This window comes from Setaria viridis, chromosome 1 (assembly GCF_005286985.2).
Source record: "Setaria viridis chromosome 1, Setaria_viridis_v4.0, whole genome shotgun sequence".
Taxonomy (NCBI): Eukaryota; Viridiplantae; Streptophyta; class Magnoliopsida; order Poales; family Poaceae; genus Setaria; species Setaria viridis.
In genome coordinates, this window is record NC_048263.2 from 32,049,603 (window position 1) to 32,186,918 (window position 137,316).

Consider the following 137,316-nt stretch of genomic DNA (forward strand, 5'->3'; position numbering starts at 1 on the left):
AACTAACATGGGCCGGCAACTTCCCATTAGGCATGCTCACCCTTTCGGCCCAACCCGCCTCCCTGCCCACGCCCGTGCTCGCGCGTCAGCCCACTCCACCGCGCGGCCTAGCCTGCCTTCCCGGCCCACCACACGCACTCGCCAGCCCAACTTGCCTACGGCCCGCGCTGCCGGTATCCGGTGTCAGTCAGTGGCCCGCGCTGCATATCGGACCTAATTTATGGAGATTCCAAAATAGTGGTTGCCGGTAGCCACTGTCAGTGTGTCACTTTGTCCCCATCAAACAAGCCTCAAATTTCAAAGGTTTTTAAGACCTAGCAAAGGGCCTTCAATTTCGTTACACGATCAGAGTTTGCACGTCTTGCCGTCGCTACTCGCTAGCCGTTGCACATTATTTCCGTGTTTGCAGTCAATTTTCAAGCCTCCTTGCGTGTTTCCAGAGACGTCAAGTTATTAGATCTCCCGGAACAGGAAGATTCGCAAGATCAACACCGCAGTTGACTACCTGGAAATAGGAGACTTAAAAGTTTTGAACAACAGACATAGATAGCTCTTTCCCTAGCGGGGAAAAAACAAAGAATTACAGAGGTCATGGTCATTACCAAAAGTTTCAACTTCACCTTGTGAAATGAAGATTCATTAGCACTTTGCATTGCTCATCTTGCTGCAGGTATGTCAGAGATGTTACCAGCTACGGTCGATGACGAAGAGAGGGAGTTCAGCACCTGGTTTCGCATCAGTGTCTGCAAGTTGAATCCTAGGTGAGCTTCCGACAGCTCCGGGAGCGCCGCGCTGCCATCCAGGAACTGCACGATCTGCTGGACGCCGGGGCGCGCACCGGGCAACGGATGCGAGCACAGCAGGCTTAGCTTCATCACCAGGCTCGCTTCCTCCACGACGAAGTCGCCCCGGAGGCGCGGGTCGACGGCGTCGGTGACCGTCCCCCCGCGCCACCGCTCGGCCACCCAGTCCACCAGCAGGTGGTGGTCGCCGTGCTCGTCCTGCACGACCGGCCGCCGGCCGCAGGCGACCTCCAGCATGAACACGCCGAAGGCGAACACGTCGGAGGCCTTGGACGCCCTGCCGGTGTGCCCGAGCTCCGGGGCAAGGTACCCCATCGTCCCAACCACGTGCGTGGTATGTGGGTCCGTGCCGTGGTCGTACAGCCTCGCCAGGCCGAAGTCGCCTAGCCTCCCGTTCATCTCGGCGTCGAGGAGCACGTTGCTCGCCTTGATGTCCCGGTGCAAGACCACTTGCTCCCAGTCTTCGTGGAGGTACAGTACGCCGCACGCGACGCCTTTGATGATCCTGAACCTTTGACCCCAGTTCAGAACGGGACCGTCTTGATGGTGCAATAGCTTGTCGAGACTGCCATTCGGCATGTAATCGTAGACCAGCAAGAGCTCGCCGTGTCGCCGGCAGTAGCCAAGAAGCTGGACGAGGTTCCGGTGCCGGAGCTGGCCGATAGTGACCACCTCGGCGACGAACTCCTTCATCCCTTGCCTCGACTCATGGGACACCTTCTTCACCGCGACCTCCACCCCGGACACGGGGAGCACTCCCCTGTACACCCTCCCGAACCCGCCGATGCCGAGCAGGCGCTCGTCGCGGAAACCTTTGGTGGCGTGGTGCAAATCCTTGTACGAGAATCGGTGCGGGCCGAACGTGACCTCCCAGTCCTCTTTGAGCTCTGCGTACTTGTGCCACCGCCAGCGGATCAGAAGGGCGATGATGGCCAATGCGAACACGAATGCCGCTGACGCTATCGGCAGCACGATCTTGAGTGTCTTCGAAGGATCAGGCTTGGGGACTGTCGTCTCCGGCAAGGCTGGCAGCTTGGAGATGTTCAGCGACGGGGCTGGGCCACCGTCCATCTTGAAGCTCCAGGCGAGCACGTAGTGGCGGCTGGCGACGACGCCGGTGGACGACGAGAAGCCGACGAAGGCTTCGCCGCCGTCGATGATCGCTGAGAGGTTAACCGTGGTGGAGAGCAGCGGCTTCTTCGGCTTGGGCAGCTCGAGGGGAGCCATGGTGACGTTGACCAGCGAGGCGCGCGCGTCGAAGTCCACCCACACCTGCGCCGCCGTGCGGTTCAGCAGGCTCATGTTCCGGAACGCGCTGGTGGCGTCGTCGTAGTAGCCCGCGTCGCTGGCGACCTGGGACACGAGGCCGTTCACGTTGACCCCGACGTGGTTGTCGCTCATGTCCCCGAACTCGGCGTTGACGATGGTATCGAGCTCGACGGCCAGGAAGTGGTTGGTGGCGTTGCCGTTGTTGGCCGCGTTGGCCAGGCCCATGTACTGGCTCTGCAGCGCCGTCGAGAAGTCCGTGCTCCTGGCCACGACGAAGGCCAGGCCGGGGCTGCTCAGGTCGGCGTACTCGCTGGCGATGCCGAACACGTAGGCGGCCGAGAAGGACCGCATCACGGCGCCGCCGCCGCCCGCCGCGCCGCGGTGGAACCGCAGAGGGGAAGGGTAGAAGGCGTGGCCCTTGAGCAGGGTCGTGCCGTTCGTCAGCATGAGGAGGCCGTCCGCGGTGACCGCGGCCGTGCCGTTGAGCGTGAGGTTCGCGCCGGCGAAGCCGTCGAAGGTGAACTGGTCGGCCGCCGGCGCCAGGCGAAGGCGATGGAGAGTCAGGAAGAGAAGAAGCAATGGAACGCGGCGCATGATTGGCGTGCGGTAGCACTGTTGACCCCAATTGTTCACTGAGCTTACTTAACATACTAATAGCTAGGAATAATGGAACGATCAGTGTGATTTGACCATGGTTTATCTAAGCCCTTCTGATAGACAATTGATGATCATGGAAGACGATTGGTCTGCTGTCAGCTGTGCTATTTGGACTTTGGACGCGTTGAGATGCCAGGACTGGCCGGGATCAGCGACGAAGTCTACACAATTCACTTCCGGTTGACCTACAGAATTGCAATAACACTGTTGATACCGGAGGATAATGCTAGGCCAAAACTGATGTAGCCATCGTTGATCGTTGCACGTCACCGATGAAAGATACGGTTCTGCTAACGAAATCATCTAGAACCCCACATCGACCTAAGCGACTTTTATTCTGTGCTAACCCGCGTCCCCCTTTTCTCTCACACTTTTTATTTTTCTTGAGGGAGAGACCCTTCAACTTGTGAAACTTGCGTGTCTTTGCAAATTATGCCAAAAATGCCGAAATGTTTCCTCGAAATTGACTTGTGGATCAACGTTGACTTGTCAATCTTTCTTACACTACAGTATGATGAAATGCCTCTAAAAGTAAGTATAACTTCCCACTATGAGCGTATGGTCATTAAATACAAACATGTAACTCGCAAAAAAAATACAAACATGTAAATATGCGAACTCTAGGATTCAAAAATTGGCGGATATAGTCATGCACATGCACCCACAACTCCACCAACAACTCCTGAGTACCTCCCTACCCGATTATTATCAACCGTTGATTAAAAAAGAGTTGAATTACTGTAAGGAGGGGTAGTTTAGTAATAGTCAGCGCTAATCTTCGCTGCGCAAACAAATCGAGTCGCCTACCCCTCTCATCGTCTCACCCCGCTCGTCCTTCGGACGGCTCTCTCCTCCGCCTCTCTAATCCAGCGTCTTCTAGGTGTGGGGCTCGGCCTCGGCCGAGGCTGCGGCGTCCACTGTTGCAAGGTTTAGGTACGAGGACACGGGGTGATTAGGTGCGGTGTTGGCCGTGGGGTTCAACACGTTGGGCTAACACTGGCAGCCGGCTCCACTAAAAGTTGCCGGCTCCACTAAAAGTTGATTTATATATGTAGGAAATGCTGTGCTTGAGAGTAGACGAGAATTAGCTAGTTAGTATTTTTTGAGATCAGGGTCATCTGCACCTCCCTATTCCTTTGGCATACAGTCAAGATTTCCCTATCTTACAGTATGCAGATGACACCCTACTAATTATGGAACCCCAACCAGCTTCTGCACTTGAAACAGCTTCTCCAGAATTTTGCAGTATCCACTGGTCTCAAAGTTAACTTCTCTAAATCAATGATGGTGCCTATTAATATCACAGAAGATAGATTGCAGTTCTTATCACAAACCTTTGGATGTGCTATAGGTGGTTTCCCTTTTACTTACCTAGGGCTACCCCTGGGTCTCACTAAACCCAGGATTGAAGAATTTTTACCAATGGTATCCAGGTGTGAAAGAAGATTGGTAACCACATCAAATTTTTTATCAGATGCAGGAAGGCTTCAGTTAACAAATTCAATCTTCACAGCTATGCCAATGTTTCATATGTGCACTTTCTTATTACATAAGACAGTGTACAAACAAGTGGATAAGTATAGAAAATGTTGTCTCTGGAGAAAATCTGATATAAATAATAGACAGTCACCCAAAGCTGCCTGGGAGCTTGTATGCCTGCCAAAGAAAGAGGGTGGCCTTGGTGTTTTAAATCTGAGGACCCAAAATGAAGCTCTTTTACTCAAATACCTACACAAATTCTTTAACCGAGCAGATATCCCATGGGTTCATCTGATTTGGGAGAAACATTATACTACTGGTAGACTGCCAGGACGAGTAAGAAAAGGATCTTTTTGGTGGAGAGACATTGTCAAGCTTATGGACAAATTTAAGGGCTTAGCGTCAGTAACAGTTGGAAATGGATGAACATGTTTACTTTGGCATGATCTGTGGAACAATAAGGTTCCTGCCCAAGCGTATCCACAACTTTATTCACTCACTAAAAAGGAAGACATATCTATCAGGCAGGCCTATGTGCTAACAGATTTACAATAGCTCTTCAATTTACCTCTAACAGCCCTAGCCATGGATCAATTGCTACAATTAGCTGCTGATTTGGATTTCATCTCAATAAATGATGAGGAAGACTGCTGGACATATATTTGGGGCAATCTAACATTTCTCCTCATCAAAAGCATATAGAGCTCTAACAGGTCATCATCATGTTCATCCAGTTTTCAGGTAGCTTTGGAGATCTAAATGCCAAAGCAAACATAAATTCTTTTTCTGGTTGCTTCTCAAAGACAGATTGAGTACAAGAAATGTTCTTCGAAGAAAACATATGGAATTGCCCTCTTACTCCTGTGTCCTATGCACACATAATAAAGAAGAAACCTTGTTCCATCTTATCCTCGAGTGTCCTTTTGCTCAGGAATGTTGGATTAATATAGGCCTGTTTGCAAACCTGACAGAAGAGCCCTATAATATCCTCAATAGCCTCAGAATTCAACTTCAAGTTTAATTCTTCATGGAAGTCATTATTCTCATGAGTTGGTGTATTTGGATGGAAAGGAATGACTGGATATTCAAAGGAATCAATCCATCAGTCCATAGTGCCATGTTGCGGTTCAAGACTGTCTTTACGCAAGTTGTCCTTCGCGTAAAAGAGGAATGGAAGCAATCAATGTTAGAATGGTTAGAGCATATATTGTAATCTTTATGATTTTTTCCTCTCTTTCTTTGTTTCTTGAGATGTACTGGACAATTTGTTTGCTCTTCTTTTCTTATATATAATATATAACCAGCAGGGGACCTTCCCCTCCTGTTTCATCAAAAAAAAGTATTTTTTTGAGATTGTTTCTTGAAACTAAGCTAGAGAATTACCCTATCCATTTCAAATTGTAGGTCATTTTGGTTTTTTAATTCATACTAGACATACACTATATTTAGGTTCATACAACTATCTATGCACCTAGAAAAGATAAAATGACGTACAATTTGGGACTAATGGAGTAGTTCTTTCAACCACATTTTGAGAGCTCACAAATTCCAATACTGAAGAAAGCTACTGTTTCGAGAGCTTGTGAACTGAATGATCATTTCCTACGTGAAATATAACAGCCTATAATGTATTTTCGCCTTTTTTTTTAATCTAGGCTTGTGAGTTATAATAGTAGCTTACACTTTGTGAGTTATAACAGTAGTTACTAGCAGTATATTATTTCTATATGCACTTTTAAAAACGGTACATTTAACTTTGTATTCAAAAGGAGTTTCGAAATATTATTATAGCTTTGCTATACTCGTCATATGTTCTATGCTAGTAGTTGTAATTAGTGGTCCCAGCGGTGTTTTTTTTTTTACCATGTCGCAAACAACACCTTTTGTGACCGGTATAACAGCAGTACAGCACTGATCCTGCCGCATCCACGGCTAGGCAACCTTTCGAAATGGCAGGATGCGTCATGCGTATCCGGGACCTCTCGATCGCCTTCACGATGTGCAGTTGTCTACACAGCTGAGCTGGGCTGAGGCCTGAGGAAATCTCAATTGTCTGGAGATGGCCCACCATTGTGAAATAAGAGCCCAGCCCACTGGTCACCCGTCAGTGACCAGACGACGACCTTCCCTTTTCCGTTTGAACTTTGGGAAGGGGGGCGGGCGCCTATATAACGTGGGGGAGGGGATGGAGGAAATGAAATTCACATTGCAAAGCCAAATCGCTCGCCTACCTCTCGTCCCAATCCAAAGGAAGAGAGGCGGTGAGGCATCCTAGAAGTTTCCAGAGAGGCGGTGAGCAGGCGGGCAGCGGAGAAGCAGTCGGCGAGGCGAGGCGAGCAGCATGGCGGAGCAGGAGCACGTGGTGCAGGGCCTCGCCGACATGGAGCTGCTCGCGGCCGCCTACGGCCACTTCCCGGAGCCCTTCCTCCACCGCCACCTCGTCACCGTTCGCGTTCGGGGCATCGACAAGGTCGCCAGCGCGAGGCCGATGCACAACTACCTCAAACCTATGGTCGACCACTACGGGTGGACCTGCGACAACCTCGCCCGCCTCGCCGACCTCGCCTCGGTCGCCGATGCCCTGCAGTTCGTGCGCGAAGAGATTCTACCATTCCTGTACGCCTACCCCTCCGACCCGGAGCTGCTTCGGTTTCTGAGAGACGCGGGGTTCCTGACTCGAGCGCTCGGGGAGGCGGTCGAGGACCCGTTCGTTCAGAGGAAGACGAACACCCTGCAGCATCGCATGGTGTTCACAGCGCAGAGGGCCAGGGAGTGGGACGAGGAGAGGATCCGCCGCAGGATCGTCGCTCCCTACGGAGAGATCTCCGACCTTCTGGATGGACAGGTTCTGCTCCCTTAATCGCCCCGCCTGTCATAGATTCCCGTGTGCGAGTCCCCCTGCAGTACAGAACCGTTTGATTTTACATGCCAAGCTGTGATCAGATAGGAGAATCATGTGAGTAAGGAATTAGTTCCTCAGCATTAGATGTGAAATAGCTGTAGTTTTTTGCGCGCGCTGAACTCGGTGTGCCCCCTGGTGAGGAACCCAATCGGGTTCGATGCAGTTCGCAGTATATCGCTTTAATGTTCAGATGAATAAAAGTTGTCGGAAACTGCTGAGAATTTCCTAGATACCAAGTTGTTCGTGAATGCATCCGTATTGCTCTAATTTCTGTGATGCGTGTTCTCTGAGTGCTAAGTATTTGGTTATGATCGGGGCACCAGTTCATCTATAAGTTGCAGTATCCTGCACAGTCGACTGAAAAATGCCGTATGCCTCATTTCCTTGGTTTTGCTTCGTTCTATATGGGTGTGCCTGGTTTTTTGTGCTCAGTCCCATCTAGTTTTTTGTCTTCATCCGCAAGGAATTCTACTTTGGATTGTTTCTAGCTGAAACTTCGAAGTTGGTCCGTCGGGGAGAAGGGTGATGATGAATAAATTTCGGATCAGTGATTGTGGAAGGCTCTGGATTGTTTAGATCATGAGATGCATTGGCTCGTGATCATGAGTCGATTGAGAAATGGTGTGCATATTATTTCCTTCATTTTTCTTCGTTTAAGGTGGGAGTACCTGGTCCCTGGCGATCAGTCCCATCTAGTGTTAGTCTGCATCTATATCTGATTGCACTCTGGATTAGTGCTGCTCAGCATGCATATTTGTGCATTCCTAGGTGAAACTTCAAAGTTTGTCATTAGTGGTGGTTGATGATGAAAAATAAATTGTTTCGGTGATCGTGGAACTGGAAGGATGCATTCCTATTAAGTTCAATGAATATTACATCAGACACTGCAGTTTTTGTCAAATGTTATGTTTCAAGCCGTGATCATACTTTCAGAGATTCAAGCCTGCATTTCGTGTCAGCAGCCGGTTATCCTTCTCACCTTCTGAATTCCCAGTCTGGAATTTGGCTTATCCAGGCCTGTTTGGATTGCCCAGTGCAGGAGGCAGTGGTACTACACAACTGTGGAGCTGAACAACATGGGGTTCAGGAAGTGCAGTTCCATGAACTAGTGGCTTGTCTAGCCAGATTGTTACTCCCCTCCAGCATCGAAGCTGTGACCAAGTCGCGGGTGATCCTAAAGCTGCTTGCATGCTTATCGGCATTCCGTAGAATCGGACGCATGTTTTCAAGCTTGTCCCCGGCGATGTGCTAGGAATCTGCAGCGTCTGAAGTTCTATTTAGGCTGTTAAGCATCTATTCTTCAGAAAGTTCAGTTTCGTTAGTAGCACGGACGCAAACCAGTGCAGTGCGCCATCGGGAGGTCAGGTCACCGCCGACTTAAGTTATGAAGCACGTCAGATCATACAACAGAGTCAGTACTGATAAAGTAAGAATAATTCCCAACTAATGAGACACCCCAAAACTTATCGGCAGTTCCACTAACTTAAGGAATTACAACATTGAATATTTATGATGATATCTAAACCTCAAGCAGGTGACACCGGCTGCAGGGCTCCAAAACATTTAACTCGACTGTGGAGGGAACTTTCGGCTTTATGTACGTTTGGATAGCCAAGAGTGCTCTATGGGCTTCCATAAGTGCATTCCTGCGCATTGGCAAGCATTTTCCAGATTTGTTGACAGAACATGAACATCTAGGCGCACCATGAGTGGTGTCCAATGTAAGGCACTCGAGTGACGTTGTAGAATCAAGAATATGACATGTCAACTCAACCAAGGTCTTTATAGAAGAGAAATTGATCATCCACACACGCTTGAGCTTGTTGTGGCGGTGCTCTGATATCTTCCTTAGATTTGAGGGATCTTCAAGAAGTGAGATACGCTCCATTGATTCCTCCGGGCGCACCTACAGATGAGAAATCAAAATTATTAAAATAATTGTACTGTGCTTACTTAATATCTTTGCAGGATGAACAATGACTTACATTCAAGATGAAAGTCTCCAGGGAAGGAGAAGCATAAAAGAAAGAAACCAGAGAAAAAACGTCATATGTCTGTCCACCAAGAGTAATAGTCAAAAACTTGAGGTGAAGGAACTTGCTAGGCACCATTGGCGTATTGACTGTCTGCAAAATAAAATGTGGATTTAATTATAACTATAGTGTGTTCCTTCTATAAAATAACTATATGCAGTTGCATTTGTTTATACCTCAACTTCAGAATATATGGAAAGAGTTTCGAGATTTGCCATGCTAGATGGAAGCTCAGTACGAGCATAAAAGACAGTACCAGAACAGAATCTTTCATATTTCTTAATTCGTGATGTTCCCAGAAGCGAGAGTTGTATATTGAGGTCACCAGCAAAGCGAAAACTCGATAGATTCGGAGCTTTGCTCTCTACCACATGCAACCTGGAGCAAGTTATCACCTCCAAGTGGCTAAGCTGCTGCAGGCAAGGTATTTTCAGGCAAATAATTCCACTGCAAAGCTTGAGTTCCAACCACTCCAAAGCAAAAGAACTGGAAAGTAGACATTCTAACTCGTCCCCAGTGATACGCACTGAACACAGCGCGAGTCTTGTCAAGCTTCTCAAGCAACCAAGTCTGACCGTGGGATGAAAGTTACAGCTGGAAAGGTGAAGGTATCGAAGTGAGTCTCCAATTCCATCAGATAAAAGTGAGCATGGGAAGTTATAAATTGCACTTCTTTCAGACAGAGAAAGGTCCAGTTCTTCAATCCCTGGTTTAATGGCAATCTGAAGCCAATTCTCGAGATCAACAAGACAAATCTCTTGCTTATTAGTTTTCAAAAAAACCTCGTGCTTATTGTAAACATTGAGTTTGAATGTCTTCACGCCAATGCCAGAGTGTTTTTTCAGAATGTGATGAACTGTACTGGCAAAATCTCTTGATTTTTTATCATTTCCGCATGCATTTTCATTTAAGCCCAAAGTCTCCACAGTAAAAGCGAGGTTGGGATAGCATCTCCAGGAACCTAAAAATGCTCGAGACACACAGGCAGCTTGGGCAGCATCTCGCATTGGCATTAGGGAATGTATATGACACCAGATGTCCTGCAAGTGTCCGTGGGAGAGAAATCAACAATGGAATTGTAAAGGCAAACGATTAATCAGGAGAACAAAAATAATACAATTGTACAGTTTTTAAAAAAGAAATTGAACAAAATAAAAATTCTACCATGAATGCAAATGGTTACTTCAGTTGGTAAAGTGCAAAGAATTACAGAGATGGACAGTGCTTTGGAATGTAATTGTGTAAGCATACAGATTCTCGCGCAAAAGCCCTTCTGGATGGCTTTACCAAAAGGACACTCGTGTAGGAGTCCGGTGCAGATAACTATGAAAATCTACTCTTGCATGCTTTAGGAATGCAGTACAGAAGTAGTTAACAATAGGTTTCTGACATTTGCGCCAACCAAAATGCACGAAATTATTTTTATTGAACAATAGTATGCTTGAAAATAGAAATATCAAATAAGTCAATGTAGTAAAGGAACAGACAAAAGTGTACGGTAGTGCATCTGAATATATTAGCAGTCAGAAAGCACATGAAATAGAAACCTGCTTCGGAGACTATAGTGCTACACTAGATCCATAACCAAACGCAACTTACATACTACGAAGATGAGAAGATAATAGATCAAACACATCAGGTTATCGAATGGAGCTCTAAAAGGACAAGCAGTTCACAAGTCCATCACAGAAAGCAGAAATTTTATTAAATTGTGTGTTCTGAGCTAAAGACAGTATGGAAACTTATGGTAACTACTTGCCAGCTGCCGATAAGACAACCTCTTGATGTGATTATTTATGAATATACAATATAGGACGCCTAACGATGATTTGCAATATTTCATTTTTAAGAGCAAGCGCACTATGGCTGCTTTCAATCTGGCCTTAAGTAGAATGATTGAGAGGGACTACTACTGTTGCAGGCCTACCTGCAAATGCTGGTAAACATTATTACAATATCATGTCTCCATGTTTGACAAGTGGACAGTGCACAAGGTGGGTCACATGCTGAGGGTATGCCTAAGAGTATAAAGCTTAATCTTCAGACATATTACTAAGATTAATGAAACAACATTAATAGTTGCATTTTTAGTAGACATAGACAAAGGGCAATCAGACTCTGTACATTAGCAACAGAGACCACATACTTCTATGATTTCATAGATAAAGGTGCATGGAGTATCTTCCTTGGGTTTTTTTTTTGGTAGAACATGCCAAGCATGTTTATCATTAAGTACGAGAAAAAGCTCAGAAAAGGAGAAAAGAAGAAAGACGAGAAGCTAAGGACCCCCCCCCCCCCCCCCAAAAAAAAAAAAAAGGTTTTGATTCTGGACCATTTTTGCATGGCATGTGCTAAATGTGGAAGAGGCTAGCAACAAATCGCAACTTGATGGGTTTTGTCAATATAAACAGTTACTAATCCAGCAGGACTGCAGGAGATAGCAACATAAGAAGGTCAGCTCATAAACTTTTGTTTAGCTATCGGAGGTCCACCAAACAAGCAAGAGCTGGAGATAGCAATAGGAAGTCAACTCCTTGACATGACAGAACATACAAGGTGATCTACAATTCATGACTGAACATTCCTGCTAGGAGAGTTAAATTTCGCAGCAGATGGAATAAAACAGTTACTAATCCATCAGGGCCGTAGGACATAGCAGCATAAGAAGGTCAGCTCACAAAATTTTGTTTAGCTATTGGAGGTCAACTAATTGTATGCAATTCAAGCAGGCATAGTGAGCAATGCAATCCACCAGCATCAAAGCCGTACCTCTGGAAGATTTGGTCCTGAGTACCCCTTTATTTGACCATCCAGAGAGTTATCATCATTTTGACAAGGTGAGCCCTTACGTTTCGCCCGTGAAGAAATTGGTCCATCTGCGGCATATCATGCATGATTATGAATAACACAGGCATCAACAGCTCAAGCACAAAATCACATGCAGAAATCGTTGTTCTATAATCAAATTTCAGATGCAAGAAGTAGAACCCTTGCAGATTTAGAAACCCCGTAGTGTTTCAGTTTAATTAGAAAAAAAAAAGGAGAGGATAAACTGCCCTTTCTAACAGACTCCAGTCTCCCGAAATCTCATCAATTTTGCGCAACCCTATGGAATCCTTTTTTTTTCTAACCGTACAGTGAATCCCTTTTCAAATTGCCTTTGTTCTCCTTCCACCCAAGGTCAGGACTCAGGAATTCTTTTTTTTTTATTCCTGAATTTGCACGAGGGCTGCGGATCTTTGTTGTTACACGGGAAGAGGCGGCTCACCACGGGCTTGGATTTGGCGAACACGCCGATGCCGTTGCCGGCGCCGCTGCCGCTGCCGCTGCAATGACACCAGCTGGTTCAGCTTCAGCATCGCCATGGCGCGCTGACGCCTATGTTTTCCTGCTCTTATCCTCGATATATCTTCCCCTCTGATCTTCTATGCGTATTTATTCCGTGCGCGGAGGGGATCCTGATCTCTCCCGCAATTCGTATTTGAATCCAATAAGGCAATATGGGAGGAATCGCTCGTGCGGCGCTGCCAGGAACCGGATTGGAAACGGGGCACTCGGCAGCAGACACCGCCCACGAATCCAGTGCGATTTCGTTGGTCGACACGTAACCCGACGTGGCACGGGCCCACCTATCAGTCTCGTTCTCTCCTCCTCAGAATAGCAACTAAAGCAAAAAAAAACTTAAACAATATCCCTACTACAATTTTGGAGTCGAAGCCAAAAACAAAAGAAGATTAGAAAACTCCAGCAGGCCCCTACTACAAGGCCCCATTTTGCATTTTTGCTAATGGTCCAACAGTAGCAGGAGCCCGAACCCAACCAGTCACCATATTTGAAATTTTTTATTACATGTATTCTAAAAAGATACTCCCTCTGTATAGGAAAAAGGAAGTCGTTTTGGACCGCGACACGGTCTCCAAAGCATTACTTTGACTCCTTATTTTTATAAAAATATTTATCAAAAAGTGATATGTATATTTTTATGGAAGTATTTTTCAAGATAAATCTATTTATATGGCTTTCACATTTCCAAACTCAACAACTTAAAAGTTATTCATGATTTATATTCCTAATGTTTGACCCAAACCTTGTCCAAAACGACTTTCTTTTCCTATACGGAGGGAGTACATTCCATTTGAACTATGAAAATGGCACCTTTAGATTTGCCTTCAAAACAGGTCGTAAGTTTCTTCACGTGCCAAGACTGTAACAAGATATTAGTCAGGTGCAATCCACTGTAGAAGAGCCAAGGACACTGCAAACGAGATACTCCAAAATAGACTGGATGCAGCAACGACAATGGCTGAGGTTCCCAAGGTTAGAAATTTGGGTAAGTTTAGAAGCGACAGAGCAGTATTGGCCCTCCCAAAGGCAGGCTCTGGTCAGTGCTTTCGTATAACCGTATACCAAACAAAGCAGATGAAATCATTGATGTTCTTATTAGATAATATAAGTATATTTGGTAGTTGTAGATATATATCGTAGACTGCCATATGTATTCGGGGAAGTTTTGCCCCCCAAATCTCTGTACTCTATATATACCGACCGAGGCCTCAATGCAATACAATCCATATATTATACCCAATTCTATTCCTTCCTACATGGTATTACGAGTTTAGAGTTTCAGATCCTACACCAAACCTTCCGCTTCCACTCGTCCTCCCTGCCTCCCGCGCGCCGCCGGCCATCCTTCACGGCGCGCATCCAGCGCCCCCCCCCCCCCCCCCGGGGAGGTTGCCCATGACCTCCGCCGGGGGCAGCACCCTCCATCTCCGCGGCGGATCCAGTTAATCCACCGCCCTCGTCAAGCAAGATCAGATCGTGAAGAAACTCACCTGGGTGCTGTCCTCCCTCCTCGTCTCCGCCGCCTTCGGCCACGCGCCTCTACTTCGCGCGCCTCTGCTCTCGCGCAGTCACCCTCGTCCCCGCGCCTCTGCTTCTCGCGCCGCCGCCCTCGTTCGCGCGCCTCTGCTCCTCGCGTCTCCGCCCTCGGCCCCTGTAACATCCGCAAAAATCACCACCTTAAATCACCCGCTAAAAATCACTTTCAAAATATTTTTAACGTTGAGCTCTCGAAAACCCAAAATCTTCCCCGCAATTTCGCTGTCCTGGCACCCAAGCCTACAACCATCATTTTATCTTCTCCCGTAATTTTCGCCACGTGCCGGTCGACAAACCGCCACGCGTGCTCCGACCGCGTGCCGCAATCGTCGCTGGTTTTCCCCTTCCTTTTTCTCTTTTTTTTTCCCAATCTATTTTCTTTTTCTTTTTCTCCTTCTCTTTCTTCCTTTCTTCTTCTTCTTCCTTCTTCTTTCTTCCTTCTCCTTCTTCCTGGCGCACGCTACCCCGGTGCCATTACTCCCCTGGCGCCCAGGCCCCCTGGTGCCCGGCCTCTCTGGCGCCCGGCCGACCCGGCCCCTGCGCACCCCGAGCCCCCTCTGCCGTGCCTGCGCGCCGGCCGTCCGGTCCCGACTGCCTGCGCCCGCGCTCCCCGGCGCTAACCCCGCCGGCCCCTGCACCCCAGCAGGCGCCCGGCGCCGGCGTGCCGCCCGCAGCCACCCCTCTCGCCCGGCCGCCCCGGCCCTCCCTCTGGCGCACCACTTGCCCTCCCCCCTGGCACCCCTACCGCTGGTGCCCGAGCCGCCCGGCCCCCACCACCGCCACCTGCCGCGTGCCGCCTGCCGGCCCAGCCCCCACATTGCCGCCGGCCATCGCCCCCCCCCCCCCCCCCCCCCCCCCCAGCCTATAAAAGGGAGGGCGACGCGCAGGCCTTCCCCCACTTCCAGCGCCGCCTAAGCCACTGTCGCCACCACCTCCAGGAGCGCCGCCTCAAGCCACCGCCGGCACCCCCTTTCCGGTGCCGCCCGCCCAAGGTGAGGGGTCAAAATGGAATCCCCTCACCCTCCTCCACCTCACCCCGCCGTCTCCCCTCGCCGCCGGCAAGGCCATGGCCGGCCACCACCGGCCATCTCCTCCCTCTCCTTCTCAAGGAAGGAGAAGGGATAAAAGTTCCCCAATTCCGATCTAACCCTCTCTTTTCCCTAAATTTCAAATAAGTCCTTCCACCACTCTCAAGAGCTTCTCACAGATCAGCCCCTCCACTCCTGAAAATATTTACAAATAGATCCCTGGTTTCTCGCGGATTAGTCCTAAACTCTCTTTTGAGCCCCTAATCCATGTTTAACTCGTCATTTTATGCGTCAAACTTCCTCCAATTAATCCCAAATTCGACCACGTCATCCTCCAGTATAATTCCCCCGATCCATATCTAAATTTCCCGAAAATACTCATTCTACCTATTTTTCGTTCGCGTTCTCTGTTCGGAGCTCAACGGCTAAAATCTTATTTTCTTTTTTATTTATTGTATGCCCGTTTGTGTGTGCCGTAGATCGCGGAGTATCCGAGGAGGAGTTTGACCGCGAGCCCGAGCCCGAGGACCAGCAGCGTGAGCCGGAACTCCCGGAAGGCTTTGAGGACGGCAAGTCCAATCTCACCCTTTGATGCATATTTATTCCTAGTTTTTCAAACACAACCTATCGGCCTATTTTATAAAAGTGCATATTGTTTTTATGGCAAGACATGGTTGGATAGCCACCCCTTGATTGTTATGACTATTCCTTGTTGTCCTATAATTATCTCTAAATATGATTTGCTCTGTTTAGATGATAATTACTGCTAGAATGCTTAGGAACTCGTTACTCAACTTCAATCATGACTACAATGGTTTATTTAGAGAATAAATGCGTGAGTGTTTTCAAATGAGAAAATGGGTGTTCGGGTGTAAAGAGAGGGAATGCATAGATGAGATGGATGGGTGTTTCTTGTGTGAAATACCAAATTGTGAGCTCGTACCTTAGTGGTTGAGCAAGGTTGGGAGATATCCATCTTGTCATGGTTAAGGACCGAGTTGATGTGTCATCTTGCCTAATTCAACCATCGTGCAACCACTCGACCGTTGTATGGGCAATGGCTTAGCATAAATCCCACTAGCTAAACTGTTAGTCTTCGAGTGAGCTGGTGAGCAACGGGAGCCCATGGAAAAGGAGTAAGATCTTTTTGACTTAGGTCCCGGTTACGGCCTCGTGGATAGGTCCTTGTTGACTAGTCAGTCTTAGCTAAGGTGGGTAATGGCTTTGTTAGGATTCGCACCGTCACTAAGGTGATCGTGCTGCGGTACCCTATTTGTGGGAAAAGTGTACAACCTCTGAGAGTTAAAACCTATCCGGGTAGACGTGTCCACGGCATTGGACGAGTTACGGCTTGGTCACATAACTAGCACTTGGGATTTAATGGTTTTATGGTGTGTGTGTGTGTGTGTTGAGTTTTTGGAAGTGTCCGACAGTTGTGCCGTGGGCTATGGCGGACGGGGAGTCCGATAGCATTAAAATTTGGATCCTTTGTGTAGGATCAACCCCACTCAATGTTTCGGTTACTAAAGGAAAAAAGCTTTACAAACACTCTTTTGAAAACAAACCCGTGCATGTGATGAAAATCTAGCTTTATTGCAACTAAACCTTAGCCTATCCTTGCTACTATCCGTTGCATATTCTTGATTGTATCACCCTCCGTGGATGGGGTTGGACTTGTTGAGTACTCTTGTACTCACCGTTGCTTCGTTGCTACAGAGGAAGACCCGGACTTCATCGCCGAGGACTTTGAGTAGGAGGTTGTGTCTGCACCCAACGCTGCCTGTGGTGTTGGCCGTCACAAGATGCTTCTGCTATCGTGTAGTCCCGAGTGCTGTCTTTTGGCAGTCGCTTGGTTAACCGCTGTTATTTATTTGCTTCTTATCACGGCGTGGCTTTCACGCCCACTCCCTCGGGAGTTGTATGGTAACTGAATTATCTGTTGAATAAATATGCTATCAGCCTCCTAGGACTGATATTTGCAACACATTTAGTCTCTGCTGATGTGGGGACGCTTCAGCCCCACGCCTCTGCTTCTCGCACATCTGCTCCTCGAGCCGCCGCTCTCGGCCGCGCATCCCTGCGCCGTCAGTTCCCCCTCGCCGCGCTCACCACCACCTTGCGCCGCCGTCCGTTGGCGCGCGATTTTCTTGCGCCGCTCCATCTTTTCTGCCTACGTGCACCTGAAGGTTCTACACGAGATGCTCTTGCTGTGTCTTCCTTTTCTTTTGCCCGACCAGAGATCGAGATTGTGTCGCCTACTGGCCGTCGACCTCTCGCCTCTACTTAAACATCGGTGTCGACTTCACCAGCTCTTGCCCCGTCTTCGACTGTGTGGCTTGGTGCGATGGACAGTGCCCTAGGGGACGTCCATGTGCACCGTCCTCCTCGCTACTTCATCCACATGCCGACCTCCGTCAGCTCGTCGTCGCCTCCACCGATCGGGATGCCTCCACCGACTTCACCCATCGTCGTATCGCCTCACGCATACTCGGTCAGATCAGCCAATGTGCGTGATTCACCCGGCTCCCGTGACGTTCGTCCTCGTATTGCGCGCCTCTTCCCCGAGTATGGAGGGCTACCGCTGCATCGCCTCTTCGGAAAGCAGCGGCGCCATCCGTGGTCTCCTTCGCCGTTGCATCCTCACCGCCGCCGACCACATCAACGACCTCATTGTCATACGAGTCGCTGCGCCTTGCGCGCATGGTTTTCGTCAGGATGTTTGAGTTCTTCACCGTCTCCTTTGAGCTCCGCTGCCGCGTCATCCAGATCCTCAGGCCTTGCATTAGATTGTCTGGGTCTACCTCCTCGCTTCATCCAGCACCACCTCTCGCTAGCGTCGCAGTCTAATCTCCACCTCATTTGTCTACTACAGCAACCGCGGGCTGCATCGGCATCTTTTACCTCATCATTCTTCTACGCCTGCGAATGCCTTGGAGGCCTTCTCTGCTGGTTCCTTCGACGCTGACACATGGTTGGTGCCCTCTACCTCGCACGTCTAGTATTGGCAACACTGGTGCGTGCCATCGTCCCCAACTGGGCGGGCGAGTGCCCCACCGTGCAGGCGAGTGCCCTGACCGCACCGACGAGCGCATGACCGCACGAGCGAGTGCCCTGACAATCTGACCGAGCAGGTGCGCGCCCCGACCGCGCCAGCGAGCGCTCCGACCGGTCGGGCGAGCGCCCCGACTGTACCGGCGAGCCCTCCGACCGGTCGGACGAGCGCCCCGACCGTGCGAGCGAGCACCCCCACCGCACCTCCAGCTCCTCGTCGCCACCTCCTGCTCCTCCGCGCTCTGTCCCAACTTCCTCTATGGGCCACCATCCTCATGGTGCCTCCTCGTGCACTCGCGGCTTCATGTGCGGCTCCCTCATCCTCGGCATACACTACGCACGGCATCCTCGACCATGGCTACTCGCCCTCCTGCTCGTGTACCTCGACATCAGCACAAAGGGCTATCATCTGCATGAGTTACTCTCCAGTTTTCTCTCAAGTCACAGCATCCGCACCGCACCGATGTTATCACTGCGGGGGCATGTCAGCCCGTCAGCTTTTGGCCTTCGGGTTCTTCTCCAGTCTCACCATCTGCGGTGCTCCTGCTGTGACTGCGGGGGGATGTTAAAGTATATTTGGTAGTTGTAGATATACATATCGTAGACTGCCATATGTATTCGGGGGAGCCTGCCCCCCAAGTCTCTATACTCTATATATACCAGTCAAGGCCTCAATGCAATACAATCCATCTATTATACCCAATTCTATTCCTTCCTACAGTTCTAGTGGCAATTTACTAATCTGAATTAGTAGTAACTTACCCAGCAGCTGGGCCAGAGCTATGCTTCTAGTATTTATATAGTCGCCCCGCCGCTTCACTCCTCTCATGGTTCACCTCATCGCCCTTCACCAGTGCAGACAGTAGCAATGGCAACTAGGTACGTTAGCTCATTGCAACATGCAAAATATTGCTTTGTAAACAGAGCTTGAAAGATGCCTCCCTCTAAAGGGCATGTCCACATCGCAACATGCAAAATATTGCTTTGTAAACAGAGCTTGAAAGATGCCTCCCTCTAAAGGGCATGTCCACATCATCTGACCACAGGGTTGCGGTGGTCATCGGAGGGAACAAAGGGATCTAGCTGGAGATCTGCAGGTAGCTCGTGAGCAGCGGTGTCCTCATCATGCTGATAGTACAAGACGAGGGGAAGGACTCCTTGGTCGTGGAGGAGCTAAAGAATTTTGGCCTCACCGACGTGATCTTCCATCTGCTGGACATCGCGGATCGGTCGAGCATCACGCGGCTGGTGGAGTTTGTCAAGATCAAGGGTGTGTTTGGTTGGGTTGTGGATTTTGGAAAAGCTGTTGTGAGCTATGGGTTGTGGACAAGTAGCTGTGAGAAAGCAGTTGTGGGAAAAGTAGAAGACCGTTTGGTTAGAGCAGTTGTGGCTTTTGAATAAATTGTCGAGTGGATCCTACATGTCATCCACAGTCCACCCTACTCAACTCTCTCCCTCTCTCACTAACGAGCGGGTCCTGCTCTCATTCACTTCCTCCCGGCCAATACCTCCTCCTCGTCAACATCCGTGTATGCTAAGGGCGTGTTTGGATACGAGATACTAAAGTTTAGGAGGGTCACATCGAATGTTCGGACGCTAATTAGGAGGACTTAACATGAGATAATTATAAAACTAACTACAGAACCCCTATACTAATTCGCGAGATGAATCTATTAAGCCTAATTAATCCATCATTAGCAAACGGTTACTGTAACACCACATTGTCAAATCATGGACTAATTAGGCTTAATAGATTCATCTTGTGAATTAGACTCCATCTGTGCAATTAGTTTTGTAATTAGACTATATTTAATACTCCTAATTAGTATCCAGACATTCGATGTGACAGGTACTAAAGTTTTGGAGGGTGCATCCAAACACCCCCTAAGATATGTTGTGTTAACATGTTTTCTGCAGGAAGATTTAAGAACTTTAGTGGATGGTTACTTGGGAAGTCTACAACAAAATTATGAGCTGGCCAAGAGTGTCTGGATGTAAATTTCAATAGCACAAAGTTCGTGAATGTTTCTTCACGAGTTGCGCTTAATCACCAAAGCAACTGTGGGTTTATTTGTGATGGAACAACTGCCCCACTTTTCCCGGAACCTAACGATACAGGCGACGAAGAAGACGATTGTGACCCTGACCTAGATCTCGTCACCTCCGACGAGCTCTCTGCTGCCTCACCGTGGACACCCCGTCTGCGGCGTGATGCCCTGCTGGTGACTCCCCGTCACCCGCGGCCACCCACAAACCGTCGGTTAGCTACTCTTGCGCCGACGTCCACAAAACCCTAATTCCTCTTGGGTACAGCGAGCCACTTAGGACCCTAGTTGGATCGCCTTGTGGCCGATCGTCCTCGTCGGTGCCACGATTTTCCTTTTCCCGCCACCGCTGCTGACGCTCATGGCGACAGCTGGTGCTAGTGGATCGCGATCTGGATTGGGACACTCTGGGGGAGATGAGGCGCATGTGGCAGATCTCCTGGATAAGCTCAATCTCACACGAGATGAGGGTGATGTTGCTGCCCTAAGTGATAAGGAGAACGAGGAAGGCCATGGTGGCATGCAGTGGGTGGTGATCAGCAAGGTTCTCTCCCCTACAACCTTGCACATCTTGACCATTAGAAGTGCAATGAGGCCGGCTTGGGGTAACCCGTTCGGTCTCAAGTTTTGGTCTGCCGAAGATAGAGCTGAGAATCTGTTCATCGCGGAGTTCGTTGATCCAACAGACAAGAAGAAGGCGGTGGAAGGATCGACGTGGATGGTGGGGCGCCATGCTGTGGTGCTGCAGGATTACGATGAAACCCTAAAACCATCCGATGTCAATTTTGAGTGAATGGAGATGTGGGTGAGGATTCTAAATCTCCCTTTCGGCTGGATGAACGAGAGGAGGGGTGCTAGGGCTGCGGGCCTCGTTGGCAAGGTAATCAAGCTGGACGTGGATTCAGATGGCAATGCAAGTGGACCATTTCTGCGCGTATGAGTTGCAGTGGAGATCGACAAACCTTTGCATAGGGATGTACTACTCAAAACGAGTAGGGACGCGCCGCCGGACTGGTTTGAGATCCAGTTTGAAAACTCCCCTTTTACTACTTTTCGTGTGGACGAATGGGGCATACCAAACTTGAATGCCCAACCCAACAAGGAAGAATGCACTAGGGAAGCTCCCTTATGAGATGAAACTCCGAGCACTAGAAGAGAAGGCAGGAAAGCTGCAGAGTTTTGGCCAAGTTGCTGCGGAGCCTTTTGGCAACTCAATGTTTATGGAGTAGTCGTCATCCTCGCACCACAGTTCAGCCGAAAGGTTGACAAATGATGGTACAACCAGGAGTACTGAGATGGGAGAGGAGGCTACCTCACCTTTAAAACCCTCATAGGGGGTGGTGGTGGTAGGGCGGAGGACAAGAGGCTGATGGCGGCCAAACCTTTTTTCTAGGAACGCACAGATGCGAGGAAGACCTTTGTGCCACGCAAAAGGAAGTCAGGCGGCAAAGGAGGGGCTACTCCAGACCTAAACTTGCCGGCCATTGAGGTAGCTGTGGTGCCGGTCGGGCTGGTTACTGACCGCATCGCTCAACTTGGAAATGCTTCGAACCGGGTTGAGGACAATGTCAAGGTACAGAAGAAGCAGAAGACTACAAACAAATCTCATGCAGGATCGCACAGGTCGTGGACCACAACCCCCGCCGGGCACAATGAATCTGTTATGCGTGAACTGCCGGGGCTGCGGGTAACATGAGGCAGTTCAAGAGCTCCGCGAAGTGGTGGAGCAGTATAGGCCTGTGGTGGTGTTTCTGTCGGAGACTCAGTTGAACAAGGAGCATGCGATGGCGTTGAGATTTTGGCTTGGTTTTGCTATTGCCCAAGTTGTTGGTGCAGCTGGACAAAGTGGAGGTGTAGTGCTTTTCTAGCGGGGTGATGTCACGGTGGCACTATAGAGCATGTCCAAATCGCACATTGATATGCTTCTGTCGTGTGCGGTTTTGAATGTGCAACAATGGAGGTTTTAGTTTTTCTTTTCTAGCGCGGTAGCTTCAGGTGAATTGTTACACTCACAGTCTGGCTGTTTGGGTTCTTCAGGTGAACAATGCAGTAATTGTTGGGATAGCCATCGATGTCGAAAGGTTAAAAGGGATCCAAGAGCAGAATCCTGAGGCAAGTCTTCAACAAATAGTCTGAATAATTCCTTACATTTTGCAAAAAAAAAAATACGTGTATGCTAAGATATGTTGTGTTAACATGTTTTCTGCAGGAAGATTTAAGAACTTTTGTGGATGGTTACTTGGGAAGTCTGCAACAAAATTATGAGCTGGCCAAGGAGTGTCTGGATGTAAATTTTAACGGCAGAAAGGACGTTACCACTTGCTTGATCCCCCTTGCTTGATCCCCCGTGCTCCTGTCCAATTCAGGAAGGGTCGTGAATGTTTCTTCACGAGTTACTCAACTTAAGGTAACCTTAAGCACCAACCAAAACAAAAACTAATTGCACCAAACCAGACACTGAAATTTTCGCAAAAATATAAACTTGTGCAAAATTTTGAACAAATTCATTACGCAATCCTGTTCCTCTACGTGTTTTATCAAAGCAACAAAACGAATAACGTTGTGCAATGCTTTTCTTTTCCCGGTTCATGTCAAACGAGGGGGTCATTAACGTGCTAAGCGACATCGACAACCTCTTAGAGGAGAAGCTCGACGAAGTAACCTGCGCCTTCCTCTGACCGACTTCAAGGACGGGAACCTGGCCGCCCGCGGCTGGCTGCCACCGCCGGTGGCGTCGGCCTACGCGGCGTCCAAGGCGCTGGTGAACGCCTACTCGAGGCTGCTGGCCAGGAGGCAGCCCTCGTTGGTGGTGTGCTGCGTCAACCCGGGCTTCGTGAGGACCGGCATGAGCTACGGCATGGGGCTCGTCTCCGCGGAGGCGGGGGCCAAGCCGCCCGTCGTGCTCGCCCTGCGGGACGAGCCGGGTGACTCCGGACTCAACTTTGAGCTGTTTGACGTTTGCGAGTTCCGAGAAGGGTGTGGTGTGCTGGCATGTTGGGCCGTGACAGTCTGCTGTTTTTAATAAACACGGTTTAGTTTCATACTTGTGTTGTAAAGAAGCAAAAGAAACATGATTGAGGGCTTAACACCTGAAACAGTCGTGTAAACTGAGATGATGGATCGAACTTTCGGATCTCCTTTCAGATCCCCTTTGCGTTGCTGTGTTGCTTGGAGTCGGAGAGCGCCCGTGCTTGGCCACGTGTTGGTTACCACGGCGAGCCGGCCGACCATGACGATGCCGCGCCCGGTGCCGGTCGCGTGGCCACGGCCACGTCAGCTAGAGCGGGAGGCACGGGCACGGCGCGCCAAGGGCCGCGTGGGCCGAGACTACCGCGCGGTCTCGGACTTTGAGCGGCCTACGGTCCCGTGCGCTCACTGTGGACGGTTCGATCCCGAAGCCGCCGGGCCATCCAATAAAGATTAAAGTTTATTCGTGTCGCATTCGAATATTTAGATACTAATTATATGAATTAAATATATGCTAATTATAAAACCAATTGTACAAATTCGAACTAATTCGTGAGACGAATCTATTAAACCTAATTAATCCATTTGATAATGTGATGCTACAGTAACTATGTGCTAATCGCGAAATAATTAGGCTTAATAGCTTCGTCTCACGAATTACCCTCCATCTGTTGCAATTAGTTTTGTAATTAATCTATATTTAATACTCCTAATTAGTATCTAAATATTCAACATGACAGGGACTATAAGCATGCATTTGATTTTGGGACGACGTGGGTCGGGTCGGAGCCAACCCCTCCTTTTGTGGGTTAGAGTGAACTCAGCTCGTGTTTGGGTGAGAGGGATGGTTTGGACCCAGTCTTTTAAGAGGTTAAGAAGGTTGGGATAGATGTCCTTTTAACACCGTTAGTTGTGAGCTCCACCTGTCATCCTCTTCTTTTTTCCCCCTCACTTCCATCTTCTTCCTCCTCTTCTATCTGGCTCCTTCCCGGCCGGCCCCGAGCTGGCCCCCGCCTACCCAGCCCAGCCACCCCCGCGCCATCTCCTCCCCGGCCGCCCCAACGCCGGCCCCCGCCGTCTCCTCTTCCGCGCCACCCAGCCTCGTTCCCGCCCGCCTCCTCCTCCGCGCTATCTGGCGCCGCCCCTGCCTCCCCGGCCGCCTCTGCGCCACCCTGGCATTGGTTGCCACCTCCTCCCCGCTGGCCTCCTCCTCCCCGCGCTCGCGCCAGGCCGGTTCCACGCACGCGCGCGGACGGACAAACGCGCACGCCGTCCATGCGAGTCGAGTGCATCGCTCGTTTTGGAGGGACGCACTCGACCCACATCTACGAGGTATATTTTTCTACTGGGTCTGATTTAGTCCCACCCTCTTGAACCAAACACGGGTCGAAGTGGGTCGAACCCGTTCCAACCCACTCCGACGCAGTAACAAGCACACGGTAAGAGCACGTCCAGGATACGTGAGTGGCCGAATCGCCAAGACAACTCAGCAAATATATACGTGGAAGAGAGAGAAAACAAGAAAGAGAAGGCACTCGGCGCTTGCATGAGCGACCAGCTGAGCGCGTCCTCCAAGACGCAGCAGCGCTGCTGGGTGGTTCATTTGCTCCAGCTTCTGGGGCCCTCGTGTGCATTTTTTTGATGGAGAGATGAGATAGCAGGGTAGCTGACGAGTGGGTCCATATAAATAAGAAAGTATGTGTTGGAATGTGGGAAGAGATTGGACTCTAAACTTATTTTTTGATGACTTGACTTGGCTATAAGCCAAGTTTATTGGACCTGCTCTAATGTCCGACTCGAACAGTCGAACTCATGTGGGGCCCAGGAGTCCAGTTCGTACTCAGTTTCGGCGAGACGTGGCGCAATAAAAGGCGAACCCCGTGCCTTCTCCACACGTACCAAAAAACGATCAAAAGAGCGGCGTTGCGTGCCCTAGTTCAGGAGGAGTGAGGGGGGAGCGCCGCCGGCCGCCGCCCACCGATCAAGCTAATTAAGATGGACAAGCAAATGGTCTCCACGTTCATGGAGATCACGGCCTGCGAGTCGCAGGCTTACGCCGTGCAGCACCTCGGCTCGTGCCGCTGGAACCTGGACGAAGCAATCAATCTCTACTTCAACTCCGGCGACGGCGGCGGCGCCGGCCCTTCGGCCGTGTCCGCCCCGGTCCCGCCCGAGGAGGAGGTGGCGATGAAGGAGGACGACGACAGCTACGACGCTGGCTTCGGCGGCGACGACGGCGTGCGCGCTCCTATCCCCTCGCGCGTTGAAGCATTGTACGAGGACGATGCGTACTACGGCAACCACGACGCCCCCTACATCGGGTTCGGGGAGGAGCCGTATCCGCCGCCGGTGCCGTCGTTTCATGCGCAAGCACTAAGTGAGATAGCAGCGACCGGGTGGGGAATCGCGGCGGAACCCGGCGAGATAGCAGCGACCGGGTGGGAAGAAGCGGAAACCGGCGATGGCGGACACGTCGGAGCGGAAGACGTCGACAGCGGCGAGTTCCACGACGATGCGGAGCAAGAAGATAGCAGCAGCAGCAGCGAAGAGGACAGCAACCTAGACGACAACATGAGCTACAGTGACAACGAGGTCGACGACTACGGGTTCGAGATGGACGAAGACGACTCGTCGTACTACGCCTCTATAGAGGAAGACGGCACGGAGGATGCCGGGGAGCAACCACGGCCGGCGCAGCCGCAGCAGCAGCAGGACTCGCTGCACGCGCTGTACCAGCCTCCGGTGGACCTGATGTTCGTCGGATCCTTCCACGACGCCATGGTACGCGCGACGAGGGAGGACCGGTTCCTGCTGGTCAACCTGCAGACGCTCGTCGGCGCCGGCCACTTCCAGTCGATGCTGCACAACCGGGACTTGTGGTCGGACGAGCAGGTCAAGAATGCGGTGAAAGAAAGCTTCATGCTCTTCCTGGTCCAGAAGAGGAGTAGCACGAGTAGCTTCCATTACTTAGACCAGTGCTCGAAGGTGTGTTCGTTCTACAGGCTCGAGGACGACCAGCTGCCCGCCGTGCTGATCCTGGACCCGATCACGGGGCAGTTGCTGAACAAGTGGAGCGGCCCCATGACGCCCGACGAGTTCATGGAGTACGTTGATGCATACACGAAAGAGAAGCCGAGCACGATGTCCGTGCCCAAGTTCGTCAAGAGGACATCCGCGCCTGCGGTTGCAGCTGGCGAGCAAGAACCGGCATCTTCATCTGCATCGGCCGCTGCAGCCGTCGAACAAGAACCGGCGGCGACTGAGAACTCTAAACCTGAAATTCCTAAGAACGCTGCCCCTGCCGGTGCCAGCTGCAGCGAGCAGGAGCCTGTACCGGCGCCCGAGGCTGAGCCACCCGCCGAGATGGTCGATGACGACGAGCCCATGGAAGGCGAGAAGATGTACAAGCTGAGGATACGGTTCCCCGACGGCAGCATGGTCCCCAAGGAGTTCGGCTGCAGGCGGAGGGTCGCGTCGCTCTTCGCGTTCTGCAGGTCGGCCGTGCGTGGCGGAGGGGAGGCGGCGGCGGAGCAGGCGGCGTTCCAGATCATGAGGTTCGTCGGCCGCGGCTTTGAGGCGGTGCAGGCCGATGGCGGCGCGACGTTCGAGGATCTGGGCCTCAACTGCGCGACCGTGTCGGTTGTTTTCGAGCCGTAGGCTTTTAGTCTTTAGAAGGGCAAATGATAATAGTCGACGGTGAAAGCTAGTACTTTGGTTCAATTAATATGCCCCGATGCATTGGCATCCGTACATCCGATCCGGGTCGCTGGCGTCGAATGGCTGGGAAGTAGAAAAAATCCCACTACAACATGCGTCACGTCACATGTTACATGCAACATGTAAAGAATAAAATTTCTAAAAATACAGTTCAACACATAAAAAGGCCCATGGCAACATTTGTGAATTTTTCAATCAACGTTTCATTGGAAAAATTCCTTTAATCCAAAACATCTCGCAACACCTTGTACAACATCATACATCATATATTGCAACATCTCGATTTTACAGTTGCAACATCCCAAACCCAGAATAAAATCATCATCAACCTTCGTCAAAAAAATCATCATCAACCATACAACATAAAAAAAGTCACTGCTGTAACATATCAGATTAAATATTGTAACATCAAAAAATTGAACATAGTATAGAACATCTCAAAAATCAATCTTGCAACATTAGCCAACACTACTCAAAACATCTCAAAATACCTATTGCAACATCACAAAATCTTGATGCTACATGGATGATTGGTGCCTCTCATGGTGGAGTCTTCTTCCTCCTGGAGCATGATAGTGGCCACCATGGAGTCTTCCCCGCGCCTGCCGCCCGCCGCTACCCTCCACGCACACAGCAACCTATGCTCACTTCGCTAGCACCTACTTGCTGCCACCGCCACCAGCCTTGCCACCACGCGCCTCTGCCCACACGTGACTCTTTACTTGCTGGCTGCTGCCGTCGCCGGCCTCACATGCCGACGGCCCCACCGCTCGCGCTTGTGCCTGCCAGGCTCATGCGCCGCCGGCCCCGCCACGCGCCGTGCGTGGCCCGTGACGATGAGGCTCCGCGGCGCACCGGTGGCCCCTAGCCGCGGGGGAGCGGCGGCTGGCGCTCAAGCGGCCGCACGACGGAGCAACTCCCTCCGCAGCGGAGCAGCTCCTCCGGCCAGCTTTGGAGAGAGGGAGATAGAGAGAGCTCGTGTGGATAAAGAAGAAAGATCACGGGAGAGAGATGGGCAGCTATGTGGTGGATAAGGAGAGGGTGTGGTGGATAAGGTTGAGTGATGGGACCCGTGTCCGATTTTTTTCCCTCCGCTCGGATGTCTTCATGGTAGCATTACCGGAATTGTTTTCTGCTACATTTGTTTTCACTGTTGTTCTTTGTGATGAATATTTATTTACCGGAATTGTTTTCTGCTACATTTGTTTTCACTGTTGTTCTTTGTGATGAATATTTATCTGCCTTGTTGACGTGTGCTCCGAGTAAATTCCCCGCTATACATGTATTTGCCGTGACTTCGTATACTGTATGACTTCGTTTTCGCACAGCATATTGGTGAGCACGGAGTTGCACAGAACGCAGGATCAGAAACTGCGGTGTTGCTGATCTTGTTGAAGAGTTTGACTTTTCCCAAAGGACCGAGCAGAGACGTTGAAAATCTAGTCGAGTTTCCTAAAGTTTGGAACGTGGCCCACGTTACGTTTTCTGGATCAACCAATGCGCGAGGAAAGCTACTCGAGGTTGGCAAACTCAACTTTGGGAACATATGCGATGCGCTCATGCATGATGCTACCCTGGGTGTTTGTATTTTTAGTTCGGACTAAAATTATATCACTTCAGAGGCTAATTAGGAGGATTAAATATGAGTTAATTATGACTAATTTCCGAGATGAATGTATTAAGCCTAATTAATCCATCATTAGCACATGTTACTGTAGCACCACATTGTTAAATTATGGACTAATTAGGCTTAATAGATTCGTGTTGCAAATTAGCCTTCATCTATGCAATTGATTTTATAATTAGTCTATATTTAATACTCCTAATTAGTATTTAAACATTCAACGTGATAGGAATTTTAGTAGCGGCACCCTGGTGCTACTGACCCGACATCCTCTTGTCAACATGAGCTTTGCAAACGACCATCAGTACATGAACGAACCACCTGTCTGCTGCAAAAGTGCAAATGCAATCGTTTCAAGCCCAACCCGCCCGTATGCACTCGACTACCACTGCTCTTCTCCTGCGCCGGATCAGGCAAGATCATGGAAGAAGCGATCCCCAAGCCATCAGAGAAGAGGTGCGGGAAGAACACAACATAATCAGTCTGATCAGTGATCAGCAGCAGCTGAATACTGCATCTTTACTCCCTGCTGTCTTGACGTGCCCTTACCTATCGGCTTGTTTACTTGGGGTCAGGGTCGCCCTTGTCACCGGCGGGAACAGGGGCATGGGGTTCGAGATATGCCGGCAGCTGGCGTCCAGCGGGCTCGCCGTCGTCCTGACGGCGCGGGACGAGAAGAGGGGCGCCGAGGCGGTCGACAGGCTTCGCGGGCTCGGGCTGCCGGACGTCGTGTTCCACCAGCTGGAGATCACGGAGCCCGCCAGCGCCGCTCGCCTGGCTGATTTCGTCAGGAACAAGTTCGGCAAGCTCGACGTATTGGTATCGCTCTCTTTCTCGGCTAACCCTGCCATGTACAAATGAACTACAGCTAGTCTCCCGTGCCTGTTACTCCTACTTCTGAAGCTCATCTTTGGTGTGCGTGTATGATTAGTTGCACGCTGGACGTGTTGCTCTAATAACTTCTTCACGTGCTACAGGTCAACAACGCAGGAACCATGGGGGTCACGATGGAGGTTGGCGAGGCGGCCGTCAAGGAAATAATGGTACGTGTATAACTGGACTAGCATGTTATTAGTCAGTACTTTTGGTGCTAAACACTGAAGAGCATGCAGTTTGGTTGCATCAAAACAGAGTTCAGGCAAGGACCAGAACGAGATTGCAGAATGGCTGAAGCAGCGGACCACGCAGAGCACTCAGCAGGGAGAGGAGTGCCTGAGAATCAACTACCACGGCACCAAAAAGGTCACCGAGGCGCTGCTCCCACTCGTCCTATCCTCTGCCGATGGAAGGATCATCAATGTCACGTCAGCGTTTGGGCTGCTCAGGGTATGTGCCCTGATACGACATCACAGATCATGACACTTGGAAGAGAAATATATAATCTACGAAAGAATCCAATCTCGATGCTTCCTGCTCTTTCATTGGTCCAGTTTTTCAGCGGCGAGGAGCTCCGGCGGGAGCTGAGCGGCATCGACACGTTGACCAAGCGGCGGCTGGACGAGCTGTCGGCGCTGTTCGTGGAGGACTTGAAGCGCGGGGAGCTGGGGCGCCGCGGGTGGCCGGCCGACCGGGTGTACGCGGCGTACCAGGCGTCCAAGGCGCTCGTGTGCGCCTACACGAGGATCCTCGCGAGGGAGAACGCCGGGCTGCGGGTCAACTGCGTCCACCCGGGCTACGTCGAGACCGAGATGAACTGCAACACGGGCAACCTGACGGCCGCGGAAGGCGCCAGCGTCTCCGTCGCGGTCGCTCTCGCCGAGCGGGGCGGCGTGACCGGGGCTTACTTCGACCGCACGGAGATGGCATCGTTTGTCTAAATCCTGGAGATTAGCAACGTACTGTTACACGTATACTCCGTCCATCCCAAATACCTATTCATGTTAGTTTTTCTAGATACACTGATGTGCACCTAAATATATATTTATGTTTTGTAAAACGAATAGTAATTTAGGACGAAGGGAGTATCTTGCTTTAGGGCCTGTTTGGCTCTGGGGTGTTAAAATTTAACATCCGTCACATCGGATGTTTAGATGCTAATTAGGAGTATTAAATATAGACTAATTATAAAACTAATTACACAGATGGAGTGTAATTCGCGAGACAAATCTATTAAGCCTAATTAGTTCATGATTTGACAATGTGGTGCTACAGTAACCATTTGCTAATGATGGATTAATTAGGCTTAATAGATTCATCTCGCGAATTAACACAGGATTCTGCAATTAGTTTTATAATTAGCTCATGTTTAGTTTTCCTAATTAGCATCCGAACATCCGATGTGACACTGTTAAAGTTTAGCACCTTGTATCCAAACACCCCTTGTATGCATTATTTAATACTCCCTCCATTCCAAATTGTACGTCATTTTTTATTTTTCTAGATTCATAGATATTATTATGCATCTATATCACTCGAATTTTGTACCCTCCAACCTTAACCTGATGGCTCCTATTGTTTCTCCCTCTTATATAGCCACTCTTCTCTTCTTCCTTATAACACTTCTACCATGCCCTCACTCTACCGGGGCTGCCTTTGTCAGTGGCGGGCGCAGAATTTGAACCATAGGTATTCAAAATTGTAGATGGCAAGAAAAAATTTTGACAGCCTAAATTATAGTTTTATAACACAAAATTAAGTGGTAGTATCATTGATTAATAAAATTGATCACAACTTGAAATTGTCCAGCTACTAATGATCAACATATCAAAGTGCATTTTGCAAGTTGTTGTGCTAATTGCTATCCCAATTTCAGAAACAATTGGAAATGGCGAAATGCTCACCTCAATTTGACAATTTCACAAACAATCAGAGAATCAGGACCAATGGAGAATGGACCAGAGCAGGACATGCCGACGCGGTCAGGGATGGGGAGTCGAGCAGTCTCCTGGAGTCGGGGACGGTGGTCCAGTAGCGTCAGCCTAGCGCCGGCCGCCCGACCGTCCACTCGTCCCGGTCTAGTAGGTGGCGGCGTGGCGCGGCTGTCGCGGTACCGCCGCGCGGCGGCGTAGGCCTTCGAGCTCCAGCGCAGTGGCGCTCTACCCTCCCCCTCCCCGCTGCCGAGCTCCGCCCTTGGCCCGCCTCGCCGGCCGCCGGGCGCCACCGCCGCCGGCGGCGGCTAGGGCTAGGGTTGAAGGCTTGAAGCAGCGCCTGGCCTAGATGTGGCGTGCGCGTGCTGTGCCTGTGCGCCTGTGCGGCCTACTGGCCTGGCCTGTGCGTGCAATAGGAGGATGGGAGGTCGAGTGGCGAGTGGGCCGAGTGGTGAGTTGGGCCAGGAAAGGGAACGTGGCTCTCGGTGGGCTTTTTTGTTTTGTTTCACTGTGTTAGCTTCTTTATTTTTATTTTTCCATACATATACCTAGAATACACTATATATATATATATATATATATATGAATTTTTTTGCAAAAATAATGGGTATTCAACTGAATACCATTGAATACAAGTGGGCCCGCCCTTGGCCTCAGTCATGTGATCAGGGATCACCTCCCGCGCTGTGCTAACCTCTTAGGGTGCGTTTGGCCGAGCTCCCAAAGTCGATTCTCTGCTGATTCTAGCAGGAGCTCGACAAACAGTTTTTCAGAGATAAGGGTCTGTTTGGTAGAGCTCCATCTAATTCTGATTTTCTATGGGAGCTGATTCTCTTGTAGAAGTGATTCTGATTCTTTTTTATTCTTTAGCATAAACTCTTAAAATAAGGATGGAGAATGACTTCACAGAATTAGGAGAATCTACTTTTTTCCAGCTCCCAGTCTCTTAGTTCATTTCAAAGAATCACTTCACATAATCAGCAGAGAATCACTTAGGTACGTTTGGCAGAGCTCTAGAGATGATTCTCTTCTGATTCTTGCAGTAGCTCTACCAAATATTGTCCGAGTAGAAAAATCGCACAAGGCACTAATTACATTGAAATTTAAATAAAATGGGTTAATCTCGATGATGAAATACACTACTATCTAGAAAAAAACTCTTTAGCAAGTTTACAGAGAAAAGCCAAATTACTTATATAAAGGTTTGCCTAAAAAATTATACCTATATAAAGATATAAAACAACTAAATCGCTTAGTCAACGAGCATACGAGTGTTTGAAAACACATGAAACATGTAGGTGTTCAATGGTAAGAAAGTGACTTGTGGCTAGGTATTTGAAAAACCGCCCAATGCGCTGATTTTCTGTAATTTTCCCAAAGCAAAAAAAAAAATCACATATATCATACGCATTTCAAAGGAGAAAAAAAAGATCACACAAAACGACAATAGGACATACATTTCTCTCTGTCAGGCCGTCAGGCTCTCCATCATCCGAGCAACTCCCGAGCTCAGGCATAGGTCGTTTAGATCCCCAAATCCCCTCCAAATCCAGTTCAAATCACCTCAAATCGATCGCAGCGGAATTGGAAGCGGTGGTGGTTAGGGCTGCAACAGTGGGTGACGGCCGGTAGGAGTAGCGGCAGGTCGGGCAGTGGCTCAGCCGTGGCCGGTAAGCGGCGGTCGGGGCGCATCCGGCGGCCACTTGAGCGCGAGATACTGAAGGAGCCGTACGCGGTTAGGCAAGGGAGCCGGCGGCGAGAGTGGGAGGACACGTAGGCGAGCTGGCCACGCCTCGCTCCCTGCGGCTTGGATGTGCAAAGAATCCTTGCGATCCATCTGGACCTGATTGGTTTCTTTCATTTTCTAATTATAATCTCAGCTTTGCCTATAGGGTGGATTGTTGTTTGGATGTTACCAAAGCTCAAATCCAAATATTTCCTCCTCTCCGTTGACCAGCTCTCCAGGGGCTGGTCTAGGAACAGGGCAAGGGAGGTGCTGACTAAAAGAGTAAATGTAAACCATTCTGTTAGATTTTTTTTCTTTAATCATACTTATTCAAATTTTAATCAAATTATTGTCCATGGACCAGTTCTCCAGGGGCAGCTGTTCGTTACACATGGACGGGATCGCACAAAGCCTGCCAGGAAAAGAGTGAGTATTTTCCTTCTTTAATTACAGACATGCTTGGCAATTTGTATTGAATTGCATTTACAGAACATACAAGGGTACCGTGATGACTCTAGTACAGTTTCAAATTCCCTCTTTGTGTAACATATAATTTTGCATGTGTATTCGCGATATTTGATAATGTCATAATTCTCCATTTTTTCCCAGGATTGCCTTGGTCACAGGAGGCAACAAAGGAATTGGGCTGGAAATATGCAAGCAACTGGCTTCTAGTGGAGTCACGGTGGTCTTGACAGCGAGGGATGAGAGGAGGGGCATTGAAGCAGTTGGCGCCCTTGGAGCGCTCGGGCTATCCAACGTCGTGTTTCATCAACTGGAGGTTAGTGATCCGTCGAGCGCTGCACGTTCAGCTGATTTTATCAAGGAGAAGTTTGGCAAGCTGGATATACTGGTGAGTGGTGAGTTTTAAACTTTAGCTTTCTGTGATCTATGCATGGTACTCCGGTGGCCTGTAATACACTGAGGTAACAAATGGTATAGTAAAAGAAATACAATGAGGAATATATTGTTGTGTACTAGGCCCAATGTCTACTTTTAGTTCCATGCTAGAAACTTTGTGAATCTCCAAAATGATAGTAGGACAGCTGCACACAAACTCTTAATCTGAATTTTTAACCATCGGAATACAGACGTTTCAATTCATATGCTTCTTGCATCTTTTAAATATCCAAGATGCATATGCTATTTACCCAATATCTGCTTTTAGTTACAGATTACAAGCATATGCCAACCACTCTCAGATCACAATTGTGATTACCTTCCTGTCACTGTACTGCATAAAAGGTCGCTTTTAGGTAATTATAAAGAAAAGGTGCTACATATCCTTAGCAATTTTAATGGGGTAAGGGAACTTTAAGGGGGCTACATTGGATTTGCTAAAGTAGATCCCCAATTAGAATATGATGACCAGTGAACACCACAATTTGTTGTCCAGAACTGTAGAAGCACATTTACTTTCAGTAAAGATATGAATTGGAACTTACACGTCAGCAGTATCAGAAACTGAATGTTCTTGAATAAGATGTCCAGTGAAGTGAAAAGATTGAGTGAACTGATGATAGTTTCACCTACAAGCACAGTAATGGTACGGGAGCTGCTTGAATTGGACTATATCATTTACTGCCTTGAAACCAAATGAAACTGTCACTGAGTTCTGGCAGGACTATATTGACTTGCAAGACACTTCCATTTTTGAACTTAGTTTATGAAACCAAATTATGATTTGTCATTTGAAGGCCGAAAATAGTTTATGGATTAATGTGGTTAGTTCATGTGAGATGTTACCAGAGAAGCAGATCATAAGTTAGTGCTTACTTTGATTTGTGGCAAGGGAAAGCAGTGGGAATATTGGTCTGGTTTCATCAAGCAGCTCATTCGTGGTTCTTTTTTTACTTATTCCCAAATCTACTCCTAGCCAATAAATTAATTAAAATAAGCATGACTAGGTGGCCAACAACTGACAGATGTGAGAGTTTTGTAAGACATTTTTTTGTCAGTCCAATCATAATACTTCATTTAGCCTGTACTCCCTTTGTTTGCAGTGTTTGTTCATATTTCTAGCTCAACTTTTGCAAATGCGAAATCTGTAGAGAGGGTTATCATAGAATGACCGATCATTTCCAGTGAACTTTTGCTGACTAAACATGTTTCATCTTGAAAACATCAGGTCTCGTATCCTGCAAAGTGAAGAACAGACAATAAACTTACTTGGAAATATGTCTCCTGTTGTAGTGCAAACTGAATAGAAAAGGTACTGTTAACAACTTCAGATTATTAAAAATTCTATGCAACCCAGCGGAGGAGTGGGAATTTAATCTTTGAAGGAAAAAATGCTTATCGAATTAATCTATTAAGATCAAATACTTTGAAATACATTCACCATTCAAAACAAGAGACAACCAATATCAAGTTGTGCCTAGAGGTTTGCTGTCTGCTTGAACTAACAATAATATGTTTATAACTTGAAATAATATTCTTACCGATCTTTATAGATTATTAAAAAGTTTACTGATCTGTTTAAGCTAACTATAATCCTTTGATAATGTTCCCCGACAGAGCCATTTTACTTGTGCCACCATGGCTCTGGTCCTGGGAGAACTTTACCAATGGGAACTGAAGGAAGATATTTGTCAGTGGCAACCATCCACTGAATGAAAGCACGAAAGGTCTACTGTCGACAGTGACAATAGCAATATGATTGATTTGAACAATGGCCAAGAGACAATAAGACCTTCAAAAAATGCTCTCTTATATATAGAATAAGCTCCAGCTTCAGCTAAAACAGAACCATCTTGATCACAGCAAAAAGACCCCCTGATTTCTTGCGTGTGCAAACTGCAACTCTAACTACAGGCGCCCACCTGCATTGTTGGAAAGCATCAAAGAATACCCTGAAGAAGAGGACAGCAATTCATACGCTCCCAACTGCTTTCACCCATCTATTTACGCTCCAGTACTCATCGACATACCAGTTTAAATAAAAAAAATCTGAAGTTGGCCGGGAAACCAATAAGTTCAGCTTGCAACTAGATACACATCCATCATCGGGCAGTCCGATGCGTTCGGACAGAACAGAACAGTAATGGCCGTACTATCGTATAGGCGATCTGACATTTGAAAGCTGAAAATAGCTTCAGGATTGATGTGGTTAGTTCATGTGAGATGTTATCAGAGACTCAATGATCAGCAAAGCGACATAATTAAGAAGATGTGATGATCAGGAATTTCTGTGTTTTTTCAGTAACTGAAGATTCATGTGCTGATTTCATCTTGCATCATCGGTCTTCTTCTTTTGCAGGTCAACAATGCCGGAACTGTTGGGACGACAACAGAGATCGGCAACCCAGAAACCTTTTGGCATGAGGTAACTTCCCAGCAATACGCACTTATCATCTAACCTTGTTCCTTCAAAGTTTTAATATACATATTTTCCAGGAAAACAGAAGTTTCACTAAAAGAGAGCACCTAGTATCTGTTTCTTATTATTTTTCGTCTAGAAAATAGCTCACACGTTTAAAGGAGACATTTTCTTTTTGCATGAAAACAGCTTGCAAGCATTGATCCCGTGGAAAGGCTTGAATGGATCAGAAAGCGCACCACGGAGCCTTATGAGAAAGCAGAAGAATGCTTAAGGACAAACTATCATGGGATCAAATTTGTCACAAAAGCACTGCTTCCTCTCCTCCTATCTTCATCCCATGGGAGGATTATTAACATGTCATCTCGTTATGGACTACTGAGGGTAAACTTCCTTTAGAAAAATGACAAGTAGCCATCTTTAAAATAGAATAAAATACAGTATCTACATTTGCATCAACAACTTAATCCCATCGTTAAACAATTGCAAAACACTATTCTTTCTATCTTGCTCCAGTTTTTCCGTGGTGAGGAACTTAAACAAGAGCTCAACAATGTCGACAACCTATCTGAAGAAAGACTTGATGAGCTGTCAGAATTGTTCCTCAAGGACTTCAAGGATGGCCAACTAAAGCCTCGTGGATGGCCAACGGATGGAGGGTACAGTGCGTATAGAGTGTCCAAGGCTCTTATGAATGCTTATTCCAGGATCCTTGCCAAGGAGCATCCATCACTCTGTATCAATTGTGTGCATCCTGGCTATGTCCAGACGGACATGAACTTTCAAGATGGAGATTTGACGGTTGAGGAGGGCGCAAGAGGACCTCTTATGATGGCCCTCTTGCCAAAGGGAGGAATGACTGGCGCGTACATATACTGCACAGAGGTTGCATCCTTCATGTAATGCGTGCAAGCTACTCGCACCATTTTGTTAGAAAAGAGTGCTGAGTAGGCAGTAGCACTAAAATTTCATGCAGCTTTGCATTTCCACCGGAACTGATCTTACACTTCTGTACAAGAAAAGAGTTATTAAGAAGGTTCTCTTGACTATTCGTTACATGGTTACTACTCCCTTCGTCCCAAAAAGAATGCAACTCTTACGTCTCGAGGAGTAAAATAATTTCAAATTTGACCAAATTTATAAAAAATACTAACATTCACGTCTCCAAATAGATTTTGTATGAAAATATATTACATGATTAATCTATTGATATTTATTCCGTACCATAAATGTTAGTATTTTTTTGTAAATTTAGTCAAATTTAAAATTGGTTGACTTTTCAGAGTTGCATTCTTTTTGGGACGGAGGGAGTACTTCACTATACGTGGTGGCTTTTGTCGGTTGTCTGTGCAAAATCAAGGTTGCTACTGTCTATCAGGAGAAAACTTCCCTTCGGAGAGAATGCTTTTGGCTTTTTTAAAATTCCTTAGACTTCTCAGATTTTTATCCACTTTTGACTATTCAATGCATGGCTCTATGCTGGTGAATTTTTTCTGTTGTTTATGCAAAATCAAGGTTGCTACTGTCTACTGGGAGAAAAGACGTTTACTTTCGTTTGGAGAGAATGGTTTTGGCTTTTTTTTTAATTCCTTAGACTTGTCTCAGATTTTCATTCACTTTTGACTATCAATACATGGCTGCTACTTCGCCATACGTGGTGGCTTTTTCTGTTGTTTATACAAACTCAAAGTTGCTACTGTCTGCTTGGAGAAAAGACGTGTACTTTCGTTTGGAGAGAATGGTTTGGCATTTTTTTTTATTCCTCAGACTTGTCTCAGATTTTCATTCAGGTCCCCAATTTTTCAAACTGCAAATTTGAAGCATTAAATTGGTCCTAAATTTTCAGATAGAGTATGGACCAGACCGAGTACCTTTTTGATAGGCCATCGACACCGTTAACAAATATTTGACAGTTTTGCACGGCACGTGATTACAGGGTAGTCAACTTTTCTAGGATTGGGGATACCAATGGCGCGTACCTGTGACGGTTGGAGACTCGGAGGAAGGGCACCACGTTGGTGTGACGGTGACTCGCGTGATCCTGCTTAGCAGAACCGGTTCGGCGTTTCTTAGATCAGGCCTCCTTCAGAAAGCTAGAATTCTTTCTAGCAAGACACCACTAAGCACATGTGACGGAAGCGGTGACGTCGTCCCGGCCCTACATGGTGATGTTCAGCGGGAAATATTTTTTCTTTCAGATCATCGAGGAAAACTTTCAATGGAAAAGCCATGTATAGGTCAAGAAGATGAAAGCGATACGACCATACTGCCAGAGTGCCAGTGACGAGAGGGGTGACCTCAAACAGGCAAGCAGAGCCTCGAAACATGCAGACCACCGGCACCTATATATGTGGACTGGATCCTCCAAGTTCAGTGACCCAACTCGCGTCTCATCCACTCTGTAATCTCTACTACTCACCTGGCTTTTAACATCATCTTGGCGCAAGAATCAGCTCTCCGTTATTGCACATGGAAGGAAACACCGGCAACCAATCTGTTAAGGAGTGAGCATCAGATCTCTTTGGCAGTAGCACTATATAAGCAACGTCTAATTCATTTATGATTTTTTTTCACATGCCATTTGTGATCTTGATGTGTCATTTTTTCTTTGTTTTCTAGGGTCGCTGTGGTTACAGGAGGGAACAGAGGAATCGGGTTGGAAATATGCAGGCAACTGGCTTCCAATGGAGTCACGGTAATATTGACAGCAAGGGATGAGAAGAGGGGTGCCGAAGCAGTCAGCATCCTTGGCACGCTTGGGCTATCCAACGTCCTGTTTCATCAACTGGACGTCAGCGATCCGTCGAGCGCTGTGCGTTTAGCTGATTTCATCAAGGAGAAGTTTGGCAAGCTGGATATATTGGTATGGACGTATTCTTGCACTGCAATCAATATATGTATAGTTCATACATGTGCTATATACAGAGCTTGTGATGGGGATTTAATTTCTGATTTTAGCTTTGCATTACTGGTGCTTGTCGGTTTTATGCTTTTACAGGTCAACAATGCAGCAATTGCTGGGACGACAAGTGAGATTGGCAACCCAGAAACTTTTCGGCAAGAGGTTAGTTAAAAGAGAAATTTTAGTATGGTAAAAACCAGTAACTTCTCAGCATGCAATCCTCAAACTGAGTTTTAGTGTACATATTTACAAAGAAAAAAGACAAAGTTTTACTATCTGAGAGTAGTACCTAACTGTACAAGAAACAAATATTTTTTCTTGTGTGGAAATAGGTCGCCGGCATGGAACTCAAGGAGAGGGTTGATAGAATCAGAAAGCACATGACGGAACCTTACAAACAAGCAGAAGAGTGCTTAAGGACCAACTATCATGGGACCAAAGCTGTCACAAAAGCATTGCTTCCTCTCCTACGGTTCTCATCCCATGGAAGAATCGTTAACATATCATCTCGCTATGGACTGCTCAGGGTAACTACCTACAAGAAATACAGTTATCTTAAAACTCATCTATCTTTAAAATATAATCAAATTCATCATTTATATTTGTAAATGAGGATAAGTTCAAAACATTGCAGAATAGAACAATAACGTTTCCAACTTTCCATCCTGCTCTAGTTTTTCCGTGGAGAGGAACTCAAACAGGAGCTCAGCAACATCGACAACTTGTCTGAAGAGAGACTGGACGAGTTGTCTGAATTGTTCCTCAAAGACTTCAAGGATGGCCAAGTGGAGCGTCGTGGATGGCCTACGGAAGGAGGGTTCATTGCATACAAAGTGTCCAAGGCTCTTATGAATGCTTATTCCAGGATCCTTGCAAAGGAACATCCGTCGTTGTGCATCAATTGCGTGCATCCTGGTTTTGTCCAAACAGACATGAGCTTTCAAGTTGGAGATCTCACAGTCGAGGAGGGCGCAAGGGGAGCTCTCATGATGGCGCTGGCGCCAAAGGGAGGCATGACTGGTGGTTTCTTGAACCGCACAGAGGTCGCGCCATTCGTGTAATATGCTTGCAACTACGTGGATCATTACAGGCAGTAATATTGGTAATCAACCGGAAAATGATGCTATATACGGCATGGGTGTGGTGCTACAATTCTTTGCAACTAATGCATGTTATTTGTGTTTATGTATGTACCTCCCTCCAGTCACAAAAACTTGACGTTTCAGAATTCAGACCAGCAAAGCAGTTTATTTTTTACTTCCTCTGTTCCAAATTGTAAGTCGTTTTAGCTTTTTTAGGTTCATAGATATTATTATGCATCTAAATATAGTGTATGTTTAGGTGCATAATAATATCTATGAACCTAGAAAAGTCAAAACGTATAATTTGGAACGGAGGGAGTAGTTCTGCTGCTTTTCTGAACGTCAAGTACTCAAGCATTATTGACTGGAGGTAGTAAACTAGTAATTATATATTATTAGTAAGGAGTTTAATGTATGGCACTTTTGACTGTTCAAATACTTGGACCGCGCTTGCTACTTTGCTATGTGGTGTTTCTTGTCAATGTAAAATTAAGCTAGACTAGCTACTTTAAGAGAAGAGATGAACTTTCTTTTGAATAGACTGGTTTGGTGTTGATCTTTTTTCCATGTACGTATTTCTAGTCAACTTGATAAATTGCATTCACTCTTTTACATAAGTAAAGATATTAAAAAATAGTGTCTAAAAGATCTTCAAAAAAGGTTATGGTAAGCCTCCTCTCTTTCATCAGTCATTTTCATGGGACATCAAGCAAAACCTCGTGCAATGGAAAGAAATGGACTAGGAATGAAGAAGAATCTTAACACCAATACTCTCATTTCATCATCATGAATCGAGAGCCTCATCATATAGTACAGAATAAGCAATTCAACATGCATGTGTTACAATCCCAGACTGACAAAAAAAACCAAGCTGTCAGAGGCAGAACAAGTGAAGAACATATATTTGCAAACTACTAGCTGAAAATTGAGGAGATCGCGTATATAGGGATGGTTCTATTTTTCTTTGCTTCACAGGTAACGGTTGTTCTTTGCCGCTTGTGGGGGGCGCTTCCTACTCCGCCACCCCTGCATCCGCCGGTGCCTCCGGCGGCGCAGCCTCCGCGGCCTCGTTCTTCTTGGTCTGCGCCGTCTGGATGAGGTGGTTGTAGCTGCCCTTCTCCTTGAACAGCTGCGAGAAATGGATCTTGCAGTAGAGGATGCCGTTGAGCGCGGCGTAGGAGGAGGTGGTCAGGATGCAGCCCCCGTGCGAGCACTTGAAGCAGCTCTTGTGGTACGACTCGCCTTCCAACGTCATCTGAACACAAGATGATGAGGTGTGCAAACATTAGTTGTTGTTGTTGTTTTCATGGGATGAGGACTGTAGGAGAGGAAGCAATGCTTTTGTGACAGCTTTGGTTCCATCAACTAATGTTTTTGTGAGGACCAACTACAGCAGGCAAGGAGCCGGCCTGAACTTTATATTGAAATGCGAAGTTGTTGCATGCGTATTTGTGAGGGTAGGGTAAAAGAGAGGGAGAGATTTCATCAGATAATGAAACTGATTTCTTTTACAGATCTTTGACAGCCTGCTATCATGTGCTGCTTTGTCAGAGTAACAGAACATCATTTCTGTACCTTTTCTAATGGATACACAGTTTTTTGGCACGCTGCGCATTTATCTTGAGTTCCAGAGAATGCAGACGATAGCTTGCTCGGTGCTTTTGCCTGAAGAAAAGATTCGATTTCGCAGTGTAAATATTATTCAACTACTACTGATGATGAGACCAGAAATGATTCTAGAACTTGTGAAATTTGAATAATCAGTATAAGCAGAATTTGCTGAACCGTACCTGGTCGCTCTTGTTCGAAGACCCACCGCCTGAATGACACAAGAAAAAAATATCAGAATGCTCGAGAAGGTACTCTGTTATAGCATTTGGTTGAATTGTTTTCTGATTTCTGTTACGGCATCACCTTGGAATTTCTTGGAGAATGTCCCTGTCTCCTTGAAGAGCTGCTCAAAGTGGGTCTTGCAGTACAGGACACCATCCATGGAAGAGTAGCTGCTGATCTATAGGGGATGCAAGCGTACATTTTTTAAAAGAACACATAAAAAGAACTGATTCTTTCTAATAATGCAAATGTACTAGGACAGAGTTTCGGCCATGTATGCAAACGTACCGAGAGGGTGCCCTTGCAGTGGCTGCACTTGAAGCATGTCTTGTGGTAGGAGACGCCGTCGGCGGTGAGGAGGTCGATGAAGTGCACCGTCTTGTCGCAGGTTTTGCACTTGTCCTGCGTGCCGGTGAAAGACATGGCGACCTAGCTGTCAAGACGCCGGCGAGCAAAGCCTCTCTCCCCCGGCTCCTATGCCTGGCTTGCCTCTCGTTTCAGGCACCCGCGTCCCCGGCCGGCTGGCGACGAGCAAACGAACGACGCGGGTGGAGGAGATAAGAGAGGTTCGCTGGATCCGGAGAGGAAGAAAACGTTGACGTCTCGCGAACAAGATGGAGATGAATGCTTTAAAGGACAGGGCGGGCGTGAGCTCCGGAGCAAAGATAGGAGGTGCGAGGGCTGTAAACCGCACGGACAAGGTCAAAGCGAAGCTTGTTTTATTTAGCTTGGGGACAGGGTGGTGATGCCCTCGTACGTGCCACCTCTGTGAGAACCTGCCTCCTGGGCGTGTCCTCCCTCCTATTCTCATGGGCGTGTCTGGACGGACGAAATGCTCTTTGTTCATTGTAGCCTTGTACAGGGGGTGTGCGAGCCACGAAGACGACGTGGTGAGGTGTTCCCGCTGCTGCCACCGCCGGTCGTGTTGGGCGGTTCTTCCCCCCGTTTCTTTATTTTGCGGCAAGATAGGACAACGTTGGGCCGAGCGTATGAAATGGCCCTAACAAGCCCAGTAATCTTGTATGGGCCGCCAAATGAACTCTCATAAACTTTTTATTAGATTTGCGAGTTTTTGCTAATGGCCCGGTCCTATCCACGGGCTCTAATTCAGCCCCAAGATTGCCTAAGAGAAACCTGCAACGATTTTGTAGCATGTTGATTTACTTACTCTCCCTCCATTCGCTATGTCGTTTGTCCATTATAACCTTAGACCAAAATGTTCGTTCACTGGCGGATGAATTATAATTCTCATGGCGTATGTATGGACGGTCATTTCGTGTTGACTTTGCCTGGAATAGTATTTTCTTAGTTGGGTGAACATGGTGTGCTATGAACAAACATATTGAGAAACGGAGAGAGTATTGTGAAACGGTTTTATCTAAAATACACTATTGAAACAGTTTGGTTAACTGGGTTTGAGACAATACAAAACCAAACTTATAAATGGAGGCAAATTCACTAGCTTGTCATGCACTCTCCCAAACTAGAAACTATGCATCCCTATGTGTCGTCGTCTTCAATGATAACCGACGTGCTCGTCAACAAATGAAACATCTATGATTTTATCAATCTCAAAATCTGTTAGTCTAGCATCGCATAGACGTTCATAGAGACAAGGTATGCATAATGCTTGCGTCCATTCATATATGCAAAAAAAAACTACACAGCTGAGGCTTATATCTTTTTTTTTGGAAATTGTGGACCCGACAGAGATTGCTGGGTTTGTCTTAATTAATAGAGAAGAGAGTTACATACCTAGGTCGGAAAAGCCACAAAAGACGAAGACTGTACAGAAATTAAAGCGAATTTGCTTTTACAGAACAACCACTCCTCTATGTGGCAAATATCGCCCAAGTGTCGTGCCCCCGCTAAAATCCAACATCGTGTTTCCTCCTTGATTTTGTGAAAGAGTTGGTCCAAACTTTTAAACTTCCGCTGAAAGATTCTTTCATTGCGCTCCTTCCAAAGTTCCCATGACACAAGGATGATAAGGGATCTTAGACCCTTAAGAGGCGCACCAGGCATAGACCCTAGTTGCGTCCATCATTCGGTGATAGATGAAACATCAAACCAAGCCGGTCTGGGTGGCACGTGGGTGGCCATCCATTCAAAAATTTTATCCTAAAGTCGAACTGTGTAGCGGCAGTTTGCTAGTAGGTGCAACAGTGTTTCATCGTGCGTATGACAGAGCATACATACTCTTTGATTCGGTCATCCTCTCGTAATTAGTCGATCTCCTGTCCATAACCTATTTTGGAAGGCTAACCATGAGAAGAATTTGCACTTAGCGGCGCCCACGTCCTCCAGATAAGTCGCTCCATGTCGGACGGTGCTGAATTTTGGAATTGTGCCCTATATGCCGATGTCGTCGTGTACTCGCCGTGTCGAGTAAGGTTCCATGTTATAGAGTCTGGCACGTTCGAGTTTAGTGGGACTGCTCTCGTTCGATCCCAAAGGATAGTGAATTCCGCAAGTTGTGTTGCCGATGATAAATTGGCCACGTTTATGTCGGATATCCATCTGTCGTTCGCTAAGGCGTCCTTGACCGACGTTTTTTATTTCTTGAAATGTTATATACCGATGGCGCAATATGTTTCGGTGCCTCCCCTTGTAACCACACCGATTCCCCAAATTTGGCCTTCTCCCCGTCTCCTAGAGTGATGGTCGTTGAGGCCGCAAACAAAGCCTTATCTTTTTCGCTGCACGGAGTTGGCATGCCGGCCCATTGTTTCCATGGTTCCTTCCATTTATTCCAAAGCCAACGGAGTCGAAGGGCTCTTGCAAACTTTTTTAAGTGTAGGATCCCTAATCCACCCAATTTGGTTGGTTTGCACGCTGTTGGCCATGCCACCTTGCAGTTTCCACCAGCAATTTGGTATGTGCCCGTCCATAAGAAGTGTTTCCGTCGTCTATCAAGTTCCTCCAGTACTGATGCTGGAGCATTTAGGGTGGAGAGGTAATAAATCGGTTGTGAGGATAATACAACCCAGACTAGAGTTCTTCTTCCCGCTAGGGTGAGTAGTTTGTCGGCCCAGCTCGCTAAACGTGCGTTTGCTTTGTCAGATAAACTTTGGAAATTAATCTTCTGTAGCCTACCCAAGGATAGAGGTAGTCCAAGGTATTTAACCGGGAAGTTGGTTCTAGCTGCTGGGAAGGAAGTGAGGATGGTGTTTAGGTCGATCCTGTTGTAGTGTATGGGCGCCACCGAACTTTTTTGAATGTTGGTGCCTAGTCCTGTGACGCAGCCGAATTTATCCAGTAGCTCCTTGGTGTTACGAACATCGGCTTCTGTCGGATTGATGAAGATTACCGCACCATCTGCATATAGCGAAAGTCTTAGGCGAGCATATTGGCCTCTCAGTCTAGATAAGGCCCTCCTTTCGGTTGCTAAATGTAGTAGTTTCTGTAGTGGGTCGATTGCTAAGACGAATAGCAGGGGTGAGAGCGGGTCTCCTTGCCTAAGTCCTCGACCATGCTGAATGTCCTCCCCAGGCGCGCCATTCATGAGAACCTTAGATGTGGGTGTGCTTAGTAAAGTCATCACCTAACTTCTCCACCTCGGGGGGAAACCCCGACGCTGCATGAGGTCTAGCAGGTAATCCCATCGTATGGAGTCGAAGGCTTTGGAGATATCTAGCTTGAGCATGAGGGAGGGGGTTCTCGAAGTGTGAAAACGTTGAGCGAGATTTCTAACATACATGAAGTTGTCGTGAATTGCTCTTGTTTTAATAAAGGCACTCTGGCTCTCCGATATCAGTGTGTTCATAAATGGTTGGAGCCTTAGGGCCATCATCTTTGTTATAATCTTCGCTATAGCATGGGTGAGGCTTATTGGTCTAAAATATGTAATGGAATCCCCTTCCTCCTTTTTCAAAATTAGCACTATGTTGGCCGAGTTTAGCATGTCGAAGAAGTCATGGCGCAGGCTGTGAAAGGCATTGATCATGGCCATCAGACCAACACTTATAGAAGAAGTTTATCGTAAATCCATCTGGTCCCGAAGCCTTTTCTTTGGGCATGAGTTTGAGCACTTTTCTGACTTCTTCCTCTGTGAATTCTATGTCCAGGGAGGAAAGGTCGATGGATGGCCAGGAGAACAACTCCCAGTTGAAGTCAATATGTCGTGTTGGTGGCTGTCCTAGGACGTTAGCAAAGTGTGTATTAGCGATGTCGGCTTTATCCTATTGCGTTGTCGCCCACCCGTCATCTTTCCGGAGCTTGGTGATGAAATTCTTCCTTCTTCTGGAATTCACCTTCAGATGGAAGAAGTGAGTATTTGCGTCTCCCAGTGATAGGTTGGTTATTCTGAAGCATTGTCGCTTTCGTAGTCGTTCCAAGATGGTAAGCCCCATTTCTCTTTTCTTTAGTTTTGAGCGTAGGGCTGCCTCGTTGTCAGACAATGTTCGAGATTCTTGCGCAATGTCCAGTTGAAGTATGACAGACTGTGCCATGTGAAATTGTAGCTTTGATTCTGAGAATAAGTTCTTGCTCCATTTTCTTAAGGCCAGCGACGTCTTGGCAAGTCTGAAGTTTAATCGATGCACTGGGTTTGTGTGAGTGTTCGAGGAGGACCAAGCATCTTGGACCACTTGTTTGAATCCTGGCATAGAAAGCCAGAAGTTCTCGAATTTGAAGTGGCGCGATCGCAGCGGGCTTTCTTAGTTGGATAGCAGCAAAGGGCAGTGGTCGGAGTGCGAAGAGGAAATTGCTTGTAGCACATGCGTCGGGAAGGCCAGGTCCCAAGCATCATTACAAAAGACTCTGTCTAGCCGGACAAGGGTTGGGTTGCATCGTTCGTTACTCCAAGTAAACTTCCTGTTCTGTAGATGAATTTCTTTTAGGTTGGAACTATTTAGCATGTCTCGGAAGCATTGCATATTATTGATGTTTAAGTTGGTGTTGTTCTTGTCGCTAGCCCTGTAGATGAGGTTGAAGTCACCCAAAATTATCCACTTCACACCCTGGTGTGGTGCTAAACTTCTTATTTCCTGTAAGAAGAGTGGTTTGTCACGTCCTCTCATTGGGTCGTAGACCACCGGCAACAAGAATGATATCACCGTCGCTCTTATGGAGACGGTAGCAGATAGTGAGAAATCACGCTTGGTGATCGAGTTGATGTTGAGGATGTCACTATTCCAGAGAGTCAAGATGCCACCCCATGTACCTGAGACTCCTTCTGCCGGCAAGAAGGTGCAGCCACGTAGGTTGTATCCTCCCAGAGAAAAAATTAGACGGTCATCGATCGAGGATAATTTGTTTCCTGTAGACACGCAATATTGCACGACACAGAAGCGAGGACTTGTTGAACTATTTGTCTACGTGCTTCGGAGTTGAGTCCTCTAACATTCCAACATAAAATCTGAATGTCATTCGCTGCCATTTGTAGACAATAAGTAGCGTTGTCGTTAGAAAACCAAGTAGCAAAGCATAAAATAGTGAAGATTAGCTTAACAGGTAGCAAGTAGATCACAGGGCCTACAATACCACAAATAGTGAGTGAATGGAATTGCAGCAAGTAGATTACAGGGTCTAAAGTTCCACAAATAGCGACCGAATGGAGTTGCGGCGAAGTTTGCAGTACTAGAGAAATGCAGCTGAAAGCCCTGCACAGAGGGCTGCATTGGGCAGGCAAATCAAAGACCGAGGATAAAAACATGGTAGAGAAAGTGCTCTGTAAATTCTTCAATTTAGGCATTGTTGATGTCGTCATGCGCTTCCATCGCTTCTGCGCCTCCTAGCTTGATGAGATTGTGTAACAACCTAGTTTAACCTAGCCGATTTTAATCTTAAGACAAGCCCTAATCTGGTTGACTCAGTCTTCTTGAGCTATATCGGCTAAGTCTGGTTTTCAGCCCAACCTAGCACCTTAGGGAGGGTTTATCTTTGGAAAGTGAGCAGGACACCAAGAAAACCCTTTATAAAAGTTGGAGGGCGAAGTCCCTGCTTTAGCTTTGAGTGGACCTTAATCCAATTCGCCTCCGAAGGTTCCCAAATCTGCAGCTCAAATCGGCCTCGACCCTGAAACCGGCAAACCGTCGTTTTTCTCTAAGTCCCGAAACTAGTGTTCTTCTGAACTTTGGAGGTTTGGATCCCTAAATCCACTACGTTTTTGGACTTGGTCCAATTTCAAGAGTTGGACCTTGGCCTGAGTTCTACAACTCTTGTTAAGAGAGTCAGGTGGTGTAGTTCAGATTTTGGGAGGGCAAGGGACTGGAAGATGGACCCAGAAAAGAATCCCACGGACCTCTCAGGCCAAGCGCGCCAGAGCAAGCGTGCGCCCTGTCTTAGAGCCTCTCCGCCGCGTGGCGTAACCGCGCCGACGAGCGTCGCCTCTCCCAGTCGGCGGCCGCGACAAGATGGATCAGCGCGCCCCTTTCCCAATCGCGCGCGGAAGCGCCCTGCAGACCTTTCCGCCTCGTCCCGTCTCGCCTGAGATCTCGCCGGCCGCGCCAGGAGCCCTGCCGCCGCTGCGACCGAAGATTGGCCGCTGCCGCGCCAGTCCGCCTCGCCTCCTGCGCGCATCTCCTCACCCGGATCCCCGGCCGCGCCCCAACACCTTCCGATATTTCTGTCATACCTCAGTCGCGCTGCCCACGCGCGTGCCCCGCGATGATACCGTCTTCGCCAACCACTGCACCGGCGGTGACAACTCCTTTCCCCCGACTCGTCAAATTGTAAGTTTTTCCTGATCCGACTCTTTTATCTTGTTCTCTATCAACAAAAGCTTGGGAAATTCATCTTAATTCGAGGAAAAATCCGAAAGTGTGAAATCCTCTTTCTGAGTAGAATCGAATAAAATGGGTTTCACACCCTTCCTGTAGTTTTGCTACAGTTTCTGGGCTAAACCTTACAAGTGTTATTGAAATAACCTGTAACAACTCTACCTAAATTAAGTGCTTTTAACCATAAACCAGTGGTTAATCCCTAATTAAAGAGGTAAAGTGACCATTATAACCCTGAGAAGCTCTTTTTGGAGTATGAAATAAAACTTGGAATTTTATATACAAACTTAAGTTTCTGCCCAAATAAGAGTTGTAAAACTTTTTAATTCAAACAACTTTTGTTAAAGGTACTTTGACTAATTCGGAGTGGAAGGAAGTTAAAAACAGCAATCAAAAGAAGAATACTAAAGAACTTTAAAAACCTCTCAAGTCCTGGAATTCGAGTTTTCCTCCATCTTTGCAAGCTTTTATCCCACGAATTCCTATCTAAACTCAATTCAGGCCCTTAATGAAAGTTGTAGTACCTTGAGTGCTTTCCAACTTTGTTACACTCACCCAAATCTAAATCGGGACAGAACCAGTTTAAAACCTCGATCAAAGTGAGGTAAAACAGTCAACTCACCCCTAATGCCTTAAAATCCTAAATCTGGAAAACTGAGCAGAGTACACCTCTTGGCGAGGGTGTTCCTCCAATTTTCTGAGCTAAGCTCAAGAAATACCCTAAATAAAAGTTGAAGTCCTCAGTTTGTAGAGCAACTCTTTCATTAACACCTTGGTCTAATTCAACCTGGAAGCTGCCCAAAAATCGACTCAAACATAGCTAAGTCCCTGAAATCCTACCTCTCCGGCCAAATTTGGCTAAGTCTGGAATTTCAGATTTTTAGCAAACTTTGGCACGAGATATCTTCAAATCCTTTCACAATCTAAACCGACACCTTAAACAAAGTTTGAAGAACGTCCAGAGTTGAGCAAGTTTGTTTAAAAGAGTTTTGGAAGTTGTGTTGAAAAATCTGGAGAAAGATCTCCCCAAAGCTGGTCGGGCTTGCTACCCAAAGGGAGCCTCGACGTCCGCACGCCAGAGCACGTTCGCTCACGCGCCGTGCGCCGCGTGGCCGCCGGCCACCGGCAGCTTGCCGGCCCCCTATCACCGGCGCGACAGCGACAGGGCGAGGGTCACGGCGCCTAACCCGCGCCTGCGATAGGACGGGGCGAACGATGGGCTAGCTAACCGCTGGCCGCGCGCGTGTCGTCTTCCTCCTACCACGGTTCTGCTCCGCCAACCCCGTTCCGCCTGTCCACCGGAGCAGCTGCCACGCCAATAGCGTCCCGCGCCTCCGCGTGCTCGCCCAACCCCCACGGTAGCCCTCCGTCTCGCCCGCCCGACAGACCGGAAGCCCCAAGCGCGCGTCGCCCAAGGCCAATCGCCGCTGGAGACCACCCGGAGCTCCGCCTCCTCTGCCCAATGGCGCCGCTGGCCAATGGCCGCCTTGCCCACGCACCCGCCGCTCCCGGCCTTATCCCTCCCCCACCGGAGCCCCGCCTCGACCCTCCGCTCCACCACGGCCCTATAAAAGGATCCCCCTCACCGGCAACGCCACCCCTTTGCCACCGCCCGCACACGCGCCACCACTTTCTCCTCTACGCCGCCGCTAAGCTCCCGTGGAGCTCACCCCTCCGCGCCACCCCGCACTCCAGCGACTTCGCCGCCCGCTTCGTCACCTCTCCGCGCACGTCTCCGAGCAGTCCGTCGCCTTCCCGACACCGCCGGTGCGCTGGAACGCCGCCTGCACCGCCGCCAGCCAAGCTCCACCGCCGCCGCCTCGTTCTGCTCCCCGCCGGCCATCTCCATCGCCCCAATCGGCCACTTGTTGTCCCATCATCGCCGGCAAACCACCGGGAATTTTCCCGCCGCCGCCGCTCGCGCCCCGGGGGACCACATTGCTTCGTCCCCATTCTTTCCAGGGGCCTGGGCGCACAACTCAGGGACTCCTGCATAGTTTAACCTTAAAGCTAGGGGCTAGCTTGCAAGTCTGCCACGACTTTTCTTTTAATAATAGGCAGAAAAAGGCTTTAACTTTGGAAATGCCCAGTAAATCGTAGAAAAATCACAAAAATACCAAACCACTTTTGTTGGCATACTTGATCTGTCTAGTTTCTAAGAAAAATAAGTTGGCTCATGTTACTATGGTAAATAATATCCTATGCTTTTAATCTTGGTTTGAGCCTTTTAAATCCTAATAAATAGAGGAAAAGTAGGAAAAATATGAAACCAACTCTGTGATGCTTGTTTATATGTGTAGAAGCTCAAAAAAATGGTTAGGGCTCTGGTCTAACACTTTAAGTCACTGTTTTGACTTTAAATTGGTAATCTCAGTATAAATCTTCCTTTTTGCATAATAATTGTTCCAGAGCTCAGAAAAATGTGAAACTAGTTGGATTAATTTTGTTTTGCTGAGAAGTTTGCAAGAAAAATGTAAAGTGTTATGCAAATCATAAAGAAAAGCACCTTTCTCATTAAGCATGTGTAATTACAAAGGAAATAGAATAAATAGTTAATCTCCTCCAAAAATTTTGAAAAATTCACCAATGCTCATGTAACCCACCCTAAATACACTGGTTAAGTTTCACCCCCTGTTGCACAGTAACTTTAAAGATAGAAAAAGTTAAGTTCATTTTACCTTAAATAATGAAATGCATATAACTTCTTTTTAAGTCATCGCGTTGGCCCTCAAACTTTTACAGTGATATAGTAATGGCTTAAAAGAGGTGCTGTAATTTTATCAATGCCTTTAAACTACGGTTTGACTATGAAGTCATTTTGGTTAATTAATCCACCTAAAAGAATAAAAAGGAAAACACCAACTCTAATACGATAAATGAGTGGAAATTGGAAGAGGTACATAAAAACATTCAGAAATAAGTAATTAAGCTAATTGCACCCAAACCACCTAAACACGACCCTTCACTCTCTTTATGCAACTCTAAAATGCGAGAAACTATATATGTACACAATCGCCATTCAACCCAAACTCAAGTTTAAAGCGACCACTTCCGTTGAAGTTAAAAGAAAGTAAACCTTGCCTTGTTATGGCTATTGTAACTCTTGTTTTCAGCCATGCCTTGTGTCGTTGATTAAACGCGCGAGTCCAACTAAATGTTTGCATGTGCATGTCGTATAGAAGCAAACCTCGCCGACGGAACTTACGAGCTCCACCCGGCATCGGAAGAAGACCCCGCTGTGGAGCTTCACCCCTTCTAAGGCGAGCCCGAACTGGAGCAAGACCTCGAGGACCCACTAACTTTTCCTGAAGGCAAGCCCCGGAGCATAAATTCCTACCTTAAGTTCATGCAATATTATTGATTACTTGATTGCGCATTTACGTTTCTAGGAGTTGTAATGAAACCTTAGATGCATAAACTTAGTACCTTGTTTGAATACTAGTTGCTAAAGTCACGTAGTTGCAATGCTTAATAGGTTCCGGTAAAAGTCGAGTGATTTCCTGTCACTCGCGAGTTATAGGAGTTGAATGTTTTATTTATGTTGCAACTATAAGGACGACGAACGGGGTCGGGCTTATGTTCGATACTTGGTGGTTTTCCCCGTCTGTCTAGATGAAATTTATCTAAGGTCGAAACGTGTCGGCGTTCGTGATCAAGTGTTTGAAAGTACTAATCTCATACCTAGTATGGGATGGGGAAGCCTAGTACCTGATTGAACTAGGGCGTGGCATACCCTCCGGCTGTCCTTGGAACGTCGTTCCCATGGTACATCATGTGGGTGCAAGTGCGGTCATAGTACGGCAGAGGTCGGGATTATGGAGCATTGCATGCCAAAGGCAGTTGGCCCTGACACGTGCCTAAGGGATCGATGGGGACGACTGACAAATGAAGTGACCCTTCGTGGTGCGCGGATGTCGTGAGATTAGGTTCGCCATGCATGGTTAATAAATTCGAATCGATTCATCTGCCTCTCATAGTTTGGGACTACTTGATCGCTATTCTGCACTGAGTAACGATGAAACATGATTACGAGATTAAGTTGATGCTTGTTATTTAACTGCTTGGAAATCATGCTTGTTTAGTATAAGTTGCTAATCTAGACTGGATAAAGAACGTAGAACATGAGCTAAAATATTGAAAGTAAGGACCGACTTTAGACGCTTTTGGCAAAGAAACTCCAGAGCCAGAAAGCCTTGCATGTCTAGGTCTTGGTAGAGCTTTTCGCCCGATGGGTCAGTCTTGCTGAGTATTAGTTGCTCAGCCTTGTTGTGGCTTAATCTTTTCAGGTGATGTCAATAGTGTGGTTGCTGGTACCACTTGGCCTACCGAGCTTCCTCCGGGCTGGACAGTCGAGTGGGATCCCTCCTCGGACGGCGAGGGAAGGGATTTTTGATGTCATGATCGGCTCCGTCGTGATGTCATGTATCGACGTTTAGCTTCCGCTTGTTTTATTTGACTTTTCGAACCTTGCAACTTATTTTGAATTTTAGAACTCTGATGTAATAATTCGAGAGACTAAGTTATGTGATGGAATGTTGTAATCTCTGTGCTACTCACCTTCGCGTGAGCGATGCTTCTCAATCCTGTTCAGGTGGTTAATCGGATGAAATCCGATGGTCGACCAGGTTGACTTGCTTAAAGTGCATAATCGCGTGTCAGGCGACTTCAATGCATTTTAGTCAGGTTAATTTGGGCGGTTCCGCCACATAACCGTCTAAGCGTCTGACCCTTGCATTGCATTCCCTGTAGAGCTGAACCTCGCCGACGGCATGTACGAGCTGCACCCGGTGCCCGAAGACGGAGCCATAGCCGACCTGCCGCCTGCAGGAGCTGAAGCCAAGAGCGTCGAAGATCAGTTCGCTTCCACCCCGCTCGAAGGCAAGCCTCGGAGCATAACCCAATCTTTCTAAACTTGCACGTGCCTTCATTTGTATGTATGTGCATTTACGTTATAGGAGTTGTTTGAAACCATAGATGCATGACTTAGTTCCCTTGATCTGAACACTAGTATGATAGGCCAAGTAGTTGCATTGCTTAACAGGACTCGGTAAAAGTCGAGTGATTACCTGTCACTAGCGAGTTATAGAAGTTGCTTGCTCTCCTTTTTGTTATAACTATAAGGACGGTGGACGGGGCAGGGCTCTGTGAACTATTTTGGTGGTCGGTGGATTGCCCCGTCTGTCTACATGAATTTGGTTAAGGTCGGAAAGTGTTGGTGTTCGTGATCAAGTGTTTGAAAGTACTAATCTCATACCTAGTATGGGATGGGGAAGCCTAGTACCTGATTGAACTAGGGCGTGGCTTATACCCGTGCTGTCCCTGGAACGAGGTTCCCATGGTGCATTATGTGGGTGCAAGTGCGGTCACAGTACGGCAAGAGGTTGGGACTGTGGAGCATTGCATGCCAAGATAAGTTTGGACCTGACACGCGCCTGGGAATTGATGGGGACGGTCGACACAGGAAGCGACCCTATATGGTGCGCGGATGTCGTGAGGTTAGGTTCGCCATGCATGGTTAATAAATTCGAATCGATTCGTCTGCCTCTCACAGATTGAGACTACTTGATCACTATGCTACACTGAGTAAAGATGGAACATGGTGATGATGTGAACCTTGATGCTTGTTATTTAAATTGTTTGGAAACTATGTTTGCTTAGCATAAGTGGCTAATGTAGACTGGTTAAAGAACTTAGAATCTGAGCTAAAATATTGAAAGTAAGGACCTACTGTAGTCGCTTTTGGCAAAACCAACCCCTCAGCCAAAGAGCCTTGCGTGTCTAGAAGTTGGTGGAGTAGTTTTCCCACCGGTCGGTTAAGTCTTGTTGAGCTTAGCAGCTCAGCCTTGCTTGTGGCACATCTTTTAGGTGATGTTGAAGCCCCTGAGTTTGCTGCTGTTGGCACTTGGCCTCCCTAGCTTCCCCTGGGTGGACGGTCGAGTGGGATCCCTCCTCGGACAGCGAGGAGAGGGATCATTGATGTCCTGATCGGCCTCAGCAGTGACATCCGACCCCGGCACTAGCTTCCGCGATTTACCTTTTCTGCTGCTTAAGAACTCTGTAAAACTCTGATTTTCGGAATAGTGTTGTAATAAATTATCGAACTGGTCTAATCTTGGATGGTCTGTTGTATTCTCTGGAACCACTCACCTTCATGTGCGCTCTGCTAATCCGGTCCTGAATAGTGGTTCTATCGGATGAAATCCGACGGACTGCCGAGTTAACTTTATTAAAGCATCTGATTGCGTGTCAGGCGATTTAACCGTGCTTTAGTTAAGTTAATCCGGGTGGTTTCGCCACAGATCGTTAGTTGCCCTAGCGATGTCGTCGTCATCAAGATGGAACAGAGCCGTCATGGCCTTGGTAATATATTGCGTCATGGGGCCTTGAAAGGTGGCGACGAACTCTCTGATGGCTTCCTCCGCCGGCGTGATGTCATCTTTGATGTAGCCGAGGCGGCGGCAGAGGACGTGATTGGCCTTCTCTTCGGTGGAGAGGTGCCTGATCTTGCTGCAAGCTTGCCTCTTGCTGCAGCGTAAGGTTGCAATCTCCACTGGTTGCTTCTTGAGGCGACGTCCTCTCCTCCTGGCACAGCAGATGGCTGTTGGAGGAGCCCCTGGTCCAGCGTGGAAAATAGTTCAGCAATTTCTCCATGAGATGCTGTGGCGGATCCACTTCGGATCTACTTGGTTAAACATGATTTAGCCGCCTGATACGCGACGCTCATGCCTAAGCCGAGTAAACACGAAGTGCCGTCGGATTTCCTCCGATTTAACCACTTGAACAGGACCATTTTAGCAGACTCACACGAAGGTGAGCGGTTCCAGAGAGTACAACAAGTCCACCGAGTTAACATTTTAACCACTTAGTTTGATTATGAAATAAACATCAGAGTTTTACAGGGTTTCCAACAGGAAAACAACAGAAACAAAACCACTAGCGGAAGCAAACGTCGGGGTCAGACATCCCTGGTGAGGCCAACCGGGACATCACTGATCCCTCTCCTCGCCGTTCGAGGAGGGATCCCACTCAACCGTCCAACCCGGAGGGAGCTGGGGCGGCCAAGTGCCAGCGGGAGAAGGGTCGGGAGCAGCAACAACACCTGAAAAACAGGAGCCACAACAAGGCTGAGCTACTAAGCTCAACAAGTCTTAACCGGCAGGAGTAAAACTACTCCACACTTCTAGACATGCAGGGCTTTTTGGCTGAGGGGTTTACTTGCCAAAAGCACTAAATAAAACCCTACTTTCAAGTTTTAGCTCCAGTTCTAAGTTCATTAACCGGTCTAGGTTTTGCAACCTATTCTAGGAAATCATAGAACCAAAACAAGGTATGTAGATATCAACAAAACCATGTCATCATCAGATTCCTCATTTACTCAGGGTGACATGGCGATCAAGCAGTCTCAAACTGTGAGAGGCAGACGAATCGATTCGAGTTCTTTAACCATGCATGGCGAACCTAACCTCACGACATCCGTGCACCCGGAGGTCGCTTCCTGTGTCGGCCTTCCCCATCAATCCCCTAACCCGTGTCGGGCCTATTTTCTTTGGTGCAAGGTTCCACAGACCCGGCCTCTGCCGTCCTGTGACCACGCTTGCCACCACGTGCGACAACCAGCAGGGGAAACTCCGTTCCAAGAACAATGGGGCGACCGCTCACGTCTAGGTTCAATCCGGTACTCGGCTTCCTCATCCCATACTAAGTATGAGGTTAGTACTTTCAAACACTTGATCACGAACACCACCACTGTCGGGCCTTAGCAAGTTTTCATAGACAGACGGGGCGATCATCCGACCACCAAAGAGTTACCCAAACCCTACCCCGTCCATCGTCCTTACAGTTGTAACAGAAGGTAGACATCCAACTCCTACAACTCGCGAGTGACAGGGAATCACTCGGCTTTTACCGTCTCCTAGTTAAGCAAGCAACTACTCGGTCCAACAGCTAGTGTTCAAATCATGGGAAACTAAGTCATGCATCTAGGGTTTCAAACAACTCCTATACGTAAATGCACAAGCATGTTTTAAGGAAGGCATGCGCAAGTTTGGAGAACATCGGGGTTTCATGCAACCGGGGCTTGCCTTCGAGCAAGGAGGAAGAGAACTGCTCGACTTCTGGGGTGGCTTCGGCTTCTGGAAGCAGGAGCTCAGCTACACCGTCGTCTTCTGGCGCCGGGTGCAGCTCGTAGAAGCCGTCGGTGAGGCGCAGCTCTACACGAATGCAATGCAATAGTTAGTATAGATGGTTATTTCAACAGCAACACTTGCAAGTCTGAGCCCAGAAACTCGCGACAAAGAGCAGGAGGGTGGGGAGGTTCAAGGGAGCTGGTGGAGATCAAGAGGTAAGGGTCGGGAAAGGAACTTATGATCTGATCCTTAAACCAGAGGATTTGGTATACTAGGGATCCTCAGACTCAACCGCTGAAGGGTTCCCAAGTTTTACACATACACCCTCGGATTGAAGAAAAAGATCACAGCTGAGCCCTCAGGTGAGGCGGATAAGGGTCGGTGGAACAGATAGGGTCGGGCGAGACGGAACCGGGGTCGGGCGGATAGGAGGCGTCGGGCGAAGCGGACTGGGGTCGGGCGGATAGGAGGGGTCGGGCGAAACGGACTGGGGTCGGCATCTTACCTTCTTCCTACAAGGAAAGCTTGGGGTCGGGAAGAAACAGACTTGGGCGGAGGGGCTAAGGTTTTGAACAACGGCTAGATCCGGCAGTGCTCCGGCGGCGGCGGTGCTTCTTGTGGATCACAAGTGAGCTCTTACGCAGCACGGAGAAGCAAGCGGCTGGGTGGCTTGGGGAAAACGGAGTGGAGCGGAGAGGAGAGTTCCTCAAGAACTTAGTGTGTGGCGCTGGAAGCTTGAGCAGGGAGCGAGAGAAATGGCGAAAGGCAGCAATGGCGGAGGGAACTCCGGCGGGGCTCGCGCATTCCCTTTTATAGCGGCTGGGAAGGGAGAAGGGAAGCGGCGCGGGAGTGAGAAGGGGAGCGGCGCGAAGGTCGGGGAAGAAGCAATGGAGTGCTCTGCCGGGGCGGCGATTGAGCGACGAGGGCGGTGGTGCAGGACTTCGGGGATGACGCCAGCGGTCATTGGGCTCTGGCGTCAAGGCGGCGCAGGAGCGGGTATGCCGGTGGTTGAGATTTGGCGGAGGCGGGCGTCGTCGTGCGGTAGATTTGATGGAAGTGACCGGGTTAACGGCGCTAGAATCAAGGGCGCACAGGTGAGAAGACAGGCAGCCGCGGGCGCGCGGGCGAGCGCGGAGCAACAGATTGTCGGGCGGCTTCTAACAGGGTGGGGAAAAGGAGCTGTCGCTGCCGTGGTCGGGGTTGGCGAAGGAGGAATCGTTGGGTAGCGAAGACCAAGCGGCGCGACTGTGTCGAAGTGACGGAAAAGACGGGCGACATTGGACTCTGCGGCCGGGATCTGGCGATGTGATGATGGGCACGGGAGGCGAGGCGTTGCAGAAAGGTTGCAGAGGGGCTTCCGCTGCAATTGGGGAAGGGGGCGCGAGAATCCATTCGGTCGCGGGCCAGAGACGAGGCTGAGCGGCGGGCGTCGAAAAAGTTGAGCCACGCGGCGGGGAGACTCTGAAGCGGGCATGCAACTCGAGTGCGCCTGTCACGGAAGATCTGGGGGGAAAAAGATCTCGCGGGTCCACCGGTCAGATAGAACGGACGTTTTGGGAAGGACTTAGAAGGATCCGACGGTGAGCTGGGTTTGGCGGGGTCGGAACCGGAGACAAGCGGGGAGGGGTCGGGTCTCAGGGGTCGGGACCGGTCGGGAGGTTGAACACTTAGGCTTGGAAAGCTAAGACAGGTGATCAGGGCTCGGATTAAGATTAACCTGGAAGATTTGGGGCCGGTCGTCACAGATGCAGGTGAAGTAGTAGTAGCTGGAGATGGCGGAGGAACCTGTAGCATGCGGTCACCGGCCGTGGGAGCCCCCTGCACAGGAAGCACATCTTGGTCGCCCCTTTGGGGCCCTTTCGCCATCGGTGGTGCACGTTGCTAGAGGTCATCTACGCGGGCAGCCTTGGGGACTCCCCTGCCGCACGGGGGCGGGAGCAGGACCTGGGTGGCGCAGGGTGGTCGTGCTGTCCCGTCCGTTGGCCCGGGCTCCTGGACAGCCAGGGACATCTGGGCATCTGCCAGCCTAGGCTCCAGAACATCCCCTTGATCACGTGGGAGTGGGGGGAAGGGGAGTCGATGTCCCCGACCATCAGCAACGTCGCAGTCTCCTCCCGATCCACCTGTAAAAGCGCCAACACCCTGTCAGCCTCCCCTGACTGGGTTGCTCCGTGGACACGGATGATGTGGCCGGCGTCGTTGTTTCCATCAGCTTGCTAGGTGATGTGTTGCCGCTCCGTGCTGTACGCGGGTGCCGTCGTCCACCTCCTGCAACCTAGCAAGGGTGGCATCAACCTCTTGGACGAATGGTGACGTAGGAGGAGGGAGAAGCTTCCGCTTGATACGGTAGAAAGCATGACGTGCAGCAATTGTAGAACTTCTGTTCGTTACCTTGGGGCATTGCTTGGACCAGGCTTCTTCCCCAGGGGTGTCAGCCATCTATGCAGCCTTGTAGAAGAGTTGATGAAGAGAACGTGGCACGGGTGTGGCGTGCACCAAGCGCGGCGTGGCCTACAGGTTGAGGAGCTTGCTGGCTGCCTCCTCCATGGTGGCTACTTTGAGGGAGAAGAGCAGCATGAGCTCCCTCTGTCTGCACGCTTCTAGGTCCTCCGGCGTCGTTGGCTTCTCGTCATCGTTGGCGTCGTGTCGATGGCGCCCACCATAGGTGCCTGAGCTCCTGCTCTGGTGTCATGGGGAGCGTGAGCACTCTCTGCGTGGCGCATCATGGTGGCGGCTGTTGGTGTCGTGGCGCCGGGCGTGGCCACGGTGACCGCGTGGCCATTGATCGTGGTCGTCGTTGTCGTCATCATAGTCATTGCCGTTGTAGACGTCGTGGAAGCTTGGGTGATCGTCGATGCAGTCACGGCGCACACGATCACGCCGGTCCTCCTCCTCCCGCTCGTTCCGCCTCTCCTGTACGTGTGGTGGGGGGTGCTGGAATGGCTCGAAAGAGGCTGTTGGCACCTGGTCGCCATCCCGCACGCCCCAATACCACGGGAGGCGCCGCTGCTCCAGCTCACCCACAGCAACATCCTGGGTCATCGTGATTTGTGGACACCTTAGAGAAGTCGTGGACTTCCCATATGTGGATGATGACCCGGTGTTTGATACCTCGCTACCACTACTGGGGGGTGTTTCAGTAACCTGCACAGAGGAAGATGAAGCATCCAGTGCTCTAGTAGTAAAGATTAGTCACATAACCTTCAGAATCCTGCTGGGGTCGGCCATCCACGCCCACAACTCGATGCCACGAGTGTCTATTAGATGTAGCAGGTCCGTGTCGACGCACTGGAGCGAGGAGGTGCAGCCGACGATCCGTTCGACGAGCTCCAGCTGTCAAGCATGCCTCGAGATGCCGTCGAGAATGAGGCGCACTCTATAGAAGAGCGTCGCCCCAAGAGCGCCCGTGAGGCTCCACCATGGGCAGACACCCACCTCCGCACCATGGCACTTGAACTTGCCTTTAGCGTTGACTTCCTCACAGGTCCGCCTGTTTTGGAAGCAGATAAGAAACGCTTCCGGTGGTGCCGGGTGATGTCAACGTCGCCCGAGCGCAGCCTAAACTCCGCAATGAGAGCCTTCTCCAGGTGGCGCGCAGTGGTATTGGGAGGGACACGCATGGCCCAGGTGACAAGGGCGCATCCCTCCCAGTCACGCAGCTCGCGCTCCAGCTCGAAGGAGGTGGGGACATGAAGTCGGTCTTCCTCTGGCTTGAGCGCCGGGTCACCGACTCTGAAGTTCTTCATCTTTGCAGGGTGGCGGAAAGAAGCAGGAGGTGACAGGGAACGCCGGCTTGGTGATGGGCTTTGCTTGCTGTGAGGCGCGGTGGAACGGTTCTGTTGGCACGGTGGAGACACTGTCGGAGCAGAAGAATGGTTGGTGCGGAGGGTGGCACGGCAGAAGGAGTGCTTGTGCCCCTGCCGGAGACAACGGAGGCAGCGAATGGGGTCCCTGCACAAACGGATGCGGTGGTCGCGGGAGAGATAGCGGAAGCAGCGCCCCTTCGTGCGGAGGAGGAATTCAGCTTTGGATAGCGGGGGGGGGGGGGCAATCTTCCTTCTTGAAGCTTCCTGCGCTAGGGGAGCAGCGGAGGTGGGTGGGGGAGGATGGCGCTATCTTGAAGGCTCAGCGCGCATAGGCGGGCTCTCCGGCCTCGTTTTGCGCCTCCAGCGCCTGACCACGCGGGTCCAGCCTGGCTCCTCACCGCCCTGCACCGTTGTGGCCGGAGCATGGTGCGAAGGCACAGGGCTCGATGGCATGGCATGGTGCGAGGAGCCATCTCTTGGAGCATTGACGCCGTGACCAGGAAGGTAGGTGAGCGGTGGGGAAAAGAAAGCTCTGCAGGGGTAGTAATGGTGGATCTTTCGGTGCGACGCAGCGGATTCGCACGGCCCGTTGAGGCGCCGCTGACAGAGGGGGGGAGTGACTCAGCATTGTAGACCCTGTGGTGTGGAAAGGGTACCACGGATCTGAGGGGGCGAGTAGCGAATCTGCGGGGTGGATAGTGAGGGTCAGAACTTGGACTGGGAGGAGCTTGCAGGGCGTGGTAGGACGCGTCCGCAAGACGGCGTCAACGTAGGACGGCAGATCACAGGTGGAATCGAGCGTGGCAGGAACGATGAGGTCGTTGGGGTGGAAGTGGGCGACGGATCTGGGCGGCGGATCTGGCGGGGTGTCTCTCCAGAAGGAAGCGGGGGTGGAGGAAGGGAGCGAGGCAGCAAAAGAGGTGCGGGGGGCGGACCAAGAAGCGTGGGGCGAAATGAAAATAGGTGGCTGGGGGTGGCAGAAGAGCTTGGGTGGTGCCGCTAGGGCTGGCGGCGCCGGGGCTGGTGCACGGAGCGGCGCTAGGTGAGGGGAGGCCATTTTTTGTTTTGGTTCTCTTGGTCTCTTTGTGCTGAGGCTTATATCATTCTCGTGCGATCATTGTCTGGAGAATACTATTATCAGTCCAGTACAGATCACCAGTTAGTCAAAAAGAGTGCTACGTCAAGAGAAGAGATATCACATCTACCTGAAAGTATAAGAGAGATCCCAGAAGGAAACGACGCCAGCTAACCAGAGCCTATCAACCAGAGTGTGGGCAAAGATTTCTACGTTCGTCATAATTTAATCCTCGTACAAGAACTTTCCGTGATTAAAACGGCCTACCAGTTAGTACAGGAAATTGCTTGTTTTTACCAGCAAAGTGATTAACGGCCACGTTTGCATTTCATAACCGACAGCTTGGGGTCTTTGCGTAACTGTAAGCAACAGTTGTGTAACTTTCTGGAAACCTTTTGGGTCGTCCAAAACTCCAAATGTAAGCACAAGTCGTTAAAAATAATTTTCCGGACGGGTAAAACTGAACTGTCTGGCTAGTACCTGGTCACTGTTCTCTCTGACTCGGCGAGAGGTACATACCACCCGGTATTTTGTAAGTACGCCAAGGTAGTCGGTATATATACAAAGGTGAAATCATTTTCTTTGATATGGAGAAATAAAGCAAGAGAGATGTATACTGGAGTCGGTAGAATCACCGGCCAGCGACTGGAAGCAGTAGACACTCATTCCTTCCATCAACTGTGTTTAACAACAACTACTTGATGGTGTGTAATACCCTCTCGGTCCGTTTCAAAGCTTACTATAGTGGAGATTTTGTTCACCGCCTGACGTTTTGCATGCATGATATCCTCATACGTTTTGCCGTATAGTACTATCTCATAGTTGATTGTAGTGTGTTTTGTAATGGCCCTAACCGTAAGAAATATGGGGCAGATGAGATGAGAAACAGATTAATTTGTCCTAGCTAGTCACATCAGCTCTTTCAGAGCGCAGTATGCATGGTCCATTCAGTTTCCAGTACGAGATACAAAACCAAACAACTTGGCTGACTTGAGATGCTCCATCTCGGTCCAAATAATATGCAGCATGCATGGTACGAATCACTCTTCATCTCATTAACAACTCCAATTATGGGAGCGTTTAGGTAGAGCCTGCAATTCCAAAGTCCGAGTGGTACTGCAGCGGTCAGCGTCGCAGTTGTTACTTACCTACCCAACCGCCCGGTTCCGGTACTAGGTATACACATGCATATTCCAAGATGATCTAGAGATTTAACAAGAGACCAGCATTTCTTTTTGGCTTTTTCTAGTATCCTTGTTATTGCTATTAGCTTGTCTAGTACCATGCTGGGCGCAGAATGCGATGGTTTGATGCACTTGAATTTTCATGGAGTTGTGCAGTAACTTCAGGAGCATTGATGCCTCACGACCTGCAACACATTTGGTCACACAGGGAACACACACAAGAAGTCAGATGGAACAAGCAAAGTGTCACCAGGTCGACGTGGGCCAGGGATAGCTTCAAGGCACGGTCGTCCTGCTGGTCCAGGCCGCTTGCAGTGCAGCACGACTTGAGATAGCTGCTGCTACAGCAAGAGTCCTTCTCCCTCCCGCCTGTCCATCTCACACATCGCAATGGGTCGCGATGGATGGAGTGCAGTGCTAGCTGGGCCACACGACGGACGGAGATCGTCGACAATAATTGTTGCTTTGATCGAGCACGTCGCAACACTAAAAAAATCACTCGGTTCTTCTCTTCAATGAGTGTGGTTTGAGACCGTACCTCGGTGAGACAGCACGCAACCTCTCAAGTTTGTCGCTCGTTTTAGTTGTGCGCCACCAATCATCGGCTACAGTCGCGAAAGAACCGGCTGCGTAATGAGGTTTGCCTGTCGCTGCATTTCAGGCGAGGCGAGCTGCACCCACAATCTTTCTGCTTTTTTGCGGAATCTGGAGAAGCTATAGTGCATCCATTCATCCAATTAATTATTACAGAATTAGTACGGAAGAAAATGAAACCAAGATAGCAATTGAGAAGGCCATTTCAGCTTGACTATCACCTACTGGCGCAACTGATCAGTACCATAGATTCATCGACTAGAGATAGGCAAGGACTTGTGGAAGACCACAAGAAAAACATGTACTAGTAGTCGGTGGATACTGAACAAACATGGCTGAAGTTTTGTTTTACATGTCTTTCGTTCCATCATCTAATAAAGGTACTGAACAGTGAACAAGTATGTATAGATAGATAATCATTCTGCATCATATATAACAGCCAATTACTAGTGGTCAATTTGGACGAACTTGAGATTATTTTCTCCCTTGCTCATGACAGGCGCGCAACTTGTTAATCTGCACAGTCATGCATGAGCAACGCAAATAGCACCTTGTCCACAAGCTTATTAGGTGAGAAATCAGCAAATTAATCCGACGGCCGGGGGCTTCAGAGTCTGTCGTCTTTATTAGGTGAGAAATTTTCCTACACACTTGCTGGTTAGAGGCGTGTATCTCTGCATGCAGCAGTTAATTTTTAAAAAATAGTTACATGCATGGACTAGCAATTCTCCGTAGAGAATGCCCATTTGGTTTATCAAAGCGTGGCACCTGATCCACGAGCTTATTGTTAACTTCAATTCAAGCACCAGTCAGCAGATCCAACAGCTTCATGATTCGTCGCTTTCCCCTGTCAAAACCTTGCATGCCGGGGAAAAGATGCGTGGGTCTCGATCTCAACCGACGACGACAGTAGCATTCCACTGTGTTTTCTTGTTATACAAGTTGGAACACGCACGATGCATTTGCAAACTCTTTTTTCTTTCCTTATTGTGCTCGTGATCTCACTCTACATAGAGAAAAGGATGCTGGTATGTTTAGCTCGTTGTCCGCATACGCACATGGGAGACAATAGCCGGCAGAAAATGTGTTCCGTAACAGATTATTATTGGTGATTAACCTACCGAGAGAGGTGCCCAAGGTAGTGTTTTGGTTAGTAGGGCTTGTCGAGATCAGGAACTCGAAGGTGAACACAGACACACGATTTAGACAGGTTCAGGCCGCTAGATTGTATAATACCCTACGTCTTGTGTGTTGGTTGAATTGAATTGTTTTGGAGAGGGTCCCTACCTCGCCTTATATTGCCGAGGGTAAAATTACAGGTCAGTTGTTTACAATAATACTAGTCGGATTCGACTAGGCGAGTCCTGTTCTGATTGCTACGGGTGTTTTTCCTCCTCTAATCCTCGAAGACTAGTTCCTGTCTTGCCATGTAAACTACGTCGTCTTGCGCCTAACCTTCGTGTCATATACGTCTCAGTGTGCAATCCACTATCCAAATCTTCTATTGGGCAACTATTAATTCTGATCGTTAAGAGTATCGTTCAGATTGTGATAGTATACTGCACATGTCCATTTCTAAAGATACCTCATGCTGATACTCATTTGCATGTCTTGCAAAGAGTAGTACAAAACTACAAAGGAGTAGCTCAACATGCTCCAAGAGGTTTGCTCCCTGCAAATTTTGAAGAATAGGTGTTCAGTACACGGACAAAATTCTCTGAATGAATGATTTGGGCTGGCGTCAGTACGTGTATATGTATGTATCTAGCTTCAGTGTCAGTATATTTCCATCAGTGGTTCGGCGTTGCCATCAGTTCAGTTAGCTCTTGTCCTGGACGATCTGGTCATCGAATGGTCTGTCTGTATGTGTGTTCGTTGTCTTAGAGTATACTAGTTTGATACGGACACTGTACCATACATCTACGTCAAGGGCTCGCTGGCCCATTAGCTGCCTGCCAACGCTGGATCCATGGAACGGATCCTGCTGGAGTTCGCGTGTCTGTTTCAGATGTTGTTGCAATTGAGAACCTCCCCGGTTGACTCTGCAATCTTATATAAAATCAGAACAAATGAAAAAGAAACTGGCGCTTCATCAGTCGCTCCACCACCAATATCTCAATCTTTCGCACAAATGTGGTCACAGATTCACATTTTGTTTAGTCTTCGAGATAAGATACAGATTGATTTAATTTAGTCGGCTTTCAGTTTTGGTGGGGATTTTAAGACAAGGACTGAGGTAAACATTGAGTTCTTTTCTTGACAAAACATATGGTCCTCGTACTCGGAGTACAATATTTGCGGCATGCTTATAGTTAAGTAGAGATATTTGTATGGAAACAAGGAATCTGAAGTGTGATGGACAAACGGTATTGGACCATTGGTAGTCAGAGAAGTCCACGACTAACCTGAGTTAAGGTTCCGTTTGTTCTTGAGGAGCTCCTAGAATTCCTGTCACATTGAATATTTAGATACTAATTAGGAGTATTAAATATAGACTAATTACAAAATCAATTGCACAGGTGGAGGCTAATTTGTGAGACGAATCTATTAAGCTTAATTAGTCCATTTGACAATGTGAAATATGTGCTAATGATGAATTAATTAGGCTTAATAGATTCGTCTCGAGCATTAGCCTCCATCTGTGTAATTAGTTTTATAATTAGCTCATATTTGGTTCTTCTAATTAGCCTCCGAATATTCGATGTGACATGAATTTTAGTCCGAACTAAAGATCGGAACACCAGAAGTGGCAGTTCAGAAATGATGATAGGGAAGCTTCGATCTTGTACCATGCATTGGCTGCAAGTACCATTCATTTCTATAGCTATCTGTAGCCGCATCTTTGAAACAGTGTAACGATCAAACTCTATTCTGCGGTTGTACTTGTTCTCAAAAAAAGAAACGCAGAAAGGTTAGCTCCAGTACTATGTGAGAGGCCACTTCGCATGCCATCGTAAACTAGCTAGCTAGCAATCATGGATGAAAACTTCAGTAGAGTGGGATGGGCTTTGTTCTCAGGAGCAATCATGCAGTAGTGGTGGCTACTGTACATGTTGTTAACATGCGATAGTGGAAGGTAGTGGTCATATACAATTCCAAAGTAGTTGAATTATTATATATACAACTTGATTTAACTCTGCATGTGGGGGGAACAAATGGTTTACCCTGCTATTGCCAGTGATAAACCGAAACATGTTTGAGCGGTTGATATATGTCATTAATTAGTAAAAAAAAATACTAAGCACGGTCCAACACTCATCAGCCACTATTCAGATTTTTGTGACTTCTTTGGTTTGTGCAGATACGAACAAGATATAGGTGGACAACAAGTACTATCAGACAGGTACAAAGCACATAACGAGCAGTCCACTTTCAACCATGTCATCACTTCCTTTCACCGGAAAATGTCCGCGTGGTGGCGATACGACGTGCTACGTACACTGCTAGCAACGTCGGGGCGAGGCACGGGAATCTTCCTCGGAAAGCGTTACGCGCTAGAAAATAGAGGAAGGGCGTTATCGCGCGTTCCATCAAGTAGAAAAATCCAATGCATGGGCGGGGCCACGCTGCCCCTGCTGCGTGCTGATGACAGTGCGGCGGCTTATACATCAATACATCACCATGGCACGACCTCCCCAAAAAAAATTTCCCCCACGCAGGTTGTCGCCGAGCACGGCGGACGTGTCTGCACACACTCTAATATTGTAAGAGTTGTTAAGATCTCAGAGCGTGCATGGCTGTGCATCAGGCCAATCATCTCAAACTTTCATGGCGTGCCCATGCATGCATCTACGTCACGGTGAGCACTGTGCATACGTACCGCTTTATCTTACCGTCTGTGGTTTAGTTGGACGGGGAAACATCAAAGTTTAGTTCTCGCGGATGGCATAAAAAAGGGAAATAATTAAAGTGTTTTCTGATTGCCATGATCATTTCAAAAGCCAGAAAGCATTATGAAACTACACGGGGTAGCATACAAACAATGCACGACCGGTTCGTGCCGCACTTTTTCTATTTGATGACCAGCTGGCCGGGCAGCTAGCCCCATGCGGGCACGGACGGGCGACGGCCACGTACACACCGCATCCCCCCATTTGTTTGGACCCCAAAGCCCAGATTATTTGCTGGGCGCCGTGCAGATAACCCCCCTTTTCCTAACCCCTGACAGCCAGGCACCATCCAATGATCCAATTCCTCTCCGGAGTCCGGAGCCGAGACGAGACAAACCGAAGCATCACAGACGCATGCGCGCCGTGACACGGACCAGCGGAGTCGGTGACGGCACCGGCTGGGAAACGGGCGCCGCTCATGAGTTGGCCTGGTGTGCGCTGCGACCCCCATGGCCGGCCGGCGGCTCGCCAGGCTCCGCTAGCTGGAGTCCGCTCGGGCCCCGGGGCGCTGCGGCTGCCCACCTATCGGTCTCCCTCCCCCCACTACGTTCCCATGCATTGACCCGGCCAGCGGCCCCCGCGCGTCGGTGACGGACGCGCCCGCGCCGCGCGGCACGGGAGGACAGAAGAGAGCACCCGCACCCGCGTCCGCGTGCGCGCGGACGGGGGAAAACGCTCGAAAACCCCGTGATCTCGTGGACGCTTCGCACCCCCGCGTTTGGGTTCGTGGCTGTGTCCGCGCGCGGTGGTGGGCTGGTGGCAGGTGCGTGCGAACACGTACCGGCGTACGGCTCCGCGCCCGGCCGTGCGCGCGTCGGCGGTTCCGATTGCCCCCACCTAAAACACGGACCCGGCGCCGAGGACTTGGGGCGCCGCGCGCTTACGGGCACCGCCGCTTAATGGGGTGGCGCGCACCGGCGCGGGTACACGCCGGAGTTGGCCAGCGAACGGAAACGGGTGGGGTGGGCGCGCGACGTGCCGAGGCCAACGGTCCGATTTGAAACCAAGCTTGCAGCTCCAGCCGTGGGCGAATTGAAACTATCTGGCATGCCGCAATTGCAGAGCGTTGAAATAATCAGGGGACATACCCGGCCGTGGCTGCAATTTGTGCCTTTCTTTTGGACTTGGTGCACGCCCGCGTTGAATGCAGGGCAAAGGACTCGCCGTTTGTGCGAGGGAGTCATCTCTGCCAGTCCTTAGGCTGGATAAGCTGCCGGGTCCTGTTACATTCTTGGCTTCTGTCTGAAGCAACTCGATCTCTTTCCGCTGTAAAGGAAAGGGAAGGGAGCAAAGTCAGATAAATACTATTTTGCTTTTTAGACCCTGCCGCGCGCTTTACAAGCAAATGAGGGGGGAAATGCAAAAGCGCGAAGAAGAAATGAAGGATAATCCAGGATGATTCTGGGCTAAGCGCTACAGAGCCTACAGGTGTCCTCGCATTTACGGTGGATGCCGATTGTTACCGTTTGATATGGGGGTAGCAGACGCGCGTAGTAGCTGCCAGTCGTATAGAAAGCGACCCACGTCGAGTATGGAGAAATTTAGTCAGGAAAGTGACGGCCTCCGGAGTCGTCATCGTCACAGCCTCACAGGCGCTCCCTCCAGCTGCTACGTCACCTCTACTTGCAAATTTTCCAAAGCCATTGAGTGTAATTGCGGCCAGTACTTACTTATTCTGCACTTCAAACAAAGGCCGTCATCTCGCAGCTGGCCTGGGTTAGTAACTTGGTACCGGATCACTTGAGCGGTTGAGCCTCTCCTCTGCTCGGCTCGTGTTCGTGTGCCGCCAGCCCCGTGACTAATTCCAATTTCCCAAGGTCTTGCATCGCACGCTGCAGGCTTAATTATGCCTCGGCTAGCTGTGAGTACTGAAGGCCGATGCAGAAATTCAGAGAACGCTAATTAAATTGTCCTACCAACGTCTCGATTTTTTCCGTAATGCGACAGGCAAGTAACGCGAGGAAAATCTTCCTGTGATGACAGCGCCTTTTGTTTGTTTCGCAGCCAAAAGAAAGAGGGCACGGGGGCGTTGTTGGCCTTCAGCTTCAGCCTTCAGGGACTGTTTCGTGCCTATAAAAAGTCCTACCAACTGCGCGTCCTGTTGACAGACCCCAGAGCGCTCCATTCCGAAGGCGTGTAGCAGAAGCCCCTCCTGTAGCGGCAGCTGCTTTCCCTCCCTCTCTCTATCCTCCCTGCCTCCCTGCTCGGAGTCGCGCGAGCTCGTGGCGGTGGGCATCCTCCGGCAATGGGGTGCAAGGCGTGCGACAAGCCCAAGCCCAACTACCGCAAGGGCCTGTGGTCGCCGGAGGAGGACCAGAAGCTCCGCGACTACATCCTCCGCCACGGCCACGGCTGCTGGAGCGCGCTCCCCGCCAAAGCCGGTAAGACCAACAACCCGCCGCCGCCGCCGCCGCCGCCGCGTGCGTCTGCATTTCTGTCGAGTGCGAGGGGAGCGTGATTGGGGAGGATTTGGGTGCATTGCATCCGGAATTCAGACCTTGAGCGGCGGCAATTGCCAATTGCAATTGGGGTTTTGGGGTGAGGCCAAGAAAAGAACGGAGTCGTTATCTGAAGGGAGGAATTCCTCTTGCCGGCTCACTCTGCGCTGGCCGCCTCTGAAAAAGAAAGCTCTGTCGCCTGACGTTTTGTCACATGTAGCAGTAGTACTAGTTTCATCTTATCATAAGCAAATGCGCATTGGTCTCAGAATTGAGCTTTTTTCTTTGGCATGCAGGGCTCCACCGGAACGGCAAGAGCTGCAGGCTGCGGTGGATCAACTACCTGCGGCCGGGGCTGAAGCACGGCATGTTCTCGCCGGAGGAGGAGGAGACGGTGATGAGCCTCCACGCCACGCTCGGCAACAAGTAAGTTCGCGCCCCGCGCACTGCAGCTTGACGCCTCCCGTCTGGTCCTCCACGCCCACGCAAATGATTGAGACGACACACAGTTCTCCACGTTGCCCTGCCTGGCCCCCTCCCCTCGCTTTTGCTGGCAAATTTTTCGTCCACACTGCTACGTACAGGTAGCTGCCGCGCTCCCTAATCCTCCGATTGTCCCTGTCCCTGCTCGGCAGCGGCCGAGCTGGCGGCCGCTTCTGGAACACGCGGAGGAAAACTGTGGGAATCGAAAGGGAAAACCGGTAACGACGGGGGGCCTTTTTCCCCCAGTGGAGTCGATGCTGACGTGCACGCTCCACGACGCTGCATATTCGAATTTCGGAGATCTTTTCTTCCTCGCTAGTCCTTTCCTCCCGCTCCGAGAGTGCACGTTGCGATGATTAGAACGGCTTTCTTTGGCGTAATATTTGTTTATTTGAAAAAAGTGTGGACCTCTTTGGTGGCGCAACAGGGACAAGTTGGGCCGGCTAAAATAATGCGAACTTGGGAAACGCTAAATGCCATACAGTCAGTGTGGAGTTGCGTCCGGCAGCAAGTTATCTCAAACCCATTTTCTCTTCTCTATTTTCATTTCATTTATTTTTTTTGACGTATTTGAGTTCCTTTTGCTATCCGTTTTGTTTTATTGGCTGTATGTACAGGGAATCGAAGTAGCCACACCGTCCGTCCCCTTTCGATTCGTAGCACAGCGACGATGAACATGCCGTCGGCGGCTAGCCGGCTACTTGGACCAATCCGTGTTGGCCTGCAAGATAATGAAAACAGCTGCTTTGACAAATCCGAGCTGGCACGTAGCAGTTAGTAGGCTCACGAGAAGATTATTAGATTCTTTATTGGGGGGTGGCTCGCAATTATGCCCACCAAAAAAATCAAAGGCCCGGTGGCCCACGTGAATAGACTACGTACACGCTTGTCACTTTCAACCAAGTGACACATTTTCCTTTAGGCCATCGATCTGCACGGCGGGGAAAAAGCGAGAGGGGGAAACAAACCTCAGCTCGTAATGCAAAAGCTGGGTGTTTCCACTACACTAATCCCCACCGACAGAAAAGACGACAGGAGCGGCTTGGCTTGGTTTGTTGACGCCGATTTTCGGGCTCTGCTGCAGGTGGTCGAGGATCGCACGGCACCTGCCTGGCAGGACCGACAACGAGGTCAAGAACTACTGGAACTCGTACCTCAAGAAGAGGGTCGAGGGCAAGGAGGCCCCGAGCACGGCCGCGACCAGCTCCGGCGCCGATTCGGAGGACTCGCAGTGCGCCAAGCCCGGGGACGGCGCGGCGCAGGAGGCGCCGGCGGACTCCGGCTCGTCGGAGCCGCGCGAGTCGTCGTCGGCCGACTCGAGCTGCCTCACGGGCCCGCCCGCTGCCTGCAGGCCCCACGCGCCCGTGGCGCCGCCCAAGGTGATGTTCGCGGACTGGCTGGACATGGACATGGACTGCATCGTTGGTGGCCCGGTCGCGGCGGCACCTGGTCTGGACGCTGCGGGCGTGGTTGGTGCGAGCCCCAGCACGGGCGGCGATCGCAACCATCGCCACCACCAGGTGATGAGCCAGGGGTCCGTGCAGGTGGATGGGCCATCCGGTGTCGACGATGTGTCCCTGCACGGGTTCGGTGACACCGGCGCCAGCTGCTGGGAGTTCCAGGAGCACTTCGACAGCATCGATCAGATGAGCACCACCGGCTTCTGCGACCTGCTCTCTATGAGCGAGTACTTCGGGCTCAACTAGGCTCGACACGGGTTGGTGGTGATCGTTGGTGAAGGGATTGCGTTCTTTTTTAAACTTTTGTTTAGAGGTTTCGGTGAAAGGCTTGTTTGTGATTGTAAATTATTGTCGTGTAGTACGTATAGAGGAATTTAAAAAGCAGATAAAGTCAAGAGCTACGGCGATTGTTGCTACCGTGTAAAATATGGTCGTGTTTGTTGCGGTTTGCTTTGGAGAGTACAGCACCGACGGAATAAAAGGAAAAATTAGGAATAGAAGAATGTTATAAGGGTTGCACGCTTGCAGGTAGCTATTGGGCTGCACAATTTGTGTTTTGTTAATTCGAAAATGGGACATCATCTTTTTGTGACTTTCTCTTTCTTTCTTTTCTGAGTGGTGGGAGCTTATTTCTTATTGCAATCATCTTTAACATCTACGTAAATCTCACTTTCAGGGGCCCGCTTTTGAGGTGACTAGTTTTTTTTTCCTCCACTTCGTCGGCGTCGGGACCTAGTCTTGCATCTGTTATGTTATATACTGCACTATAATATCGTATACATATTTGTATTAAAAACACTCTTATCATAACATGACTTTATTTAGGATAAAATATATATTTTTGGAAATAAAAGTCCGCATGCTTTTGGGCAAAAATAAGAATAGTATGAAAGATCAGTACTGAGATGTAGAAAATGGATAATTAAACATTGATGGATGTGAAGAGTGGGGGTGTTAGGTCGTTTGATTTTGTTTAGGATTTATGAATGATCTTAATCTCTCCCTTTAACTTATGTTTGGTCGATCTGACATCTACAACTTCTTATTTTAGTGTCAAATTATACATGAGCAGGAGATCGGATTAAACAATCTTTGAGATGTTGAAAGCTACACTAGGTACTATCGCGTTACATAATATGGACAGATAGCTCTATGATGGTATATAGAATCACACAAGAGTTGGTGTAAAAAAACGGTCAAAAAGAAGATATAAGGAGATTTTGTGCTTGTGAAGTCTTAAAATGGTGGAAAGGAAGGTAAAGAGGTTTTTGCCAAGGGCGGGTGCTACCACTAAACGCCTATATGTCATTCTTTTACTAATGGCTGAAAAAGGAATATGCATAGTTTTTTACCAAGGGCACTTGCTACCACTAAACACCTTGATGCCGTTCTTTTCCTAATGGCTAACTACCCGTTTGTTCACTCAAAAAATATTCACCCGAGACAAGAAGGATATTTGTTTCCTACAACAGTCAATGACTTTGTTTTCGCTAACTCATGGATCGAGCCTAAAAGTCATGCAATAATGCCAAAAAAATCAATCATGAGCAAAGAACATGTTCAACATTTTGCCTATCATAATAATACAAATGATCAAATGTAACATGATGCACTGTTATTTCTTTAGCATTAATTGCAGTCTTCAACCCTAGGAGCTCATGCTACCTTTATCAAATGGGTAGCTATCCAAAGCTCATATAGCACAGTCACCAAAGCCTCTACGCATTACTAGAATTAGCTCCTTACTACGCAAGTCGATGCCATCCTACTATAATCGAGCACCTTGCCACACCGATTGATGCTCTATGTTGGAGCTCTACATTGAAATCGAGCTCACCGCCCAAATCAAATCACACCGTTGGTAAGACCAACCTCATCAACCAAATCAACACCTTATTATTGAGATCGACCTTATTGTTGCCAAAATATCTTAGGATATTTAGTACTTTATATGGGTTGACCCCTGAAGCAAGTTACTTTATTTCCAACTCTATCCAAAAACGCGAACTATTACTTGTGGTAGAGATAATGGAAAGGAGTTGTCCGAATCATTTGTTGAGTCTTGTTGGTTCAGCTATCAGGACATTCCATATTCTCCTGTCTCACCCGAAAGCACTTGCTTCAAAAAAGAAGCACTTACCAAGAAATCCTGTTTCAAGGTTGTATGTAACTAGCCAACTACTTTTGACAAACCTCTAGCTGCATGTGAGATTATTTATTTTTTGCATTTTCATGATTGAAAGAAGAAGAAGAGTGATTCGTAGGACGTTGCTAATAGGCGAGTCTACATTGCTTTCTTGGTTAATGGATGCAGTTGTACTTCCCGCTAAGAGCATGTTCAACAGTGTAGACGGCTGTTGTCTGCAAATACAGTAAATATCGCACATAGATAGCAAAACAGACAACTTCTATAGTGATTTGTCCGTTAGCTTGTATGTATAGAGTTTAATCATACATGGACACATAAATCATGATGATGAAATATATTTTGATCTTTGTAGATTTTTTCGTTGCTTGTTTAATAGAATGCAACATACATAAAAATACAACCAATTAGAAGGACTGCAACCAATTAGAAGGACTGCAGTGTAACTTTTTGTTCTACTTCGTGCCCTTCTTTTCTAACTAAAAGACCTCATTGTGATTTCCATATCTATTAAGGGCCATGTTGTAAAATGACAATAACATCTATGACCTGCCTTCTCCCAGTGCTGACTCTCATCTCTCATGCCTTCTCTCCCGAAATCATAGAGCAAGCATGGCCCGCAGGCAGACTGGACGCAGCATCCAGTTGGGATCACTGCAAGGCACGGCGGCCCACGTGCGACGCTACAGCATGCAACCAACTGATGGCAGCAGGGCAAGGCGCATCAGCCCTCGTGCGGCATTATAAGTTGCAAGAAGCAGCCGACAGGTGGGCGGCTGTGACAGCCCTAGTAATTAAGCAACTAAATTAGAGAATCATCAAAGTGATTAAGAACCTAAATCAAGTAATCAATAGGGTGATTAAGAAGCAAATCAAAACTAACTCCAAATTGCTGAGAGTTAAGGTTCAAAAATATCTCAGATTTTTGAACCAAGTGTTAAACTCCCTCCTGTTGAGAATCACTGGTGAAGCAAATAAAAACACATTTTATATAAGGACTTAAATCTTGATCAATATACTGGTGGTAGCCCTTCTCAAGTTGGACACCTTCCACTCACAACACTTCTTCTGATTTTGAGCAGAGGATGTTCGAAAATCGAGTAGATGATCGGTCAAATTTCAAATCTGATTCTAGAATAGCTTTGACCGACGTTCCACCAAAGATCCTACCATCCTATCCCCAACTTCGTCGAGCTTTTCCTTGTTGATCTTTATAAAAGTAATAGCACATATCTTGTTCCCGAACCTTCACTTTTGGAAATTAAACCACGTAGTTCGAACTTGGTGTGAGAATACGCGCTAAACCCGACACCTTCATCACGACACGCATCACGAGCACAATCATGCATAATTAATCATCACGAACATCCTTTTGTGCATAGTTGGTCATTATAAGCATCATTAGTGCATAAATGAATGTTTTGGCCATGAGTTGTTAGTACCCAAAATTTTATATTTATTGGTGAAAAATCAAATTTGTGAAGAAACCCTAATTTCTTCCATACCACCGTGCCCCCAATTATTTTATTCAAATATTAAACACCATTTAGTGATTTTAAAATATTTTACCAAATTTTTTAAAGATGTTTTCTTGTGCCGGAAATTCATTTAAAGTTCAATTTTAATTTTTTTGTTTTGATGATTGTGTGCAAACCATAAAAGCTCTTGGGTTGATTCTTGTGGCATTGGATTTTTGATGATTTTACCTTTCCAACGAGTATTTTTAGAGAATTTTTGGACACCTGTAGCTAGGTCGTTTAAGAGAGCAAAATTGAACCGGAATATTTTTGACGAGAGCCCACATGTCAGTCGCCTGTATCTCTTTCTTCCACCTCCAGCTCTCCCGTTGGCCTATAAGGGACGAGCTCCACCTGGCCGGCGCCCATGGGGGCTTCCCTCCCCTCCAATCCTTGCGCACGGGGGTGAGTCACCTCGCCCGTGCTTATCCTCTCCGCTCCCCTCCTATTTAAAGACCGGTTCCCCTCTCCTCCAATCCTTCATGAACAGATCGCAAAGCTCCATTGTTCCCCACATCTTGTCCGGCCAAATTCATCGCCATGGTGCGCTCCCGGCTCGATTCCTCGCAGCCAGAGCATCCCCACGTCGTCGCGCATCCGTTTTGCCGTCTCCCGGCCACCCTCCCTCGCTGGATGGTCCTCCTCACGACGAGCTCCCCCAGCCCCCCTCCGCTACCTCCTAAAGGTTCCTGTTGTGCCACTCCTCCTCGTTGCCAGGCCCTTCTGGTGAGCTTCCTATCTCCGTGCGCCGCCCCCTCTCTCTCCCAAGCCACACCCCTTCCCTTCCCTCTGTTCCTGGCTGGCCCCCAAGTGCCAGGCGCCTTGTCTGTGTCCCGTGCCTGTGATCTGTTTGTGTGGGGGGTCTCGTTGGAGAAGAAGGAGAAAGGTTAGGGGGTTATGGGAGAAATCCAGCGACCTTTGCGCAATTAAATTGTAGATCTAGGAGCTAGATTGCAAGTTTGCCTTGGTTTTCTTTATTTCCTAGATCTAAAAAGGTTGCAACTTTGGAAATTCGTAGTAAACTGTAGAAAAATTGTAAATAGCAAATGAGGACTTTTTGGAATCCTTCTGAGTATATTTACACAGTAGAGTCATGGTATGATATGTGTTAGTGGAAAGTTTCTGATGTTTTTATTTATCCTTGCAAAGTGCTTTCATAAATCCTTTCAAGTTGGTTGGATGCATATTTTGAGTTATAGAAGTCCAAAGATTGTGATTCCAGTTGTGTTAGTCTTATGATGACACTCTCTAGCTAAGAAAAAATATTGAACATGCTAGTTGCGTACTGTTTTTATCATGTTTTGATTTAATCTTGATAAATAGGCAATTTTTAGCTTGTTTTGCTTGTCATTTTCATATCTAAAGTTATGGTGCTCCAATTGCTGTAAAATCTTTATGGTAGGCTATTGATGCTATATGTGTACTGTGGTAAAAATTTCATATAAATTAGATGCAGTATAATTGACTTATTGATTTAACATGTTTATTGCTTCATAAATGACTTTAAATAAGTTATAATTTTTATGTAGGTGTAAAAATTGAAAATGTGGTTCCACTATCTTTGTATGATGTCGTTCTACCATAATAAAATATAATATGGCTATGTATTTATAGAAAATGATGACCTTTAGATTTATCTTGCTTTTATATGTTTTCTTGCAATAGCAATTTATCTTTTTCATAGCAATTAATTATAAAACCTGAGTATGTGAGATTTTTACAGCAGCCATGTTTTGATAACATCTATCATACATAAAAATCTCAGTTCCAAATGAGATGTTTGCCACATCACTTATAATTAATATACATGTTTACTATATAATTGGATAATGAAAGTTTGCTAGTAGATGCATATACTTAAGTCATGTGAAGCTTTTCATAGTTATTTTTACGGGGTACATATGATGCTAAGTTATGATAAGTAGTGGTTAAGTTTTGAATATAACTCATATGTATGCTCTCATGTTAATATAACAACTAATGATTATGTTGCTTATATAAGTTCTTCATCCTGACTTTAATTGTTGCTTAAGGTGTATAGGATGTTTCATGTTACCTAAAACTAATGCTAATTAACTATATTCATAGTAGTTGTGAGCTACGTGTTTAACTTATGCTTGTGTTACCTTGTAAAAAAAACTAAATAAAGAACCTTGTTGTATGTGTGCTGAAATAGCTGCTTGAGCAGTTCTGTTGTCGCAATATCTTCATGATTCAAATGATGTTTTATGTAAATATGGTGAATACAAAAGTTGTAGGTAACTTCATAATATAGCTTTTGTTAAATTTTCATAACCATAAGCCTAATGGTTTAGGATCTATAGATTTTACAAGTTCATTATCAGGTTTTGCGTGCTCTATGTATAGGTCTGAATGATTGCGTTGTTTAACTTAGCTAAGCTTTAAATCATGTCTTGGAGATAATAGCAGAAGTGTACGGTTTTTCATGAGCTTTCTAAATTATTAAAGGTCACCCCTTTTGGTGGTCTACATCTCCATTTATGAGCTTGTGAAGTGGATGACAGAATTTGTCCTAATCTGGACAGAGATATCTTCTTTGTGATGTTTGACCTAGTTAACTTTAGAATTAGCTCATGGTGTTTATAACAAAGTTGTGCATGGTTTATTAAGATTTCTAAAAAGTCTAGAACCACCTTGTTGTGAAAACTAGAACTCAACTTATTGCTATTTGAAGTTGTATGTTAGTTTTCTATCCTTGTTTGTACAGATCTGCTTATTGGTTCGTTTTCAACTTGTTATTTGTTGAATCAGCTTTTGGTGTTAATAACAAAGTTTTATATAATTTCATTAAATTTATATAAAGTTTAGGATCACCCTTATTGGATGCTTATATCTCTAGTCATGGTTAAAACAAGTGACTACTGTACTGCTGTCTAGATTCTGTGTATGTGCTTAAGTTATTAGCGTTAACTTGATGTTGCATTGAGTGTTTGTTAGTTATCTCATATCATTATTAGAGTTAAATTGATCTACCTGAGAATTTTATAAATGTGTTATATAATGGTTGTCAAACACTTAACTAATAAATGGTCATGTATGCATGTTGCTACAAAATAACCTTGATGCATAGCTTCCTAGAACCTTAGTGATGTTGGTGTGTGACTTGCTTGTGTATGAGTGGTTTAAAAACAAATGTAATGTACTTTGATCACCTTTAACTTACTGGTTGTGTGATGCACTTATGTATGCCATGTTGATAAGCAACATCACCCTAGTTCTTGTATGATGCTAAGCTTAATTAGCTCTGAATTGTTAATTGCTTGCAATAGCTTGACTTAAGTTCACTTGTGTGCCATGCCTAATGTACTTCTATAATAGGTTGTGTGGTGTATAGTTAAATAACTCTATGTGCCTATGCCTTGCATGATCTTATGTTTGCCTTGAATGCTTTTGTGTGATGCATCTCATTTTATCGTTCTTCGTATTCATGCGTTTGCATTTTGCATCTCATCTAGATACGCTAGATAAACCACATGAAGGACGTGATGATGGAACCGAACTTGAAGACGGTGTATGGTGGACCTACCCCGAAGATGGAAGGACTAAGCAAGTGCCGAGATGGGAGATGCTTGCCAAGCGAGTGTTGTCTAACAAACACTAACCTACTGTGGATTTCAGGCAAGCCCCGGAGCATATCTTAGTTTTCTAAACTTCTACAATGAATTATGTTGATCATGATTGTGCATTTAAATTACTAGGCGTTGTCTGAAACCTTAGATGCATGAACTTAGTACCTTTTTGATCTGAACACTAGCATGATAAGTCGTGTAGATGCAATGCTTAATAGGACACGGTAAAAGTTGAGTGATTTTCTATCACTCGCGAGTTATAAGAGTTGTTTGTTTACTTATATTACAACCATAAGGACGATGGGCGGGGCAGGTTCTTGTGAACTATTTTGGTGGTCGGTAGATTGCCCCGTCTGTCTAAATGAAAATTGACTAAGATCGAAACGTGTCGGCGTTCGTGATCAAGTGTTTGAAAGTACTAATCTCATACCTAGTATGGGATGGGGAAGCCTAGTACCTGATTGAACTGGGGCGTGGCTTATACTCCTGCTGTCCCTGAAACGAGGTTCTCATGGTGCATCATGTGGGTGCAAGTGCGGCCATAGTATGGTAGAGGCCGGGACTGTGGAGCATTGCATGCCAAGGGAAGTTTGGCCTTGACATGTGCCTGGGGATCGATGGGGACGGCTGACAAGTGAAGCGACCCTTCATGGTGCGCGGATGTCATGGGATTAGGTTCGCCATGTATGGTTAATAAATTCGAATTGATTCGTCTGACTCTCACAGTTTGGGACTGCTTTATCGCTATTCTGCACTGAGTAAAGATGGAACATGATGATGATATTAATGTTGATGCTTGTCTTTAATTGTTTGGAAACTATACTGGCTTAGTGTAGGTTACTAATTTAGACTGGTTAATGAACTTAGAACTTGAGCTAAAATGTGAAAGTAAGGAACAACTTTAATCGATTTTGGCACAAATAAACCCACCGCCAAAAAGCCTTGCATGTCTAGGAGTTGATGGAGTAGTTACCACCTAACGGATAAGCCTCGTTGAGTATCGTATACTCAGCCTTGCTTGTCGCTATCTTTTTCAGGTTTGCTGTTGTTTTGGGTGCTAGTCTTATTTGGCTTACCCAGCTCCCTCCGTGTTGGATGGTCAAGTGGGATCCTTCCTCGGACAACGAGGACAGGGGTCATTGGTATCATGGTCAGCTTCGCCATGGTATTGTGTATCGATGTTTAGTTTCCGCATGTTTTTCTTCTGTGTTGTTTACAACCAACTCTGTTTGAATTTCGAAAATTTTGATGTAATAAATTGTTGACCTATATTAATTTGATGGGAATGTTGTAATCTCCATGCCCACTCACCTTCGTGTGAGCAATGCTTCTCGATCCTGAGTAAGTGATTTATTGGATGAAATCCGACGGATGATCAAGGTGGCTTGGTTAAAGTGCATGATCGCGTGTGAGACGAGTTAAGTGCATTTTAGTCAGATTAATTTGGACGGTTCCGCCACAGCGGCGCGGCAAGATGCGGCGACCGGTGGGATTTTGTGGCTATCCCTACACGCCGCACTGAATCGAGGTGAGTCGTCGACCGATTCTGCAACGGGAGAAGTCATGACAGTATATAATATGGGAGCACGAGCTATGGCCGTCGTCTTGCGAGAAGACGATACAATTATCTTCTCTCGTTTAATTGTGTACATGTACGATGGATTTGCTTACCAGATGGTATATAAACAGCTTCATAGATACTGTTGTACGTGCTCTAAAGAGATCAATTTAGATCCGTTTGACGTCAAAATTATCAGCCTAAGCTTTAGTCGTACATAGTAACATACGGCCTGTTCGCTTCAGCTTATTCAGCCGGCTTATCAGCCACCAAACAGTATTTTCCTCTCACAACAAATTAACCGTTTCAGCTTTTCAGCCGGCTTATATGCTGAAGCGAACAGGCCCATAGTTGTCCGATTCGAGTCTCTGCGCCTAAGCTCAAGCGTCCCGTGCCAAGTAAGTATTTTTTTGGGTGCCCAAGCAAATTATACAGACGTTGGGGGTGTTTCTGCAACGCTCCTACGCAACGGAAACTGAGGAAGTTGCCAGGGCCATTCTCGTAATTCCTCCTCCACTAATCCTAGCCCACCGTTGCCCTAGCTTCGACGATCCGGCGACGCCCCCCTCCTCTCGGCTCTCGCTCCTTCCCCACCCACGAACCCTCCTGGAGGGGCAAAAAAGGGGTTCGAATTTGCTCCTGATCCAAGCGCCAGGCTCCTAGATTCCGCCTCCCAAATCATCTTCCCGATCCGATCTGCCAGTTCCCCTTCGATCCCGCTTCCCCCAGCCGATTCCTGAGAAGATCTGAGTCCTCCCCGCGACCATGGATCCGCGCGCCAGGTACCCTCCGGGCATGGGCAACGGCCGCGGCGGGAACCCCAACTACTACGGCCGCGGCCCGCCGCCGCAACAGCCGCAACAGCCGCACCACCAGCACCAGCAGACGTCGGGGGCGCACCACCACCAGCAGTACGCGCAGAGGCAGCAGCAGCAGCATCACCACCACAACTACAATCACCAGCAGCAGCACCACAATCACCACCAGCAACAGCAGCAGCAGCAGTGGCTGAGGCGGAACCAGATCGCCCGCGAGGCCGCTGGCGCGGCCGGTACCAGCGAGCCGAAGGCCCTGGCGCCATCCACGGCCGCCGATGGCGTGGATTCTAGGTGAGACGATTTGAACTTAGGGCTTTGGTGATAGCGTCGTGTTGCCCTGATGCGTGCTGCTCTTTAGTTGGCTGGACTTAATTCCCTGGCGAAATTGAACGGAATGCAGCTTGACTCATGCTATCTATTCGCGAACCATGATAACTAATTCTTCATTAAGTAATTTTGTGGTTTATAATGCCCAATCACGTGTTCTGATGCCACATACGTTGGGATGATTAAAACTAGGGTTTGCTGCATTTCAAGTTTGTAACTAAACTAGGTCTGTAGTATTACCATGTACCGGTAGCTACTGATATTTCCCAATTGTTTGATTGATTTATTGTTAATGTCGCCATGATTATTAGCAGTCACTCTTGTGGAGATAGTTTTTCAGCAACTATGTTTGTCTCTGTGCAGTTCGCAAGATTGGAAAGCCCAATTGAAGCTGCCGCCTCAAGATACACGCTACAGGACAGAGGTAACATGGCATTTCAAATTCCCTCCTGCTCTTTCACATCTAATTTGGATGCTAAGTATCACCCTAAACGTAGAAAGCATTCAGTTCTCTTCTGCACTTTGCCCAGTTGTTGGTTGTTGTTCTAGGAAAGAAATTGATGCAGGCTCCATTTTTGGTTATCCCAGTAAGATTCATTGCAGGACTAAGTCTTTGTCCACTGTACTGTTTAAAAAAATTAGCGCAGTTTAGTTTTCGTTTTTAATGCCTTACATCACACAGTCACAGTGGAATAGTAGTTCTGATCCCAGACATTTCTGAGGGGCCTGAATTTGCAAAGTATTCTTTGACATCCCAGAGTTACCTTCAAAGATACACATATTTGTGTAGTTATGTCACATGGGTGGTTGATAGTAGCTATTTTTATTACTCGGATCCGCTTAAATTCATCATACGTATTGGTGCTGATGCCAAGGAAATATTATTCAACCATGCAATGGTATATTGGCAATAGGAAGTAGTCTTGATTATGCATTTGCACGGTTTAACTCATAAATGTTTTGCTGCCCAGATTTCTACAGAATAAGTGAATAACACATTTTTGAAGTTCTCTTGGACAGTACATATCTTTAGTTTTTTTTCCAAAAGGGAAAAAAGTTCTAACCGGCTATGATTGGATTTTCATGTTCTTATTTTCCCTCTTCTTGCTTTACCACCTACACTGTTGGTTTTTTATGGAGCCTTATGTTGCTACCACTCTTTGCACTGATTTATTAGTTTCTTCTCCTTTTCTTTTAAATTTTGTTCAGGATGTTACAGCCACTAAGGGAAATGAGTTTGAAGACTACTTTCTCAAGCGTGAACTCCTGATGGGGATATACGAGAAGGGATTTGAAAGACCCTCTCCTATCCAAGAGGAAAGCATTCCTATTGCTTTAACTGGTAGTGACATTCTTGCAAGAGCGAAGAATGGAACTGGCAAGACTGCTGCATTTTGTATTCCTGCACTGGAAAAGATTGATCAAGATAAAAATGCTATTCAAGGTCTGTTCTAGACTCTGGAACTAAATTTGATGTCAAACGACCTTTATATGGTCTTAAAGGTGTACCTTTGCCCATGTTAACGTGATAGTTGGTGTACACTTGAGCTTGTGCACAGTTGCATTGTTATTTTTTTTTCATTATTCAGGTCTCTTTTTTTTTTCTGTGTGGCTGTTCTTTGATATTTAGATGTAATTTTCATTCATTTTTTTTTTCAGCCATTGTTTATGAGAATGCTTGAATAATGCCTCTGTGTGATTTGCAGTTGTTATATTGGTTCCCACAAGGGAATTGGCTCTACAGACATCGCAAGTTTGCAAGGAGCTTGGTAAGCATTTGAAGATCCAAGTTATGGTTACCACCGGTGGGACCAGCTTGAAGGATGATATTGTTCGTCTGTACCAACCTGTACATTTACTTGTTGGAACACCTGGGCGTATTTTGGATCTTACAAAGAAAGGTATTTGCATTTTGAAGGACTGTTCAATGCTTATTATGGATGAGGTAATTTATTTGAACCTTTGTCTAAATGCTATTGTATTGCTACTTACATAAATGGCCAGTTTTACTAGTCTTGTGCTACATGTTATTCAGCGATGTATCTTGCCACTTTAATCCATTAATGTCTAAAATAACCTTTTTGGAAGGAGATATTCTTACCTATTAGATTATACTTCAAGCTTTGTTTAAATGCTACGTATTTCTACTCATGTAAATGACCCAGTTTTACCACTCTTGTGCAACATGTTATTCAGCAGTGTATCTTGCCACTTATTTATTTCATGTCTAAAAGTACCCTTGCGGAAGAAGAGTTCTTACCTATTAGATTATTCAATGTCACGCTTTTCATTAACAACCAACACTAGTGAGTAGTGACCACCAAAACAAAAAATTATAAAAAAAGCCAGTGAACCTTTGTTGGAGTTGCACCCTGAATATTTCACCTAGTGTTTAATTATTTTCCTGCCCCTATCTAGACCCGGATTCCACCCTGAACTTGCTTATCATCTAGCTTTCTTTTGCAGTTCAACGTAGAATGGGATTTTTTTTGAAAAAAAAAATTCTGACAGGCGAACTCGGAATATTAGATCTAACCCATAAGTAGCAGGGCTCAGTGTTAGCTGCAAGATGGTGGTGCGGTTATTCTTGGAACCAAGCTGTGCATTGTGTCCGTCATTTGGACTCTGTTAAGTTTGTTGCATAAGTTGTGTAAAAATAAGAAATAGTAAGGTGACTAGAATGATCCTGAAAGATCATGCGTCTAGGTGCTAATCCTTTAAGAATCAAGTATGAAGCTGTGGGTCTTAAAAGACAAAAATAGTATCTAGTAACTAGAAAATTTTTAGTACCCTGTTATGCCCCATTTAAGTTGCCAATAAACTTATTTTTAGACTTCTGTTTGATTGTTTCATTATTGGAATTTGGTCCTTTGGTCTTGGCCTTTCCCCAAAATAATACTCGTCTTATTTTCCAGGCAGACAAGCTTCTCTCTCCTGAGTTTCAACCTTCCGTGGAACAGTTGATTCGCTACCTCCCTGCTAGCCGACAGATTTTGATGTTTTCAGCAACATTCCCTGTGACTGTTAAGGAGTTCAAGGACAAATATCTGCCTAAACCTTACGTGATTAACCTTATGGATGAACTTACACTGAAGGGAATTACACAGTTCTACGCATTTGTTGAAGAAAGACAGAAAGTTCACTGTCTTAACACCCTCTTTTCCAAGGTTTAGCTGATGAGCACATATATCATTTAATGATGTTTATTTGACTAGTCATTTTTGTTCCCTCATAAGTCATATAACTTACATGTCATTCAATTCTTGATTGTTTTGGTACAGCTTCAAATCAACCAGTCAATAATATTCTGTAACTCTGTAAATCGTGTCGAACTATTGGCGAAGAAGATCACAGAGCTTGGTTATTCTTGCTTCTATATTCACGCAAAGATGCTGCAAGACCACCGTAATAGAGTTTTCCATGATTTCCGTAACGGGGCATGCAGGAACCTTGTTTGTACTGGTATGTTGTTAATTTTCTTCTGGACTTGCTCGCACATAGGCTTTTCCCCCTTGTATATGCAAGCTTGTTGGTAGTTCAATGCCAGTTTTAATCATTCATTTCCCTCCCTGTCGTCAGATGCCATTCGATAGCATAATTCTGAACCATCACATCCTGTTAGGTTGGTCCATAGCACAATGCACACTAACACGCAAAAATCAATGTGAAATAACCATCCATACCCCTACTGAATGGCACGATATAACAAGATTTTCTTCTTTCAAAGCAACTTGGGGTAGAGAGGGGAAACATTACTCTTTTTTTTTTTACTATATACTCTTTGTTTCCTCAATAGATAAACATTTTGAAAGGCTATAGAGAAGCATAGTGAAACGGAGGGAGTGCAACAAGATCGCTAACCTTTCTACTAATTTAGTTCACGCAGTGAAAGTTGAAATGACAAATCCGTTCCATGTTGTCAATTCTGTTTTGGCATATTTTTGTTCTATTAATTGGTTGTTATAATGTTAATGTGTAAGATTATTAAGAAATACATGAATGTCATGCATTCTGTTAAACAAAATGCAAAGGAGTGTTCATAGAATATTCTACTAGCTTTTGGACTTAACTAGCATGTAGGTAGATTTGTGCACTGCTTGTTTCTGTTCTAAACATTTCTGTCCGTTTTCTTTTGCAGATCTTTTTACAAGGGGAATTGATATTCAAGCTGTCAATGTCGTTGTCAATTTTGATTTCCCCAAGAACTCTGAAACCTATCTCCACAGGGTAGGATTGAACAAACTGTGCCTTTTACTTTTGTTTTCATAACCTGACATTTAAGTGTGGCATGAAATTATGTTGCTCATGACTAACCATCTGTTTTGGCACTTTTGAGGCACTTTAAAATAAAAAATGCTTGCCACTTATCATGTTAACGGCTTATCCTTGTTGATACTTAGAAACCAAATATATGACTGTTGCATTTTACTGTTGGCATCCATTTCTGGCAATTTTAATGCTCCTTTTGGCTTGCCAGGTTGGTAGATCTGGGAGATTTGGTCACCTTGGTCTGGCTGTGAATTTGATCACCTATGAGGATCGGTTTAACCTGTATGCAGACTTTCCACTGCAAGTTTGTTGACCTCTTCTATTCCACACTTTGTTCTGACTGTATCATTTCTTGGAACAGGTATAGGATTGAACAAGAGCTTGGGACTGAAATAAAACCAATTCCTCCTCAGATAGACCAGGCTATATATTGCCAATAATCTGACAAAGTTTCCACCTTCATTCATTTCTCCAGGAGTAATAAGGAGACAACTTTTGTAAATACCAGCTCATCAGGTAACCTTTTTTTTTTCCTTAAAAAAATGGGTTTGTCGTCTGTCTCCATGATCCATGAATCACTGGTACTTCTTTTAGTATAACTTCACAAAGGCCTCAGCGATGCTGTTTCAACCTATCTTTTTGCATGCTCTATAGACTGGTTCCATGATTTTGTTGCCAGAACATTTAAAATTGTGTAAACTCTTTGATGTAATTTACAGTATTGAGTTGTATATTGCTAACAATTTTTTTTTGTTTTACAGTTTGAGTTGTATATTGCTATCATTTTTTTTATTTTATATAAGTACATGTGGAAGTATTAAACTAGGTGCTTTTTACTGCCGGCTAGGATGTTTTGACCTGCGGTACTACATGTTATTAGTTTCGCTTTAATTTTTTGGCCGACATGATACTTGGCAACTGAGTTCAGACCTAATCTCCAAGCAGCCACTAACTTTTTTAACTTCTTTACACATTTAATATCTTGTCATTTGCATAGCGGCAGACCTACACATTGTTGTTGTAGATTATTTATTCATGAATTTAAATTGTTCAAATCTAAATTCAAACTTGAAAATTCTAACATTGTTTCCCAAGAATTCTATTGCTGGAGGTAATTTTAAAGCATGGCACCCATTTGGTTTCCACCCTGACATCAGAACTCACAAGATTTCAGTTGGTTATGTTTTATGTGTTGGGTGTGTTAAGTGTGTGGGAAGAGCCAGTATCCAAAAGCTTAGTTGACCCTCTGTTATGTGTGCAGATTTTATGGTGTGAATTCCTGTGGCGCATCGAGACAATTTTATGTTGGTGGATGGTGTGAAACGAGGCATCCAACTTTTCTGAAAACCTTGTTATGCTGACACTATTATGGCTATCTGAGGGCGAACGTCCTGCCACATTTAGGCACAGAGTAGTGTATATTGCTAGGTGCCTGTTCCTAGGGCCGTCGTGGTCTAGTTTCTTTGTATTTCTCTTATTTTTCGTCAATCTGTGTCTTTAGCTGTTTCTCACAGGACATTTTAACCCTGTTGCTGGTTCTGGGCTTGTGGCCTGTGGGTGCAAGCGTGTTGCTCAAGTCCAACTTGGGGCAATGTGCCGTTGATGGGTAATTGGGTGTGGCGAGTTGGCCATTGAACTTGAGGTCTGAAGCCTGAAAGTAGTCGCCTTCAGGTGAGGGTCGTGAAGTGGAATACAAGTTTGGAAATAATATGTGGTACGCTGCATCATGCATGCAGTCTTTCCCTTGCAGCCATGCCATTTGGCTTGGTGCCATGGTCGTCATTTAGATTCTGCCGGCCTTTATTGAGCATGTAATTGTTGGATAAAACGTTCTTCACTTGTCTTGTGCTGAATTGATGTGTCAGGCACAAGCAACTTGTCCTGGTTGTGGGTACTAAACTGTGGTACGCTGCATCATGCATGTTTCTTGACGTTACTATCATAATAAGATACTTCGGTATTCCCCGTTGCTTTTGGACCTGTTTGCGTTATTGTGGTGGTGATATATACTGGGCCATAGGTGCTCTGGTTTGTGGAATCTTAGAATAAGTTTGTTTATTTCATCATTTTGAACAAGGTTCTGGGGATCATTTTCGGCGCCTTGACAATAAAGCCGTTTTCGTTGACAGGGATGCTTGCTTATTTAAGATGGTTAATGTCAGGTCGCCTTTTAATCAAATCTGTTTATGTATTGTTTATAATTTTGGCTTTTCGTCGTCGTGTGACATGATGGCCGGTTGGATTCCTCTTAGCTGTGGAGGTTCCGTATGGTTCCGTTCCAAATTACAACTCCCTCCGTTTAAAATTATAAGTTATTTCAATGTTTCGGAAAATCAAAATTATAAGTCATTTTAATAGTCTGGAGAGTCAAAGTATCTTAAGTTTAATCAAATTTATGCGATAAAGTACTAACGTTCATGTTACCAAATAAGTATCATTAGTTTCTTCATTAAATATATTTTTATAGTATATTTATTTGGTGCTATAAATCTTTGTGATCCTTTTTATAATTTTGGTCAAACATAAAATAGTTTGATTCTTAAAAAAATTGAAATGATTTATAATTTGGAACGGAGTACCTCTTAATTGTGCAGGTTCCGTAATCCCAACGTACTGGTGCTAAGAACACAAAGGGACCATAATCGTAGACAATAAGAGTTGTTGCTTTCATGGATTGCACATTGAATCACCTTCCCTATTTGGACGAGCTATTTTCTCGACAATGTGGTGCTACATTAACCATTTGCTAATGATAGATTAATTAGCTTTAATAGATTCGTCTCGCGAATTAGCCTAGAAGTTCTGCAATTAGTTTTATAATTAGTTCATATTTAGTCCTTCTAATTAGCATCCGAACATTCGATGTGACACGTGCTAAGTTTAGCATCTCGTATCCAAACCGTCCCTTATCCCGGTGAGCTGAAAGTGGCAAAACGGTCTCCCCCCTTGTGACAAGCCTTTCTTTGGCTGCAGTCCGGGCACTGCATGGGGTGGGAGTGGTCAAGCACGCTATCTTGGAAATATTCAGACACCCGTTTGAATCCCAAGGAAGCAAGAAATAGCCTATGCTTCTGCACCCCTTGCATGCACATAGCATCAGTATGGTTTCCTCATTTCTCCTACTCAGTGCCATGTTTGTTTTGAGATGTGAAGCTTTGCCCTGTCTGCCATACCTCTTTTTTAGATAAATTTCTGTCTGTCACCATGTATGAGGACAGCAGCAGATAGGAGATAGGACCTTGGCTTTCACAGTTTGATGAGGTTAATTTGCATTTGGACTACCAGATGCAACAAATGAGCAACCAAAAGAGCCACCGAATTGTGCTCTGCCATAGGATAGGGGATCACGATCCTTCATGACAACAGCACTATACGCTCTTACCCGAGCACAGGACTACAGGAGGAGATTCTGAACTCTCCGAGGACTTCATGACGGCGGTTCTCGAGTTCCATTAATACGCGTAATCTCATCGGGAAAGAAGTTAGAGCTTGTTGCATGATTGAGCCAGAAAACTCGCAGCACTTCTGGCTCTCCTCTGGACCATCTACTATCCTTTTGAGAGAGAGAAAAAATGCTACAGCGTGACAGTGTCCATGCTGCAGAGCCTGCACGCACACAAGTACTTTTGTACCGCAAACAGAATTAAAGTATACTGTAGCTCTACCACCGTATGCGTACATCGTCAGCCAGCGGAGAAAAAGAAACCGAGCAGGGGGGAGCAGAGGCGCGGTCCTGTTCCGATGAGCCCGCCGCAGCACCTGTCCGGCTGCGTCATGATGGCGATGCCCCTCGCCACCCTGCGGCTGGCCACTGCAGCAGGCCGGCCAGCAGCAGTGGCAGCGGACGCAGCGAGACAGGAACTCTCTGAACTCCGCATTTACTCCGTCACCCTTGCTCAAAATCCGAGCTACACTCGTAGGCCAGCCCCCCTCATTGAAGGCCACTCCATGCCCTTTACGTCTTCATCTCCGCGTCGTCGCTCGTCGTCGCGTCTCGCGTCGGCCTTGCGCGCCGAATTTGTTTATTATTTGCTCGCCGCAGTGCGCTACACCGCTACTCGTCGCCTCGTCGGCTCACCGCCGTCCCTGTGGACGTGAGGTGCGGGCGGCGTCTCTCTGCTATGCTCACCCACTTGTGTGCGCCGTATTGGTAAAGGACAACCATCGAGTTGTATGCCGGTCGGTGGGAAGACAACTATTTTGTGTTCTCTTATCTTGCAACATCACCAGCTTAAAATAGGTTTCTTCCTCTTACCATAAATAAATATAGATAGCTTAGTTATCTTCGTTGTTACGTACTCCAGCCGTTTCAAATTGTAGGTCATTTTATATTTTCAAGAGACATAGATTTTGCTATGTATATAGAGTTCTAAACATAATATAATATTTAGATGCATAGCAAAATCATGTATCTAGAATAGCTAAAACGAAGGGAGTATAAGTTGGCGCACGTTTTAGATAATTTTTCACATTTCTTTCATGTTTTGGAATTTTTAATTGATAGGCTAATAAATGAACTGAGGAAGAAAAAATGAGGGCAACATGGTCATACTATCCAACTCCTTAATTCATGTGGAGGCTAAAACCACTTAATTTGTGATAGGAGTATACTGTTCACAAAAGCACTCCATTCATCCATAAAGAGTACAATTTTGCTATTAAAAATATCCCTAAAACATTGTAATTCTAGATAGGGATAAAAGTGGGACCTTTCCTTATCATCCACGCGCAACCGTCCCACCGACACATCATATCCCCATCCACACGTGTCCTCACATGTTCTTCTTCACGCTGCCCCTCTCTACTCATGCACCAACCTTTTCCTGGCGGGCAGTCGGCCACCACCGCTCACCACCTGCCATCCCACTCTCATGGTGGTGAACATTCTCTCCAACCATGGCATGAGCTCGAATAGGGGCGCCGTCTGCCTGAGCCGGCTGATCCACATTAGCTCTAGGCGAAATAGGGCCATCGCCCAATGGAGGTGGTGGATCTAGCCTCTGGGCCACGACTACTGGATTAGAGACCCCCCACGATGGATCACTCTTATCGAAAAAACTAGAATTGTATTTTTCATGGGACGGGGTATATGCTTTCCATTCTTTTAGTAAGTGATCTTTATTTCTTCCTTTCTTGAGTAGCGAAATAGCAGCGTAATTTCCTATGTAATTTCTCCGATCCCTAGGCTTAGAGTGAAATGGGAAATCGACAGTAAGATTTGGTGCTGGCTTTTGTTGACTTGAGAGGCTAGAATGATGCAGCAGTGGGATGTTACCATATTGGATTAGTAGTATCAGCTCCAGCGTAAGTTTTAAGGGAGTACTCCAAGGCATCATCACCAATTTTTCTAAGTGCCGTCAGAGGTAGGCTGCTGGGAAGCATGCTTTTGCACCTGGTGCTTCAAATAAAGTAGTATTTTTTACTCACCATTACTACTTGGTTGGAAAAAGCTGCCAGCCATAATTGTTTATAGGATAGAAGATTGCTTTTGTTTTAGCTTATACGCTGGAGCATTTTGTTTCAGCTAGCATCCGGATGGTATGTCCAGCTTCAAAATTCTTGGAACGACAATACGCTCGCCTTGCTCTCAAAGTGGAGACAGAAGGAGAGGGACGGTCTATACGGAGATTGGTTACCACAATGGGGCGATAGTTGTGGTTCCATTGGCGAAGACGCTACAAGAAACGGTAGGAAGTCCGGAGGTGTTGCTGAGGAAGTGAAAAGAAGTCATGACAAGATTGTTAAAACTTAGTCAAAATATTAGATTTTGCTTTGGTAGCATTAGTATCTTTTAAACTCGACATGTATGAAAATAACATTATTAAGCCCCGTTTGTGAATTGTGAGAGCTTATATCAGTTCCAGCTCTTTCCATTTTAGACAGTGCAAGCGTGAAATCATTTCATAAATCAAGTTAAAATTAAATTAGCTTCACCAACTTTTACTACACTGTTTTAAAGAAGCCCTCACAATTTTTTGAATCAGAGTAAAATGCATTTAGAATCAGAGTAAAATGCACCAGTGGTATATAAACGTGGTAGGAAATGTGATCCAGGTACCTTTCTAAATGCACATTAAGATTCTTAAACTTGCTAGATAATTCACGTGAGGTCCAAATCACAGTTAAGTTACTTAAGTTAAACATCCACGAGTTTGCTGACATAGAGCTGGGCAGGACCCTCACCCTCTCTTTATCCCTTATTTCTTCCTCTTCCTCCATGGCTCCCTCCCACACAGTAGAACCACGATGGCAGCCGTGCGCAACCTCCCCCAACCGCCGCCGCCGATGGAAGCAATGGCAGCAGCCAACGACACTAGGACCTCCCATGTCTAGCTGCATTCACTATTGGAAAACTCAGCATTCGTCCCGAGGCTCAGTACCGGTTGCGTTTTGATCCGGTACTAATGTGAGCATTAGTACTGGGCCTAACGGCTATTCCCCTATGAGCCCCTCGTGACCCTCTTTAGTACTGGATGGAGGCTTCACCCGGTACTAAAGGTTGCACATTAGTACCGGTTGAAGCCTCCAACCGGTACTAATGTGCCTGGGGGCCTTTAGTACCGGGTGGAGGTTTCACCCGGTACTAATTGGTAACAGTTAGTACCGGGGAAGCCTCCACCCGGTACTAATTGGTGGGTGGGGATCCAAAATTTGGACTTCACTAGATTGAAGTCCACCGCACGCATCCGCTCCTCATCGTCTTATCCGCCCGTGACTCTCCCTCAATCTCTCTCCCGAATGGCGCCCCTCTCTCTCTTCTCCCCCCACGGCGGTGATCGGTCTCTTCTCTTCCTCCCACTGCAGCGCTCCTCCAATCCCCTCCCCTCATGGCTGCCTTTCCCCTCTCCCCTCCGCGCGCCCCTCACTGCGACACCGGTGAGGAGCGGCGGCGGGGTGAGGTGAGGCAACAACACGGCGGTGGGGGAGCGCAGAGGCGGAGTGGCGGGCGACGACGCGGGGAGCTGCAGCAGGCAACGGTTCGTGGAGCAGTAGCGGGCGAGGAGCAAGGAGCGGCAGCAGGGCAAGGAACGGCGGAGCTCCAGCGGGAGGGCGCAGTGGCGGAGCGTTGGTAGGGCGTGGCGGAGCAAGGAGCGCGTGGATCTTGGAGTAGCGGCCACCTCTCCCTTAGATCCGGCGGCGGTGGTTGAGCAGCATAAGTACGCTGCCTCCCTCCCTCTCCCCCCTCTCTCTTCGGTGCAGGGCTCAGGTGCGGTGCACTCGGGGCTCCGGCGCTCAGGCGGACGCTGGCGGGGTGTGGCCGAGGTTCCGGCGCTGTAGCGGACGGCGGCGGGTGCAGCCGGGGCTCCGGTCGGCGGATTTTTTTTTTATATTTTTTAATACCCCTTTAGTGCCGGTTATTTGACCCGATACTTAAAGGTCCCCTTTAGTACCGAAATAGCAATACCGGTTGCATAACCGGTACTAATAGGAGGTTTGGACTCGGCACTGAAGGCGTGTTCCAGTGATTCATCATCCTCAACGCAATGTCCACTGCTCGCCCAACCTTGCCCCGTCGTTCCGAGTTTTGGGAACAGGCACGCTTGCTTCGACCTCACACTGCCGAAGCTTTCCTCGTCCACCACGCTACCTGACCCCATTGGTCGCGCGGTCAAAGTTCACCCTGACTCCGCGCCGACAACACTCGCTCCATCCATCACGCTGCTCACTCTCGCTCTAACCTAGCTTGCCCCTTTCAACACCGCCTACCATGACCTCGCCCTCGCTGTTGCTCGCTCTGACCTCACCCTACTGCAACCACCCGACCTCATGTTGCTCCGCGGCCACCTGCGCGAGCTTGAGTGCCCCCATCCGCCACCCAAGCTCGAGTACCTCCTGGTCGAATGGAGATCAAGAGAGAAAGAGAGAAGATAGTGGATATGACAATGGATCTCATGCAGTGACGTAGCTACAGGGTATGCCGGGTGGGCCACAGCATACCCTATAGTTTTCAGCCCAACAGAGGTATACGGCTCATATGAAAAAAAAAACCAATGCCCTATCCTCGCCACCTCGCGATGTTTCGGTTATGCGCATCACATGCATATTCTGATCAGCGATCCCATTCGAATATACGATCATCCGGCGTTTGTCGTCCGCTGTCCAGCCGGCCGTGGCATCCTTTTCCCTCAAAATACACCATTAGATTCTCCATTGAAGCTAGCAGAGACTGTCCATCTGCCGAAAACCAACCCAAATAACTCAGTTCAATAAAAAAAAAGAAAAGAAAGGGGAAATAAATTTGGCCAAGGTTGCTGCATAATAATCTCGTGGGCACAATGATGTACTGGCGCCGGAAGTTGACATGCAAGGTAAACCAGGCCTATTGCCTTCTGTTCAGCCAGGCGTTACTTTTGTTAGTCCCTGATCTAATGGAGTATTCATCTTTAAGACACCATCAAATTGTAATCTTTTTGGAGAGAATGGTCATCTCACCCTTAGCTTCAATCTTGAAGAATCTCACTTGCAGACTCTTGCGTATGAGTCACGTACTGTTGTATATATTGATGGAACCGAAATTGTATATGAAAAATTCATCGTGGCATATCCTGTGATAAAATCCTAGCTACATCACTAATATCATATATCAACATACCACGCATACACGGATTATAAAAATTTGGATCACGTATCCCATCAAGAAGTTTAGGAATTTCGATCTACATCTAAGGGGGTGTTGGATCCTCGAGCTAAACTTTAACTCCTGTCACATCGAATGTTTGGACACTAATTAGAAGTATTAAACGTAGGTTAATTACAAAACCAATTTCACAACCCCTAGGCTAAATCGCGAGACGAATCTATTAAGCCTAATTAGTCCATGATTTGACAACACTAGTAGAGAATTGGGCTTTAATCCCAGTTGGTAGGGTGCAAATATCCCGAAAATGCATCCGGGATAAACCAACCGGGACAAAAGGGGGGTCTTTTATCCCGGGTCACTCAACCGGGACAAAAGACCCCCTTTTATCCCGGTTGGTAATACCAACCGGGATAAAAGGTTCTAGAGCGCCGACGCTGCAAAAAAAAAATCCCGAGCTCCCAGGCAGCCCCCCCACACGCGCAAGTCGCAAGCCACAAGTCACGTGATTTTTCACGCGAAATATGCGCGTGCGCAGTTCGTGGGATTCGAACCCACAACCTCCAGCCTCGCGCGTAGCTTCCTTGCCATCCCACCTACACACCACATCTGACTATGTAGGGGATACTATCCTTTTGTATTAACTCGTGGTGGGGGACCCTTTTATCCCGGTTGGAAACACCAACCGGGATAAAACCTCCTTTTATCCCGGTTGGAAACACCAACCGGGATAAAAGGGGGTTTTATCCCGGTTGGTGTTTCCAACCGGGATAAAAGGGTCCCCCACGAGTTAATCCCCTTCCAGTCACCTTCCAGTCACCTCGTTGGGCCCTTTTATCCCGGTTTGAAACACCAACCGGGATAAATGACCCCCTTTTATCCCGGTTGGTATTACAAACCGGGATAAAAGGCTCTTGACCCTTTTATCCCGGTTGGTGTTACCAACCGGGATAAAAGGGGAGTCTTTTATCCCGGTTGGTGTTTCAAACCGGGATAAAAGGTCTCTCAGAGTCTTTTTTTCCCATTAGCCTTTGCAACCGGGATAAAAGGTTCCGGTTGGTGAGCCCCCCACCAGTGACCGAGTTTTAGTCCCGGTTGGTGAACCTTTTGTCCCGGGCCAACTTTAAACCGAGACAAAAGGGGGCGTATGGAAAGCCAATTCTCTACTAGTGTAATATGGTGCTACAGTAAACATTCGCTAATGATGGATTAATTAGGTTTAATAGATTTGTTCGCGATTTAGCCTAGGGGTTCTGCAATTAGTTTTGTAATTAGTTCATGTTTAGTCTTTCTAATTAGCATCCGAATATCCGATGTAACACGGGCTAAACTTTAGCTTCAGAATCAAACACCCCTTTATTCGAAACCTTGATGACTCGCTAGCAAGCAAGTCCATGTACCGACGTGCATTTTACTTTTAGAATCAGTTACTGACTAGATAGGTGAGCTGGTCCTACTCCCTACCCTACGCGTTGGTGTTGCATTTGAAGAAGAAAGAGGCGGCTCCGCTCTTAGCCCGGGTTTTGTACTCGCACACGAAAGAACCTCGCCCTCACTCAGCTCAGCCCAGCGCCATATCCAATCATCCAGCTCATGGTCATGGGTATGGCCCGATACGCAAAGCCAAAACTACTGAACAACTGAACCCTCCCTCTCTTCTCCGCTGCCCCCTCCTCCTTTCCCCCACGCCAGCACCCCTACTCCGTCGTCTCGTCGCAGGCAGCAGGTGAAAATCTCCGGCATTAATAAGCGCTCCACGGGGATCCTCCTCGGCCGCAGACAAAACCCTCCTCGTCATCCGCGCCACCCTCCCCCCTTGTCTCGCCCAAATCTTTTTCATTACCACCCTCTCCCGGTCTGGCGGTCTCCCCTCCTCTCACATCACGCTCACAGAGCGCCGTCTCTTGTGCTTGGCGTCAACGCGTTAGTTTCTGCGCGCGCGCGTGTGGTGTGGGAGAGGGGACATCGAGTGGGAGCTCGCGGCTCGGCGTCGGCGGGCGGCGGCCGATGGGGAGGGCGCCGTGCTGCGACAGGACCAAGGGGCTCAAGAAGGGGCCCTGGACGCCGGAGGAGGACAAGCTCCTCGTCGACTACATCCAGGCCAACGGCCACGGCAGCTGGCGCCTGCTCCCCAAGCTCGCAGGTCAGGATCCCAGATCAATCCAATCTCTCTTGTTCCAGTTCTTCGCAGTTCCCCTTCGTCTTCTTACGAGTTCTGCTGCTCTGCCTAGCTCGTCGTCTAGCTGTTGGCCCACTCCTTGTGTGTGTGTTAGGCAAAATGTTTGGTTTATCCCGTGAAATTCCTTGTCGGTGTCCTGGGATCATCGCAGGCGATCCGTGCTATTGCCCACTGGCAAACACGGTTGTGATCGATGGTTCTCCCTCGTCTTGCATGATCTCTCATCTCATCTAACCGCTTGTGTTTGCGCGCATGCAGGGCTGAACCGGTGCGGCAAGAGCTGCCGGCTGCGGTGGACCAACTACCTCCGGCCGGACATCAAGCGCGGGCCCTTCAGCCCCGAGGAGCAGAAGTCCATCGTCCAGCTCCACGCCATCGTCGGCAACAAGTAAGACCACCACCACACCGCCGTGCCCCCTTCCCCCTTCGATCTGCCAGATGACCAGACCAGCACGTTCCCCCTCTGATCACGCATCCACTCCTCACCTCGCGCTCGCACGGCCAGCGCGTACTGCGCTACTGCCCGGTGCAGCGCGCCACTGTTACTAAAAGAAAGCATCGCCGCATTGAATGATGCCGCTCGCCTCCGTCCATCGCGTCGCGTCCAAAACCGGTCGCCCTGAGCTTGCCGGATGTGTGGCGGAGTCGCTCGTATTTACTAGAGCCTGCTCTTGTTTCTGCCATGGTAATTGGTGGTGTGGTGGTGGTGCCGCCACTGCGGTAAGACTTGCAAGTAGGAGTGGTATTGATTGGCTTTTTCTGGTGAACCTCCAGGTGGTCCATGATCGCGGCGCAGCTGCCGGGGCGGACGGACAACGAGATCAAGAACTACTGGAACACGCACCTCAAGAAGCAGCTGCGACGAATGGGGCTTGACGAGCCGCCGCCGGGACCGGCCGCCGGCTGCCCCGCCGCGCGCCACATGGCGCAGTGGGAGACGGCGCGGCTCGAGGCGGAGGCGCGCCTCTCCCTCCTCGCCTCGTCCTGCTCCTCCGGCGCCACGGCGACCACCGCCACCACCTCTGCGTCCTCGTCGTCGACCTTCGCCGCGGGCGCCGAGAAGGCGTCCTCCAAGCCCGCGGACATCTTCCTCCGCCTGTGGAGCTCGGACATCGGGGACTCGTTCCGTCGCAAGACGGCCGCGCCGGCGCTGCCGGCGCCGCCCGTCAAGAGGAAGGACGACGTGGTGATGATCAAGCAGGAGGCGCTGGCGCTGCCCGCGCCCGGCGACGACTCCTCGGCGGCGTCCAACGAGACGGAGGTGGCGGAGGCGCTGGAGGAGTACCAGATGTTCCTCGACTTCGCCGGCGAGGAGCTGGGGCTATTCCACGGCCGGTACGGTGGGTTCTCGCTGTTCCCGCCGCTCGAGGTGCTCGAGGCGTCCCTGGACACGGCGTTCTAGTGAAGAGGACGTAGGGAGCACCCCACGTACACGTATAGCAAGCGGCAGTGGCAATACATCTACGGCTTGCTATACGCCTCCACATGCACGCATGTATGTACATACGCATGTCTCGCGTATCGCGTACGTGGTGGTACGTGTGGCTCGACGCATCAGGGGATTTTTGGGGTTAGGGCAGCAGGTGTGTGGTTTAGGCGTTTAGCTCGTTAACGGGGTTGGTTAGGGTAGGACATCAAGGTGTATTATTGCTTGTATTGGGTATTCTCTGGGTGTGGGTAGGTCACTGGCCTGGAGATGCTTTAATACATCTAGTGATGTTCTTCAGTTAGATTTTGGAGCTGCCTTTTGCACTTGAACTACACTGTACCATTTTGTTTTGAGATGAGTTTCAATCAGCTTCTCTCAAATTCGTGCCTGCGCAACTTCCTGAACTCTGCTGGCAACATGAGTGAAAGAAAACTGTGACAAAAAAAAAATCAAATGGTCCTGAGCGAAAGAGAACTTTTAGCCCAAAGCTACTACTGTTCACCAAAAATAACAAATTTTGTGTCCAATTTTTTACGGGAAATTTAATGAAATTCAGGGCTTCACTGGTCATAGAAAATAAAATACAAACAAAACCCCCAAAGTAACTACTGTCGCATTACCTGATAATAATGAGGGCAATGTTGTTTAGCTGTCTAGAAGAGGTGCTATGTACGATTTTATCTAATATGAAGGAGAGAGATGAGACAAATGTGTGTCTTGTAATTAACAGTCGATCTAGAAGCATAAGAGAAAAACACTTACAAACAATATTTTTGCTATTGTAGAGGGTGTCGTTTGTTATTTATGACCACATGCCATTCAACCATTAGTGCCATTTAGGCCTTGTGTAGTTCCTAAATTGGGAGTGGTAAAGTTTGCATTTTATCATAAATGCGCAACTGTAGCATTTTGTTTGTATTTGTGAATTATTGTCCAAACATTGACTAATTAGGCTCAAAAGATTCGTCTCGCAAAGTACAATAAAACTGTGCAATTAGTTTTTGATTTCGTCTACATTTAGTACTCCATGCATGTACCGTAAGTTTGATGTGATGGGGAATCTTCTTTTTGCATAGTGTTAAAGTTGGGAAAAAGAGTAACTAAACAAGGCCTTAGACTGTTTGAGACAACTAACATAATAACTTGTCTATTATGCTGTCAATAAATCATATGGAATCGTTATACAGATAGTAGTGGTCTACACCACTATACATACCCTAAGAGGTGTGAAGATGCAATCCAGTGGTATAATGCTGACAATCACACGGTGTCTAACCGTTGATTCAATCACTTGGTACTCACTCCATTTCAAATTGTAGGTTATTTTAATTCTTGTTAGATACATAAATTTTACAATGTATACAGACATACGTTATATCTAGGTGTATATCATAAAATGGAAGGAGTATATTTTAGTAGTCCCTGAAACCATTTGCGCAGCCTCTTGACTTCTTGAGCAGCTTCCACGTAAACGGCACGTAGCCAATAAATATGCCGTCTATAAAATACCATGCAAGTATTTTTAGAGTATCCAATAAATTGTAAGTACAAGTTATGATGGTCAACACAATTTGCAATGTTTTATAGATCTCATTCTAACAATTCTACATGTCATTCTAAGTATATATTAATATCTTTATGTGACATAGCAAAAAACTTAAGGATGATTGTTGTCTAACTGTTACACTAACCCCTGTCACGAAAATACGTGTACTCTCTTTGCTTGAAAATATAGGTTTTCTCCTTTTGTCACAACTTAAATTTTTTAATGAATACAACTCAATTTTTTTAAACAAAGTTCGATAAAGTTTATAGAAACACATTAATATCTACAACGCTAAATAAATGTACTATTAAGGTATGTTTTATATTGGATTTGGTACTAGTTTGATGCTATTAATGTTTGTGTATTTCTCATAAATTTAGTTAAAGCTAGAGAAGCTTGAATTAGCACACAACTACAAATGTCTAAGTTTTGGAAAACCTGCAATATGTGGTTTTAGTTGTAACTTTGCCTGAAGTAATAACTGTAAAAAGGAAAAAAAAAGGAGGGAGGCATTGTACGGGAGTCCGTTGGTCCAATCTTGTGCATGTGCCACTGGATGGTCGGCTGATGCAACCACATGAAAAAGGGCCATCATCGTATGATTCAGTTTTTTGTTGGGAACCCTTCCCTGTCAGCACTGTCGCGCCATACCTGCATGTTCTTCAGGGAATTCGATCATTGCGTGGCCCCCTAGCGTGCCATATATATGCTGCATTTTTCACCAGTCTACGGATGCTACAGTATTGACGCGAATAATGCCCGCTCTGATCTCTAGAGGGTGTCTGTAGTCTCCACCCTATAGTCTGCCCATGGCACAGACAAAGGCCGGTCTGAAATTTGATGTGAAGAGATTATGCACAAAACGAGGTTTCTCAAATCGTGAAACGGATTCAGGGTAGGATACTGCTTCCCTGAAAAAGTATCTGCATACGAAATGTGGCCAAACAGAGCATTATTCAGGCAAGAATTCCATCAGTACGTTTCTGCATCGCCAAGTAACATGGGCCGTGCTGCTGTAGTGCTGTTTTACCGTCGTACTGGTCCCGTGGAAGAACATGGATTTGCATGTGTGCTGCTGGGGCTAGTGTAGGGGGGCGCCCAAGGATTCAGGATCTGTGCTAGGTCAAGGCTGAAGGCAACGTACAAATGTACAATACGATGGCCAGGGTTAACTGTTCTACTAGCAAACATGTTCAGAGACAATTACATTTAGGAGGTGTTTGGATCTTTAGGACCTCCTAAAATTTATGTCACATTGAATATTCGGAGGCTAATTAGGAAGACTAAATATGAGTTAATTATAAAACTAATTACACAGATGGAGACTAATTCACAAGACGAATCTATTAAGTCTAATTAATCCATCATTAGCACATGTTTACTGTAGCATCACATTGTCAAATCATGAACTAATTAGGCTTAATAGATTCGTCTCGCAAATTAGTCTCCGTCTGTACAATTAGTTTTGTAATTAGTCTATATTTAATACTCCTAATTAGTATCTAAACATTCGATGTGACAGAAATTTTAGGAGGGACTAAAGAAACAAACACCCCCTTACTCAGAGAAGAACAAGAAACCAGCATCAGGCATGTAACAATACATGTATAGACAGATCATAGATATTGACCACTTACTGTTTTCTTGTCTCATTTTGCACTGTTTTTTTTTAATCCTGACTGATGCAGTAAAACCGTGTGGGCTCCAAGTCCGCAGGGGTCCCCTGCGAACGCCTGTCTTTGACTTGTTTCCGTTCAGTAAATGAACGGGTTCGCGCGCGGAGGAGAGGGGGGCCAGGCCAAGGCCAACGCAACGAGAGGGAATTCATTGCCGGGTTCAGGCAAACGGCCAAAACGGGAGCAGTGAAAAGTTTCCCAAACACCTGCGGCCGCCCGTGGCTTCATGGCAGCAGAAAGAGAACAGAAAAGATGCAGCGTCTCAGCTCGTGCTCGCCCCCTGCGCCACGGCTAATGATTTCCTCTCGGAGATATTAAATGTCACGGCAGCTGATATCGTGGTCCTTTTTCGCTTCGCGTCATCGTGCTTGTCATCAGGAATTGCCTGTGCAAAAAAATATTACAAATACCATTCGTCATCTCCTGTTAGTCGTCATCAATAAATAAATTTGATTGATGCAGCTACTGTACATGTTATGTATACAATTCCATGCATGGGCATGCATAGTAACATCACCTATCCTCCATGCAACGTCACCCTTTGCTCTACGAAAAGTATGAACAATAGCTTACATTTTTTTTTTGAAACGAAACAATAGCTTACATGCGTCACATCGTAATCCATATGCTCAATCATGTATATATCATATCACGACAAACCATATCAACGATGCACAATACATGCATTCATAAATAAACACTCACATCGTGGTGACTCCTCATGATATTTGCCACTCCGTTCCAAATTACTCTTCGTTTTGACTTTTCTACGTACATAATAATTAATATGCACCTGGATATATACTATGTTCAGATATATAGTAAGGATTATGCATTTAGAAAAGCTAAAATAAATAGTAATTTGAGACGGAAGGAGTAGATCGTACCCATAACCTAATGCTAACCCTTCCGGCAATTTGCATTAGCATGCATCCCATTTATCTACACCATGAGCAATGTAGTACAACGACTAAATCGGTGATCTGCAAACAGATCACGTCCGACAACAGTCCCTATGAAGCAATATGACTGCTTATCTACCGGATTATGTGGAAGCACCGCGACGACGTCGTGCTCTCTCGAGCTTCACCCTCCCACTCGCGCTCACTACGGGAAACACACAATTTGCCGAGTGCCACAGGCACTCGGCAAAGACATGAAAATACTCGGCAAAGGCATGAAAATACTCGGAAAACACTCGGCGAAGACATGAAAACACACAATTTGGTCAACGTATTCTGACTAGTGCGACCCGTGTACATCCACTGACGATCCTCCATCCTCTAGCATTTAAGCGAGTAATACAAATTCACATTGCATATACACGTTCCTATATTGTCTATTAGGTAAAGATAGGTCCTAATCCCACCCGAGGATGTGTAGGTGGGTTTAGTATCCATGGTCTACTCCGACCCGAGATAAAATTTCGGCAGCACCTCCCCGCTGTTCTCCAAATACATGTCCTTGATAGGAGATTGTGTATCTGGAGAACAACAGGGAGGTGCTGCCGAAACTCTATCTCGGACCGGAATAGACCATGGATACTAAACCCACCTACACATCCTCGGGCTGTCCAAAAAACGTGGATAATTCGAAACAGATATGGTTATAGATATGCAAAGATCTGCATATTTCCAACCGTATCTCCTTCGAACGGGAGACGCCTAACTAGGTTACGTGATATACGAACATTATACGGAAAGAGAGGTGTACGATGCCTCACCTTGCTATCCTGCAAAGTGACAAGTCGAGGACAGTCCTTGTGAGCCTCTCCTGCAAGAAAATAACAGAGCATTGTTTAAGTCAAAATTTCGGCAGCAACTCCCCTGTACGGGGAGGTTTCCAAAACTTGCAACAAATTAAACGGCACGCTAGCCGACAACCACATTCTCACCAAAGAGACGGCACGATGGCCAACAACCACAATCTCACCAAAGAGATGGCACGATGGCCGACAAATACATCCACACCAAAGAATTTTCACAAGCAAATAGACATCCTAGTTTTCTAATTTATGAAAAAAATCCTACCACCTCTCTAGACATCCTACCACACCTCTATTCTTTTCAACATTTTCTAATTTCTAATTTCATTCTTCTCTAATTTCTATTTTCTAATTTTCTAATTTCATGCCTCCAATTTCTAAAAAAAATCCTACCACATCCTACCACCTCTCTATTCTTTTCAACATTTTCTAATTTCTAATTTCATACCTACTCTAATTTATAATTTGTAGGCATGGAAACTTACCGGAGCGGCGACGGCCACGGACAGGGGAGCGGGGGCGGTGAGTCGGGCGCCCGGGGCCGGCGCGGGGCGGGCCGGCGGCGGCGCGGGGGCGGCGCGTCGTGAGGCCGGCGCCGACGCGGGGGCCGGTGGGGGGCGGCGCGTCGGGCGGCCGGGGCCGGGGGCCGGCGCGGGGGCGCGAGCGGCGTGGGGCGGCGGCGCGGGGCGAGCGGCATGGGGCGGCGGCGCGGGGCGAGCGGCGTGGGGCGGCGGCGCGGGCGGGCGGCACGTGCGTGTGCCTGTGCATGTGCGGGTGTGTGCGCGTGCAGGACTAAGTCCGGTTTAATGTTCCGCCTTTGCCGAGTGCCCCTGATCTAGCACTCGGCAAAGTCTTTGCCGAGTGCTAGATCAGGGGCACTCGGCAAAGAATTTTTTCCACCGGATTTTGGACTGAGGCTGACACATGGACCCGCGGCGAGCTTTGCCGAGTGTCCTAGGGATGACACTTGGCAAACATGTTCTTTGCCGAGTTCCTCCTTGTGACACTCGGCAAAGAAGTACTGATATTTTATGTCCAAAGTAGTTTTAGTAATTAAAAGTATGTAAACTTTGCAAAAACCTAGTCAAATTCACTAAACATTGCGTATTTTATTTTTTAAGTAATATTATTCCATTATTTCATGGATTTATAGCTCATATTGAATTTATATCTATTAAATTCATATACTTGCAATTAATAAATAAAAATTACCAAACAGATCCGAAAAATTTCCAAAATTTGACATGAACCAATCTATGTTTTCTATGGTCTATAAAAATAAATTTGAACTCAATGACAAATTCAAGTATCGATTCGACTCAAAATCTTACCGGATCCTTCCAACTTCTACAAATCCTCTGCGGAGATGCTTCGAATTCTAAGCATCATGTGTCAAAATTTGTGCGAAACCTTCTCAATTTTTTACCACAGACTCTGCATATGAAATCATAGCATCTTGAAAAATCTCGTGATTTTCAAACTTCGTTTGTATTTTTGAGAATTAAAAAATCATTTGGTCACACGTTGGTAGTCGTGTTTCCTTAACAAAATGTTCGAAATTTCTTTTCATTTTCCGGGTGAGACCTCAATTTGGACTCACTAACATGAATATAATTTTTCCACTCATATTATTCCATTATTCCAATCACCTGCAGTTCAAATTTGACTTAAATCAACAAATTACTCTAAATGAAATTAATTGATTAAATATAGCAAACAGGTCAATAAATAGTCCATCTTCTACCATGCAGTGCCAAATGTCGTACATGTGGAGTATAAAAAGTTTGGAGGGTGGAGGAGGGAATTTTTTTTTCTTTTTTTGCCGAGTGTGTCAAAAAACACTCGGCAAACCTTCATGTTTGCCGAGTGTCCCATCACAACACTCGGCAAACACGAAAGTTTGTCGAGTGTCCCTCCTAGCACTCGGCATAGCCTGAGATTTGCCGAGTGTCCCCCGTCGACACTCGGCAAAGAACTAACGTCCGTCACGGGCTCCACCGGACGCCGCACGTGCAGGTCACGTGCTCAAGAGTTCGCCGAGTGTATTATATTTGCCGAGTGTCCCCGTGAGTTTGCCGAGTGTTGTTTTATTTGGCACTCGGCAAATCATATTTTCGCCGAGTGTATTATATTTGCCGAGTGTTATGAGGAATACACTCGGCAAACGAGGCCTTCGCCGAGTGCCCGCATTATTGCACTCGGCGAAAAAATTATACTCAGCGACTTGAGTGTTTCCCGTAGTGGCTTCTGGATGACCTGCGGAGAGGAGGCGCGCCTACGGAGGTATCGCTCCCCCCCCCCCCCCCCCCCGACACACACACACCCTAAACACACACACACCCTAAAAAAATGACTAAATCAGTGGCGTGATGGCATTTCTAGCTACACCAATTGATAAAATTGTTGTATTCAAACATGTTATCGAGAAAAAGGATATGGTGTGTGAAAGGTCCATTGAGTCTATTGGGACTTCCTTTTTAGCATCTACACACAGGAAGTACCACGAAGTCATGCGATCATGCGAAGGACGAGCTCCAAACTCCAAGCCATCACCCCGAATCGCGTTCGAGTGCCACCCTAGTACCCTACCCTCTCGAGTGCCACCCTAGTACCCTACCCTCTCGAGTGCGAACAAACAGCAGGCTGAGTTCAACGAAGCAGCGCCACCGCACGCAAGCGGAATTGCGGAAATGAATCGACTGTCATCTCCCTCTCCCGGACTCTGTTGAAACGGAACGCAGGCGCGGTCCAGACAAGAGGCTCCAGCTACAGGCCGTCTCAGAGCCGAGCTCGTGGCCTCGCAGCCGGCCGGAGCAGCCGACGGGGACGGCCATAAATGCTGCTCTGGGCATCACGCAATGAATGTGGAGAGAGGATGGTGCCATGGTGTGGTGTGTGTGGGGGGGGGGGGGGGGGGGGGGGGGGGGGGGGGTTGAGAAGGGCCAAGGGCCCAAGGCCATGGCCATGCATGCCCTTGACGCAGCGGCGACGCATCAGCCTGGGACAAGCATCGGAGTCGTAGGACGGGAGAGCAGAGCAGGCCGAACAGCGCGCGTGGAGGGAGGCGAGCGAGGAGAAGAGATTTGCAGAAGCCGCACCGCAGCAGCGGGGGAGCATTGATTGCATGTGAATGTGCACTGCCTCTGCCACCCACGTCAAGACGGGGATCGAGAGCGGCGAGCGCGAGCGCGCACGAACGCCACGCTCTGGCCGCCGATTTGACTGGACGGAGTGGTGCGGGCGTGGGCGGCGAGGGCGCCTTGGCCGAGCGGCCAACTAGACGGCAACAGCGAGGCGGGCGGAGCTCCCATGGTGGCACGAGCGTCGTCCCCGAGCGATCCTCCTCGGCAGCACCACCAATGGCAGCGAGTACGCGGACCCCCCTCGTGCCCGCCCGGAAGGAAGTCAGGCCGAAGACAGCGCAGCGCAGCAGTGCAGGTCAATAACTGCGTCCGGAAAAAGGTGCGCTGCCGCTGCGCCAGGGAGAGGGGGAAGAGCGCGAGAGGAAGACGAAAAGGCTGTGCCGATACGGTGCGTCAGATTGCATTCAATGGTTGGGGGAAGCTGTATCCCAACAACGACGTTTTCTGTGCTCCTTATCATAAGCGAGGAGGAACAGCACAACACAAGAAATTGGCTGTAGCTGTAGACGAAAGGGATCGTATATAGTTATTTTTTTCTTGGATCGAATACGGATATAAATAGTGTCGAAGATGTGTTGATATTCGTTTTATTAGCATATTAAATATTAAATATCCGAATTCGGAAACGGAATCGATATTGAACGTCTAGATTCGGATACGAACTATCCATTTGAGATGGAGGTGTTTGGATCCTCGGGCTAAACTTTAACCCCTGTCATATAGAATGTTTGACACTAATTAGGAGTATTAAACATAGGCTAATTACAAAATCAATTTCACAACCTCTAGGCTAAATTGCGAGACGAATCTATTAAGCCTAATTAGTTCATGATTTGATAATATGGTGCTACAGTAAATATTCGCTAATGATGGATTAATTAGGCTTAATAGATTCGTCTCGCGATTTAGCCTAGGGGTTCTGCAATTAGTTTTGTAATTAGCTCATGTTTAGTCCTCCTAATTAGCATCCGAATATCCGATGTGACACGGACTAAACTTTAGCTCCAGGATCCAAACACCCCCTGAGTGTCTCCACCCCTTCGGTCAGACAAATGGACGGATAATATCTATACCACTTTCATCCTAGCAGCTTTCCGAGTATTTGGATCTACTAATCTGATGATCTGAATTGGTATATATAAGATTTTGAGTAAAAAAATTAGATCCTATATGGAATATGCGGTTGTTATGTGATATCACGTCCGGTGACTCAAATGCAGCGAGCACAACCGGATGTGGACGCTGCTCTGAATGAGATGTTCAACCTCAACGATGACGAGGTCGAGGCGATGGACAATGCCCTAATCGACATGGTTGGGAAGGTATCGATGACCTACTAGATGCGATAGTACATGAACCTGCTTAAGGTGAGTCTCCATCTGGTGACGGATGTAACAGTCAAGCGGCGGCCAACAATGACTGTAAGTTGTGGAGTTTGCGAGGATTGAGTGGTGTGCAATGTTTAGAATACTGGCTTGATGTTTGGGGTGTATTGAGTGGTGCGATGTGTTTGTTTTGATGCTTGGTATTGGATTGTTGTTTTTCCATTTTATTGTTTTGCTCAATCTGAGCTTTTATCTTTTTTTTAATATAATCAACAACTCTCCTGCCTGGTTTGTTTTAAAAAAAAGTTACATGATATCAGAATCATAAAATCTTAAACGTATGGATCGTATCAGGTAAATTCCTAGAATTAAGGTCATGAATCAAAGAAATAAAATCGAAGCGTAGAATCATGTCCTTTTAAGAAAAAAAAAGTTATATGTTATTGCTTGTTTTCTTACCTTGTCGAGTGAAACGATTCTGTATTCTTGCCTTGTCGAGTGAAACGGCCAGAAGGTAATAAGTTATTGCTTGTTTGTAATACCTATCCATTTCTATAATTTTTTTCATTTAAAACAATATTTTGATCTCCCTCAAGAATCTGAATCAAAGTCTTTTATCCAAACGGTTCTACAAAGTGGTTCTGATTCATCGGAGAAACATTTCTTAAAAAAATCTGAATCCGAAACGTTGTTTATATGAGATAAAATTATGCATGAAGCAAACACTGGCCCAGACAAGTGCGGCGGAAGGTATGTTTGATGTGATTAATTAGTTTGGGCTACAAACCAAACAACGCACCGTCTTTACTTATGCATCTCCGTGTAAAATGATACTCCCTCCATCCCTCCATCCCAAATGGTAAGGAGAGTTAAAACATCTCAAGTTTGATCAAAATTATAGAGAAAAATATAAAGATTTATGACATCAAATAGATGTACTATGTATAATTGATAAAGAATCTAATGATACTTAGTTGACATCATAAATATTATTATATTATCATATAAATTTGATCAAACTTGAGATACTTTGACTCTCCAAGATTCTTGAAATGACTTACAATTTGGAACGGAGGGGGTACGTTGCATCTTACACGTGGAAATGACATTTTCTTTTTGAAATTTGTCATTCCTCGGTACACATTGGTGCAAGTTCCTGTAGCTTCTTCTACTGTATGCCTTGCTCTCGTCAGCGGCTGGTGACAAAAGACCAAACCTTAGGTACTGTGCTTTCAGCAACAGGAACACATCAGTTGCACTGTACTATAGGAGTATAGGTAAATGAGAAAAATCCCAAAAAAGCTATGGCATGGGAATCATGACGAGCACTCCGTGTATCCAACTACTGAACTACAGTCACACTGCGCGCACCACTGTAATGCTACATGTTTGCAGACTTGCAGTACGACATATAATTGCGAGCTACAGGAACTTTACAGATAAAACGGATATGGTTCCGGAAAGAATCTTTGTGTTTGCTTGTGTCTTTTACCGCCAAATTGGTTTAGGGAAAGAAGAATCTTGCGCTTCCTTGTGTCTTTTACCGCCACATTTTCTGCTGCAGATCATAATCAAATATACTTCTGTTGGGCAGCAGTGCTTGCGCAGGGAAATAGAGATGCATAGTGATTCTGATTCAGAAAGGTATTTCTATATCGGCCAGAGGCCTTGATGCACTGTTATATGAAGAGTTAGCTTGACTGTGGCACCTTAAAAGATCTTTAGAGTCATTGAAAATATACAGTGGTACAATAGTTTATTTTGATAAAGTTTCCAAATAATCCGAGTTTTCATTTTTGCAAGCACTGTTATAGAGGGGGAGGAAAGATGGCTGAGCTCTCCAACTCTTTGCCAGTAGGTTAGGGCTGCTGGGTTCTCCGCTCCCAATGAATCCAACGGCCGACGTCATCTAAAAAGCTCACGGGTATAAGCTTGGGCCGACCTACACGACGGTCCAAGAAGGCCCTCCCAAGCGCGCGCGCACAGACTGGGTGAGACTTCATCAATGTCTCTGTAGGAGGGTCCTGGCCTCAATCCAGCCCAGCTCCTAGCCTGTGAAGATCATGAGGTTTGTACCGCGCGGGCCACCTGCCTGCCGCCTAACGGTGCGGCCTGCCAAAAATCTATCCTGGACCGCCCTACTCCTCACCTCTCACACCGGCGCGGCGGCGCCCGCGTCGCTGCTGCTTCGTACATCGTACCGCCGCCGGACCGGACGTAGGGGCGAGTCCCCGATCGACGTGGTCGTGTGATTCGCCAGAACGCGCGCGCAGCCTCGCATCGCACTTTCCGGCGCGTGGTGCTCGGCTCGATGCACCGCGTCCGCAATCAGCTGCCAACCAAGTCGTCGAGGCGCAGCCAAATCACAACCATAATCCGGGCCACACCGAACAGCAACCCCATCGCCGTCGGTAGAATCGTTGAAGCCTCTTGATTATCAATACGATTTCTGTAGTAGCACATGTTTGGAAGTTTTAATATGGAGCCGTTCGTGCGTAACGTTAAGTTCTGAATCTAAACACTGAACACAAGGGGAATGGAAAAAAATTTCGCAATGAACTGGAGCGTCAGCCTTATTTTTTAACTGCATGCGAGTGTTCCTTCTCACACTAGTAAGAACAAATCATAGTACTACTATATTATACCAACAGATTTCTGTCTCCATATATAGAGCACATTTTGGAACATGAAGGGTAGGATTTACAGAGAATAAATAGAGGGAACAGTTACATATATAATTACATGATATGAATATGAGTAAGCAGCACCATATACTTGCAGCGCACAAAGAAGCAAATAACTTAAACACGTTGCCAAATTTCCGCGGAGCATCAACTTCAGACGTTTCCTTACGCCCCAAAGCACCCAAGAAATTTCTTTGGGGCTAGCCCGGTTGCGCGATACTTCGCCGCCATCTCCTCAGCCTTGAGAACTTCTTCACCACGCTGGGCCATAACCATGGCTCTCTTCTCTTCAGCCCGCCTATGGATGATTGCCTTCTTGTTCTTCATCTTCTCAGCATATTCAGCCTTCTTCTTTTCAAGTTCTTCCTGAACATTAGCACCAAGAGGTTAGATGTAATTTTTTTTTCCTAAAGAAAGTCATGACATGTCTATATTATGATCTGCCTATCACTAATATTTTTTTCTTCTTCTGAAATGCAACTAGAACAACACTAAAGACTAAACCACTTTTTTTTTAATCAAAGCAAAGCACTTTTGAAGACCTTAGGGTAGTGCTGAGCAGGATTGACTCATCGGTATAAACATGATGTAACAAGAAAGATAAAAACGACAGCTTACTTCCTTCTTTTTGAGCTGAGCTTCTACGACTGACTTCTTTGTGTTCTCCCATGAAAGAATAATGGATTGTTTCTTAGCAGCCCTGTAAGATAGGTATTAGTTAGTGGATCCAAAGTCACAGTTTTCTGATTATTTCTTGATATATACTAGTACATACACTTTCTAATGAAATCATGAAAGTACACAACTGCAGAAAGGAAGGACTTGATTTAATACCATTTCCTTCACACGTTTGTGATCCTTCTTACTGGAGTCGTTCCCTTATGTTTGAATTAAACAGACTCTACCACACCATTGTATCTCAAAAGAGGGAGTCTTTAAGTGCCATCAATGAAAAATTTTATATAGCATTTTCCAAGAATGGGTATGTGTTTCTTTTTTGTTTGGGGAACAATTTTGCTCAAAGAAATAACCAAAGAATAATAGAAAAAAGTACCTATTTTTTATGCCGAAACAAAAGGTGCCCGTGAATATTGGTAATCCCACCAACAAACACAAAATTGACTATGTGAGAATACCAATTTGAAAACATACTTGTGCTCTGCTTTCGCCTTCTCGTTCTCTTCCCATGCTTTAATCAAAGAGGTCTTCTTTTCCGTTTCCACCTTCGCGAGAGCAATGTCTAAATGTAGGTTACTTTAAATTAGTCGATTTTCATTATTGACTCAAAGGGAAGGATAAGAAGGATCAAGAAAATTACCTCTGTCATTTGAGTTCCTTGGTGCGTTCTTCTCAGCAGAAGTTTTATCAGCCATCTCTGGAAAGCATAAGAATGCATGGACAATCGGACATTATTCAGAATTTAGAATAAATAACTTGACTGAACATATCGCCCTAAGTAAAACAAGCAATAGCATTCAAAAAATCATGAACTTTTAAGCTTCATGCACCTTTTCTAGAGTGTCAGAACAAGTCATACATAATGGAGAAATTGATACAACCTCATACATTTTTAATAGTCATGGTTTATTTTATTTCACCAAGCTGGATTATTAAGTTCCAACTTCCAACTTGGCGTTGAAGTAAAGCGCTCTGAAAAAAACTACTATCGACAAGGCATCCTATCGCCTGCACTTGATAGCCCCGAACATGATAAAATACATAATTAGCAAACTTGTCAATCTATCTCATAGAGTACCTTGCAAGACATGGATCAATATTTCATTACTTTGAAGTTTGGAGTGCGATTGGATGCTACGGAATTCTTTGAAGTTTGGAGTGCGATTGGATGCTACGGAATTGGTAGGGTATGTTTGTTCACCAGCAGGTCTGCAACTTGTGGTGAAAACTGAAAAATAGTTTCTGAAATGACACGACCACCTGAAGCTATCTATTCTGGTCAGTTCCGTTATGCTGACAATTGCTGAATTGTAGTAGGTAATCATGATGTAGGATTAGGAAAAAGGTAGCACCAGAGAAAAAGGCCTTTTGGAGACCAAACCTTGAATGCATCAGTTTGAAAGGATTAGCTAATGACAATTTTGTTTCAGAGTTCAGACCGATTTAAGGACTGTAATCTGCAGACCAGAAGTTTCTGAAATGGCAAGCACACCTGAAGCTATCTGTTCTGGTCAGTTCTGTTATGCCGACAATTGCTGAGTTATTGCAGTAGGTAATCGTGATGTAGGATAAGGAAAAAGGTAGCATCAGAGAAAAGGCCCTTTTGGAGACCAAAACTTCAACGTATCAGTTTGAAGAGATTAACTAATGACAACTTTTTTAAGCGGACCGATTCAAGGACTATAATCTGCAGATCAGAAGTTTCTTGGCTAAACGACCTGATATCTGGAAGGATTCTGAATTTGATACGATTGCAGAACCCATGCGACAAACTGTCAGCGCTCTGGAAAATCACGAAGAAAAACTGTACTCATATGTGCTTTGTTCGAAGAAACTGAAACTCGCATGTCTCTGCTAGACTGCGCTACTACTACTACCATAAAGCTCAAGACAGGGTGAAAGGAAGTACTCACTGTCGACGACGACAAGGGCCTTGGAGTCACCAGCCGGCGGCCCGGGCGCCGGGACGACGGCCTTCCCCTCCGCCACGTCCTTCGCGGCCGGCGCCTCCGCCTTCTTCGGGCCCTCCGCTGCCATCGCCCAGCTCTCTCTCTCTCTCTCTCTCTCTCTCTCTCTCTCTCACACACACACACACACACACACACACACACACACACACACAGGCGAACCCGCGCACGCTGCCGAATTTTCTCGACTTGTTTTCGCCGCTGCCGGGCGTGTACGTGGCCGCACGCTGGTGCTCCCTGGTAATATATACACAGCTTCGTCCGCGCCGGCCGGGCCTAGCTGGCGTGGAGCGACTAGCGAGAGGTTCGGAGCTCGGAAAAAAGCTTCGCGAGCGGGCGCGCGAAAGTAAACGCAAGTTGGGTGTAGCCGTAGGACACCCGCTGTGCAACGGTCTCAACCGCTCGTTCCAAAGCAGCCAGCTTTTCAGAGCTTTCTTCTGTTCTTCATCGGAGACTGGAAATTCTCGAGCTGTATCAGCCGCGTTCTCTGAATCTCTGTACTTCTGAGGCTGATGCGATGGTGTGTGTATTTGTCACCGCGCGACGGACGTACCGGATGCCAGTTGCCGAGTTCTTCAGGTGGTGTGGCTGCTCAGGACTGAAAAATGATGCAGCTCCTTTTCAAAAAAAAAAAAAATGATGCAGCTTCCAGACAGGCAGTGTGAATTGATTCCACTGTGGGGTTTAGTAATTCTTTTTCTTTTCTGGAATTAGACTACCATTGTTAGACGGCTGAGATGCGAATGGTTGTCGGCGCCAATCGAGCTTGGATAGTATACTGTAAATGTTTAGACTCAATCATAAGCCGCGTTCTCCTTCCTTTCAGGTTCCTGCGTCCATCAACTCTGTTTTATTTCAGGCACATGCTGATAACCTGTAAAAGAACCGCATAACGATGAGTGCCTTTTTTATATTTTATTTACGCATTAAATCCCTGTCACGATGCACCTTGCCTTATCAGTTATGCATTGCATACTCTGATAACATCTCACGGGTTAGTGTTTGTCGCGCTGTGTCTTTGCTCTGAACTTTCTTCAGAGCCCTTTTACCTTTGATAAAGACTTCCGTTTCCTCTATGATCATGAGTCACGGCAATATGGAGGATATTTGGCAATGAGCTACTCGTTATGGGTTGTCGCTGGCGCATCTATTATATTATTCAAAGTGCCTGTTCCTTTAAATTGTGCTTAATGCTTAATTCTCCGTTGGATCATCACTGCCTCACTGGCCGCATAACACAGGCAGGATTGGAGATTCTGACAACGCCAATGCACTCCAGCTAGGAATATAATCTAACTTGTTCTGTCAATACTCAATAAGTAGTGTATGAATCAAGTAGGAGTAGTCACTACTCACTAGATGCCCAAACTTAAGAGGAGTTTATCAAGTAGTAGGACTGTAGGAGTAGTCACTACACAAACTTCAGCACAAACATGTTTTAATTTTGTTCGGTACGTTCGCAAGTTTATCACCAAGGTATGACAGTTTTTGACGAATCTGTTCGGGTTTGGAACTTTGGATAGGCAGGCGTCATACCACGTTCCCAGTGTGAGCATCTCGTACCTTTTTTTTTTTGTGGTTGAAATAAGTCTATTACACCAGGACTGTTTTCGAACCGACGCACGATTGGGGTCAGTCTTCACTGCAATGTGGTGCACGGTCTTTGTTGCTTTGTGTTCAACTTCAGCACTTCCTTATCAAAAAGAAAAAAACTTCAGCACTTCAACTTCTTGTTTTTTTTTCACGTGTTTAGCTTCTTTTTTACTCACGAGATCGACTGCTTTTTTCTGGGCGGTCACATAAAGATTTTCTCAGTTCTACATCATCGAAGGACTGTGTAGTAGGAACAACGTTTGAGAAAAGTATAGAATTTTTCAGAATTCTGATCTCTATATTAGTATATTTATCCTCTAATCGCTCGACGAGGTCAGGGGAAGTGATCTATCGATAGTTCAAAAGTTCGCTTTCGGGTTCACCTCATGTGGGCCTACTTATTGAACCAGTCCAAGCCCACGAGTCTCCTTGGGCCAATCTAAGCCCATAAGTATGGCCCATTACGAGTTGTCTTCACGGTAAGTTGACTTTATAATAATAAGAGTCGACTAGGACGCTATCCATTTATCTGTAGGCAGAAATGGACGTGTCTTTATCGCGAATCCCAATTCACAATCACACCATTATCTAGGGTCAGCCGGTGCATCATACAGTCCTAAATGACAAATATGCCCCCCGCCATCTTATCTGATCTCGATTAGATAAAGCAATAACTCCACTATGCTTCCCCATGGATTACAGCAAACCATTGCAACTAGATGCAAATTGAGACAATAGGCAACTCAATTATGATGTTGAACTCCTATATAACGTTTCTCACTTCCTGTTAGGCAGTTTCAGTGGCTGCGTCTGAACCAGGACAATCCAAAATAAGCACAATTTGTAAGAAAGACCAGCAAAACAATAGAGAGAGTATATTTATCAAACAGGATATTCAGTCTTGCATATATTAATATATACTGAAAGTTTGAAGTACCATAATGTATATACACACACAATGAAGATGCAATATCTTCTTATTGTGACAATTCCAGTACCTTCTCTTCTTTTAATAACGAGACACATCCCTATGGTAATGCCCAATCCTGTCATTTGTATCTTCTGTACACTTCATTCGAACTAGCTTTCTGGGATTGGAGCATAACCCTGTGGTTCTTCCAGGCGAGCCGGAGCTATAGCAGCTACCACGACAGAAGCACCAAACAGCACGACAACCAGTGCTGTGAAGTTCACCAAGAATGCCTCTGTACCATACTTGTCGAGGCCTCCGCTCTCCAGGAAAGTGAGCTTCTCCAGAAAGCCGAGTGATGCGTTAGCCAGTGCTAAGATGTAGACAAAGAGCCCAAATAGTATGTGCCAAGGAAGGACGCTCTTCCTCAAGTTTGGTGCAGCACCAGGGAAGAAGAATGTAACGAATCCGAATATCCACTGTGATAGATAAGGAAAACATAAGGACATTCAAACACTAGCATAAACATACAGTGCCTATTCTTGGGAGACTTCAAACTAAAATGTAACTTTGCAGTTCAGTAACTGTTTTATTCTTTCTATCTTGTAGCTCTGAAAACCAATTCAGTTCCTCATGATGGTTGGTTGTTAACCTAACTAAAAAGAACAATCATGAAGCCCACCAGTTACTGACAATATGTGCCAAGTTTTATATTCGAAAAAAATAGCATGTCTAGGGTTGATATCGTTCAATAAAAAATATCAGCCAATTCATAATAAGGGAAATAGCGTATCAATTCATAGTCACAGAAGGAATCCAGGTTTGCAAGCATGTGTAAATATTACCTGAATACCATATAAAATAATCGTTCCGATCCCAATCCAAGAGTGCAGACTGTAAAGATTGGCGATCCCACTTTCATTGTGATTTTTGAAAGCAAAGTATATTCCAACCGCACCAAGGACAAGCGCAATCCCATGGAGAATTAGATGGATCAGCTTAGCCGTGTCATGGTTCAACGTTGGAAATGCCTTGTATACCATTATAGCTGCCAAAATGAATGATGTATTACTAAACTGGAAATTTTGTTCATGTCCAGAGGCTTGAAGGCATTCTTATCATTACCTTCACTGCCGATAATAATATATCCAATCAGCATGAGAACAGGATGAACCTGCAATATCTCAACATCAGGAATATTCAACATGTGATGGATTTTAATTGCTAATGTAAAGTTAGTCAATATTAAGATGCATTAGCATGTAATTAGGTGATGACTAGTTGACTGCCAGCAGAAGCATGTGGCAAGTTGACATTTAAAATACAGGTGCTTTTAATTGTGCTCCATTTCTGCTTATATATAATAGTCAGCATCAAACCATCATTTCAGAGTTCTCTCCCTTTTCCCATCAGATAACCAACCAAGGCTAATGATCATCCATCACCCAATTCCTAACCAAAACCAAATCAAGTGAACAATGCTAGTGCCTCTGAATAAACAAGGAAACCTTCTATTGACTATTGGACCTCTTGTGGTCACCCCGGCAGAACACATTAACTTGCTAATCTCAAAGTCTGAAAAAGTGTGGGTCCTATATACCTACCTCACGGCCCTCGTCCATCGATCAGAAATTAATATTGTGATGCTTTAGTGAAATAAAATCAGGCTGATTAATCCCATTCCATCCCGAATAGATTGGCACAGATTTGATAATTTACCTAAGCTATGAGTCAATCACAGACGCCAGATAGTGAGATAGTCAGCTATAGGGTGTTGTTCATCACCAGGTACCACGAAACAGAGCCTTCGTATGAGGAACGATTAAGAGTCAGTTAAGCTCCCCCAAACCAGTTGTGGAAATCACCAAACTAAGTTTACAGCAATAGGATTAAACACATCATCAGTACTACAATGTTCCGTTTTTTTAATCTTAATCAAAGTTCAAATTTCTGCACTTTTTAGCTTGTGAAGCTGCCTAGACTCGCTCGACGCGACATCAAATCTTCCTGATGCAGGACAAAAAAACAAACAGCGCCTTATCCAATCCAAGAGCAACAGTCCTTTCGAGAACAAAAAAATAAAATCCAGGAGCACAGCACGGGAGAAGGCATCACTCACGTTGAAGATGAGGTTCTTGTTGGTGGCCTCGATGGCGAGCCCGCCGCGGAAGTGGATGGCCCAGACCAGCACCATGGCCGCCGCCGCGACGGCCAGCACGTGCGCCACGTACGTGAAGGGCGCCGCCCGCACGCCCAGCGCCATCGCTCCCCGACCCTTTTCTTCCTTCCCCTCTTCCTCGCGGCCCCTTGTTCCGTGTTCCCTGCACGCGGTGGCCTCCCCGCGCTGCTGCTGCGTGTCAACGGCAACGGGCGATGAGTGGAGGGAGAAGAATGCGGGAGCGTGGTGCCCCCGCTCCGTCCCCTATAAATGGCACGAACCTTGGGGATATTTTTTTTTTTGGGGGGGGGTCTATTTAGTTCTTTTGTAGAGGATTTTTTTTAATTCAGTTTGGCGTCTGGTTTTATCTCCTCCTGGGTCCTGTTCTGATCGGCCATGGCCAGGTGGGCACCTCCCCATGTCTGTGCATGATGGATTGGAGGGTCGATGCGAACAAAGGAGTTAAAGAATTTTTTACAAACTTTGTCAGTTTCGGTGGAGCTCATTTCTTGTTAAGCTTATAATTTGTAGAATCGCATCCATTGCCCCATCATTTGTGGTCAGGTTTTAGCGAGCAGCTCGACTGGTTACTTCACGCCTGATCCGTGGCGTTCGTGTGCCCCGTATAGGGCGAAAGGGAACCACGCGCCCGCGGGGCCCAACACGAGAAAGCGACGGCGAACGGGGAGCGTGGAACGATTAACACCGAGCAGCCGGCGACCGGGGAAGGTTGTTGAAATTTGTGAACCCAAGACCAGAGGACACCATGGTGCTTATCTGCGTATAGTCTATGCGATGTGACACCTTCCTTCGTGACCCTGGTGTACGTATCTGAATCTGATGGTGACCAGCTGCCGGGCCCGGCCCGGCCCTCGAGCGTTCTGGAGCCACCTACTTGTAACTGTGAGATTTGCCAGCTGACAGGAACGCCTTCTCCTCGTCTCCTGGGATTTGAGGAGCGTCGCGTTGGCAACGGTCCCCCATCGGCGTCCCCTATCTAACTTTGCGGCGCCGAATCCTCCGTTGGTCGTTGTCTCAGTGGGGGAGGGGCAGGGCGTTGCGGTAGCATCAGTATTATTTAAAATACTAATTATTGGAACTAAATTCAACACAGGGCATTTGGTCTAGTGGTATGATTCTCGCTTTGGGTGCGAGAGGTCCCGAGTTCGATTCTCGGAATGCCCCTTTTTTTGCCCTTTCTTTTTTTGGTATTCACAAATTCACGTGATCTGGTTTTTTTCCTTCTTTTTAAATTCGATCTTTTTTTCTATATTGCAAGTAGATTGATGCATTTCTGCAAATAAATTGCGATCCTGTGACTCTGCGTACGTACAAACAAATTAATGTTTTTTTACCCTTTCCTTCGTGGCAAGTGAGTTCACAAATTGACGTGCAAATTGAGCTGTTTGTTTATTTTTTTAGTTCCATCTTCTTTTTTTCTATCGCAAGTAAATTGATGCATTGCTGCAAATAAATTGCGGTCCGTTGACTGTGCGTACGCACAAAAATATAAATGCCTTTTACCCTTCCCTTCGTGGCAAGTTCACAAATTGGCATGCAAAATTTAATCTGTTTTTTAACAATTCTATTCAGAAATAAATTCTGAATGATCGTGCGTACGCACAAAAAAAATCCTAGTCCTACTGTGCTAGCCTAGCCTTACAGAGTTGTATACTTGTATCTGAACTCTTCCTCGCAAACAGAGAAGGAGCGAAAAAAAACTGGAGCACCCTCTAGCTTGATTTGCTATCGTTGGCGCCAAGGGAACTGCTACTCGGCTCCTCCATCTGCTGCGCACCGCTCGTCTGCGCCGTCGGCGGCGACTCGACCGCCTCTCCTGCCAACCCAATGTTCCCCGTGTCCTCTTGCATCTCACTCTCGGCCACGGGGGCCGCCGCCGCGCCCTGCTGGCCGGCGTACCCCGTCTTCTTGTTGTGAGGAGGAGGAGCCGGCGCGCGCGGGCCGTACGGGAACGAGCGTGGCGGGCCCTGGTGGCGCGGCCGCTTCGGGAACGGGCCGTGGCCTCCTCCTTGGAATTGGAACGGGCGGGGGCCCGGGAACCGCCGCTGCGGCGCGGGCGGGGGCTGGTGCCCTTGGAAGTTGAACTGGCGGTGGTGCTGCGGCGGCGGCCGTCCTCGGAAGCGGAACGCGGGCGGGCCTTGCTGTTGGAACGGGATCGGCGCCGGCGGGCGGTTCTCCAGCACGTCCGGAGGCAGATCGCCTCTGTCCACGAGGTACTCCGCGGCGAGGCGGCCGGCTGCCATCAGAACCTGTTCCTTCTCTCTCGGCGTCATCTGATGCTCGGGCGGCGCCGGCGGGCGGTGGGGCGGGCCCCTCCCGTAGCGGAAGCCGCCGCCGCCGCCATTGCCGTTGCCGTTGCCATATGGCCCGTATCTGCCGGGCGGGGCGCTTGCACGCGGGTAGTAGCCTCCAGGATGCATCGGTCTTTAGCTCGATCGACGAGCGTAAATAGATTTCTGATGCGGAAGCCCGGGAGACGAACGCGACACGATCGAACTTGACGGGATGGGGGGATGATGCCGAGTTTTAAAGGGCGCGGAGCCACAAGCCCGCGTCGGATTTTGGTTGATGATCGGTGTCGTGGGCAGCGCAGAAGGAGAAGTCCGACTACGAGCAGGTGTCGAATTGATTTCTGAGATCGTAAGCCAAGCAATCGTCCCCGACTCGGGGACACAGAAGTTTCTCAAGCAATGTGGCCTAGTATCTGCCAATTTTGAGATATTATTGATAACTCACCAAAAATAAATAAAGGCAGAAAATCGAACCAGACGCGCTTGGGGTGTTTGTGCCGTCTCGTAAAGAAAACAGTCAAAAGGCCTCCGCTAACATTTGACATACCAGAGTATATCGAATAAGAGCAGCAGTAGACTCCTGTAATATGGGCCTGAGAACTTTCAGTCTGATGTGATTTTGGCAACACTGGGATAAATAAAGGACTTTTGAGGATGCACACCTTAGGGGATATGTGATGCAACATTCCATCATTACCAGGAGTGCTAAAAATAATATCATAGATGGACGGGTAATAGAGTGACAAATATATTCATTCCATCTACCACAACGTTCATCATGGTTTAAGTTCTCGTTGAGACACAGTAGTTCATGGATTATCTTCACCAATTAAAACATAAAAACTGTACTTGTTGTGGGCACTCTCTCTCTCTCTCTCTCTCTCTCTCTCTCTCTCTCTCCAAATAATCTAAGTACCTTCTTCCCGGTATCTTTTCCGGAAGCCACATCCAACACCAGGGCTGCTTTGATGTCTCCAGACCAGCTTGCTTTGCTTTTCCTTCCCATATGTTGCAAATGAAAGTTTCTGCAAAAGATTATCCAGAGTAACTTAGTTGCATCCCAGTTCCCAGACACTAGCATACAACAGAGGGAAAAAAAAACAGCAGTATTGTCATGTATGTGGATTATTGGGGAGGGAGGAGAGGGTGGCCGGCGGCCATGGAGGAGGCGCAGAGGGAGAGGGGGCGGCTAGGGCTGGGGTGGTTACTGTTCACGCTGCAAACAGTAACGTGGGGGAGGCGCTGGAGGCTGGAGAGCTGTTTTAGATGACCTTAGCAAACGGTAGGATGGGACCAAATCCTTTTTCCTATCCGTTTTCCTACTTGATTGAATCCATTGCCCCTCATATTTATGGGGAGGAGACGACTTGACTTATTACAAGCAAACCTAACTCGACTTGAATTACAAGACTCTTCCTAAATCCTAACCTAGACGGGCTCTCAGCGGCAGCCGTGCACGCCCCTTTTGTGGGCGGGTTGGGCTTGTTGGACCATGTGCTGACCCTGTTGGGCTGGCTCCACGGCCCAAGCGCCCTAGATGCATGACAAGTATATGTAGTATGTACATTCATAAATTTTTACAGAATGTGACATTGGGTCTGTAAATTTTTCTATAAAAGTTTCTGATATGGTAAAAAAATGAAATTAGTACTATATAAGTTACATGTATTGTGGACACCAAATGCAGCAATGGTTTATCAGAACGTACCTGTCTTGCCCTCTTGTCAAGAGGAGTCCATGTAGGCTCAATGGACGGCACTATGCTCTTTTCATGATTTATACTTGGCTGTGCCTTGAAACCTGTTCTTACGCTATGGCTCTGTGCTTTAGTTCCTCTTCTGCCTTTGCCATGCCTGTGAGCCCCATTTGAAGGGCTCTGATCCCTCAAAGGAGTGTTTATATTTCTTCGATATCTGAAAGATTCAGTATTTGCAGGGTTCTGGTCTCTCGAAGGAGTGTCTGTATTTCTTTGGTAACTGAAAGATTCAATAGGAGGAGCACTTGGAATTCTATATGAGCTATCCCTCAGTCTTGAATTTGACATTGCTGCTGAAGAATTGCATCTAGATCGCTCTTGGCGTGCTATTCTATTTTCATTCATCTGCCTTAGATAATCCATTTCCCACCCTGAGCCTTGTGATGCTCCATGATAACCAAAATCCTGTTTCAGAAAAGATTGAGAACTTGCAGGACCCTGCATTGTTTCTTGTCTTGGTTCATGATACCTGCTGGCCAGATCGTTTCTGCGAGAACTTGTGGCCAAATCCCCATGCAAATGACCTGTCCTTGTTTGATCTATACCACACGAAACATCCCACTCACCAGGGTCATTACTGATCTCCGGTGCGGATGGAAATGTTGGATGGCTGGAAGTTCTGCAGAATGATGATCTGCTGGTGGGAAAGGAGCTTCTGATTGGCTGTTTAGCTCCCAATTCAGGTTGCCAGGAGAAATCGCATGTGTCCACCATACTGCTAGTCCTTTCACTGTATGTTCTGAAGTTTGGAGAGAACTCACTGATGAAGCCATCATCTATCATCGGATTCCTAGCAGCTGCATCCACATCATGCTTTCTTGGCTGATAAGAGACACCTTCCCTCCCCATATTCAAACTTTGATCTACAATAAAGATTTCTGGGAGCTCAGGCATTGTATCCTCTATGGGAGAGAATTTCCTTAACTTAGACGCTGAGAACACCTTGTCATGTTCTACATAATCACCACACAATTGATCACGAGGGTTAGGGCAGGCAGGATCATTGATTGCTACTGAAAAGTCTTGCATGGGGCGCTTTTTCTTTTTCCTTGGGGGCTGCAATAATGCACTGCTGATATCTGAATCTATGGAAGAGCATTCAGTCATTACGGACCTTGATTCACCTAGCTCACCAAATTTGCACAAAGCACTTAAGAGAGAAATGCTCTGCGGTGGCAAACGATACTTTTCAACAGCCTGAGTGCGTTGCTCATGTGACCATCCAAGGAAATCCACAAGACAGGCAGAAGAAATTATCATGTGGGCAGACGGAGGAATAATAGAAGGGAATGCTGTGAGAAATGATTCGGCCAGACTTTCGGATTCAGGTATATCTGGAGAAGGAGCTTGATTCTTCCTAACCACATTCCCGATGCAATCGAGAATGATTTGATCTGTTGATTTGGGTGCTTGTGAGAAAAACAGCTGCAAGTTCATGTCCAGGCTAGCAGCTGAAGCATATAGAGAATCAGATGCCTCCATTACAGCAGAAAGGAAGTGGTTTTCAACCTCGAAGACCTGCAAAGTGGAATAGACAAACCGTTCTGTTACAACATACCAAAGTTAGCACGAAAGAATAAGACAAACAAGTGTAATATATGCATTCACAAGCTGTCAATGGTATGGCATGACCACTTTATTAGGGAAAATTAAGTACTTCGACAGGAGCGAAACCAATTACCATTATGCAGCCACTGAAACAGAAGCTAAGTGACATCAGAATGTTGGTAGCAATATCTTCTATAAAATTTGTTATACTGGATGCGTCCGCTGATATTGTTAACTCACTGGACCCAAAGGTTCCGGTATCATACCATAGTAAACAAACTGTGGCACTAAGTATTAGGTCCACAGGCAGATCAACATCTCGTTCTACAATCTGCATTCCTTCTTTCTCCAAAGCTAGTATCTGCTGATAAGATGATCTTCGAGAGAACAGCATATGCTTTCCATGATTTCCAGTATTAACAACAATCACCACCTCTGGGGCAGACAATCTTCCTAAGTTGGTGCTGTCAGTTTTCACACTGAAAGGGAGGTCACTAGCTGATTGGTTGTCTTGGGGAGATTTTATCACATTGGTAGATACAGAAGAAGTGGAGCTACTCTTCTCAACTGCATGCACACTTTTTTGTGAATTGACAGTGGCTATTTGGTTCAAGGAATTGAGCTGTTCAGCTGCAGGCACAAAGTTGTGTGAACCGACAATATTCTTTTCATCCAGATTTCCCTGATTGTTAAGTTGACCATCCACATGAACTTTTTTTGATGGATCAGTGATGAGGTGATTGCTCAGCTTTTCCTGCAGATGCTGCTGTTGATTTGTTGCTGGTATAAAGTTCAATGAGTCAAAAATACGCATTTTGTTCATCTTTTCCTGCAAGTCTTTCTGAAGTGTATGCAAAACAGCATCCTGCAATAATCAGGAAAGGAACACTTAGGCACTTCGGTGTTAACAGAAACTATTGCTGCCCCATTAGTCATTTGAGGCCTTCAGTGTGGAATGTGGACCCTCTAAAAGACTTTTGAACATTTCAAAATGCAATGCATACCATTTTCATTATCCACATGTAAAATCCATGTTCATCAAAACTAGGAATCATGGATACAAAATTTTATGTGTAAGCTGGTAACACAGTTATTTGCATTTTCTCTGTTACACATTTGAATAAATTTTGGTGAGTGATACATAGGAAAAAAAAGATCTATTTTAACCTCCATCTTTGGTCTAAGAATTTATGGAATTCCTAGAGAGGAAAGAGATACTCTAAGCTTTGTATGTAATCAATAAGTTTTTATTAAGAAACTTAACTTGAATGGATAATAGAGACACCTACAAGTAATAAAACCAGACCCACATTTCATGTTAAAATGCATGTGCGCTTCTACAGAAAACAGCTTTAAGTTATGAACACCAGGATCAGAATGGATATAAAGATTGAATCAGTTCGAGTGCAAAAGAGTGATTGGTACCAATGTGGATTTCGGATCCTTGTCCGTATGATTGTCCTCGACAAGAGCAACTGGAAAATCTTCACCATCGACTGGGACATAGAGGAAATGCAGTGGTGGCAAACCATCTAATTTGGGAGCCAGGGATAACAAGGTAGATGATTTGTTTGGACCTCCATATTCCAGTATCATGCAAAACTCACTGAAAGGGAATGATGCTGGAATGTTCCTTCAGGATGGAAAAGAAATGAGTGATATGATATTTGAGAATAGATACGCTAAAATTATAAAGCACACAAAAACATTTTACAGAAAACAATAAGATAGTTTTTGGACAAATTTTTTTTTAGTGTTTACTGTATCATGTAGATATGACCTTGATGTGATTTTGTAAGGTGTTACACCATGCAGTATCTGCATGTGCATCAAAATTTTCAAGGGCTAAAGTGTTTTGTTTTCTGATTTCAGTTATTATCAGAAAGAATAAAAGGTTACAGAAAGATCCAATAAGTAAGCAGGCAAACTACTTACAGAAAATATGCTTCTAGGCTTGTATTATGTACAAAATCCAATAAATGAAACTAGACTGGCAAACAAGCAGAAAAAGTTGATCAATTCATACACTTCCACTCACAACCTTAAAGTTCCGTACAGTTAAAAATGATGTGAAACATTCAGCTAGTCTCAAATTATAGCCAAGATTCTTAGTGTCACAATAGACTGAATTAATTATAACATTTTTTTAAAGGACTAGTAGCTGAACATGTGTACTGTAATGCTGAAACGAGAACTGATTGCATCCTGCCAGAAATTACACATTGTTTGGATCAATCTCTAGTGCATACAACAGTTGGAGAAATAACTTCACCAGTTATAATAAATTAATAATATCACTCATGATCCTACCAAAACTATGCCTTTGGGATCCTTCAATCCAAAGCATATTTTTATACATATTTTATTATATATGAATAGCAGCATACCATGCTTAAGAACGTAAAAATATGAAAAGGTTATCATGAAGATTAACTGGCTAACTGCAAGAACCAGATAATATGTTTCTATAGTTGATTTTATTCGTAGTAACAAAACTGAAGAGACCAGGAAATAGTGCAGATAATTGGCTTAAATGCAGCCTAATTTCAATTCCAACGGACTTACTTGTTATCTAGCAGAATGCAGTCTGATTTCCATAATTCTTCTAGCATCCAAGTTTTAGAGTTTGCCTTGACCACCGGATCTGAATAAGTTGCAGAAGGGTATGTTCCAACCTCAGCAGATGTCATCTTCATGGCAGTTAGCTTTCGACCCAATGGCAACCAGAAAGCTCTATCAGAAACTATAAGAATCTTTTGACCAATTTGGGTATTAGATCTAAGGATTGCCTCAATGTCAGACAATGACGGATGAGACTCAAACAATTGCTTTTCAGCTTTCAACCGTGCTTCACCAATGCAGCATTGAATATTTCTTAATGTCTCAGGGATATTTTGAAAGCTTCCAGTCAAATTGCCTATATACAGATAGGCAGCATGCAGACCAAAGAAACATAGGTAATATGCAACCTGCTTCAGTGCATACAGTACGATAAGATCCATTTTATCTTCATCTTTACAGGGATTATACAAACCTTCTGAACCTTCTCCAGTTATCAGCTCAAGAAGCTTTTGCTTTGAAATGCTTAAACCTTGCCCATCTGAGAAAAAATGTCTGAAATATGTACTTTCTTGCAAAGCAGATGTATAATTTACATGGATGTCTTTGATAAGGCCTCGGATAAGATCTGAGAGGCTGACAGGATGAATCTCTATGAGTTTGTCAACTTTTGGTCTGATTGAAAAAGGAACTGCTTGTTGTTTTGAAGGTGGGATGTCTAAAGTAGACACATTCTCATTATTCCTTACTTTATTAGTGACATTCTTGACATTCAAGTAGTAGTTTCGCACATTGGATCGTGACATTGACTCAAACAAGGTTGATGCCTTTTCTGAAGATTTCTCCATGTGGCTGTGACCTGTAACATCACTTTCTTGTTTATACTTCTGAGCTGTTTCCAACTTAGCTGATGGATCATGAGATATAGGCTCAGGAACATAATAAATCTTATTCCGCATGTCCTCATGTTGAAGCTTTGAACTTCTCTGATACTCCTCCAGAAAATCAATGCCAAGAGCTGGCGTTTGTTGACAACTAATTTGCAGCTCAGAACTTAAACCGCAAGGTTTTACCTCCTCAACCATGCTTGCATGAGTAGAACAGCTCTCCCGGCTGCATGGCCCTTCCGATAAAAGATGCCAATCCAAATAAATTCCATCTGCTGCAGATAGAGGAAGTGGTTTCAGGGAGCATAGTACTTCTTCTATAGGGAGGAGCATAGATCTCACTGCTTTATCATCAGTTAAAATAGGCGTAGGTAGTGATTTGAATTTATCATCAACTAGAGTCAACTCAGAGCTAACCACCGATTCATAAAAACTCCTTGCTTGATCAAAGTCATCTTTGAATATTTCATCAGATGCATTCATCTCAGCCTTCTCTGACTGAACAAGCATCTTGAAGGCGTCATCAGAAGGAAAGTCGATGATCTCTACTTCCTCCAAGAGAATAGAGCAAGGCAAGTCTGAACAGGTACCATCAGGTTTGAGAGGGTATAATGCTGACTTTTTCTCGAGTAAAATATTATCATTGATCCTCACAAGATCCATTTCTGCTACATCCTTTGCTGTAATTGGTTTATCTGCTTGATACTCCACACGTGGGGCATCTTCACAAACAAAGGCCAACATGTCCATATCACATGATCTCAAGAACTCAGTTGAGTCAAATGATGGAAGACAAACTTGTGCTCCACCATTTAAGTTTTCAGCAACATTAAGAAATATATTGGATATCACTGCCTTTGCTGGGCACTCATCAAGCTCCCAAGAATTCCTACTAACCTCCAATTGAGGTATTATTAAGCCATGCTCTAGTCCTGCAATTTCCAAGCAGTATCCATCTCTTGCATAAGGACAGTCCTCATCATCGGCATGTTTTACAGGAATTTTTTCTACTTGATAAATAGATTCTGCAACTTCAGCCGGATATGTTATTGTTGTCTCAGTGTCAATATCAATGAAATCCTGTGAGAAATCAGAAGGAAGTTTCAAGTCAATGAGACTGAAAAATTATATAGTCAGAATGCGATACTTTTTCAGAATCACAAGGGAATCAATTCGGCAAATGGACATCCTAATCATCAGGTGTCTACTCTTGAAACCACAGACGCAAAACTAAGGAAACCCTGTGTTATATTATCATGCATACATTATGAAATAGGCAACCATGAAATTTTATTTGAAAACAGTAGATCTTAATGATCGCAGTTAACATATACATGTCAAGAGCCTGCGGATCTAAGCACAATATTTTCATCCATCTCTCAGAACAGAACTGCAGCTCCAAACATAAATGTAGATTAGTGATCCTAATTAAGATGTGGGCATGTGGCATGCCAAGAGCTTGTGGATCTAAAGCACAATATGTTCATTCATTTCTCACAACTAAATTGCACCTCCAGAGACAAATGTGGAATACAGAGTAAATAGCTTAAATTTAGATGGGACAATGTAGAGCACCAGATGGATTTTCACGTCTGGGACACCAAGCGAAAAGGTGACACCACCATCCGGGTCTTCATCATCAAACGATGCAATTTTTCTCTGCAAAACGTTTGATGTCACAAAACAACAGAATTTGAGCCAGAGCAGGAAACTGCATAACAGTATAGGAAATACCACTGAAATACATCTTACCGGCAGGTCATCGACCTCTACAACCTCAAACTTGAGCTCCTTCAACAGCTCCCATTTCTAACACCAATGATGCACAAATTACACATAAATCTCCTATGAAACAATCACAGCATTAAAAGAATAAGCAGAAACTTCGATCACCTTGTCAAGTGCAGAGGCCCCCAAACTGGATCCCTCTTCCTTCTCGCCCTTCTCGTGGCTCATCTCGTCCAATCCCTAATAAACACACACAACTTTCAAAAATGTATCCACGGGGGGGGGGGGGGGGGGGGGGGGGGGGGGGGGGGGGGGGGGGGGCAAGTGAACAACAAATCCGAAAGTGTACGGAATCCAAACATGAAGCTTCACTTGCCTTGTGGATTTCGAAAGCAACAGGATCCGTCGAGCTAAAACCTTTCCCATACACACCCCTACCGTAGAGATAATCATCCAAGCCCTGCGTACAAACTCCCGAGTTACATGGAAGCACGAGATTCCACACATGGTAGGTAGCACGGAATTGACCAAAATCACTCAAATCACCAGTTCATCACCAATCTGAGCTGCCCTCACTAAACCCCTAGTCCCCTACGACTAGAGAACGAGAACCACGAATGCGCGGCGGGCTCACCTCGTCGGCTGCGGGGATATCCGGCACAGGCAAGGGCTGCGGGATGATGGCGGCGAGGAACTCTGAGAGCGCGGAGCCGACGGGGAGCGAATCGAGATCATTCTCGGCGACGCTTGCGACGGGGAGGAAATCGGCGGGGAAGGGGGACGGGTTGGGGAGGTGAGGATCGGGAGGAAGAGTCGGGACGGGGAGGGAAGGGAAGGGTTCGGAGGAGGCGGCCGCCGACGGCGACGGCGCGAAGTAGTCGGCGGCGAGGAAGCGAGTCCGCATGGTGAGGTGCCGCGGCGGGGGAGGGAGCGGTGGGGAATGTGAGGAGTGAGTGATTTTGCCGTTGAGGGGTTTGGAGCAAAAGCAACTGGCTGTTCAGACGGGTGTGAATTCCAAGTTTCAAAATTCGAATTCGAACACGACGAGGTTGAGGAACTCGTGTGATGCGATGGTGGGCCGAACTGCTGTGGGTTTTGATGGACCCAAATGCCTAAAGCCCAGTAGATTAGCGTGAAGTAAAAGCTTCTGCTCGAAGTCCAATGCAAGGCCCGTTTGATCAGTAGCCTGAGAACTCTTGTCTTTTTCCGTCCACGCTGTGACTATGGTCTATGAGGCCGCGGTGCGACCGTGCGAGGCTGACACTATTTTTTGAGGAAACATGGTAGGTGCTCTACCTTTTCCTTATAGTAGGAAGCATGTGTGGATATTTACAGTCTGTTCTCCGAACAGTTGAAAGGAGAAAAAGGACGAAAAGAAAAAGCAAACGACAACAGCTGTGTGTGTATATTACATGGTTTACTGAACTACATTAGCAGCCTCCCTGTACGCCATTATGTCCTGCTTGATGACACCGGTTAGTTGGTCGAGGGTCATGGCCTTATTTTAGAATACCCTCCTGCATCTCTCCTTCCAGAGGTTCCAGGCTCTGTATGTAATCACTGGTAGGAGATTTCCGTTATCTGCCGGACCTGCTTTTGTGAGCAACCGCCACCATTTACGGACTGATTGCGCCCTTTGAGCCGGTATCTAGAACTGACCCCATTGTGCGATCCTTTGCCATATGCCATACACAAGCTGCCATGATGCCATGGCGTGGACAGTCGACTCTGCCGTTGTGTGACAGAGTGAGTAGATGGGATTGGCCTGTCCTCCACGCCTGATGATGCGATCCGATGTTGGCAATTTCAGCTGCAATAGGAGCCAGATGAAGAAACAACACTTGGTTCTTGTTTAGTTTCCAAATTGGGAGTGGCAAAGTTTACATTTTGCCATAAATGCGCAACTGTAGCATTTCGTTTGTATTTGTGAATTATTGTCCAGACATTGACTAATTAGGCTCAAAAGATTTGTCTTGCAAAGTACAACAAAACTGTGCAATTAGTTTTTGATTTCATCTACATTTAATACTCCATGCATGTACCGCAAGTTTAATATGATAGCGAATATTTTTTTTTCATAGTGTCAAAGTTGGGAAAAGGGGACTAAACAACGCCTTGTTTTCAACCTTTGCCATCCATATAGCCTGCCAATTGTTATCGATGATTGCTCCAGTGAACTGCAACTTGTATGCTGAGTTGGCTGTGTGCTTCCGTCAGCTGTGAAGCGCCAAGCAATGGAGTCCAGCTGTTCAGTCAGTTGTACTTGTGAGAGCTGCGTCCACAAATCAACAAATTGACGCAGTGCCGTTTCCGAAGAAATACGACGCAGGCCCCTCATCCATCTTCTAGTTGGCAGAGCCGCTACCACCGTTTGATTCTTTCTCCAAGCCAGTGCATAGCATTCAGGCACGATTTTTTGGGGTGCTCTGCCACTGAGCCATCGGCCCTTCCAGAAGCTTGTCCGTTGTCCGTCTCCCATGGTGATAGTGGTGCTCAATCTGAATAGTTCTTGCTCTGCCGTATTCAGTTTAATATGCATTCCAGTCCACGGCTATTAGTTTGTCCACCGGAACCAAGACCATCGTAGCCGGAGTGCCCTATTGAAGCATGCCAGGTCCTTTACTAATCCTCCCAGTTTTTTTTTGCCCCGGCAAGCCCTGATCCAATTAACCGGACAGTACCCTTTCCATGGATCGCTGTGCCCTTTCCAGAGGAAGTTTCTCCTGACGCGGTCAATTCTCTTGATGGCCCATTTAGATAGAGGGAAGGAGGTCATGTGGCAAACCGGAATGGATGTGAGGACCGAATTTACCAAGGCGAGCCTTCCCGCTCGGTTGAGCAACCTACCCTTCCATCCCGGTAGCCTTGCAGCGATCTTATCGATTAGTACTTGCTCATCCACTCTTCTAGTGCATCCAATGTGCAGCGGTAAGCCCAAATATTTTGCCGGGAAAGGCTAGCTTTCCATTGGAAGTTTTGTAGCATTTGCTCACTGTCAATTGCCTGTGTTTGAATCATGAAGATCTCAGATTTCTGCATGTTCGTTTTCAGGCTGGTGGCTGCTCCAAATGATTGCAGAATCTGTTGCACAATTGTAATATCCTGCACTGTTGGTCTGACAAATAGAGCTGCATCATCAGCATAGAGACTGGTTCTCATGCGAATAGGGTCAGCCCCAATTGGGGTCAGGATACCTTGCTGAGTTGCCTTGTCCATGATGCGCTGCAAGGGATTTATTGCCAATTTGAAGAGCATCGGCGAAAGAGGGTTCCGTTGCCGCAATCCCCGATGGTGCCGGATTGGCCTTCCTGGTACCCCATTGAGCAAGATTCTGGACGTGGTGTGCGCCCACAGGATGCAGATGAGATCACGCCATCTTTGGCCAAATCCCAACCGCTGCATCACCTCGAGCATATAGTCCCATCTTACGCTGTCAAAGGCCTTAACTATGTCAAGCTTGAGAAAGCACATTGGTGTCTTTGAACGATGGAAGTGGTTGACAGCCCCTGAACGTACTGATAATTGTCTTGGATGCTTCTTCCTTTAATGAATGTGCTTTGGCTTGGAGATACTATTACCGGCAGGTGCGGTGCAAGTCTGTTGGCAAGGACTTTTGCTATGATTTTGGCGACACTGTGCATCAAACTGATCGGGCGAAAATCACCTGCCTGTGTTGCTTCCTCCTTCTTAGCGAGCAGTACAACGTTGGCCGAGTTAAGCAGTGACCACCGATCCCCTCTGAGGTTGTAAATCTGGTGCAATGCTTCTAGCAAATCCTTCTTGATGATTGGCCAGCCCAGTTTGTAGAAGAGTCCAGTGTACCCATCAGGCCCCGGTGCTTTTTCCGACGGCGTTTGAAATATAGCGGCCCGAACTTCCTCCGAGAAGGGCACATCTAGGTGGCTCAAGTTGTGCTGCTGTATTTGTAGTTGATCCCAGTTTATGGCATCGTTTCTTGTTGTGTATTCCCCACACAACAATGTGTGGTGCTTGAACAACTCTGCAGCTTTGTCATCGTGTCCCGTCAGTGTTCTATCTGGAGTAATCTTGCGGCCGCAGTGAGGCGATAAAGTTTTTCCGCCGGCGGCCATTTGCCCTGAGGTGGAACAGGCGAGTGTTGGCATCTCCCAGTTTAATCCAGGTTAGCCGAGATCGCTGTCTGATTTTAATTCGCCGAAGGGCTGTGAAGCCCAGTACGCGCGCCTTTGCTTTCTTATGTAGTGTCAGTTCAGTATCCGTGAGAGCTCGTTGTTCCTGTGCCTGATCCAATAGCCGTATAATTTCTGTTGCAATATCGGCTTGGAGTTTCAATGGCATTATTTGTTGTTTGCTCCATTGCTTCAGTGCCTTTGCTAATCTTGCTAGCTTAATGTGCAGTACTCGAATTTTATCTACCGAGTGGATCGGCTTCTCCCATGATTGCTGGACCACGGTAAGGAAGTTTGGCAATTGTGCCCAGTATGATTCGAATCGAAAGGTGTTCCTTCTTTGCTATTGCGGCGTATACGAGAGTAGGAGAGGAGAGTAATGTGACATTAAGGACGAGAGAGCTTGCATAAAGCAGTTCGGGTGGCTCATTTCCCGTTGTTCAGTGTAGAACAGAGGTTGACACTACACGTTAGTATTTTACGATCATATGGTAAGGTAATTATGGTCCCGAGTCCAAATTTTCGTTGGCTACTTGCTTTTCTTTTTCTCTCGGATTGGATAGTTGGAAGCATATAGGCGTAGCTGTCGACCTCACGCGAATTCGAAATTTCGAGGTTTGAACCGACTACAGTATACATGAAACCGTATGGCGTATGCGCATGCATGCAGCGACGTACTGGTCGAATAAAAGGGCTCGAGAAAGGAAACACACAAACAGTACGGTGGATTTTCCAAGACCCTGCAGATTCGCGTTCCTCTCGGGCTTCCCGTGCCACGTGACTACGTGAGGAGCCGAAGCCAGAGCCATGCGTGTTGGAGTGTGAGTGCGTTTGGTTACATGGAGATAGGTGGGACGGGGACATCTCTACGAGGAATATACCCTACAGATGCGGGTGCCCCCATCCCACCAAAATGAGCGGACGGGAACATCCCACTTTACTCCTCACGCGTCATCTGCCTGCTGTTCGCACATCTTCTTCCTTCTGCTCATCGGCACGGGCAGAGGCTAAGCTCCTGGCGGCGGACGCCAGCTACCAGCGGCGGAGGCTAGCTCCGGGCGGGCGGAGGTCTTGACGGGCGGAGGGCCCGAGCGGCAGAGCTCCTGGCCGGTGGAGGTCTCGACGGGCGGAGGGCCCTGGCAGCGGAGCTCCTGGCCGGTGGGCTGCTCTGACGGGCGAAAGCGGGAGCTACTCCGGCGGGCGGCCCTGCGAGGAGCATGGGTAGTCCCGCAAGCTGCTCGAGCGGGTGACGGCGCAAGCTTCTCCGGCGTCCAACCTCGTGAGCGGGTCCGGAGCTCCTCCGGAGAAGATAAGGGGAAAACGAAAAAGGGGAAAAAAGAAATAGAATGGATATAGGATGACATGGGAGACTTTAAATGATATATGGGATCCACAAAGTATTGTAGGTAACGGTGTTACAAATATCATCCATACCACCCGTCTCAACCCCTTCAACCAAACACTAGACGGAACCGTTCCATCCCACTTTAACCAAATATTAGATTGGACTATCCCATCCTACAAAATTGGAACATGATCGTCCCATCCCACCTCGTCTCCGAACCAAAAGCACCCTGAATGTGTGATCAGATTCCGATGATTGGAGCTCGGGGTGTCCTGCTTGGCTGCTTGCTCCGGTCTTGCGGTGCAGTGGACCGTGGTGCCGCCTCCCTCCCTTCTCTTGGAGATGGCGATGACGAGTACGACGTGTTCTGCTTCTCAGTTCGTTCTCCTCTGGCTGAATCCGTTTCCTCCTCGAGACAACAACATACGTGGAACATTTATTGGATGACGGTGGCTTCTCAGGATTAGTTGTTAAATTCAGGTATAATAGGTATTGGTACGCGATCTGATCACATTCATCAGGCTGTGCTTTCGTTGATTTAGCATCAGCCGTCAACTCCATCAGGACATCAGAGAGTGGCGACTGGCGACAAAAGTGTGCGCGAAGATCCTCGCTCCTTGCACAAATCGAGCACGGGTGCGGGTCCACGATCAGCAGCCACGCCACGCAAGAATAATAATAATAAAAACTCAACTTGATTCACTTTCTCTGACCGAGTCCTTGTCCTAGGAACTCGGCGCCCGACTTGAGACCCAGACCCTCCCTGCGCAGCACACGTGGGCGATCGACGGGGACGCAACGGTGTGTGGCAACTCTCACTGGTCGATGCCTCGATCCAGTGCCAACGATGCCACTGCTCCATCCCGTTCTTCTCCTCTCCTCTTCCACCAGCAGGCGGACCCAAGAAGAGCAGAGTCTGACGCGCCGGGAGGAGACAGCGAGAGTTCCCGGCCCTGACCGCCCGAAACGAAGGGTGGACGAGGGAGGGGAGTAGCCGCTCGGCGATGGCTTCGGCGGCCGCGGCGGTGATCCCTGACGGGCGGCGGTGGGGCAAGGGCGCGGGATCTCCGTCGTCGCCGGTGACGACGGCCATCTTCCTCTTCCTCTTCGTCGTCGTGGTCGGCGTCCTCGTGTCCGCCCGCTGGATCACCACCACTGTGAGTGCAGAGCTTTCTCGAGTTGATATTTCACCTCCTCCACCCCTGCATTTTCATCTTCAGCTTCAGCTTCAGGTGTCCGGCATAGATGTGCTCATCGTTTTGCATAGATTCTTTTCAGAAACAAAAATTGTATGCCGATGCATTTCATCTGTATCGATTTTCGAGGACGTTTTATTCTGGAGTTAATGCGAGGATTAGTTTTTTTACCGAACCGAGGCATGGGCACGAGTAGTCAAGACCATCCTTCCTAGGTACTGTACTAACAATTGATTTGGCATACGTGCAGACTCATCTGGCAATCACAAATCTGGATCAGTGGCGCTCAAAGCCGGTAGGTAAGCTCCATCCATTTTTCTTTTTGCAACAAAAGTTTTATCCTAACCCCAGAAATGTTAATCAGCACATACTCATGTGGTTAATATACAAAAGACCAGCATTACCCATACACTCTTAAATACTCCCAAATTCCCAATCAACGCACGATACTATGGTGGAGTATTTTCTTGCTTGCAACACAACTCATACAAAGGAATTTCTTAACCACGATTATTTGCACATTTTCAACACAGAAGTCAATATGATCATTTTGCACTTTTTAAACACAAGAAGTTGATACTCCATAGAACAAAGAAAACACAAAGAAATCGATTAAAATTTCTTTTTTAAGAAAAAATGAACTGGTTAAAATTTCTGAAAAAAACCCATCCCATCCCATCCCATCCCATCCCATCCCATCCCAGCAGAACAGTCACTTACAACCGTTGATCACCGTCTTATACTGTCCCTCTACCTGCAGGCAATTCTGACCGCGACGCAGACCACCTCCATCCCGGCCATCCCCGCCGCGCCGCCGCCGCCGCGGGCGACCTACTCCCTCTCCTGCTCGGCGCCGCCGCTTCCCCGTGACCCTGACATACCCAGCAACATTTCCCAGACCCTCGACCTCGTGCTCTCCCCCAACGCCTCCTCCACCTCCACCTGCGCCGCCATCCCCGATCCGCCGCCGCTCCCCGCCACCGCCAACGCCTCGTCAACCTGCCCCGCGTACTTCCGCTACATCCACGAGGACCTCCACCCATGGCGCGCCGCGGGGGGTATCACCCGCGCCATGGTCGACCGCGCACGCGCCACCGCCAACTTCCGCCTCGTCGTGATCCGGGGCCGCGCCTACATCGAGCCCATCGCGCCGGCGTTCCAGACGCGCGACCTCTTCACCATCTGGGGCATCCTGCAGCTGCTCCGGCGCTACCCCGGCCGCGTCCCTGACCTCGACCTCATGTTCGACTGCGTCGACTGGCCCGTTGTGCACGCTGACCAGTACGAGGGGGAGAACGCCACCGTATTGCCGCCGGTCTTCAGGTACTGCGGTGACAACGAGACGCTCGACGTCGTCTTCCCAGACTGGTCTTTCTGGGGCTGGTAAGCAACTGATCCTCTAGTTTCCTTTTTCCCTGCCACAAATTAGTCATGTCTCTTCCATGCATTGGCATGGTTATATCAGTATTCACTGCATTTCTTGTTGATAATTGTGACTAACGAGAACCAATTGCAAAAGTTCAGCTGCATTTCTGGTGTTTGTGTTTTTAGGGGGCTAGCCTAGTGAAATTGCTGTTGAGCAGTTCTTTTGTGTTTTGATGTTCAGACAAAGGCACCACCACTTAATTCCTCGGATTTCACTGCTTATGGGCTTATAAACTGTCTGTGATGACAGGCCTGAGATCAACATAAAGCCATGGGATGCTCTGCAGAAGGAATTGGACAGTGGCAACAAGAGGGTGAAATGGATGGATAGAGAACCTTATGCTTACTGGAAAGGGAATCCAGATGTTGCAGCTACAAGGCAGGAGCTCGTTAAATGTAATGTCTCCAGTGAGCATGAATGGAACGCACGGATTTACAAACAGGTACTTTGCTTCGCCTTATTATGTTACATTGAAATTTCTGATACTTGGAGAAATTATAATGGCCCATTCTCTTCTCACAAATTGTTCGATTCCATCCCATAAAATGTTTAAACCTTGATAATTACTGGATAACCACCTTTTTAATGAAAGAGTTCTGGTAATGGTGAATTGGTGATTCATCAATGATTAGCTAGTTCGTTTTTGTTATCA

At 47.0% G+C, this 137,316-nt stretch overlaps 14 protein-coding genes and 1 non-coding gene across 17 annotated transcripts in view; 9 read left to right on the forward strand and 6 right to left on the reverse strand.

Moving 5' to 3' along the window:
* Positions 1–279: 279 nt before the first annotated feature.
* Positions 280–2,814, reverse strand: LOC117845623 (L-type lectin-domain containing receptor kinase SIT1). Its single transcript, XM_072294257.1, has 2 exons — positions 603–2,814; positions 280–505 (listed from the first exon to the last, which is right to left on the reverse strand). The coding sequence occupies exon 1, from the start codon at positions 2,664–2,666 to the stop codon at positions 657–659; it is 2,010 nt and encodes a 669-aa protein (XP_072150358.1). The 5' UTR covers positions 2,667–2,814; the 3' UTR covers positions 280–505; positions 603–656.
* A 5,637-nt stretch (positions 2,815–8,451) lies between these two features.
* On the reverse strand, positions 8,452–14,437 carry LOC117860569 (uncharacterized). Of its 2 annotated transcripts, none has more exons than XM_072294258.1 (5): positions 13,979–14,437; positions 11,913–12,019; positions 9,320–10,183; positions 9,096–9,236; positions 8,452–9,016 (listed from the first exon to the last, which is right to left on the reverse strand). In XM_072294258.1, exons 3-5 carry the CDS (start codon positions 10,154–10,156, stop codon positions 8,630–8,632), a joined length of 1,365 nt encoding a protein of 454 aa, XP_072150359.1. In that variant the 5' UTR covers positions 10,157–10,183; positions 11,913–12,019; positions 13,979–14,437; the 3' UTR covers positions 8,452–8,629. The 2 variants fall into 2 exon arrangements, with proteins under 2 accessions (XP_072150359.1, XP_034599818.1); XM_034743927.2 differs by lacking the exon at positions 13,979–14,437 and adding an exon at positions 12,412–12,724.
* A 6,504-nt stretch (positions 14,438–20,941) lies between these two features.
* Positions 20,942–23,170, forward strand: LOC117855878 ((+)-neomenthol dehydrogenase). Its single transcript, XM_072291412.1, has 4 exons — positions 20,942–21,082; positions 22,186–22,260; positions 22,358–22,435; positions 22,838–23,170. The coding sequence occupies exons 1-4, from the start codon at positions 20,942–20,944 to the stop codon at positions 23,168–23,170; spliced, it is 627 nt and encodes a 208-aa protein (XP_072147513.1).
* A 1,859-nt stretch (positions 23,171–25,029) lies between these two features.
* Positions 25,030–26,772, forward strand: LOC117855899 (putative plant UBX domain-containing protein 14). The gene has a single exon (XM_034738299.2). The coding sequence runs from the start codon at positions 25,111–25,113 to the stop codon at positions 26,770–26,772; it is 1,662 nt and encodes a 553-aa protein (XP_034594190.1). The 5' UTR covers positions 25,030–25,110.
* A 1,937-nt stretch (positions 26,773–28,709) lies between these two features.
* Positions 28,710–30,879, forward strand: LOC117844231 (salutaridine reductase). Of its 2 annotated transcripts, none has more exons than XM_034724986.2 (5): positions 28,710–28,912; positions 29,032–29,275; positions 29,434–29,499; positions 29,569–29,782; positions 29,887–30,879. In XM_034724986.2, the coding sequence occupies exons 1-5, from the start codon at positions 28,878–28,880 to the stop codon at positions 30,285–30,287; spliced, it is 960 nt and encodes a 319-aa protein (XP_034580877.1). In that variant the 5' UTR covers positions 28,710–28,877; the 3' UTR covers positions 30,288–30,879. The 2 variants fall into 2 exon arrangements, with proteins under 2 accessions (XP_034580877.1, XP_034580882.1); XM_034724991.2 differs by having other exon boundaries at positions 29,588–29,782.
* A 1,799-nt stretch (positions 30,880–32,678) lies between these two features.
* On the forward strand, positions 32,679–40,338 carry LOC117863961 (uncharacterized). Its single transcript, XM_034747903.2, has 10 exons — positions 32,679–33,277; positions 33,354–33,415; positions 33,599–33,842; positions 36,249–36,314; positions 36,498–36,692; positions 36,825–37,207; positions 38,928–39,171; positions 39,307–39,372; positions 39,543–39,737; positions 39,885–40,338. The coding sequence occupies exons 1-10, from the start codon at positions 33,173–33,175 to the stop codon at positions 40,269–40,271; spliced, it is 1,947 nt and encodes a 648-aa protein (XP_034603794.2). The 5' UTR covers positions 32,679–33,172; the 3' UTR covers positions 40,272–40,338.
* Positions 40,339–41,038: 700 nt separating this feature from the next.
* On the reverse strand, positions 41,039–42,917 carry LOC117863975 (LIM domain-containing protein PLIM2b). The gene is made up of 5 exons (XM_034747928.2): positions 42,414–42,917; positions 42,207–42,303; positions 42,083–42,111; positions 41,868–41,957; positions 41,039–41,547 (listed from the first exon to the last, which is right to left on the reverse strand). The coding sequence occupies exons 1-5, from the start codon at positions 42,546–42,548 to the stop codon at positions 41,305–41,307; spliced, it is 594 nt and encodes a 197-aa protein (XP_034603819.1). The 5' UTR covers positions 42,549–42,917; the 3' UTR covers positions 41,039–41,304.
* Positions 42,918–69,609: 26,692 nt separating this feature from the next.
* On the forward strand, positions 69,610–72,319 carry LOC117858059 (uncharacterized). Its single transcript, XM_034741082.2, has 3 exons — positions 69,610–69,903; positions 70,257–70,386; positions 71,528–72,319. Exons 1-3 carry the CDS (start codon positions 69,768–69,770, stop codon positions 72,147–72,149), a joined length of 888 nt encoding a protein of 295 aa, XP_034596973.1. The 5' UTR covers positions 69,610–69,767; the 3' UTR covers positions 72,150–72,319.
* Positions 72,320–81,230: 8,911 nt separating this feature from the next.
* On the forward strand, positions 81,231–88,102 carry LOC117864019 (DEAD-box ATP-dependent RNA helicase 8). Its single transcript, XM_034747984.2, has 10 exons — positions 81,231–81,823; positions 82,223–82,283; positions 83,069–83,303; positions 83,566–83,804; positions 84,775–85,026; positions 85,141–85,321; positions 85,998–86,086; positions 86,337–86,410; positions 86,490–86,644; positions 87,390–88,102. Exons 1-9 carry the CDS (start codon positions 81,480–81,482, stop codon positions 86,566–86,568), a joined length of 1,554 nt encoding a protein of 517 aa, XP_034603875.1. The 5' UTR covers positions 81,231–81,479; the 3' UTR covers positions 86,569–86,644; positions 87,390–88,102.
* Positions 88,103–96,129: 8,027 nt separating this feature from the next.
* On the forward strand, positions 96,130–98,702 carry LOC117842852 (transcription factor MYB17). Its single transcript, XM_034723379.2, has 3 exons — positions 96,130–96,849; positions 97,144–97,273; positions 97,660–98,702. The coding sequence occupies exons 1-3, from the start codon at positions 96,714–96,716 to the stop codon at positions 98,285–98,287; spliced, it is 894 nt and encodes a 297-aa protein (XP_034579270.1). The 5' UTR covers positions 96,130–96,713; the 3' UTR covers positions 98,288–98,702.
* An 11,680-nt stretch (positions 98,703–110,382) lies between these two features.
* LOC117842311 (remorin) lies at positions 110,383–113,325 on the reverse strand. Its single transcript, XM_034722711.2, has 5 exons — positions 113,045–113,325; positions 111,772–111,828; positions 111,606–111,693; positions 111,072–111,153; positions 110,383–110,819 (listed from the first exon to the last, which is right to left on the reverse strand). Exons 1-5 carry the CDS (start codon positions 113,166–113,168, stop codon positions 110,619–110,621), a joined length of 552 nt encoding a protein of 183 aa, XP_034578602.1. The 5' UTR covers positions 113,169–113,325; the 3' UTR covers positions 110,383–110,618.
* A 2,244-nt stretch (positions 113,326–115,569) lies between these two features.
* On the reverse strand, positions 115,570–117,984 carry LOC117836896 (ascorbate-specific transmembrane electron transporter 2). The gene is made up of 4 exons (XM_034716420.2): positions 117,721–117,984; positions 116,727–116,775; positions 116,447–116,649; positions 115,570–116,080 (listed from the first exon to the last, which is right to left on the reverse strand). Exons 1-4 carry the CDS (start codon positions 117,862–117,864, stop codon positions 115,772–115,774), a joined length of 705 nt encoding a protein of 234 aa, XP_034572311.1. The 5' UTR covers positions 117,865–117,984; the 3' UTR covers positions 115,570–115,771.
* An 888-nt stretch (positions 117,985–118,872) lies between these two features.
* On the forward strand, positions 118,873–118,944 carry TRNAP-UGG (transfer RNA proline (anticodon UGG)). The gene has a single exon. It is a non-coding gene; the product is annotated as a tRNA-Pro (tRNA).
* Positions 118,945–120,795: 1,851 nt separating this feature from the next.
* Positions 120,796–129,531, reverse strand: LOC117866442 (protein SHORTAGE IN CHIASMATA 1 homolog). Its single transcript, XM_034750650.2, has 10 exons — positions 129,184–129,531; positions 128,926–129,009; positions 128,715–128,789; positions 128,574–128,630; positions 128,397–128,480; positions 125,941–127,901; positions 124,801–125,008; positions 123,509–124,240; positions 121,780–123,345; positions 120,796–121,096 (listed from the first exon to the last, which is right to left on the reverse strand). Exons 1-10 carry the CDS (start codon positions 129,451–129,453, stop codon positions 120,980–120,982), a joined length of 5,154 nt encoding a protein of 1,717 aa, XP_034606541.1. The 5' UTR covers positions 129,454–129,531; the 3' UTR covers positions 120,796–120,979.
* Positions 129,532–134,790: 5,259 nt separating this feature from the next.
* The window catches only part of LOC117842435 (uncharacterized), a 3,981-nt gene continuing 1,455 nt past the window's right edge, over positions 134,791–137,316 (forward strand). The window contains exons 1-4 of the mRNA XM_034722894.2: positions 134,791–135,199; positions 135,489–135,533; positions 135,999–136,621; positions 136,914–137,106. Of these exons, the coding sequence (XP_034578785.1) occupies positions 135,047–135,199; positions 135,489–135,533; positions 135,999–136,621; positions 136,914–137,106 (1,014 nt within the window). The 5' untranslated portion in view covers positions 134,791–135,046. The remainder of the gene's footprint in view (positions 135,200–135,488; positions 135,534–135,998; positions 136,622–136,913; positions 137,107–137,316) is intronic.

What these genes read in the sequence shown, in the direction of transcription:
- LOC117845623 (XM_072294257.1), bottom strand. Translation starts at nt 2,666, where the DNA reads ATGCGCCGCGTTCCATTGCTTCTTCTCTTCCTGACTCTCCATCGCCTT.
- LOC117860569 (XM_034743927.2), bottom strand. Translation starts at nt 12,508, where the DNA reads ATGGCGATGCTGAAGCTGAACCAGCTGGTGTCATTGCAGCGGCAGCGG. An exon ending in TCGCCAAATCCAAGCCCGTG is followed by an intron (nt 12,020 to 12,411) that starts GTGAGCCGCCTC and finishes GATATGCCGCAG; the next exon opens with ATGGACCAATTTCTTCACGG. An exon ending in CCATATATTCTGAAGTTGAG is followed by an intron (nt 9,237 to 9,319) that starts GTATAAACAAAT and finishes TTTATTTTGCAG; the next exon opens with ACAGTCAATACGCCAATGGT.
- LOC117855878 (XM_072291412.1), top strand. Translation starts at nt 20,942, where the DNA reads ATGGAGATGTGGGTGAGGATTCTAAATCTCCCTTTCGGCTGGATGAAC. An exon ending in CAAGTGGACCATTTCTGCGC is followed by an intron (nt 21,083 to 22,185) that starts GTATGAGTTGCA and finishes TGGGTTCTTCAG; the next exon opens with GTGAACAATGCAGTAATTGT. An exon ending in TGGCCAAGGAGTGTCTGGAT is followed by an intron (nt 22,436 to 22,837) that starts GTAAATTTTAAC and finishes ACCGACTTCAAG; the next exon opens with GACGGGAACCTGGCCGCCCG.
- LOC117855899 (XM_034738299.2), top strand. Translation starts at nt 25,111, where the DNA reads ATGGACAAGCAAATGGTCTCCACGTTCATGGAGATCACGGCCTGCGAG.
- LOC117844231 (XM_034724986.2), top strand. Translation starts at nt 28,878, where the DNA reads ATGGAAGAAGCGATCCCCAAGCCATCAGAGAAGAG. An exon ending in CCCAAGCCATCAGAGAAGAG is followed by an intron (nt 28,913 to 29,031) that starts GTGCGGGAAGAA and finishes ACTTGGGGTCAG; the next exon opens with GGTCGCCCTTGTCACCGGCG. An exon ending in TCGGCAAGCTCGACGTATTG is followed by an intron (nt 29,276 to 29,433) that starts GTATCGCTCTCT and finishes CACGTGCTACAG; the next exon opens with GTCAACAACGCAGGAACCAT.
- LOC117863961 (XM_034747903.2), top strand. Translation starts at nt 33,173, where the DNA reads ATGTTACCAAAGCTCAAATCCAAATATTTCCTCCTCTCCGTTGACCAG. An exon ending in CAGAAACCTTTTGGCATGAG is followed by an intron (nt 36,315 to 36,497) that starts GTAACTTCCCAG and finishes GCATGAAAACAG; the next exon opens with CTTGCAAGCATTGATCCCGT. An exon ending in CAGAAACTTTTCGGCAAGAG is followed by an intron (nt 39,373 to 39,542) that starts GTTAGTTAAAAG and finishes GTGTGGAAATAG; the next exon opens with GTCGCCGGCATGGAACTCAA.
- LOC117863975 (XM_034747928.2), bottom strand. Translation starts at nt 42,548, where the DNA reads ATGTCTTTCACCGGCACGCAGGACAAGTGCAAAACCTGCGACAAGACG. An exon ending in ACTGCAAGGGCACCCTCTCG is followed by an intron (nt 42,304 to 42,413) that starts GTACGTTTGCAT and finishes CATCCCCTATAG; the next exon opens with ATCAGCAGCTACTCTTCCAT. An exon ending in CTTCGAACAAGAGCGACCAG is followed by an intron (nt 41,958 to 42,082) that starts GTACGGTTCAGC and finishes TCTTTTCTTCAG; the next exon opens with GCAAAAGCACCGAGCAAGCT.
- LOC117858059 (XM_034741082.2), top strand. Translation starts at nt 69,768, where the DNA reads ATGGGGTGCAAGGCGTGCGACAAGCCCAAGCCCAACTACCGCAAGGGC. An exon ending in CGCGCTCCCCGCCAAAGCCG is followed by an intron (nt 69,904 to 70,256) that starts GTAAGACCAACA and finishes TTTGGCATGCAG; the next exon opens with GGCTCCACCGGAACGGCAAG. An exon ending in CACGCCACGCTCGGCAACAA is followed by an intron (nt 70,387 to 71,527) that starts GTAAGTTCGCGC and finishes GCTCTGCTGCAG; the next exon opens with GTGGTCGAGGATCGCACGGC.
- LOC117864019 (XM_034747984.2), top strand. Translation starts at nt 81,480, where the DNA reads ATGGATCCGCGCGCCAGGTACCCTCCGGGCATGGGCAACGGCCGCGGC. An exon ending in GCCGATGGCGTGGATTCTAG is followed by an intron (nt 81,824 to 82,222) that starts GTGAGACGATTT and finishes GTCTCTGTGCAG; the next exon opens with TTCGCAAGATTGGAAAGCCC. An exon ending in TATGAGGATCGGTTTAACCT is followed by an intron (nt 86,411 to 86,489) that starts GTATGCAGACTT and finishes TTCTTGGAACAG; the next exon opens with GTATAGGATTGAACAAGAGC.
- LOC117842852 (XM_034723379.2), top strand. Translation starts at nt 96,714, where the DNA reads ATGGGGAGGGCGCCGTGCTGCGACAGGACCAAGGGGCTCAAGAAGGGG. An exon ending in CCTGCTCCCCAAGCTCGCAG is followed by an intron (nt 96,850 to 97,143) that starts GTCAGGATCCCA and finishes GCGCGCATGCAG; the next exon opens with GGCTGAACCGGTGCGGCAAG. An exon ending in CACGCCATCGTCGGCAACAA is followed by an intron (nt 97,274 to 97,659) that starts GTAAGACCACCA and finishes GTGAACCTCCAG; the next exon opens with GTGGTCCATGATCGCGGCGC.
- LOC117842311 (XM_034722711.2), bottom strand. Translation starts at nt 113,168, where the DNA reads ATGGCAGCGGAGGGCCCGAAGAAGGCGGAGGCGCCGGCCGCGAAGGAC. An exon ending in AAGGAACTCAAATGACAGAG is followed by an intron (nt 111,694 to 111,771) that starts GTAATTTTCTTG and finishes ACCTACATTTAG; the next exon opens with ACATTGCTCTCGCGAAGGTG. An exon ending in CTCAGCTCAAAAAGAAGGAA is followed by an intron (nt 110,820 to 111,071) that starts GTAAGCTGTCGT and finishes GCTAATGTTCAG; the next exon opens with GAAGAACTTGAAAAGAAGAA.
- LOC117836896 (XM_034716420.2), bottom strand. Translation starts at nt 117,864, where the DNA reads ATGGCGCTGGGCGTGCGGGCGGCGCCCTTCACGTACGTGGCGCACGTG. An exon ending in ACAAGAACCTCATCTTCAAC is followed by an intron (nt 116,776 to 117,720) that starts GTGAGTGATGCC and finishes GAGATATTGCAG; the next exon opens with GTTCATCCTGTTCTCATGCT. An exon ending in TTATTTTATATGGTATTCAG is followed by an intron (nt 116,081 to 116,446) that starts GTAATATTTACA and finishes TATCTATCACAG; the next exon opens with TGGATATTCGGATTCGTTAC.
- LOC117866442 (XM_034750650.2), bottom strand. Translation starts at nt 129,453, where the DNA reads ATGCGGACTCGCTTCCTCGCCGCCGACTACTTCGCGCCGTCGCCGTCG. An exon ending in TAGAGGTCGATGACCTGCCG is followed by an intron (nt 128,481 to 128,573) that starts GTAAGATGTATT and finishes AACGTTTTGCAG; the next exon opens with AGAAAAATTGCATCGTTTGA. An exon ending in TTGACAAGAGGGCAAGACAG is followed by an intron (nt 121,097 to 121,779) that starts GTACGTTCTGAT and finishes AATCTTTTGCAG; the next exon opens with AAACTTTCATTTGCAACATA.